This window comes from Lutra lutra, chromosome 3, assembly GCF_902655055.1.
Source record: "Lutra lutra chromosome 3, mLutLut1.2, whole genome shotgun sequence".
Taxonomy (NCBI): domain Eukaryota; kingdom Metazoa; phylum Chordata; class Mammalia; order Carnivora; family Mustelidae; genus Lutra; species Lutra lutra.
This window is the reverse complement of record NC_062280.1, coordinates 39,208,290-39,352,468: the sequence shown is the minus strand read 5'-3', so window position 1 is coordinate 39,352,468 and position 144,179 is coordinate 39,208,290. Positions and strand designations below refer to the sequence as shown.

Below are 144,179 nucleotides of genomic sequence, written 5' to 3'. Positions count from 1 at the left end.
ATTGGAGTTTTTTGCTCAGAAGCAGGGGGGGAGCCCTGCTGTGAGCTGGCAGCCACCGCCTCACCCCCGCCCCCCCCCCCCCCCCCCCCCCCCCCCCCCCCCCCGCCGCCTCACTCCAGCCCCCGGGGCTGTGCCCAGGTGGACATTTTCCTAGAATACCCACAGGGCATTCACAAACTCATCGGCTCACCAAGTAGTCCTTCTGGTGCTTTAGATCTGATTTTTGAGTCCAGTTCAGTAACCAAGGAGGGCCCTTGGTTCCCCTTGGCCAGAAGAAACCTTCTTTTTTTTTTTTTTAACAACTAATTTTATTTCTTTATTTGACAGAGAGAAATCACAAGTAGGCAGAGAGGCAGGCAGAGAGAGAGGAGGAAGCAGGCTCCCTGCTGAGCAGAAAGCCCAATGTGGGGCTTGAACCCAGGACCTGGGCAGAAGAAACCTTCTAATAAGCTTTCTTCTGCATCCCCATCAGCATGGGGCAAACCTCAAATGCTCGGTCTTGACACAGTGAAGGTCAAGGTGGGGTGGGGTAGGGTGGGAGGGATGGATGTGCCCCTTAGCCACGTGAGGGCACACCAGGCCCAGAGCAGTGAAATCTCTTCCCCCTTCCCCTGCTCCAATTCCAGTGGGCGATTGGCAGAACCAACAGGTCACACCCACTGATAAGCTCCCACTGTATTCAGGGCCTTGTGGGGCTATGATCATTTACTGATTTAAGTAGTTCTGTCCTAGAGGGGCCAGGATTTTAATCCTCCTCCTGGGCCCCCAGCGCTCCTCCATGCCAAATTAAGACAAACAGGAGACCCTGCGCAACTAAGAAGGTTTGGGAGGCAGGCTCCTGGCCATTACAAACAGCACCAGGAAGATGTTGATATTTCCATTTCACGCTGGGTGAGGGGGAAGAGAGGACGCTGGCTATCAGCGCCAGGAGCTGGCTGTCAGCACCCAGGGGATGCAGGCATCATCCAGGCCCACACAGTGGGCATGGACAGTGTGCCACTCCTGTGAGATTGTTCTGCTCCCTCCCTGGGCTGAGACAGGCCAGGAAGCTGGTTCCTCAGTGAAGGGCGGAAGGAGGTTTCAAGAGACCCTTCCAAACTTTTAAAGTAGCAGACCATGGTTTTCAAATACAGAATGCCTTCAGCCCACCTGAACATGGGATGCAGATGGAGTTGCATGATGGACCAGCCTAGGTGGTCCCCCATGATGCAGTGACCACACCAGGGCAGGGGAGCCGGCCTGTGGCTCTGTGCATTCCTCACTGGCTCTTTGCTGCGGATGTGACACCCACCTCGAGGCCCCTTTTAAGTGTCCCCTCTTTCCCTGGCCAGGGCCCAGGTCTTCCCCTGCAGCGCCCCGCCCCCCCAACCCGGGTTGAATCTGAGCCACAAAACTTGGGGAGGGACCTTGGCGCTGAGGAAGCCTCATCAGAAGCTAGCAGCGGGCAGAGAGAGGGAGTGGACAAAGACTTTGGAAGTCCAGTCTAGATGCGACCGCTTGGTGCACCCCAAGACCGCCGAAACGATGGCTACGCGGACACCTTTGCCGGAGCACAATACAGCCTGGCTGGACCAGCTCTCCCACCTTTCCCCTCGCCTCTCGTCCTGCCTGCCACGCGTCCTGCCCTCTCCGGGTCAGACTCCACGCAGCTCAGACAGTTTTCCACTGGCGGAAATGCCTTCTCTTCCCCCGGCTGGAGGGAAGGGGGAGGAGGGGGAGGACGCCTGAGGAGGCGGGGTGCACGGAGGCCCGCCCCCACAAAGAGCCTCCGGGATGCGCGAGGGCACCAGGGCAGTGAAGGAGCCTCGCCGCGGGGTGGAGGGAGCAGGCCAGAGCGAGATCATGGACAGGAAGGAAGAGGGGAGCAAGGAGGTCCAGACGGCAGGGGGTGGGGTGAGATCCGGGGGCCTGGCCTCATAACCTCGAACCTCAAACCTCGAATCCCAGACATGCAGCCGGGCCAATTCTGGTTTATTTCCATTTCATCACTTTCTGGTCCACCAATTCAGGGGCAAACCAGCAGCATACTCCCAGCCCTCGTCTGGGACGAAGTCAACGGCCCCTACCCCCTTCGTTGGCACCGGACTCTTCCCCCCCACCCCGCCGCCCCCAACCATTCCCCACCAATCCTGACCCACCTCCCTACTTTGAGAAACAACGTCCAACCCTCCTCCCATCCCCCACCCGGAGCTCGACTCTCGGCCCCTCCCTCTTGATTAGAAACAGACGCATACCCCCCACCAGCATTCCCCCAACTTCTTCCTACCGGCCCCTTCCCCAGTCTTGGGGCCAGCCGCTTAGGGCCCCTCCACTTTTGGAAGAGACCTCGAGCGCTTTCCCACCTGGGGACCAGCAACTCAGACCCCTCCTACTCCTCGGACTTTTGCTTTCGGCTGCCGCTTTAGGAGAGGACCCAAGCCCCCTCCCCACTTTGGGATGGAGGCCCCATTCCGGACCCTCACTCCCTCCGGTCTCGGCTCCGGGACCCCGATGCGCCTTGAACAGTTCCCGGGGCCGGCGGGGCGTGCCTTGCCTCCGACTCCAGCCTGACCCCCGGCCCCTCTTACCCGAGCGGGCGTCAGCAGGATCTCAGCAGCTGGGGCCGGCGCCGCGGCCGACGCCGACGCCTTATCGGCCTTGTCGCCCTTGATGCCGGCCACGGCAGGCTGAAAGCTGATCTTCACCATGGCTGCGCCCGGCCGCGCGTCCGCCCTGCAGCCTCGGCCGGTGCAGCCTCTATCTGTGCGACCGCCGCTCCGCGATCTGCAGGCACCGGAAGTTTGGCTGGTGTGCGCGTCCCTTTCCCTAACCCCGCCTCTAGTCCGCCCCGCCCCGCCCCGCCCCCCGCCCGAGCGTCTGCGCCCCCTTCCCCCCCGCCACGCCGGGTCCCGGGCGCGCAGTGACCCCTGCGGGGCGCGTCGCTCCCACCGAGGGACGGCTGAGGTTTGCTCGCACACTCACTCACTCAATCACTCACTCACTCACTCACTCACTCACTCGCTCCATTCATCCACCCACCATCCATCCGTCCGTCCGTCCGTCCGTCCGTCCGTCGGTCCAATCAGGCATGGACTCAATCCCTTTCACAGCCTTATCCCTTCCAGCTGCCTCGCCAAGACCAGCGACCCCACGACACTCTGTTAAAAGAGTGTTTGTCCGGCAAATACAGCTTCTAGACAAATTTCCCCGTCTTCCTACCTTCCTCTTTGGAAACGCTGGTGCGTCCGCTGCACCTGCTCTCGCTGCTCCCTCCTCCCACGTATCTCAGACCCAGGAGAAGGTTTCAAGTCCAGGTGCCTACCTGCCTGCATCCCGCATGCATCCACGTCTCTTTCATATTCCACCATCCTCTTTCCTTTATTTTTCACTCCTGTAGAACCTTCCTGAGGGTCTAGGGGGATGTGTGCTAAGGATGCTGGGAGTAAAGAAATTAAGGCAGCCTGCAGGCTCAGTGAGTGACCAGCACTGTTGCTCATTTCTCCCCTATCCAGGAGGTCCTGGTGTGGCAGGAAGATCTGCGGGTGGGTGACTGGAGGCTTGGGTTCTAGTCAAGACTCTGCCCCTGCAAAGCATCCGTGGTATTATGTAGGACCAGGAGCTGGGTTACTGGAGTTTCTCTTGGCACCCAAACTCTAGATCTTTCCTTACTGTCCCTGGCCCAGACTGGACTATGGACAGCATCCAGCAGCCCACACAATAGCCTTGGGCTGAACACCAGCTTTTGGTTCTGCAGCTGAGTTGACCGGGGAAGGCAGGAAAGTCTGAGCTTGTTAAAGACAGTCCGAAGGCCTCCACTGACACCTACTACCTGTCAGGTCTTGGGTGGCTGCCTTGAGCCCCAGGTGTCCACATCCCAGACTCCAACATCCTGGGTCAGATCTGGGATGAACCTATCAGCCTTGAGGACAGACAGCTTGAGAAGGAAGATTTAACTGATGCTAAGGCCACCACCCTGGGAAACTGGGACAGGGAAAGGGAAAGTGGAAGAAAATGGTTTGGAGGCATATGAATTTGTTTAAGATCCAGAGAGGAAGGGGTTATGGATTCTTGAGTCAACCAGCTCCTAGAACTCCTAGTTGAATCTTGGTGTTTGGAGAAGTTAAGTCCCAGCCCTTGGTTAGATTCCCACCCAGCATCCCCAACATACATTCCTCTACTCAGAAAGTGTTTCCCCAGAGCCCCTGCATGTCAGTCATTGTGTTAATCTCTGTGGCAAAAGATAGAAAGCCCTACGATGCAACACGCAACCAAGGACCTAATCACATTCAACCTTCCACCTGCCAAAGTCTCATGTTTATGACATTTACCCACGATGCTTTGTTCTTTTTTATGGCTGAGTAACACTCTATTTTGTAAATATACTGCAATTGTCTGTCTTCTCTCTTGGTTATGGACATCTGGGTTGCTTTCAATCTTCAGATATAATGAATAAAGGCTATAAAGAAATAAAGCATATTTTGTTGACATTTGTTCTCATTTTTCTTGAGTAATAACATCACAAAGGTGAGGCAGGAACAGACCACTCCAGGAGATAGGCGTATTTTATCACATGGCACCAATAAAGTGAACCAATGTTTAGTCGGCTTGGTTTTATTATTGTGTTTAAATTCTCTGCAGATATCACACCCCCTTGTTGCCTGACCTGGGGCGTATCACTCACACCACCCTGCCCCCACCTTGGTATGCTACTGCTTAGGAGTGGAATTTTATTGTTTTATACTCCCACCAGCAATGTATGAGAGTTCCAGTTGCTCTACAATTTCACCAACATTTGGTACTGTCAGTCAGTCTGGTTTTAGTAATCTTAACTGATCTAACAAGTTGTGTCTTACTGTGGGCTTTTTGATTTTGTTTTGTTTTTTGTTTTTGTTTGCTTTTGATTTTCTTATGTTTTTGACCATTTGTATACCTTCTTTTATGAAATGTCTGTTCGAGTCTTTTGGTCATTTTAGAGGTTAGATTGTCTTTTTGATTATTGATTTGTAGGAGTTCATTGTATATTCTGGATATAAGCCTTTTGTCATATATATTTATTATGAATATTTCCTCTCAGATTGTGGCTGGTCTTTTCATTTTCTTGATTTTGTCTTATGATGAGCAGAAGTTTATAGGCTTGATACAGTTTAACGTATCAATTTTTAATTTTATGGTTAGCACTTTCAGTGTTTTCTCTAAAAAAAATCTTTGCTCACCCTGAAATTTTGAAGTTGTTTTATTTAGTGTGTTTTCTAATAAAAGCTTTGAAATTTTAGGCTTTATATATAGATCTATGATCTATTTTTAGTTGTTTTTCCTAATCTAGTGTAGGCTAGGAGTTAAGGTTTTGTTTTGTTTTCTATATGGTTATCCAGATGTTCCAGGATCATTTGTTTAATGAAATGGAAACTCCATTTTCCATTGAATTGCCTTGGTACTTTTGTAAAAATTGGTCAATAATTTCTATGTTGGCTTATTTCTGCACTCTGTTCTGTTACATTCTTCTATTTTTTTCTACCTTTATGCCAATTCACACTATCTGGACTGCTGTAAACTTCTAGTAAGTCTTGAAATAAGGCAGTGTAAGTCTTTTTCTTCTTTTCCAAGATTATTTTGGCCCTTCTAGGTCCATATAACCTTTAGAATTGGCTTGTCAATTGCTACAAAATAAAACCTGTTAAATAGAAATTGGGTTTGAGTTGAATCTAGAGGTCAATTTGGGGGAAAACTGATGTCTTGACAATATCATATTTAAATCCATGAACATGGGATATCTGTCTGTTTTGTTTAGCTCCTCCTTAATTCTTCTCACCAATGTTTTGCAGGTTTCAATGCAGAGGTCTTAAGTGTCTCTTATTAGATTTTTGCCTAAGGGTTTTATGTTTCTGATGCTATTGCATTTATTATTTATGTCATCTTCCAATTTTTTACTGGTAGTATATAGACATACAATTGATTTTGGAAAATCTTTTTTTTGGTAAATTTAATATATTTATTTGTCACAGTATTTTTCTTTTTTTTCTTTTTTTTTTAAAAGTTTTTATTTATTTATTTGACAGAGAGAGATCACAAGCAGGCAGAGAGGCAGGCAGAGAGAGAGGAGGAAGCAGGCTCCCTGCTGAGCAGAGAGCCCGATGCGGGGCTCGATCCCAGGACCCTGAGATCATGACCTGAGCTGAAGGCAGCGGCTTAACCCACTGAGCCACCCAGGCGCCCCTGTCACAGTGTTTTTCTATAGATTCCTTGGGCTTTCTAATATATATTCACGCCATTTGAGAACAAAGACAATTTTACTCCTTTTTCTCAATTTTTATGACTTTTATTACTTTTTTTCTAGCCTTATTGTTTCAGACTCTAGCAGTGTCAAATACAAGTGTTAAGGGTAGACATCTTCATTTTTGTTTCTCATCTTAGGAGGGAAAACGTTCTGTCTTTCAGTATGAATGTAATTTAGTTGTAGGTTTTTCATAGATGCCCTTTGTATTATTACCAGGGCTAATATACAGGCTGACACCACAACTTGGGCGGCTGAAAACAAGAAATGTATTGTTTCAAAGTTCTGGAAGCTCTAAGTCTCAAATCAAGACTTTAGGGGCCCCTGGGTGGCTCAGTCGGTTAAGCTTCTGACTCTTGCTTTCAGCTCAGGTCATGATCGCATGGATTGTGGGTTGTGGGATTGAGCCCCATGTTAGGCTCTGAGCTCAGTCTGCTTTAAGAATCTCTCCCTAGCCCCTCCTCCCATACATGTTTGTGTGCATGTGTGCACACACACACACTCTCTCTCTCTCAAATAAATAAATGGATCTAAATAAATAAAATAAAATCAAGGTTTCAGTAGGATTATGCTTCCTCTTTTCCCTATAGAGGAGAATCCTTCCTTCCCTCTTCTAGCTTCTGGTATTTGTTGACAATCCTGGCATTACTTGACTTAGAGATACATCACTCTGATCTTTGCCTCCATTATCACATGGCTTTCTTCTGCCTCTGCCTCTGTTTTCACATGACACTTTCCTCTTCTTATAAGAACACTCATCATGTTGGATTAGGACCCACCATGACAACCTCACCTTAACTTGGTTATATCTGAAAAGACCCTTATTTCCATATATAGTCACATGTACAGGTTGTTAGAATTTCAACACCTCTTTTTGGAAGACACAATTCAACCTGTAATATCCTTAATCATATTGAGGAAGTTCTCTTTTCCTAGTTTGCTGAGTTTTAATTATGAATGGGTATTACATTAGGTCAGATATATTTTTTCACCTATAGAAGTGACCATATGAGTTTCATCTTTTATTAAAAATTGTATTAATTGGGGAGCCTGGGTGGCTCATTGGGTTAAAGCCTCTGCCTTTGGCTCCAGTCATGATCCCAGGGTCCTGGGATCTAGCCCCTCATCAGACTCTCTGCTTAGCGGGGAGCCTGCTTCCCTTCTCCTCTCTCTCTCTGCCTACTTGTGATCTCTGTCTGTCAAATAAATAAAATAAAATAAAATAAATTGTATTAATTGATCCTTGAATATTAAAAGAGCCTTGGATTCCTGGGATAAATCTTACTTGATCATAATTACTTTTCATGTATTACTGGAGTCAATATTTTGTCAATGGAATCAACTGGAGTTGATATTTTATTAATTTTTTTTTGGTCGTTGTTTCTTTTGTTTTTTATCTATGTTCATGAGGGCTATCATTCTCTCTTTTCTTGTAATGCAAGTGTAGTTTTTGGTATCAGGGTTATGCTGACTTCGTACAATGAATTAGGGAGCCTTGCATCCTTTTTATTTTTTCTGAGAAAGTTTAAGTGAGATTGGTGTTGTTGTTTCCTTCAAATATTTGATATAATTCACCAATAAAGAAAGGCACAGTGATCTGGAATTTTTATTATGGGTGAGATGTTAATTATGAATTCAGTTTGTTTAGCAGATGCAGTGCTGGTGAGGTGTTCGTCATGAATTCAGTTTGTTTAGCAGATGCAGTGCTGGTGAGGTGTTCATCATGAATTCAGTTTGTTTAGCAGATGCAGTGCTGGTGAGGTGTTCGTCATGAATTCAGTTTGTTTAGCAGATGCAGTGCTGGTGAGATGGTCCTCATGAATTCAGTTTGTTTAGCAGATGCAGTGCTGGTGAGATGGTCCTCATGAATTCAGTTTGTTTAGCAGATGCAGTGCTGGTGAGATGGTCCTCATGAATTCAGTTTGTTTAGCAGATGCAGTGCTGGTGAGATGGTCCTCATGAATTCAGTTTGTTTAGCAGATACAGTGCTGGTGAGATGGTCCTCATGAATTCAGTTTGTTTAGCAGATACAGTGCTGGTGAGATGGTCCTCATGAATTCAGTTTGTTTAGCAGATACAGTGCTGGTGAGATGGTCCTCATGAATTCAGTTTGTTTAGCAGATACAGTGCTGGTGAGATGTTCATCATGAATTCAGTTTGTTTAGCAGATACAGTGCTACTCAGAGTTTCTAGTTCTTCTTATGTCAGTTTTGGTAAATTGCACCTTTGAAGGAATTTATCCATGCCCTCTAATTTGTCAAGGTGGTGACATTTTAGTGTGCAAGGTCAGGACACTCAGCAGGCCAGAAGAGAGAGCCCTAGATCAAGGCCTTTGCCTGGGTTCTTTCAGCACAGGGTACAGAACTGAAGGTCGTCTGGTGATCACTGTGCCCTGTGAAGGAAGAACAGGTGAAACAAATATTCTTGGGAGTTTGTTCGCCACCAGAAAATTCTCATAAGGGACCGATGATGTGAACATAAGTTCGGCTTAAAGTTGTAAGAGCTTGGACGCCTCCTCCTTCAAAAAATTTTAATCTGTTTAGATCAGTAGTTCTCAAAGTGTGTTTTGGGGACCCCTGGGCATCCCCACAACTCTTTCTGAGAATTTGGAGGTCAAAGCTATTTTTCTAATAATATTAAGATGTTATTTGCCTTTTTCAATCTCATGCTCTCAGTAGAGTAATTGGTAAGTTACATGACATGTATCATAACAATTGGAAGCAGTATAGGGGAATCCAGCTCTCTTCTGTTGAGCTAGATATTAAATGTATTTGCAAAAATGTAAAGTGGCTCCACTATTCTTATGATTCTTTTTGCTTTGAAAAATACAGTTTAAAAAATAAAAATATTATTATATTAATATGTAATAGGTTTATACTGTTTTTTTTTAAAGATTTTATTTATTTATTTGACACAGAGATAGAGATCACAAGTAGGCAGAGTCAGGCAGAGAGAAAGGGGGAAGCAGGCTCCCCGCTGAGCAGAGAGCCCAATGCAGGGCTCGATCCCAGGACCCTGAGATCATGACCTGAGCTGAAGCCAGCAGCTTAATCCACTGAGCCACCAGGCGCCCCTATACTGTTATTTTTATACGACTTAATAAATATCCCATCTATGTCTCAGTTTTAATTGTCAATATGTTAACTATCATTAAATGTATTTCCCACATAAACAAAAGATCTTTAGGATCCTTGATGTTTTTATGAGTTTAAAAGGGGCCCAAGTCTAAAAACTTTGAGTACTGCTGATTGAGATAATTTTGGGGAGTAGTGGATACATTTTATTGAAATGTAATATATACACGGAAATATTCTTAAGTTACAAGTGTGCAGCTCAGTGAATATTCACGAAACAAAACAAAATATTCACACACATGTAACTAGCCCCCAGATCAAGAAACAGAACCCCCATTGTCACTACTCCTTACCTAAGAGTAAGTAGTATCCTCATTTCCTTCCCAGTAAGGTGCTTTGCCGATTTTTAAAAATTCAATCTATAGGAATCTCACAGCATGTACTCTTTTCTGTCCAGGATCCTTAACATCATGATTGTGAGGCTCGTCCCTGCCTAGGGTCCTGAGGGCTGGTTCATTCTCCAGGGCATGGTGTTCTGCTGTGCACCCCGACGCACATATCCCATCTGCAGTTAGGGTACACTTGGGTTGTTTCCATTTTGGGGCTCTTAGGAGCTGCATTTCGTTCTTCCATGCGTCCTCAGTGAATGTGTGCCTCCATTACTGCTGGGCACCTCCTGGGGACTGGGTTTCCTTTGTAGTGTGTTTTTTCCACGTCACAGACCAGAAGGCAAGGCTTTCTCAGCAGCGAGCTTGTGTTCCACAAGAGCCACCCTGACGAAGATGCAGAAAACAGAGCTCTTTGTTTTCCACTCAGAATCTTCCAGCAGTTCTTTCATTTATTATTTTGTCCCACACGTGGTCTTAGGGATGACCCTCAAGGCTGGATTTGTGCTGTGAAAATCTTTTGACAGAAAGTCTTTCTTTGGAGAGAGGTGGTATAGTGTCTGGGCTGTGGCGATACACCACTTGGGACTGAATCTCCATCCTCACCACCTTGTAACTCCAGGACCCCCTCAGATGAGCTTCTCAGGCTCTCCCAGTGATGGGACTGCTGGGAGCCGACAGTGGCCTGCAATGACCCTACTAAAAGACTTCCCACACAGTGTCACACCAACCTAGCCGCTGTGACACATGCCATCAGCAATATCATGGGTAAGACATTCCCTTCAAGAGAGCCACTCCATATGTAACATCCCTAGGAATAAACTTTATGACCTATGCAAAAAAAGACACAATATTTTATGGAAGGCATAAAGCTTAAGTAAAATGGAGAGACAAACCATTTTCTTGGAAGGGAAGATGATGAAAACGTTGATCTGCCTCCAAATCAAAGCAAATCCAATTAAAATCCTAATAGGCTTTTGCAGACAAGCAGAAATACTATTCTAAAATTTGTCACTGCAGTTGCCAAGAACTTTAAAAGAAAAAAGAATGATGAGTACAGTTTTTAGCATAACAAAATACTATACTGAAATTTAGCTGACAAAGATACTAGTGACTGTAAAGTGGAGATTTTCTATCTGTACCAGGCAAGAAGTCATGATGGAAAAGTTAATATGTTTACATATCTGAAAATACCATGTACGATATACAGAGGCAGCTGTCAACTAGGAAAAATTCTAATTACTCCCAATAGAGGTGAGGCTGAGAAATGAAGTCTTTTTAACTTGGCAATGAGCTCAGTAAATTTCTATTACTAAAGAAGAAAGAGCAAAGGAAGCAGGGAATCAGCAGTTGCTGCAGAAAGAATTCATAACAAAACAGTAAGAGTCCTTAGTATTAAAAATGAATTCAGGGACGCCTGGCAGTCAGAGGAGCACGTGACTCTTGATATCGGGGTTGTGAGTTTGAGCCCCACATTGGGTGTAGAGATGACTAAAAAAAATAAATTAAGCTAAAAAAAAAGAAATCAGATTATAAAAAATAGAAATAAGGTAAATGACTTAAGGATTGACACCAAGAATCTAGGGAGGGAGCAACAAAACAAACCTGAAGAAAAGAGAAGGATATACATTAATGGAAAAATGGAAAAATGGGAGAACTGGTAAGTATGTAAATATATATATTTTTGCAACATCTTTTTTCTCCTCCCCAGCTTTCTTGAGTGTCATGGACTAAGGAAAATCATTTGCACTTCAGGTGTACAGTGTGATGATTTAATATATATATGCATTCTGAAATGGTCACCACAATCAAATTAATTAATACATCCATTCACGTTGTTCCATTGTGTCTGCGTAACGAGAACATTTAAGATCTACTCTATTAGCAAATTTACTGTATACAGCACAGTATTATTAACTAGTCACCAGGCTGCACATTAGATCCCTAGGACTTACTCATCTTAGAACTGAAAGTTTGTACCTCTGACTAGCATCTCCTCATTCCCCACCCCCTTGCCTGTGGTCACCACCATTCTGCTCTTTGGTTCTGAGTTTTTACTATTTTAGATTTCACATGTAAATGAGATCATACAGGACTTGTCTTTCTCTGTCTGCTTTATTTCACTAAGCATAATGTCCTCCAGGTACATCGATGTCACAAATGTCAGGGTTTTCTTCATTTTTATGGCTAAACAGTATTCCATGGTATATAGAATTTTTTTTACCTATTCAACCATCGATGGACACCGAGGTTGTTTCCATGTCTTGGCTATTTTAAATAAGGCTGTGCTGAACATGTGCAGATTATCTTTTTGAGACACTGATTTCATTTCCTTTGGATACTTACCCAGTAGTGGGATTGTGTGGTCATATGACAGTTCTATTTTTTATCTTCTGAGGAACCTCCATACGGTTTTCCATAATTGCTATACCTGCTAAGAATATGAGAAGTTAGTTCTTCTGAAAAAAATCAGTGGAAAGAGACAAACCCATAGAAAATATAATTAATAAATAAGAGAGAAAAATATTAATTCCATGAGAAAGATACAATTATAGAAAAGGTGAATATTATAAATTATAAATTATTTTACATGCAATCATATCTAATAAATATAAATATTTTGAAGGGGATGAGTTTATAGGAAAGTGTAAATGGCCAACATGAACCAAAGAAGAAGCAGAATCTCATAATGCCCTAAAACCAGGAAAACTACCGAAGAAAGTTCTCAAAGCAATTATCTCAAAGAATGGTCTGAATAGCCAGACCACTTAACTAGATTGTTCCCTCATAATGAAGGAACAGCTAATTCTATGAATGCTTCCATTAATTTTAGGTATTGATAATATATTCTTTTTTTTAAAAAAGATTTTATTTATTTATTTAACAGAGATCACAAGTAGGCAGAGAGGCAGGTAGAGAGAGAGAGAGAGAGAGAGAGGAGGAAACAGGCTCCCTGCTGAGCAGACAGCCTGACGTAGAGCTCGATCCCAGGACCCTGAGATCATGACCTGAGCCAAACGCAGGGGCTTTAACCCACTGAGCCACCCAGGCGCCCCTTGATGATACATTCTGACACAAAAGTCTGACAAATAAATGAGAAAAATATAATTTCAGTTATGAATAGAGATGCACATATTCAACAGTACACAAGAACCGTGAAGTGCTGTCAAGGAGAACTTCTCCCAAGAATAAAGACACAGATTTCATGTTTGAAAATCCATTTGAGGAGAAATTGCTTTGTCAAATAGTGCTTAGAAGCAATAGCTATTCAAACTTGAAAAGCATAGAAAAGAATAAGAAAATAAAATGACAATTATGACAAAACCCACATAACCACTAATAATACTTTGTTATTTCCCACCCAATGTTTTTTACTCTCTCTTAATATGAGTGTGTGCTGTGTTTTCTACAGAATCAGGACCTTGGTTTGTGTGTATCTGTGTCCGTGAAGTATGTGTGTGTTCTATTTTATTTTATTATTTTAAAGATTATATGTATTTATTTGACAGACAGACAGTGAGGGAGGGAACACAGCAAGGGGAGTAGAAGAGGGAGAAGCAGGCTTCCTGCTGAGCAGAGAGGCCCATGCAGGGCTCGATCCCAGGACCGTGGGATCATGACCTGAGTTGAAGGCAGACACGAGCCACCAAGTTGTCCTATTTTTAGTTTTTAAAAATTTTTTATTATTTATTTTAAGGATTTATTTACTTGAGAGAGAGAGAGAGAGAGAGAGAGAGTGAGCCAGGAGAAAGGGAGAGGGAGAGAAAAAAATCCTCAAGCAGGCTCCACACTCAGCGTGGAGCTCGATCAGGGCTCGATCTCATGACTCTGAGATCATGACCTGAGCCAAAGGCAGATAGATGCTTTACCATCTGAGTCACCCAGGTGCGCAAGATTTTACTTTTTTAAGCAATGTCTGCACCCAGCGTGGGGCTCAAACTTGCAACCCCAGGATCAAGAGTTGCTCACTCCACTGACTAAGCCAGCCAGGTGCCCCAGTATGTGAGTATTCTTAACCGGGGGCCATTTTGACCTTCGGGAAACATTTGGCCATGTTTGCAGACATTTGCAGCTTGGGTGGGGGAGGTGCTGTTGGCCTCTGGTGGGTAGAGGCTGGGATTGCTGCTAAACTGTAATGCCCAGGATAGTCCTACAACAAAGAATCATCCAGTCTAAAACGTCAATAGTGCCAAGTTTGAGTAACCCTGATTAATATCTCGCTTTTTTTCTCTTTAAAATTATTGCAGTATTTTCTCCCGAGGTAGGTAGAATGCACTCCCACCACCGTGGCACCTTCCCCAATGTGATACAGGGAACTTCACAGAAATAACGAAGTTACTAAACCCATTCTGGATTATCCACATGGTCCCAATCTCACTGCATCTCGTAGAAGCAGAGAACGTTCTCTGGCTGGAGTGAGACCGGTGTGGCAGAAGAAGAACTCAGGTCCGAAGCATGGAAGGAGCGGAATGGTGTTGCTGGGTGACGATGGGGCAGGCATTGCATGACAAGGAATGCAGGCCAGACTCCCAGCTGAGGACAGGAAGACAGAGCCCTCGGTCCAACCAGCACACAGAACTGAACTCTGCCAACAACCTGAATGAGCCCGAAGTGCCTTCCCCTGCCTCCATCCCCGGACCCTCCGGTTTGGAGCTCGAGCTGGCCCACACCTCGATTTTGACCAGGAGCAGAAGAAAGAGCAGAGCCCACCTGGACTGTTGACCCACTGACACAGCTCTGGGCTGATGAATTGTATTTCCACTAAATTTATGATAATGTTCCCACAGCAATATGAAACAAATGCATGTGGCACAATTAACAATTCTTCCATATTCACCAACCTCTGCGTGTGTAGATCTTTGTCCCCCTCTCATGGGCTTTTTACACACGTTGCCTGCTTCCTCTCTGGAAACGTTTTTTTGTTTTTTTTTTTTTTTTCCAATTTATCATCAGCCATACTTGAGAGAAGTGGCTACACCTTTCTCTTACTAACATTTAGTGAAATCATGTAAAAGGTAAGCTTTAATTTTTTTTAAAGATTTTATTTATTTATTTGACAGAGAGAGAGGCAGAGAGGCAGGTAGAGAGAGAGGAGGAAGCAGGCTCCCTGCCGAGCAGAGAGCCCGATGCGGGGCTCGATCCCAGGACCCTGAGATCATGACCTGAGCCGAAGGCAGCGGCTTAACCCACTGAGCCACCCAGGCGCCCCTAAGCTTTAATTTGATAAGTAAAAACATATACCTTGATACTATATCTTGTCTGTTTTTTTCATTAAAATAATTTAAAGTGAGATATTTGCTAGTTATGTATTTTTGAAAAGAACTACCTCTTGAATTTATCAGTTCTGCTTTTTCCTGTTTTCTAATTACTTTATTTTGCATTTATTTATTATTTTTTAAGGTTTTTTTTGTGGTTTTTTTTTTTTTTTTTTTTTTTTTGAGAGAGAGAGAGCAAGAGGGACAGAGGGAGAGAGAGTTTTAAGCAGACTCCCAGCTGAGCACGGAGCCTGAATGGGGCTTGATCTCACAACCCACAAATCATGACCTGAGCCAAAACCAAGAGTCAGACACTTAACCGACTGAGCCATTCAGGAGCCCCTATTTCTGCCTTTAAAAAAATTAATTTCCTTCTGTTTTCTTCATGTGTATTCCGTTCTTCTTTTCCCAACTACTTTTTTGTTGTTGTTGTTGTTGCTACCGAAGATGAACTTTCCTTTTCTCATGTTCAAATTGGGGAAGACAGGTCAAACTCTCTCATAGGTGATGATGATTAAATCCTAATATTTCTTCAGGCTTCAATGAGAGAACAAACAGCACAGAACCTGGAGGTACTTATAGGAACCCAAGTAACTTTCTGCTGCTGACTGTTTGGGCTGCTTTCACTTTTTCCCTAATATAAACAATGCCGTAGGGGACATCCTCATTACTTTTCTCAAAGTCATCCGGCTTCCAACCCACCCGCGCTGCTACTCCAGCTGCTTCCTTCCTACCTTCCTACAGCCTCAACAGCAGGGGGGACTTCTATTTTTTTTTTCCCCAATTTAAATCATTAAAACAACAACAACAACAACAACGACGACGAGTGACCTTGTTGTATCTGCACTTTCCAGAATACGGCTCAGAAAATACAAATATCAACGGGAAGACAAATTTGAAATAGATTGAGGAGCACGTTGTTTTTACCCATTATATCACATTGTATCAGAGACTTTTTTTAAAAAAATATTTTCTTTATTTCATTTGAGAGAGGGCCGTGAGAGAGAGCACGAGAGGCGAGAAGGTCAGAGGGAGAAGCAGACTCCCCGTGGAGCTGGGAGCCGGATGCGGGACTCGGTCCTGGTACTCCAGGATCGTGACCCGAGCCGAAGGCAGCTGCTCAACCAACTGAGCCACCCAGGCGCCCGAGACTTACTTTTTAATACAAATTTATTTACAGTAGAAATACTTTGTTTTTCAGAGGATAAATTAAGTGCATATTGCAGAAATTTCAGACAGTATGGAAAGTCAGCTGTATTAGGGCACCTGGGTACCTCTCAGTGGGTTAAGGGATCAACTCTTGACTTTGGCTCACGTCATGATCTCAGGGTAGGGGGAACTGAGCCCCTATTGGGGCTCCGCAGCAGGCACGGGGCCTACTTGATGCTCTCCGTCTCCCTCCACCCTCCCCCACCACTCAGGCATGCAGAAGAGCACTCTCTCTTTAAAAAAAAAAATGGAAAGAAAAGAAAGTCAGCTGTCTTCATTGGCTAAGGCTGCCACGACAGAGTCCCACAAACTGAGTAGCTCAAACAACAGGAATGGATAGTCTTACAGCTCTGGAGGTTGGAAATCCAGATCACCCTGCTGCCACAAAGAATAGTTACTTCTGATGCTGTAAGGGGCAGTCTGCCCCGGGCCTGCCCCCGGGCTTCTGCTGGGTTTACCAGTCATCTTTGGTGCTCCTTGGTGTGTAGAAGCATCACCCTGATCTCGGTCTTCAGCTTCACATGGTGTTCTCCCTGTGTGTGTTCAAATTTCCTCTTTCCCCCTTCTTATCAGGACACCTATAATCCCATCCCAATGACCTCATCTTAACTAATTACATCAGCAATGACTGTATTTTCAAATAAGGTCAAATTCTAAGGTACTGTAAGGCTTAGGACTCCAACATATGAGTTTTAGGGGACATGATTTGACCCGCAACAGCAGCCTTGTTCCTAATGGCACCTAATGTATGCAATCGTGTCTACTCTCCCAGGTTCCATCTAATGGCATATGTACACACTCACAAAGTTTATTTTGTCAAAATGGAATTATACAGTTTTTCATTTAACTGAGTGTTCTGAACACCCTCCCACGTCACCAAATACAGATTATATTTTAATGGGTATATAGAATTCTATTCTCTGATGTGCCATGTTTTATTGATTGAAGAATACTTGTTTTGCCAAATGTTTGCTCTGAGGAGCAGAGCAGCGGCGAGGGGACTTGTATGCAACGTGCTCTCTTGATTCCTAGATTGCCATTTTCCCAAGATAAATTGCTACAAGTGGGCCTGCTGGTTTAAAATGGCCTGCGTCTGTTTTGACACACATTGACAACCTTCCCTCCAGAAACGCTGTGCCCCTCACAGTCCCGCCACCAAAAAGCACTTTCTCTTCCAAACTTGCTTCTCCCCAGCCCACCACACCTCAGCTTGGACAGCTCCCCGCTGGCAGCTGAGGTCAAAGCTTGAAGTCCTCCTCGCCTTTTTGCCTCGCACCTCGCGCTGCATCTACCAGCACGTTCCCTGGGCTCTGTCTCCAAAGTCCATGCAGTCGGACCCCTTCTCCCTCCTTGATCCCCGCTATCTTCTCACCGGGAGCATTCCCCTGGCTTCTCACCTGGACCTTGGCGGGGTCTTCTGCGGGCCCTGCAAAGTCTGTTCTCGCCACAGTCGCCAGAGGGCGCACTTTCAACCGTAAATCGGCCCCTACCGGGCCTCCGCGCGGACTTCCCGGTTCCTTCGGAATCAACCTCACAGCCCTACCCGCGGGGCTCCGGACCCCACTCCGTGAGGCCCTGCCTGTGTTCTTTCCCCGTTTTTCCATTTCTGTGTTTATCTCACACACACACACACACAAAACCAGAGAAGATCCCTTTGTATATTCAGAATACTAGCTCTGTCCACCAGAAGTCACTGTTATTTTTCCATTTTGACATCTACCTCTTTATTGAATTCTTGACTGTTTTGATATGTAAATCCATCGCATTTCCGATTATGATTTCTTCCTTACCTGTAGCCTTAGAATGATTCGTCTTAAGCTTATATAGTCACCAATATTTCCTTCTAGCATTGTTATATAGAGAGAACATAAAAAATCACTAGTCAGTACTTTTTTTTTAAAGTTCTTGACAATTGTATTGGCTTCTCAAGACAAATTTTAGAATGGATTTTCTAGTTGCCCGCAAAAACCTAGGGGGATTTTTGTTGGCGTTGCTTTAATTTGGGGGGAGACTCCATATTCCCATACAGGAATACGGTTTCTCCCTCCATTTACTGGAAGCTTTACGGCCCCCAGTAGAGTTTTGTGCCTTTCTTTACGCAGGTCGTGGGGGGAATTCCCAGGAATTGGGTTTTCGCAGGAGCTCTCGTGCAGAAAGTACCTTCGCGGCCAGCCCTTTTCCTGGGGACATTGTCGGAGGTCGAGCCCCTCCTCCAGCCGCCGGACACCTGGAGAGCGTGAGAGGCGCGTATGAGGCCAAGAACTTGGATTCGGCGTCCCCCATCCCAGCCCCCTCCCCGCGCCCCTGTCCCGAGCTGGCGCCTCCGCCGCCTGCAGGGACGACACGCTCGCGCCCCCTGGTGGTCGCTCCCAGAGCGGCGCTTCTACAACCTCTCAATTCCCCTCAAGCATCGCCTGGCTGGATTTCCTCTCCTTGACAGACTTTGGAGTCACCTCCCATACGATTTCCAATATTTTGGATTCAGCAAAAATACACTTTGGACGATGAGCGTGAAAAAGTCACCCAAAAGCCAAATCGACTCTTGAAAATGTGGCAGCTGTTTATTTATTACTCACTCCAAATCCGCTGAAGCAAGCAAGCTGTCTGCGGGGCCAGGCTGCGGGGTTCAAACAGAAACCGGGACAGACAAGCGCCCTACTGTTCCCTCTCATCGTCTGTTCTAGTGAAAGGAGACAAAAATAATCAAGTAAATAAATGTGACTATCTCCAAGGGAAAGAAATAATTTGAAAAAGATAAAGCAGGAACAGAGACGGGGGGGGGGGGGAGGGTGGGTTAGGGGTGACCAGCAGGGGCTGGAGGTCAGGGCGGGCTTCCCGGAGGAGGTGTCGCGGAGGGGCAGATGGAGGATGAGTCAGCGCGGGAAGATGGGTGGGCTAGGTATTATCCCGTCTTGTCAAATCCTGTATTATAGAGGGCAACATTCAATTAGGAGAAGATATACGTCTTTGTTGCTTTTGCGTTCCTTCAAATGTGTCTCACATCATGGTTATGTTTCAGCCACAAGAACGAGTGAAGTTCTGTTTGTCATGTGAGGAACTGGGGTCTGCAGGTCCAGAAATGGGCTCTTGTTTGGGGAATGTGGATGTTGGAACTTTGGCCTGCGTGTGGGAGGCATTCCTCTTGTGGCCTGGAGCTTTCAGGCTGGCTTCATGACAAAATTTTTGGCTCTAATTGCTGTTGTCGATATAAAAGAGCAAGTCTAAGAATCAATAACACATAGTGTTCTGGGCAACATTGTGCCCCCGCTTCACAAGTTGAATTCTGAGCCCCCAGTCCTTCAGAAAGTGGTGGTGTTTGCAAACCAGACCTTCGAAGATGGGGTCCTTGGGGTAGGTCCTAATCCCATAGGGCTGGAGTTCTCATAAGAAGAGAACCTTAGGACCTAGGGACACAGAGGGAAGACCACATGAAGACACAGGGAGAAGACAGCCCTCTCTATAAGCCAAGGTGAGAGGCCACCATTGGAACCAACCCTGACAACTTGATCTTGGACTTCTGGCCTCTGGCACTGTGCGGAAGTAACTGTCTGCTGCTTGAGCAAGACCATCTTCCCTACCTGCTATGGTAGCCCTAGCAAACTCATACATGTAGATTAATGTCATCTTTAGAATGAAATTTGAAAGAAAGTGTGTGGTTGACACAAATGACTTCCTATAAGAAATGTTTGCAAACACGGGCTTTCTATTCTGGGAGAGGGACAGGTGGGTGGATTCAAGACGGACTGGAGGTAGAGGCAGAAGAACATAGAGAGAGACTGGACACGTGGGGAGGTGGGGAGGAGAGAGAATTCCCGAGGATGATTCCTGGGTTTGCGACCTAAGGAAAGAGATGTGTGGTGAGGGAATGGGAGGGGGTGTGTTTCTTAGCTCTCTGGGGTTTGAGATGCTCTTGAAGTATCCAGAGACATCTAGTAGCTGCTAGATATGTGAACTCTGCAAGCAGGTTGGGCTGGAGATAAAAATGTGGGATCCAGATGGAATTTCAAGTTGTGGGACTACATCAGGTCACTTGGATGAAGAAGCCAGAGGTTGGAATGATGCCTGATATGTTAGGTTTTAATTTTCATTTATAGTACAATATTTTCTTATTTCCCATGTGATTTCTTTTCTTCTTCTCTTTTTTAACAGAAAATTATTGTGAAAAGTGTTCTTTTTTTTTTTTTTTTTTTTTTTTTTTTTAGTATTTCTTTGTATTTTATTTATTTGACAGAGAGAGAGAGCACAAGCAAGGGGAGTGGCAGGCAGAGGGAGAGGGAGAAGCAGGCTCTCTGCTGAGCAGGGAGCCCGATTCCAGTCTTGATGCCAGGACGCTGGGATCATGACCTGAGCGAACACAGGCATTTAACCCACTGAGCCATCCAGGCACCCCTTGACCGGTATTTAAAATAAATGATCGAAAATTCACCTATCAAAATATATAAGCATCTCAAAGTCACATGCAGAGTTAAAGAGTTCTGATCCCAATTCTAGTGTGTGTGTTGAAAAGTGTTCTTTAATTCCCCCATGTTTGGGGTGTGAGAGCTATCTTTATGCAATTGATTTCTAATTTATTTCCGTTGTGTTCAGAGAACATACTCTAAATTTTAAATTCTTTTTCATTCAGATTTATTGAGCCTCACTCAGTGGTCCCGTGTATTGTTGATCTTGACAGACATTTTGTGTGCGCTTGAAAAAAACACGTATTGTTTTGTTTTTTTAAAGATTTTATTTATCTGGGGCGCCTGGGTGGCTCAGTGGGTTAAGCCGCTGCCTTCGGCTCAGGTCATGATCCCAGGTCCTGGGTTCGAGCCCCACATCGGGCTTACTGCTCAGCAGGGAGCCTGCTTCCTCCTCTCTCTCTGCCTGCCTCTCTGCTTACTTGTGATTTCTCTCTGTCAAATAAATAAATAAAAAAAAAATCTTTAAAAAAAAAAAAAAAAAAAAAGATTTTATTTATCTGACAGAGAGAGACACAGGGAGAGAGGGAACACAAGCAGGGGGAGTGGGAGAGGGAGAAGCAGGCTTCCCGCTGAGCAGGGAGCCCAATTCGGGACTCAATCCCAGGACCCTGGGATCATGGCCTTAGCCGAAGACAGATGCTTAATGACTGAGCCACCCAGGTGCCCCCCAAAATGTGTATTTTGTGCAGTTTGGGGTCTTAAGTTCTATGAATTTCAATTATAGCAGGTTGGTTGGTAACGTTATTCACATCTCCTGTACCCTCAGTAACTTAAAAAAAAAATTAACTTCATTTTTTTAGAACAGTTTTAGATTTACAGAACAGATTTAGATTTAGATTTATATTATCTGCCAATATAGGACAGAGGAGTTCCCTCCCATATGCCCCACACCCAATTTCCCTCGAAATTAACATCTCACATGGAGATGGTACTTTTTTTTTTTAAGATTTTATTTATTTATTTGACAGACAGAGATCACAAGTAGGCAGAGAGGCAGGCAGAGAGAGAGGAAGAAGCAGGCTTCCTGCTAAGCAGAGAGCCCAATGCGGAGCTCGATTCCAGGACCCTCGGATCATGACGCTGAAGGCAGCGGCTTAACCCACTGAGCCACCCAGGCCCCCCGAGGTGGTACTTTTATTACCATCACGAATCCCTATGGATATATTATTATTAGCTACGGCTCATGCTTTATTCGGATTTCCTTAATTTTTACCTAATGTGCCTTTTCTGTTCCAGGATCTCACCCACGATCCCACATGACATTTAGTCATTCCATTTCCTTAGGCTCCTCTTGGCTGTGACAGCTTCTCGGACTTCCCTTCTTTTGATGACCTTGATGGTTTTGAGAGAGTCTGTAGAATGTCCTGTTAAGGGGTTTGTCTGATGTGCTTGTTATGATCAGATGGGGGTTAGGGGTCTGGAGGAGGAAGATCACAGGTCAAGTGTCATTCTTCACCGCATCATGTCAGAGACATGTGATCAACATGGCTCACTCCCGTCGGTGCTGGTGATCAGTCACCAGGGTGAGGAGACATTTGTCAGTTTAACGGGGCATCCTGCCTTTTATCGGGCAACCCTCTCCAGCCATCCTCCTGGAGAGGATGTCCAGATGTCCGTGTGGAATATGGGGGATGTAAGGATACTCCTCGAAATACGTACGTCTTTCCCCAATAATTTTTGTCTGACGTATGAATGTTCTTTTCTTAAGTGCTCAAGGTTTTTTTGTTTTTGTTTTGTTTGGTTTGGTTTTGTTTTCCAGCCACCTGAGCTCTCAACCCATCACCATGAGTCTTTTCGCTCATGGGAAATAAGCCAGCTTCAGTAACGGCCTGGCATCCTTCAGATTTTCCCAGACAGAATCTTGGCTCGTGCTCTGTGGTTGTCCAGCGTGGCCGGTCCTGCCATCTGCTTTGGAGAGATTCTCCTCCAACGTTAAAGGGCAAATTTCCTGTAGCTTGGAGATTTGGTGAGCCTTGATCTGTTAGTCTTGCTGTAAATCAAGAAGAACTTGAAATACCTGCTGGTGCTATTGTCCCTCCCTGTGTTTTCTGAACATCAGTGACACTTTCAAAGTTTGAAGACTATGGATGAGGACACCAATGATTTCCTCTTCCTTAGCCAGTGTAGTGTACATCTGATTTCCTTTAAAGTGTTTTGAAATAACGCTTTGACGAGGGGCACCAATCAGTTTCTTTGGGAGTCCTTTGGATTCGTCCAGAAGTGTCCATTTTCTGCTATGTTCCTTACAATCCCCAGCCCCACCATCCAAGCTGTCATCCCCTGAGATCACCACCCCGTTACTCCTCCTTGGCAAGTAGTTACCTGGAGGTGTGATCTGATTTTCTTCCATTTTCTAACATTTCCCTTTGTTTAATCTGCTCACTTACTCCCCCCTTCCCTTCTTTGGCTACTTGTGAAAGCAGCTTCGTGCATCCCTGACCATCGTGGTCTTCATTCAAAGCATCTGTAGTATTGCCCAATGCTCTCTTTTTCCTTTCTCATATGTTTTGAAGGTTGTCCTCGTTGCAGGGACGTGGCTGTGTTTTCTTGCATATTCTGAAGGATGAGTGGTTCTCCTAATGCTAGCCATCAGCCCCACTTGTTCTAAATGCTTAGACTTCACTTTGATATGTCTTTTTCTGATTTTTTTTAAATTTTTTTATTTTTTCAGCATAACAATTTTCATTATTTTTGCACCACACCCAGTGCTCCATGCAATCCGTGCCCTCTATAATACCCACCACCTGGTGCCCCCAACCTCCCACCCCCCACCCCTTCAAAATTCTCAGATCGTTTTTCAGAGTCCATAGTCTCTCATGGTTCACCTCCCCTTCCAATTTCCCTCAACTCCCTTCTCCTCTCCATCTCCCCTTGTCCTCCATGCTATTTGTTATGCAACACAAATAAGTGAAACCATATGATAATTGACTCTCTCTGCTTGATTTATTTCACGCAGCATAATCTCTTCTAGTCCCGTCCATGTTGCTACAAAACTTGGGTATTCATCCTTTCTTTTTACTTTTTCTTTTCTTTTCTTTTTTTTTTTTTTTTTTTACAGCTTTATAAACATATATTTTTATCCCCAGGGGTACAGGTCTGAGAATCGCCAGGTTTACACACTTCACAACACTCACCATAGCACATACCCTCCCCAATATCCATAACCCCACCCCCTCTCCCAACCCCTTCCCCCCATCAACCCTCAGTTTGTTTTGTGAGATTAAGAGTCACTTATGGTTTGTCTCCCTCCCAATCCCATCTTGTTTCATTTACTCTTCTCCTACCCCCTCAACCCCCCATGTTGCATCTCCTCTCCCTCATATCAGGGAGATCATATGATAGTTGTCTTTCTCCGATTGACTTATTTCGCTAAGCATGATACCCTCTAGTTCCATCCACGTCGTCACAAATGGCAAGATTTCATTTCTTTTGATGGCTGCATAGTATTCCATTGTGTATATATACCACCTCTTCTTTATCCATTCGTCTGTAGATGGACATCTAGGTTCTTTCCATAGTTTGGCTATTGTAGACATTGCTGCTCTAAACATTCGGGTGCACGTGCCCCTTCGGATCACTACGTTTGTATCTTTAGGGTAAATACCCAGCAGTGCAATTGCAGGGTCATAGGGTAGTTCTATTTTCAACATTTTGAGGAACCTCCATGCTGTTTTCCAGAGTGGTTGCACCAGCTTGCATTCCCACCAACAGTGTAGGAGGGTTCCCCTTTCTCCGCATCCTCGCCAGCATCTGTCATTTCCTGACTTGTTAATTTTAGCCATTCTGACTGGTGTGAGGTGATATCTCATGGTGGTTTTGATTTGTATTTCCCTGATGCCGAGTGATATGGAGCACTTTTTCATGTGTCTGTTGGCCATCTGGATGTCTTCTTTGCAGAAATGTCTGTTCATGTCCTCTGCCCATTTCTTGATTGGATTATTTGTTCTTTGGGTGTTGAGTTTGCTAAGTTCTTTATAGATTTTGGACACTAGCCCTTTATCTGATATGTCATTTGCAAATATCTTCTCCCATTCTGTCAGTTGTCTTTTGGTTTTGTTAACTGTTTCCTTTGCTGTGCAAAAGCTTTTGATCTTGATAAAATCCCAAAAGTTCATTTTTGCCCTTGCTTCTCTTGCCTTTGGTGATGTTCCTAGGAAGATTTTGCTGCAGCTGAGGTCGAAGAGGTTGCTGCCTGTGTTCTCCTCGAGGATTTTGATGGATTCCTTTCTCACATTGAGATCCTTCATCCATTTTGAGTCTATTTTCGTGTGTGGTGTAAGGAAATGATCCAATTTCATTTTTCTGCATGTGGCTGTCCAATTTTCCCAACACCATTTATTGAAGAGGCTGTCTTTTTTCCATTGGACATTCTTTCCTGCTTTGTCAAAGATGAGTTGACCATAGAGTTGAGGGTCCATTTCTGGGCTCTCTATTCTGTTCCATTGATCTATGTGTCTGTTTTTGTGCCAGTACCATGCTGTCTTGATGATGACAGCTTTGTAATAGAGCTTGAAGTCCGGAATTGTGATGCCACCAACTTTGGCTTTCTTTTTCAATATTCCTTTGGCTATTCGAGGTCTTTTCTGGTTCCATATAAATTTTAGGATTATTTGTTCCATTTCTTTGAAAAAAATGGATGGTACTTTGATAGGAATTGCATTAAATGTGTAGATTGCTTTAGGTAGCATAGACATTTTCACAATATTTATTCTTCCAATCCAGGAGCATGGAACATTTTTCCATTTCTTTGTGTCTTCCTCAATTTCTTTCATGAGTACTTTATAGTTTTCTGAGTATAGATTCTTAGTCTCTTTGGTTAGGTTTATTCCTAGGTATCTTATAGTTTTGGGTGCAATTGTAAATGGGATGGACTCCTTAATTTCTCTTTCTTCTGTCTTGTTGTTGGTGTAGAGAAATGCAACTGATTTCTGTGCATTGATTTTATATCCTGACACTTTACTGAATTCCTGTACAAGTTCTAGCAGTTTTGGAGTGGAGTCTTTTGGGTTTTCCACATATAGTATCATATCATCTGCAAAGAGTGATAGTTTGACTTCTTCTTTGCCGATTTGGATGCCTTTAATTTCCTTTTGTTGTCTGATTGCTGAGGCTAGGACTTCTAGTACTATGTTGAATAGCAGTGGTGATAACGGACATCCCTGCCGTGTTCCTGACCTTAGCGGAAAAGCTTTCAGTTTTTCTCCATTGAGAATGATATTTGCGGTGGGTTTTTCATAGATGGCTTTGATAATATTGAGGTATGTGCCGTCTATCCCTACACTTTGAAGAGTTTTGATCAGGAAGGGATGCTGTACTTTGTCAAATGCTTTTTCAGCATCTATGGAGAGTATCATATGGTTCTTGTTCTTTCTTTTATTAATGTGTTGTATCACATTGATTGATTTGCGGATGTTGAACCAACCTTGCAGCCCTGGAATAAATCCCACTTGGTCGTGGTGAATAATCCTTTTAATGTACTGTTGAATCCTATTGGCTAGTATTTTGGCGAGAATTTTTGCATCTGTGTTCATCAAGGATATGGGTCTGTAGTTCTCTTTTTTGTTGGGATCCTTGTCTGGTTTTGGGATCAAGGTGATGCTGGCCTCATAAAATGAGTTTGGAAGTTTTCCTTCTATTTCTATTTTTTGGAACAGTTTCAGGAGAATAGGAATTAGTTCTTCTTTAAATGTTTGGTAGAATTCCCCCGGGAAGCCGTCTGGCCCTGGGCTTTTGTTTGTTTGGAGATTTTTGATGACTGTTTCAATCTCCTTACTGCTTATGGGTCTGTTCAGGCTTTCTATTTCTTCCTGGTTCAGTTGTGGTAGTTTATATGTCTCTAGGAATGCATCCATTTCTTCCAGATTGTCAAATTTGTTGGCGTAGAGTTGCTCATAGTATGTTCTTATAATTGTCTGTATTTCTTTGGTGTTCGTTGTGATCTCTCCTCTTTCATTCATGATTTTATTTATTTGGGTCCTCTCTCTTTTCTTTTTGATAAATCTGGCCAGGGGTTTATCAATCTTATTAATTCTTTCAAAGAACCAGCTCCTAGTTTCATTGATTTGTTCTATTGTTTTTTTGGTTTCTATTTCATTGATTTCTGCTCTAATCTTTATGATTTCTCTTCTCCTGCTGGGTTTAGGCTTTCTTTCTTGTTCTTTCTCCAGCTCCTTTAGGTGTAGGGTTAGGTTGTGTACCTGAGACCTTTCTTGTTTCTTGAGAAAGGCTTGTACCACTATATATTTTCCTCTCAGGACTGCCTTTGTTGTGTCCCACAGATTCTGAACCGTTGTGTTTTCATTATCATTTGTTTCCGTAAATTTTTTCAATTCTTCTTTAATTTCCTGGCTGACCCATTCATTCTTTAGAAGGATGCTGTTTAGTCTCCATGTATTTGGGTTCTTTCCCAATTTCCTCTTGTGATTGAGTTCTAGCTTCAGAGCATTGTGGTCTGAAAATATGCAGGGAATGATCCCAATCTTTTGATACCGGTTGAGACTTGATTTAGGACCAAGAATGTGATCTATTCTGGAGAATGTTCCATGTGCACTAGAGAAGAATGTGTATTCTGTTGCTTTGGGATGAAATGTTCTGAATATATCTGTGATGTCCATCTGGTCCAGTGTGTCATTTAAGGCCTTGATTTCCTTGTTGATCTTTTGCTTGGATGATCTGTCCATTTCAGTGAGGGGAGTGTTAAAATCCCCTACTATTATTGTATTCTTGTCGACGTGTTTCTTTGATTTTGTTATTAATTGGTTTATATAGTTGGCTGCTCCCACGTTAGGGGCATAGATATTTAAAATTGTTAGATCTTCTTGTTGGACAGTTCCTTTGAGTATGATATAGTGTCCTTCCTCATCTCTTATTATAGTCTTTGGCTTAAAGTCTAATTGATCTGATATAAGGATTGCCACTCCTGCTTTCTTCTGATGTCCATTAGCATGGTAAATTCTTTTCCACCCCCTCACTTTAAACCTGGAGGTGTCTTCGGGTTTAAGATGAGTTTCTTGTAGGCAACATATAGATGGTTTTTGTTTTTTTATCCATTCTGATACCCTGTGTCTTTTGATTGGGGCATTTAGCCCATTAACATTCAGGGTAAGTATTGAGAGATATGAATTTAGTGCCATTGTATTGCCTGTAAGGTGACTGTTATTGTATATTGTCTCTGTTTCTTTCTGATCTACTACTTTGAGGGTCTCTCTTTGCTTAGAGGACCCCTTTCAATATTTCCTGTAGAGCTGGTTTGGTATTTGCAAATTCTTTCAGTTTTTGTTTGTCCTGGAAGCTTTTAATCTCTCCTTCTATTTTCAATGATAGCCTAGCTGGATATAGTATTCTTGGCTGCATGTTTTTCTCATTTAGTACTCTGAATATATCATGCCAGCTTTTTCTGGCCTGCCAGGTCTCTATGGATAAGTCTGCTGCCAATCTAATATTTTTACCATTGTATGTTACAGACTTCTTTTCCCGGGCTGCCTTCAGGATCTTTTCTTTGTCACTAAGACTTGTAAATTTTACTATTAGGTGACGGGGTGTGGACCTATTCTTATTGATTGAGGGGGGTTCTCTGAACCTCCTGAATTTTGATGCTTGTTCCCTTTGCCATATTGGGGAAATTCTCTCCAATAATTCTCTCCAATATACCTTCTGCTCCCCTCTCTGTTTCCTCTTCTTCTGGAATCCCAATTATTCTAATGTTGTTTCGTCTTATGGTGTCACTTATCTCTCGAATTCTCCCCTCGTGGTCCAGTAGCTGTTTGTCCCTCTTTTGCTCAGCTTCTTTATTCTCTGTCATTTGGTCTTCTATATCGCTAATTCTTTCTTCTGCCTCATTTATCCTAGCAGTGAGAGCCTCCATTTTTGATTGCACCTCATTAATAGCTTTTTTGATTTCAACTTGGTTAGATTTTAGTTCTTTTATTTCTCCAGAAAGGGCTTTTATATCTGCTGAGAGGGTTGCTTTAATATCTTCCATGCCTTTTTCAAGCCCGGCTAGAACCTTGAGAATCGTCATTCTGAACTCTATATCTGACATATTACCAATGTCTGTATTGATTAGGTCCCTAGCCTTTGGTACTGACTCTTGTTCTTTTTTTTTGTTGTGAATTTTTCCGCCTTGTCATTTTGTCCAGATAAGAGTTTATGAAGGAGCAAGTAAAATACTAAAAGGGTGGCAACAACCCCAGGAAAATATGCTTTAGCCAAATCAGAAGAGATCCCGAATTGTGAGGGGGGATAAAGGGGATAAAAAGAGGTTCAGAAAGAAAGAAAGAAAAAAAAAAGAAACTATTAAAAAAAAGAAAGCCAATAAAGAAAAAATATAAAAAGAGGAAAAAAATATATATATATTAGATAAACTATTTAAAAAACGTTAAAAAAAGAAAACGGTAAAAGTTAAAAAAATTAGCAGAAGAAGAGAAAAAGAAAAAAAAATTGAAAAAGAAAAAAAAAATTAAGTTAACTGCAAGGCTAAAAAATCATGGGGAGAAAGCCATGAGTTCCGTGCTTTGCTTTCTTCTCCTCTGGAATTCCGCCGCTCTCCTTGGTAGGTGAACTTGGTCCTGGCTGGGTTTCCCGTTGATCTTCTGGGGGAGGGGCCCGTTGTAGTGATTCTCAAGCGTTTTTGCCCCAGGCGGAGTTGCACCGCCCTTACCCGGGGCCGCGCTGAGTAATCCGCTCGGGTTTGCTTTCGGGAGCTTTTGTTCCCTGAGCGCTTTCCGTAGAGTCTGGAGGACGGGAATGAAGATGGCGGCCTCCCGGTCTCCGGCCCGGAGGAGCCGAGAGCCCGGGGCCCCACTCCTCAGTGCGCCCTTGGAGAACAGCGCCCAATGACTCCCGTCACCCTGGCCTCCGGCCGCGCTCCGAGCTGACCGAGCCTGCGACCGGTTCAAGGCAACCCCGAGCTGAGAGTCACTCCTCGGCTCTGTCTCTGCAGCCGGCTTCCCCGTTCTAATACCGGTAAGCTCTACGACACTCAGACACCCCCGATCCTTCTGCGACCCTGCGGGAGCTGAGGCCGCGCTGACCCCGCCTGGGCTTCACCCCAGTTAAGCCTCTGGAGCGATGTCCCTCAGCGGAACAGACTTTTAAAAGTCCCGATTTTGTGCTCCGTTGCTCCGCCGCTCGCTGGGAGCCGGCCCCTCCCCCCGCGGTCTATCTTCCCGTCGCTTTGGATTCACTTCTCCGCCAGTCCTACCTTGCAGAAAGTGGTTGATTTTCTGTTTCTGGAATTGCTGTTCTTCTTCTCTTCAATCTCCCGTTGGATTTGTAGGTGTTTGCAATCTTTAGATAAGCTATTTAGCTGATCTCCCGCTACCCGAAGTAGTCTCAGCCTGCTACTTCTCCACCATCTTGACTCCTCCCCTTTTTCTGATTTTTTTAAATAAAGATTTTATTTATTTATTGGACAGAGAGATAGAGATCACAAGTAGGCAGAGAGGCAGGCAGAAGGAGAGGGGGAAGCAGGCTCCCTGCTGAGCAAGGAGCCTGATGCGGGGCTCGATCCCAGGACCCTGGGATCATGACCTGAGCCAAAGCAGAGGCTTAACTCACTGAGCCACCCAGGCGCCCCTCTTTTTCTGTTTTTAAGCCCCATTTTAAGTCTAAGAGTTGGTGGTTTCCAGCTCTTTATTAACAGTCCCCAGGTTTCTAAAAATTCTCTTCTATTTTTTTTTTTTAAGACTTGTTTACTCATTTGAGAAAGAGAGAGAGAGAGAGCGCATGAGTAGGGGAAGGGGCAGAGGGAGCAGGAGAGAGAAAATCTCAAGCAGACTCCCCTCTGAGCAAGGAGCCCAACATGGGACTTGATTCCAGGAACTTGGGATCATGACCTGAGCCAAAGGCAGATGCTTAACTGATGAGCCACTCAGGCATCCCAGCTTTCTTTCTTTTTTTTTTAGAGCCATCTTGGAGTCACAGTAAAATTGAGAGGAAAGCAGAGACTTCCCATATGCTGTCTGCCCCCTGCTCATGCACAGCATCCCCCACCACCAACGTCCCCCACCAGAGTGAGACATTCGTTACAGGTGATAAACCGACGTTGATGTGCCACTAGCACCCATAGCCCACGGCTTGTGCCAGGCCTCCCTCCTGGTGTTGTGCACCCTGTGGGTTTGGGCAAATGTATCACAGGTAACCATAAGTTCTTTTCACTGCCCTAAAAATCTTGGCCATTTGGATAGGTGTGCTGTGGTATTGCATTGTTGTTTTCATTTGTATTTTTTCTGATGACATACGATGTGGGGCATCTTTTCCTATGGGTCTTTGCCACTGGAATATCTTCTTTGGTGAGGTGTCTTAATAAAGCCCATTTTTAAATTGGGCTCTTTATTTTCTTATTGTTGAGTTTTTTTTTTTTTTTTAAGATTTTATTTATTTACTTGACAGACAGAGACCACAGGTAGGCAGAGAGGCAGGCAGAGAGAGAGGGGGAAGCAGGCTCCCTGCCAAGCAGAGAGCCAGATGCTGGGCTCGATCCCAGGACCCTGACATCTCGACCTGAGCCGAAGGCAGAGGCTTTAACCCACTGAGCCACTGAGTTCTGTGTAAAGTTTGGACAATAGTACTTTGTCAGATGTGTCTTCTGCAAATACTTTCTCCTAGTCTGTGGCTTGCTTCTTGTTCTCCTGATAATGTCTTTTCCAGAGCAGTTTTTAATTTTAACGAAGTCCTGCTTATCGGTCATGTCTTTCGCGAGTGCTGCCTCTGGTTATATTGAAAAGATCATCACCATATCCAAGGTCATTTCTCCAACTCCCATCCCAAACTCCCATTCCCAAACTCCCATCCTCTGGGAGTTTCATAATCTTGCTTTTTATAGTTGGGTCTATAGCCAATTTGAGTAAATCTTTATGTCTGTCTTTAGATTCTGGAAGAGTCCCAGAATCCAATCACCCCACGAGTGATTGGGATTATCTACTTTCCTTCTATTTACCATCCTCTACCCTATTTTCTTGGCTAAACTCAGAGGAGGGAATTTCTGGGCTGAGTGAACTGTTCTTATGTTTGGGGCTCTTTGGGACTCCAGTCTGTCCCATGAACCTTCTCCACTTTCCGGAATCTGCCTGATTTCCCCTTGTCCTTGCAAAATCTCTCCATCCGGGCCAGGACTGCTCTTAGCCAGATCAGGCAGTCCCTCTGGGCTCTGAAGACTGCCTTAGCTCTCCACAAAAGCTCCCCTCAGCTCAGCCACCAGAGCCCCAGTCCTCTTAGCAACTAATTCATCCAGGCTCCTGCGGGTCCCCCAGCCTGCACCTAGCATTGCCTTGAGTTGGAGAGGAACTCCTGGAAGCTGCCAGATGTCCCCAACCCTCTGGAGAGGCCCCCCACCCCTTAGCCAGCAGCTTGCTCTCCCTGAGGCACCTCCAGGGCTTTCCCAGGCTCCCCGAGGACCTCAGTTGTGCGTGAACCTCAAACAGGCCGCTGTGGAATGAGGATGCATGGACCTCCAGGATCACCACCACGCCTGGAGGAACCCAGGCTCCTGACTCCCGCCTGCATTTAGGACAGAACCCAGAGATCACTGTCCCTGTGGGGGCCCGTGAGGCTTCCACCGGCAAGACTCCGAGAGCCTCAGTGGCAGCTCAGGAATGACCCTTCCGCCCCCAAGTCCCTGCTGGTGACGGGCCATGGGGCAGAGGCCCTCTGGGAAGGTCCAATGGGAGGCTGGGTGCCCACTTATCCTCGGAACTTGGCCATGTCTCAGGGCGTCCCGGCCAGCACGGGCACAGTGGTTCTGGTGGCCCAGCTCCCAGAGAGGGGTGGGCAGCCAGCTGCCTCGGTCTTCAGCACATCTGAGCACCTGGCCTACCTGCGGGAAGGACCAAAGCTACCAGCCCATGTGGGTTCTGGTCTTTCATTTGATCTCGGAGCAGTGGACCTGATGGTGTTTTGTGGGCACTAGTCCCCGAGACGCTTCCCTGCCACCTGCTGGAACATGGTCAGATTAAATACACAAACCTGGATATAGTTAAGAATGAGGGGATCCCTAGAGGCCCATAGCGAGCTCCCCTGTAGGGGTGTTGCTCTCAGCTGAGCTTGCGTGATGCCCGACCACTGATCTCCCTGATCGGCAGAAGCTCCTGGTCGGGGGCACAAGGACAGACCCAGAAACACAAGGTGTGATACACAGGAGAGGGATGGACAGCAAACTGGGAGCCCAGCTCAGACCCACACCCTCTCTGAGGGGCCACACGGCTCAGGATCCCAGCTCTGGGTGCTGGGTCCAGACCTGACCCAGGCCTCTGGTCCCCAGATGGGTCCACATCATGCCCTGCCTCCCAGCTCTCTCTGGTGGCCCGGGCATCATGGGCTCTGAGGCCTGGCATCACAGCTGCCCTCACCCGAGCCCACTGCTGGCCCACATCCTGGAGGATGGGCTTGCCTGGTGCTGCTCCTTGTTCATTTGTACGGAAGCGGGAGGACCTGCGGCCAAGTCTGAGCACCTGCCTGTCTGGCTTCTCCACCTGTGGTCCCGGGGCTGCAGCACCCCGGGATCTGGTTAGAAAAGCAGAGTCTCGGGCCCCATCCCACACCCTCTGGATCAGAACGAGCTTTTCATCAAAGCCCCTGAGTGAGTAGCAAGGACAACACCTTTTGAGACCAGAGACCACCTGGGAGCTGGGAGCACCTCAGAGAGCCACAGGGCTCCCAACTATGAGGATGGTGAGGGCCAGACCAGTAGCCACTCCTCTCGTGCATTTCATTTAAACAGCTGATCAGAACGGGTGGGATCCCGAGACCTCCTTCGACATGGTTCCTTGCGTAACTGAACCATCTGGAGTTTGCTCCTTGGTGAGTCGCAGGTTGAAACAGACCGGAAACTTTATTTGCAACAAATGAAGAGATCAAGGAGAGTCGTGTCCGAGTCGTGTCCGAGGCTGGGACTCCATAGCGAGAGTGAATGGGTTTCCCTTATTTAGGGTGAGGATGAATATTTAGAAAGGAGAACCTTATCTTCGTGTGTGGAGGAGGCTTGGGGGGCTTGCGTTTTAAGCAAACGTTGTCATGTGAGTGAGGCTTGTGCTCCCCCTTGGGCTGGGGGGGGTTAGTATTATAATGAGGTAAAGGTAAATGAGTCACTCCAGGGGTCACTCTCAGTCCCTCTGCACAGGCATCAGTCCTCAGTGGGAGGGGGGCGCGGTGTGGAGCTCGGACTGGCTGCCCCAGCTCTCCTGGGCAGTCATTCTTCAAGGGTAGTTTTGGTTCCATCATATGATGCTATGCCTGTCGGGTGTTTTGATGGAAAGAAGAGTTTACGGAACAATGTGGGGAGAAAGGCCGATGGTACAAACAAGATGGTGAGCAGTGAAGCTTAGGTCTGGCGGTCTGGCTGGTGACAATTGGGCCACAGCTATTGGCTTATTGATTTTTGGAGGAAGACAGGCCATGGGGAGACGGTGTAGAGGGTCCGACTAAAGAAAAGAGATCCTGCCCGCCCAGTCAGTTTCTGGCTCTCTTACCTACTGCTATGTGGCCTTGGTCAAGGGGTTGACCCTCCCTGTGCCTCTGTTTCCCCATCTGTAAAGTCGGGATCCCAGAGAACCTACCCAGCTGAGTGTCATGAGGATTGAGTTAACCCTTGTAGAGCACTGGGTAATCACTCAGTGTTATGAGGATTGTTGGTGATTAACCAGGAACCCTGGAAGCATGGGGATCTGTTGACGTGGGTGCTTCAGGAGGACTTGGATGTGGAAGGTCAGCAAATATTTACCTACCAGTCACCACAAAATACACATTAAATCAACACTGATTCTCTATTGCATCATCACACAATTGAATCTCTAAGTCTGTTTCCTAAGAAGGGAAAAGAGCTTTCTTGGGATTTTAGACGGCTTGTTGTAATCGTTGCAAGGACGTCGCATTTACAACCTTGAGACCCACGCACTTCAAGGCAGAACAGGCAGGATTTGCCCTGCACAGGAAGGGAGGAACAGGGGTGAGGGATGGAGATGAGGCAGGAATTTAGGAATGAGAGCAGAGCTGGAGGTCCTGGCCGGTGGGCCTCCCTGAGTTCCGGTTTGGGCCGGCACATCTGGGATTGCGGCTGGGCACCCACGAGGCAGTGGGAGAGTGAACTCAGAGAAGGTGCGGTGCATGCTGCTCAGTCCCCTTAAAAACATGGGGCCCTTCCCCTGGGGTTCAGCAGTGTCTGTGGGGCTTGTATCCCCCTCCTCCCAACATTTCAGCAAACAGAAAATTCTACAAGGGAAGTTTACAGGGGGAATGATGTAATGGGGAGAAGAGACAGATCTCTCATGCAGAAAAATTCCAAATAATCCGTGTAGATACTTGCTACTTGCTTCCAAGGAAGTGGAGCCTGATCCCCACTCCTGGAGCATGGGCTGACGTCGCGACTTCTACCCGAGGACAGAATCCGAAGAGGGAAAACGCAAAAACAATGAATTCTGTTACGCTGAAAAGAAATTAAAAAAAACAAAACAACAACAACAACAAAAACCACAACATATAAGAGAAAAAAAAAAAGAAAGAGGGAAAACAAAAGAGCAGCTTTACTGCAGAGAAACCCAACAACAGGGTCTCCGCCAGATGTTCAAGGTCAACATCAAGTGATAAGTCACGGGGCTGTGTGCACCCTCCATACGATGGAATGAGGACGGGACTCTATCTGGGTGGTCTCCCTCCTCAAACGCATAGTCTCATTCTAATCAGGAGAAAAAGTTCAGATCCCACCTTTGAGAGATTCTACAAAATGCCCCTCATGGCAAACAAAGGGAATCAGAGGAGCCGAAGGAGACAGGATGGACTAAATAAACATCATGTTGGGTCCTGGGAGAGATCCGACACAGGGGCAGGACATTAAGGAACAACTAAGGAAATCTGAGACAAGTATGGACTTGAAATGTTAATAATAACACATCAATATTGGTCCATGAATTACGACAAACATTAATTTAGGATGTTAATAATAGGAGAAACCATGTGTGGGGAATATGGAAACTCTGCTATCTTTGCATTTTTTTCTGTAAATCTAAAATTTTTTAAAATATAAAGCTGCTTCAAAACAAAACAACCATATACCTACCACCTAATTTGGACTCTTCCTACTTTTCTGTCTCTATCACAGTTTGCGTGTGTATGACCGACACATCTAGCCCTCCCTCTGGCTCTTTATGTACCTCTCTTGACTGCCCGCTTTTTTTCCCCCTCAAAAGGGCACTCTGGAATTTGGGCAGGTGGGGACTCACCACCAGGGGGGTCCCAGGTTACGGCTGTGCTCCCGGAATGCCCCTCTGGCAATGCTGGGTCCCCAGGCTCAGCGGCTGCTGGCAACAAGGAGCTCTACTGCCACCCAGTGGATTTTTTAAAAATTAAAGTTGTGTGCTGGGGAGGGGGAAGCTGGAGGCCAGGTAGGCAGGGGTTGCCTCTGGCTGGGAGCATGTCTGAGCCCAGCAGCACAGGACCCTCTAGCCCTATGGTGAATTTTTAGCTAAACCCAGACAATTGCTAATCCTGGCCCCAGTTCCCAACTGTGCAGTCACTTCGTAGGGTTATATATACCACACTTTTCCAAAAAAGTCTTTTTGGGAAGGAGATAGAGCATGAAGGAATCGGGAACTTTCCAGTTTTGCTAGTATTTTTGTGACCAGGAAGAATAATTTCAGAGTGGCGGCCTGGCCTGTGTAGCTGTTTTTAAAAGATAAGTATCTGGAGGCTTCGGCTGACTGGGGCCTGGGTCTGCAGCCTGCGCTGGGTCACAGTTACCCAGTGTCAGGCTTTGACACACACACATGCTGTGGCCACAGCCTCTCTTCAATGCCGAGGCCAGAGGGACAGGAAGCCCTGAAGGGCAGGCAGCAAGCGTGGCCGCTCCTCTAGGAGAGGCCCTGTGTGTGACACGGCTGACCACATGCCTCTCGGTTAGGAGAAGGAACAAAATGGCATGTCTTAGTTTGTGTCTCCCCAGAAGCAGAGCCTAGGACAAAGGTTCAAATGCTGGTCATTTATTTGGGACTCGATCCCAGGAAGTTCTGGTACAGAGTGGGACGGGAGCCAGGGGAGGGAAAGAATCTGACAAGAGCTACGTCCTGAAACCCTTAACATCGTGGTTTGGGAGCTGGGTTCTGCTGGGAAGCACCTATCCCAGCTGAGGTCAGGTGAGGACGCTGCGGTGAGGGCTGCTTCTGGGGACATTAACGGCCACCCTTTCGGTGCCCAGGGCCACAATAAACAGTTCTGAGAGCGTAAGTGTGCTAAGGAGGTGGGCTTGGGCCCTGCTGGGTCCTTAGTGTGTTCAGTGTTGGGGTGGGTGGGCACTCAATCCTACCCCACCCACCCCACCTCCTCATCCGGGGAGAGGTCCCGGGGTGGGGGCTGCCTGAAAACTGAGGAGAGAGAACTCAGGACCACACAGAGATTCAACTGAGCAAGAGAAGGTCCTATTTGGCTTAGGAGTAGGGCTGGCAGAAGGGGACCTTCACTGCCTTCTCCACACAGGTGAGACTTCCTAAGGTGGGGAGATGCAAATGTCTCTCTAGTGTGGATGGGAGTATGCTGGCCGCCCACCAGGGTGGAAGGAGAGGGAGCCAGCTGGGGGCTCAGCCTGTCTGGAAGCGTCCCCTGGGCTGACCCAAGGCTCCTCCCACAGCCTTGTCCACTGCCCCTGTAGAATCTCCACCAAATGGAAGACCCAGGTACTGAAAAACAGAACACAACCATGTTATTTCCACAGAACACCAAGTACTTAGGTGATAAACATTTATTACCAAGGAGCTAAAGCTCATCTTGTAGAGAATGTTGAGAAATATAGACCTTCTCCCCAATCTTCTGTGTCCGCTCTCCCTGAAGTGTGACCCAGAAAAATGTTATTTCACAAATTACAGGGGACACGACCTCCTGCCTAGAAACCCAGTGATCACTGTACTCAGGGACCTAGATCCCCAGGGACACTCTGGGCCCGAGGCCTCGGGCACGTGCTCCACCTTCTGGACGTCCGTTCTCATCTGGTCACACTGGGCACCCAAACATCAGCGGGGCTGTAGAGGTCATTGTGACTGACACAAAGGCCTCGTGTCAGCTGGGAAGCCACAGGACTTTGTGCAAAGATCACCATGGCCTCCATCAGCGTGCACTTGGGCAGGGACAAGGCTCCATGAGAGTGGGCTTGAGAGCTTCTGTCCCTGTTAACTGTGTCTTGGGTTCTTGGGGCCTGCTGGAGGAATGCGGGTCGACCAGAAGTGAGGCAAGCACTGGCAGCCGGAAGCTGATGGTCCTGTCACAGCAGAGCTGAAGTGGAATGTGTCCAGACTGCTCCCGAGGGAGGTTTTTCCATGGGGCTGGCTTCCAGCTAGCTTCCAGCCAGCTGAGAGGGCTCTGAGCTTGCAGTGTGGGGTGTCCTACCTTGTCCTTCACACCTTCTAGAAACAGGATGGTCAGAGAGAGAGAGGGTACCAGGCTCTGAAAACTGCTGTAAGGACATAAATGGCCAAGGGGAGAACACTCCTTATAGAAGCAGTAGCGGAATGGAAGTGTGTCTGGGGCATTTCTAGTGAATTCTCAGGAGGGATGACTCGTTATCTCAGAGTGGCTCTAGTCTCCTGAATGAACAACGCATCGAGCATTGAGCCCTTAAAAACTTTTAGAGTCATGATCTTCTTTGGTCCTTACAAATAATATATATAAATAAAGGAATCAGGGGAAAGCTACGCATTACGTCTGAGCAGCCTGAGACTCAGTTTTTCTTGCCATGGGGAGCTGACACCTGACTGGTGACTGGTAAGAAGTGGAATGTGTGCTAACGCATGAGGCCAGCCCTCAGCGTGGCCACTTCTTCATGTCTGATCAGAGAAAGAGCAAAGTCACAAGTTCTGACCTTATGGGACCCTGTCACCTTTGGAGATGACAGACTTAACTACCTGGAAGAAATAAGCAGTAAGTAAGATGTTCACATGAAGTGCTTTGACGAGAACATGTCCCATGCCATCTCCACAGAGAACGGCGGTCCCATTTACAGACCAAGGTTAAAATGAGAAGTGAGGGGGCGCCTGGGTGGCTCAGTGGGTTAAAGCCTCTGCCTTCAGCTCAGGTCATGATCTCAGGGTCCTGGGATCGAGCCCCGCATCAGGCTCTCCGCTCAGCGGGGAGCCTGCTTCCTCTTCTCTCTCTCTGCCTGCCTTCTGCCTACTTGTGATCTCTGTCAAATAAATAAATAAAATCTTTAAAAAAAAAAAATGAGAAGTGAGGACGGGGCTGTGCACCCCCAGCCCAGGCGGCCCGGGGACAGACGGTCGCTCTGGTACTTCTGCGCTCTCTCGCCTTCACTGCAATCTTATCCTGATATCTGTAAGCCTCCTGCCCTGTGGTCCAGTTTTACCCTGGAATGTTCACAATAAAGGTCACAGAGCCATGGAGAAAGGACCCACTCCCCAAATGCTAGGGTCTAAAAAAGCCATCAGACAAGGGGTGACAACACTGAACTGTGAGAGGCAGGGCCTGGGACCTGGGAGCCCCAGCATGTAAGGGAAAGTCGCATTTGACACCAAAAATAAAACCGGGAATAGGAAAAAAGACTCGGAGAGGCATGTGTATTAACTGTTTCCGGTTAGTCTGTGACAAGATTTGTGCCTATGTATCTCCTGATGGGGCTGTTCACCATCACAAATGCAGCTATCTGTAAGACACCATAAGAATGGACAATGCTGTTTCTCCAAAATTTTATTTTAATTTAAATTACAGGGCCAGCCAGATATTCTGATAAGAAATTTACGTTTCCTCAGGAGAAAAGAAATGCTTTCATGGTATTGTTAACAACTGTATACATCTCCACTTTTTTTTAAAGGGTTAAAAATCACAATGAGTAACTGTAACTGACTTATGTAAAATTAAACCTTTATAACACAAAAAGAAACCACTTCCAGTATAACAGTTTTGGTAATATGAATATATTAAATGTTCATAACTTCAAATGCAACTTTTCAACTTTGAATGTTTTCACATTTTTCTTAAAAAACAGAAACAAAACAAGTCTTAAATCTGCCCAGATCCCAGTGCATCAGAGGCATATGGGTTTTGACAGGCTGCACCCCCACTGCCTTCCACACGGAGGCGCTAGTGCCCCGGAGCCGCAGCCAAGTGGAAGCTGTTTCAAATTTGAAGAACCAGCTTGGCAAGGAAGGAAACCTTTCTTCCACTTGGTGTGACTAAAGTTTTCATGCTAAACCCAGATACCAAGCACGAGACCACGAGAACCAGAACACTTTGTCACGGTCAAGTCTGCCGTTCCCTTCCTAAACATCTTGGATATTTTCATTTCGAGGAGTTTGGGTTGCTTTCCATACTTCCGACAGAAAAATATGAATTATTTTACACAGATTTTTGGAAAAGACAGCCTCAGAAAAACCAGTTATAACGTAGGCTGCACATCTATGTTTCCTGGAGCTATTTTCCCCACTGGTATTCCTAGGAGGGCTGAAAACCTCATGCTTAAAACATCCACTGGGCGTCTCATTTTACTGGCTGATAAATAATTCAATTAGTGAGAGATGCTAGCAAAGAGTAATTATATAAATTTCTTAATCAGCTACAGCCATGCTGAATTCGAACTGGCAAACTCTGATTTGTTAAGTTATTAGTTGTGATCTTGTATTACTAAGATGAACAGATACCATTCTAGTAACTTTACACAGGTATGTTCTAGGAGACATTGTTCTGCCGTGGTCACAGTAACAAAAAGTGGTGCAAAATCAGTTACTTCATAAATACTGATCATTTGCAGCATTAAGGAACAGGACATTAAAAAAAAAATAAATTTCCCCATGGGACACCTAGGACTAGGGACTCTTCTTTTCCTAAGAGAAGCCAAAGTTTTAATTACTCAGTTTCACAACTATTGTACTGGATTACTTATTCTACAAAGGAAAAGGTGCTCTACAGAGGCTCCCCCCACACATGGAGAATCAGCAGTCATTTAACATAATCGGGGTCATCCATATCTGGCAAATTCATGACTCATTTAAATGAATAAGGCCAACATAGCGCAGGAAAGCTTAGCCGACTGACTGACGGCTCCCCAGTAGGTAACTGAATACAAAGGACTGGTTTCCATTTTTTCTTTTAATGCTGTGATACTTAAATGTTAAATCAGCATTTTCATGTGATCGGAAGTATTTCAATTACATATGAGCATTCATTTTTTTTTTTTTTTGCAAAAACTCAATATTAGGTAATAGTTACATACTAATACAGTAACATTCCTCTGCTGTACAAATTAAATCATTTAAAAGAAATGAGCATTCTAAGAATTATATACAAAAGAAACCTGTAAGCATTGCTGAAATGAAATGCAAGGTGTCACTGTTAGCTCTACTGGTTTAAAATACCTTCCAAAGAGTAAAATTAAAATACCCTTCAACATACCCAGGTTTACAAGTCTCAAGAAAATCAAATGTCAAAAAATTCTAGAAAGCTGTGAAAAGCATATATACATTTTCCTTATGACCTTATGAAGCTTCACACCTTCGAGAAGTTGCTATCAGTTTATTTGCACGTCAACTTTATCCACCTAAAAAGCTCACATCTTGGATACAGCTGCCCTCTCGTTTCAAATACAGCTCTGCTCCATCGTCCTTTAGTGAAGGCGTACAACCTTACCAAGAAGCCATGCTCAGAGATCAACGCAAACACGCAGGTTTCATCTGCTAACAGCAATCCCCTTCTGCCCCAACCCACACCACCGTCTATACACCTGCCTCCGGAAACCTAGCCACGTTCAGAACTCCTACAGCAAACAGAGTCCTTGAACCCTGAAACGACACAAAGATCAAGAGAAAGTCCACGTGTGCTCTAGTGTGCAAGAAAGCAGCAGCTACGTTCTCCAACTTGGACTAAAAAAAAAACAAAGGTAAAATGAAAAACCGTTCACTTAACAGCAGGTTAGCAGTAAAGTTCCTCATGACCCAATAAAGAGCGCCTGATGCTGAATAGCTAACAGCAAATGCTGAATGTGGATTTAATATTTTAGATGTTGACTGGAAATTAGGCTTCTTGCTGAGCTGGTCTCTTCAAATCCCTGATCTGTTTAACTAAATAGGTCTTCTCATCGTTAAATTGTTCGTCCTCGGTCCTGTCATTCTGAAACTTGCTGAGGAACTCTATAAGTTTGGTCTGATTCTTGAGGAGGATGTCTAGGATGGGCTGCGTCTTGTTGGGATTGGCTACAAACACCTGCAAAGAGAGAAACCAATGTCAGCCTCAGGAGAGAATGGGAGCCCGGTGGCCCACGGTCAAGGCAGCCACAGAGGCTGCTGCTTGGGAAGACGTCATCTGACGAGAGGGGTGTGCATGTGTGTGTGTGCATGTGCATGCTTGCGTGTGTCTGTGAGGGGGGAGAGTCTATGTGTCAGTCCAAAGGACTGATGCCTTCATTCATGCTCTGAAATTCAGTAGCTGGTATTAAATACAGACTGTTTTTAGAATAAAATGGGCAGAAATTATATCTAGGCACAAAAAGCCAGTTTGGATTTTAAGTACTGAAACCTCCAAGAAAAGGATTAAGGAATGGATTACGCTTTACTTTGTGATTAATAATATTCTATGCCAAAGATAACTGACACTCCTCCATAATATATGCTTTTCTGGTCCCCAGTCCAGGTGATATACCCTGTTTCTGGGTCTATTTAAATGTCATACTATACATATGTGAACACTGACTGTTGGATCATTTAGATTACCAAAATTAGGTGAGTAATATTTCAATAACCGGTCAATGAAATGAGATTAACAACTCTGGAGGAAAATAATGCTTACGGTTCTAGCACTCTACCTTAAAAACGTGGAAGGCCTCAAACTGGATGTTACGACTCTTGTCTCGTAGGAGATTCATCATTAATTTGAGGTTCTCTGGTTTACTGATGTACTTCGTCATAATTGTGAAGTTGTGTCTGTCTAAAAGTAGTTCACCGAGAAGCTGAGAAGACATTTAAACAATTAACTCTTATATTATCATCAAGATTTCAAGTAAAAGTGAAGTTTAAAAAGAAACTTCATATCACTATTGTTAAGCACAGAGTGTTGTTAGCAGGTACTCAGAAGACCGATGAGCTGAACTGAAATCGTAACTGAAAAACTACTGAGTGTCCACTGCTTGCCACTTGAACACCTAGGCCTTTCTTCCGGGGGTAAAGCCTATGGGGAGTCCAGCATTGCTCTCTGCTCTTGACACAGTCCAAGGCACATCGGCCCTGAATCTGAAACTGTCAGAGCTACTCTTTAAAGATGCATTTACGTTATCTCATTAAAAAAACAAAAACAAAAACAAAAACAAAAAAAACAAAAACAAAAACAAAACCTATCAAAGAAAATGGTCAACAGGTAAGTTGTTGATAATTCTTATTTAACTACAAATCTTAGCCTAATTGAAAAATTATTTATCTGGACCTCCCAGGACAGAGGTTTCCAGATTCAAAGCTGGAACACAGGGTACCCTTAAGCCTGCGAAAGTTATGTTTTCAGCGTATGGGCTTCAGGAAGGTCTATAAAAATGAGTATTTCTCTTTTCTTTCTTTAGCAAAGTATCCTGAAGATACTCCAATTTTTTTCTTAATGACTCCTCATCATCACTAATGACATCAATTAAGCTTAAAAGAGCCTGTCTCCAGGGCTTGCTGAGTTCGAAAGAGTCTATTATACCCTTTCAGTTCTTGGTTTTCACACTGTCACTGCTTGCTCTAGTTCGCAGTCACCCCTTCGTGTTGTCAGTGGGTCAGCTTCTACTGTGGGTTTAGCGTGCCTGACCCATGGGGCTAGGGGTCGAGTTGCAGTCCTCGTGGACAGCAGCAGAAGCAGAGAGGTAGAGGGCCAGGCCCCGGCATCAGCCTGCCAGGGTTCCAATGCTGGCTCCTTGCTCCCTGTGAGCTCTGGAACCTTGAGCACATTATTTAACTTTCCCGAGCCCTAGTTCCTACATCTCACGAGAGTGCAGGGAGGAAGAAAAGCATGAATATGTGCAAAGCATGTTAGACTTGAGTCTGAACAGAGACTCGGGTGAGGTCCGAGGGAAGCAAAAAGCATGAATACAGTTATGGATTTATTGCTTTAGTTAATTGCTTTTTGGATTCCTGGCTATGTTCTAGATACTTGGAAGTTGCCAGAACACTGGTCTCTACATAAGCAACATGTCGTCATATGAAATAAAAAATACCCTAACGTATAGGAGAACAAACCTTTTCTGCTTAGGGTTTTTAAAGAAATTATAAGAAGAATTCAGAAGCTCAAGTTCAGGCTTCACATCAATCTGAATCACAAATAATATAACTTTCAAGGTAAGAATCAACAAGTATTGACTCTTATGAAGACTCTAAAGTTACTATTATGTGAAGGTTTGTAGTTTTACTAATGTTCATTTTCTATCAAAGAAATACAGAACATGACCCATTTGGTTATCTGGAGATTATCAGTTTAGTTATCTGGAGGAGGGTAACTGGTAATTCATTATATTTCTTTAGACATAAACATAAAAGTCTGAGGTATTGCACAGGGAATATATATTTGCTGATAAAATATAGGAATAATAAATGCCAATGTAGCTGCAAAAAAAGGAATAAAAATTAAAATTCATTTTTAAAGTAACACCGGTCCTCAAAATAGCTCCATGCGTTCACGAGGTGTTACAAAACTGTAGGAGCCAAAGACTGGCTTTGTGTCCATGACTAAGGTCTGGCAACTGGCGGTCTTAACCTTCCTTTTCATGTTGGCAATTCCTAAGTGGCAGAAAGGTCTTGAAAGCCCTCCTCCTTATCTAAGCAGCACCAAAATTCAGAACTTGGTCAAAGTCTATTGATTTGCCAATAAACTACCTTGCTCCCCATCCTGTGAAGAGGTATTGGCCCTGGAAGCTACTACCCTAGGTAATCCTGCCTGGTGTCCTTGGCCTTGGAAGATGCTGGCTCTATCCAGTTGCTCACATCTGAGTGATGCTGGGGAGACAGGGCATCTTGGCCCTGCGATAGAAACGGGCTGCTGACAGAAGTCCATTTTACTGTGTGGACAATCACAGGGGAGCCTATACTGTATCATGAACCTTACAAATATATATTACATCATACTGGTGTACCGGGAAGGAAATGTCCTTAAACAGCCACCAAAAGTACCGCAACCCATTCACCACCCCCTGCCTCACCCAAGATGAAAAGATTGATCTTATCCTTGGCCATCGCCAGCCAGCTCCCCTAGAAGGGAGGAGGTTAAGGATCCCGGATGCTGACCTACAGGCCAGGCTGGGAGGTGAGGCCTGAACAGCAGCAATGAGTGGGAAGTGCCCCAGCCCGACCAGATCATTTCCTCAGCGACTCATTTCCAAACTGTGGTTATGACTGGTCCCCCACTGTAGGAGTCACAGCCTTAAGGGAAAAGGAGGAAGTAGCTGGCCTGATAGAAAGGATTCTTTTGGAATTTGGATGGTAGAGAGTGTTCTTATCAAAGGACACAAAGTACAAAAGACACTCCTGATGTCTTTTAGTCGGTTCCCACAGAAAGATAAGGTCTTCACGAGTGATGTCCCCATGGCAGGAAGGGAAGCAGGAATGCAGGCCTGATCAGATGAATGCAGACAGCTCTGATAGGAAGAACTCCGAGCAGAGTAGAATTTAAAGGGGACATAGCAAAAAGTATAAATGGAATTAGAATTTTTCCCCCAAATCCTTTGTGATTTCCATCTATAGTTCCTGTCAGGACCACTAACTGACAGAGTGAGAGGTATGCTTTTATGAACTGCACTGAGAATTTTCTAGAGCAGAGGTCAGTCAGCAAGCTTTCTGCAAAGGACCAGATAGGAAACGTTTTTAGACTTTGCTGGCCATATGGTTTCTGTAGCAACCGTTCAAATCTGTTATCCTCTGAAACATAATATGTAAATATGTAAATAAATGAATGTATCTGGGTTCCAACAAATATTTACAAAAATAGGGAGCTGGATCTGGCCCATGAGCTACAGTCTGCCAAACCCTGTTCCAGAGTTTTAAATCTGAAATTTCAATTTCAGATGGAACTGTCCATATCCCAGGTTGATACAAAGCAGCCAAAACTGCCTGTTGATCAAGATTTCATCGCTCATGTCCCCTCTGAGACCCCCCTGCTCCCGAAACAGGCCTGTGCCGTCCCTAGGAGCACAACAGCTACTGGGCCTTCCTCTGGTTGAGATGATTCTAAGTGTCAAAAATAGGCTCCAAATGTAAAATACAGCACTGCTAAGAGGTAGAGACCTCTTCAAAACTCCGTATATTCCACTTTGGTATCCCTCTTCACAGGCAGGTGGGCAGGTGCCCTGTGAACTCCTTCCTTTCCACAAAAATCTGGACCATGGAGAAATGTATTTTCCTCTCATAGGTCTAAGACCCATACCAGCATATCTCCCTTTCCCCCAAAGACAAGTTTCAAACACAGGGTGAAGAAAAGTAAACCACATAGAATAATCAGTCATACCTTGAGTGACTGTCTTTTTGTCACATAATTTTCTGAATGAAGTAACTTCTCGTATTCACTGAAGAACTAAAAGACAAGAAAGCACGTATTAGGAGTTATATTTTTAAAGATTGAAAGAGAACATTATAAAGCTTGAGCACAAACTTTTTTTTTTTTAAGATTTTACTTATTTGCGAGAGAGTGAGAGTATGAGCCGGGAGAGGGGCAGCACGAGCAGGAGAAGGAGAAGCAGATTCCCTGATGAGCAGGAAGCCTGATGTGGGGCTCGATCCCAGGACCCTAAGACTGTGACCTGAGCTGAAGGCAGATGCTTAACTAAGTAGCCACGTAGGCGCCCTTGAGCATGAACTTTTTTTTTTTTTTTAATTTTACTTATTTATCTGACAGAGAGCCCAAGTAGGCAGAGAGGCAGACAGAGAGAGAGGAGGAAGCAGTCTCCCTGCTGAGCAGAGAGCCTGACGTAGGGCTCAATCCCAGGACCCCAGGATCATGACCTGAGCCAAAGGCAGAGGTTTTAACCCACTGAGCCACCCAGGCACCCCGAGCATGAACTTCTAACACCACAAAGGCCACCAGCTGCCCTTCTATCTCACACAGACCTCCCCAGTGGTGCTCAGAGTTCCTTAGGGGCTCCTGAGGATGACCTCCAGGAGTAGGGTTCCTGGGACTGACCCTTGCCCAGTGCTAGACTAGCCAGGCCCATATGGCTTAAATCTCATCTTCTGTCATCCAAACTCCGTATGCACAAGACATAACTCCTACCCTCCAACTGTTTCTCAAGGTAGAGTCAGCTCTCATTTCTTGGTGTTAGAAAATTTCTGTATTTTACAGTTCAGTGAGCCTGAAGCACAACTACAGAGAAAAGCTACCTGTTCTTCCAGTGCATCAAGCAAAAGGAGAAAATAATTGAAAAACAGAGTAGGAGAAATTCAGCACTGTCAAATAGGTAGGTGTCCCTAGAGTAGTTGGGACTTGGGCTCAATCTCGACTAAGGGCAGCAATTTCATTTAGAAAAGGGGAGGAGGGAAGTGTTCTTCAGAGATAAAAAGGGAAGGACACCGCATGAGTGAAGATTGGAGAATGCACAATGTGACATACTTAGGAAATGACACATGTCTACTGCATTTACAAGACGGGAAGTGACACGTGTCCACTGCATTTATAAAACGAACAAGCACGGCGTCACCGGCTGGGTAAGGAGCAGAAGCCCATCAAAGCAGGAGGTAGGACATGGAGATGAGGGACACACAGAGGCCAAGGCCACACCTGCTGCAACTGTTTGTGCCTATGCTTTCCGATGGGTCTGTATACAGCAGGCCCCAGCGAACTGCCACTCTTGGGCCAGATTGAGCCTGCCCTGCTTTTATACAGTTTTGCTGGAACACAGCCATGCTCATCGACGTACTGCAAATGAGTCTGTTTGTGTATTGTTTATGGCTGCTTTCTCAGCACCACAGACAGGAGAGGAGAGGGAGAGGGAGAAGGGAGAGAGAAAGACTGCATGGCCAGGAAGCCTCGAGTATTTACTCCCTGGCCCATTACAGGAAAGGTTTTCTGACCCTTGCTTTTAGGGCTAACCCGGAACCTATGCTTCTGTCTAGGCAGAGGTGGGATGGAGACCTCTGCAGAGAAGGATGTTAACCCACACTTCTGCTCAAAGGATCATCAAACCAACGATCCAAACAACTGGATCTGCCTTCAGTTGGTGACACAGTATATGTTCCCCTCAAGTTCTTGACAGAAAATGCAGGTTAAGATGGTCTGTGGCCCAGTTCTTCCGATAAGCATAAGCACAAGAGACTGTCCGGCCAGAGGACTGGCTGAAGAGTGCCCGTGCAGTCCACGTGCCACCCCCCCACTGCTCCCCCGGGGTAATCGACTCTCTTCCCTGGGTTAGGAACCAGGGCGAGGACAGGCACCGCTGTGGCTCCTCCAAGATCTGCTCTCAGGGAACTAACCACACTTCAGTTCGGCATCTCAGTCACCCTGAGGGCTGCGTCCACTGCATGCCACTCTGACCCATTCCTCTGAGAACCCCAATGGGAGAAATGTGTTTTGTTTTACAGGTGCTGTGACTTTTTAATGGATTCTGTTTCCCTCTATCCTTCTGGTTATTAGGAAGCTCAGGGCCCAGGTGTGCAGGACTTCCGGTGACATAGTCTTATGTAATCGCACCCCTGGCCCCTCGCTCGCCTTTTCAATCCCTCAGATCTGACCTCACCGTCTACACACTTCTGTTAGCTGCCTCCCAGAAATTCTCCTAAAATCCTGTTAACCAATGTCATCCATTACTAACATGTAGGAAACTATTTTACTACAAAACTAAACCAATGTCACTGTTAGTTTGTGCCTTCGGTGGGCTTTAAGCTAAGACACCAGTGTGCTCAGTCAGAGAATCCCTGAGACCTGGCAGCAACACGAACAACCCGCCGACGTTTACTGGCTGCTCACCGAGTTCCAGCTGCTGCCATCTTGCCCACGACACACACGTTCTAGGTCCTCACAGCAACCCATGACAACAGAGACGCTGCTATTACAAGCCTTCTTTTTGGGCTGAGGATTCTGAGGGCAGAGGGTGAATGAAGGCAGCCACCCAAGGTGGGCCTGGGACTTAGAGCCAGACTCTTGGCAACCCAGAGCCGAAGCCCATGCTTCTAACTGCTGTAGAAAGGCCCCCATTTTGAACCAACACACATGCAAAGAAACATACTATGTCCAAATGGAAAATTAAAAAAAAAACAGGCGACCAGCAATGTTTAAGCCACTCGTGAGGCCTTCTATGAGGGACTCCCTATGTACTGAGCATTGCATGATGGATGTTACTGAGTGGGAGGGAGAGAGGAGCATGCATGAGTTCAAAAGCGCAGATTCTGCCTCCGAGCATCTTACAATTTAGTTGAACAGCAAAGTGAATAATGAATAGTATGAACATAATGTGCCTAGGATTTCAAAAATTCAAATGACCAGTGGAAGAATAGAAAGTTAAGCCAGATCTCATGGGTTAGATGGGAATTATAAGCGGGCTGTTACTATCCCAGCTTCTCTAAGCAGACACATCCAGTTGTGGACAGCACGGCATTAAGCTAGTCTAGCATTAGGAGGCGCTCGTGGGTGTGGTGGGGAGCAGAGCCCGGGCACTGTGGCCTGAGGGCTGCTGTGCAGATCTAGAGCACTCAGGATTGTTGATGAACTTCCAGTTCAGTACCCGGCAGTGTAACATGGGCTCAAACCAGAAGGAACCCTACTGCTGGGCTAGTCCACTGTCCTCACTTTAAAAGGAGGACGGACGTCTGAGTCCCCCAGGGGTAACGGCCTTGGTCATGGCCACAAGAAGGCAGCAGCAGAGCCCTCTAGGCTAGTGCTCTTCTCACTCTCGTGGTCATGCCCCTTCCTTCTCTCTCCTAGAAGCAACAGGAATGTCAGCAACCGATGGAAATGAAGGGAGAGTTAAGTCTTATAATAATTTTCTTTTTATCTTAATTGTATATTGTCATTTGGCAACAAAGCACTTTTACTTCCTTCCCTAAAGCAAGATGCAAAGGGTACCGTGTCAATCAAAAAGATAAAATTCTACTCCTGACCAAGTTAAGACTCTATTACCTCAATTCAGTAGAGAAATGATGATAGCACCATATAAAACCATTATAAACATATGCAAAATAAGTATCTGGCATAAAAATCTAACTTAAGTCTTTCATTTCTGGTACAAAACTTACAGTTCATTAGAGAGAGAGAGCGAGAGAGCACATGCGCATGTGTGTGAGGAGGGCAAAGGGAGAGAGACAGAGAATCTTAAGCAGGCTCTACAGGCAGCACGGCCAGAACCTGACATGGGGCTTGATCTTATGAACCTGAGATCATAACCTGAACTGAAATCAAGAGTCATATGCCTTTTTTTTTTTTTTTAAAAGATTTTATTTATTAATTTGACAGAGAAAGACAGCGAGAGAGGGAACACAAGCAGGGAGAGTAGGAGAGGGAAAAGGAGGCTTCCCACTGAGCAGGGAACCTGATATGGGGCTCAATCTCAGGATCCTGGGATCACGACCTGAGCTGAAGGCAGACGCTTAACGAATGAGCCACCCAGGTGCCCCAAGAGTCATATGCTTAACTGACTGGACCACCCAGATGCTCCCAAACTTATAATTTTAAGGTACTAGTTCATATACTTACTTTATCATAATGTTGTTCCAAAAATTCTGCACTGAGCAATTTATGTCTTGTAAGTAAATCCTAGAGAAAGAAAAGATGCAATTTTACAATTGTTCTGCATTCAAATTCTTTAGAAAAGAGAATCCTAAAACATGCCACGCCACTTTACCTGATAAAAACTGTTGTTAAAAATCACTATACTTAAAAACATTTGAACATGAACATGAATTATATTCAAAATGCTGATTCTAGGTAAAAGTGAATCAAATCATTAATAATTTGAAACTGTGATTGTAATGATTGTGATTGGTCACAGGTCTACAAATCTTAGAAGGAAAAATTTAAAAACAAACATAAATTCAAAGAAATACAAATTCAAACAAAGGGAATAAAGCAATAAAGTGAAATAAAAGTAAATGATTGTGGTTAAAATGTCAAATAGGATATTGTTCCGAACTGGTGGAGAAAGGAAATTTCTTTCATTAGAGAAAGTTGGAGGATCCATTTTCTTCCTCCTAAATTCTGTTACATTCAGTTTCATATCTAATGCAATCTTTTTCTCAGGGACAGAATTTTAAAAAACCCCACCACCTTATAAACATCAGCTCCTAAGTAAGCAGACTAAGGCTGCAAAAATGTAGTATCAAACCTCAGAATGTCTCAGAGTCCAATTACGCGTGACTACAAATGACAGCTTATGCCTCACCCATATGTCCCTCCCAGGATGCAACTCAAGGGTCATTCATTCAGAAAATATCTACTATGTGCCAGGTAAAGTTCTGGGTGCTGGGGCTACAAAGATAAAAAGATGTGGTTCCTGCCTTTAAGGACTTGGAAGTTAGCAATGAACTAGCCTTGGTCTCACCAGGTGGGAAGAGAATGGAACATGTGACAGCAGAAACAGTCACTACTTGGTGAATTACTGAATTGAATATAATTCCTTTAGAGCCACCCATTGGAGAGCTTAGTGCCAATAATCCCTGTTCTCCAAACCAACTCTCCTTGTTTTCTTAGCTGTTGATGTTTGAGTGGTCCAGGTCACGATGAACTAGTGTTTCCTGAAGTATGTCCAAGTGTAATGCCAGTCCTGAGAAATGCTCTAGGAAATGCTCCATGGTCAAACACGTGTGGAAAGCACTACAACTCTTGCATCCTCGTGGGGATCTGGCAGGTCTCGAGTGATCCTGCAGGGAGCTCTTTTGTTGTCTACTATGTGACTGCCCTTCCCTGAAAGGGCCTCCTCACACAGGCTTTCCCCTCGGCCTAGCTAACTACCACCTCCGAACCTTGCTCCCACATCACTGCCGTAGAGAAATCTTCCAGACTGGTCACCAGTACCGAAGCATGGACAGAGTTGTCTTTACGTCTGTGGGATTATCTGATTACCATCTCTCTCATGCTAGACTTTATGTTCTAAATATATAACAGTCATGTCTATTTTACTAATCTTTGAATCCCCAGCACCCATGCAATGCCCAGCACATAGTAAGAGCTTAATATTTGATAAATGAATGAATCAACAAAAGCAGGGAACAGTTTTGGGAAAATATTACATCAAGCAATCTTCAAAGTATGCTTTCAAGAAGGCTTCTAACCACCCCCAAAGATTTACAGGTGTTCAAACTGCTGGACAGGGCCCAGGAAAGACCTATCTAATTTTTTTCCAAATTCCCTTTGGGGATTAAATCGATAAAATTAGAAAACCTGATGTTTGAGCAGCCTCAAGAAGCTGGAAAAGAAATGCCATAAAGCTTCCCCAAATGGGGCAGGAGATGGCGGGGGCAGAGAGGGAAAGAAGAATTTGTATTATCTTAGCATACTGGCCCGCAGGAGTCAGTTATCCGGGAGTCAGCTATCCGGGAGAGAGGTACACAAGACCTCGAATACATCAAGGATGCTTGTTAAAGGCCTTCCTCCTCCATGCTACTGTTGTCTATTTATGGCGGTCCTCCCTGCGCAGGAGCCTCAACGGCAAGGGTTTGTCTCGTTCACTGTCGAGCCTCAGCACCTAACAAAACAGTGCCTGACACGGGGCTGGCGCTCAGTCTTGAGGTGTGAGCTGAATGAACAAATGAATAAGCCGATTAAGGGATTAGTGTGTCAGGATTCGTGCAAAAGTAAGTGTCATTTCCACTTTTTCTGTGGTTAAGTCATCCTGGAGACCAACATAAGGAAGTACAGCGAAAGGAACCCAGTGTTTGTGGTTTTGCCATAATCTGACAGAAGAAAATGCCCAAGGCAGGGGTCTTAAAGACAGTGGCTCTCAACTGGGGTTGATATTAGGGACAGGTAGGTAGAAAATATTGCTCTAGAAAGCAAAAGTCCTAAATACGTGGTACAACAGATTTTTTATTGAAGTTCTGAGTAAGGAAAGTACTCTGAAGGATAGGTCTCAAATAGAAGCAAGAGCCTCACAGCTGGGCTGGACAGGAAAAGGGGGACTCAAACATCTTGCCATCTGGGGAAGATTCTATCACCATCTGGTTTCAAGACACCAGGAAACTCAGGAAATTACTGTCAATTTGGGAATCAAATCTCACAGCCTTGGGGTCGGAGACTGAAGGGGAGCTCTGAGACTGCTGAAGTAGGAGCCAAACCCCAACTCAGCACAGGATGAAAGCTCCTTGTCAAGACAGGACACCAGGGCCTAGACAGGAGTGACACATCTGTAGGAAAGGAGCAACTGCTGAGAGCCAGCCCCGAAGAAGGCGGATTCTAAGCAGGGAAAAGAGGTGGGGACTTGGGCAGAGCCTCTACCTACTGAGAGATGAGAAGGAACCTCAGCCTCGGGGCTAGAGCCAAGAGCTCTGCTGAGTTCAAACCACAGCGGGGGACAGAACTCAACAGAGAAGACAAAGGGGAAAGGTCATGCAGTCAGTGGTCAGCAACCTGCAGAATTTCCAGAATGCCATGTTCTCCCAGACCAGGAGGTGCTGGGTCTGCTAGCAGTGGGGGGAAGGAGCGGGATCTCTGATTTCTTCCCTATCTAAGTTCTAGTATACCCCAGGCCCTGGCAGGACTGGGAGGAAGGCAGGGGTCATCTCCCGAGCCCAGCAGAATGAGCAGCCAACTTTTAGGGTATGCTGAATTTGAAAAGATTCTTAAAAGCTAGTAAGTTGGGGCCTCAAACACCATGTGGCAAAGATGGCCCTGGGGTCCCTGAGGTAATGCCACTGATCCCAGGGCTCAATTTCACAGAGCCCTGGCAAGTTGTGTGGCTCGTTTTCCTCCTTGGTGCTTGACCATGTACCAAGACAAAAGACTCCATTCTCCCAACTGTGTGGTTCTCCTTTGGAGCTCTTAAGGGTTAGAAAGTTCTCCCTCCGCTGGAGTCAAACCTATCCCCTGGTTATTTCCAGAAACTGCCAGAGCCTGTTTACAGAAATAGGTTCAACCCACTTTCTACAGGTCCCCACCTCACATACATGTGGTGCTCTCACAGCAAGTCCCTACCGAGTCTTCTCTTCTCCAGGCTAAATACGTCCAAGTTCCTTTAACCACTCCTCACACGACAGGTTCTGAGTCCCCCTCACCATCTACTGTCTTCTGCAAGTCATCTATTTGTCTATGTGCCTCTTAAAGTGTAGTGCCTGGAATGGAGCACATTTATGTGTTGTTACCTTAACGGCTTATAGTGGGGTGAGACCATCGTCAGCTCCTTAGGTCAGACACTATGTGGTCGCATGTAGCTCTGGGGCAGCAGCAGCACACTGTTTAATGGTACAGGACGGATTCAGAATTTTGTTTCCTCAGAGTGGGCTCTGGAGGCAGACTGCCTGGGTTCAAATTCTGGCTTCCCCATTTATAGCCTGACTTCACCCAACATTTCTAGACTCCAGTTTCCTTATCTGTAAAGGAGATGGTTGAGTCGGATATGAAATTGCCTACATTTTAGTAACTATTACACTTAGAAAGTATTATACTGAGTATTAACTGTATTATTATGTCTTATTCCCATATCCTTTAGAGTTGGGAACTCCTTCCCCTTGAGGAACTCCTTTAGACTTCCTCAAGGGGAAGACCTCAGTCATCATCCTGTTCTGTTATGGCCTCTGCAGATCGCTGTGAAGCCTTATTCTAGGATCACCACTGTCTGCTATCTCTCCCTTCACAGCTATCACCTCATATTTGGTAAGAAGGCCTCCTCACCCTTTATCTAAGTCATTAACAATGTTCAGCTGGGCTGAGACAAAGCCCAGTGAAAAGCCACAAGAAATTTCTCTCCGGGGTGATGGCAAATCCGTTCTCTAGCACCTTATGGATAGGGCATTCATTTAGATGTAAATCACTACGCTGAAACTTTAGCTCTTTTCTTTTCATCGATTCCATAAAAACAAATCTGTATGATTATTCAATATCCAGTATATCCTTATGGTCATAAAGGGATAATTCTAACAGTTACTGTTTTCTGCACACACACTGTGTGGAGGCACAATAACCTTGACATACTAGTATTATTACCTCCAATTTAACAGATTAAGAGCTTGAGATTAAATCCACAGCAGAGCTGGGAAATGAACCCAGGCAGCCACACACTCTTATCCCTTCAGCTACTGGCAACTATGAGATTAATAGGACTGAACTTACTCTTCGTGAATCCATGCTGGCTGTGGGTACATGGTTTCCTTTCCAAAATGCTCAGAAATCATCCTTTAGAAATACTTTCTAGAACCTTACACAGGTATAACATCAAGCTCCAAGCTCCACCAGCCTCTCTGGGGAATCTACCTTCTTTTACTCTGGAAAAATTGGAAATATATTTGTTGGCCTTCTGATGCCCCCTCCCCATCTCCTTAAGTCCTCAAAAAAGAAAACACGAACAACATTTGGCCACTGATTTACTATCTTAGTACATATTCATTCAAGCTGCAAATCATGGACACATTTAGAGCAGGTGGTTTGGTTGATTTTTTTTATTTTTTTTGTTTTTTAAGTAACCTCTGTACCCAACATGGGGCTCGAACTCACGACCCTGAAATCAAGAGTCACATACTCTTCCAACTGAGCCAGTCAGGTGCCCCTGGACCAGGTAGTTTTAATTTCCTTTTGAGACTCAGCACCTGTTCCACAGACTCTAAACTCAGGTTTATGGATGAGCTGCATTTGTCTGACAGTTTTTTTGTGCAGGGTGCATTTTCTGGAGACATGGGTCTGGTCATATTCTTCAAGGATGGTGCAAGCCATAGATCTAGCCTCCTTTTTCCATGACACAAACAGTCTCTCAAAGAGGACACGAGCAAACGAGGAGAGGAGAGTCCTCTGGCAGGAAGTGTGAGACTGTCCCTGCACTGACCCGGGTTCCTTCTAGGAAGGGTTGGGAGGGAAGGTCTGCCCGACAGCTCTGTGTCGCTTGCTCTCTCCCATGCTGTCTTGGTTTGGACTCCCCTTGATTTGGTTTCTTGGGAGAGCTCTCTGTTCAGGGGGCCTCTTGAAAGGGCTCCTCCCTTGCCGTGTGGTCAGGAGCAGCTGAGACACACAGGCCAGGGCAGCTTCTCAGCACGCCTCTTCCATAGTCTACCCTTGGTATCCTGCACTGTGCTAGAAAGCTTCCCTTCCTCAGTAGACCTACCTGCCAGGCGCTGCCCAGTCTCTCCCTCTCTGGCTAACGTGAACTGACAGGGCGGCTTTCCCCACAGGGATTCCCACCACTGCTTTCTCCCTGGTGAGAATGTAACTCTAAGCAGCAGCCCTAACTGAGGGCTGATCATGAAATTATCGGCAAGGCCAACGAAGACGGTTAGAGACTGCACCTAACCCGCCGGCCATGTAAACAAGGCTCTCTCACCCGTGGGCCAGCTGTGCTGCCCGCGCCCTCCTGGGTCAGGCACTGATGTGCGCTCCTCTGCTCTCCCCCCACCTGCCTCTCCCACAGTGGCCGCCCTCAGCTCGTGGCTTCCTTTCCGCACAGATCTCTTCCCAACATATAGGGTTACCGTACCTCTCTCCGAAACAGGCCTGCTGCTTTTGAATGGGGTATCCCCTTCCACCGATATATCCTAAGTATGAGTCCTAGCCCCAAAATGCAGGGACACAAAAGACATCACATTTGTGGCTCTGTTATAAAACCGAATTCGAATTCATTTTTTGTACATTGACATAAAAATATCTAAGATCTTACCTAAGGCTTCTGAAATCCTCTTTAATGGTTTTCGGGAAATGAATCCTTGGGCACCTCTTACACTATTACCTTATTCTCGTTCCATGAGAAACCCTAAGGGCCAGCTCCCCAGGTTTTCATCCTGTTTTAAGAGTGTTCACTCACCGTGAGGGACAAATTTTACCCAGGAACCAAGGTGTGTGCTCATTATCTCAAGGGTTCTTTATCGCCATAAAACCGAACCCTCACAAGAAAAGTGGCTACTTCTCACTAAAACAGTGTTCGTGGTTTCTGAGCAAAGTACTCTGCGGGTAACTATATTAAATTCTGATTAAAGTAGCAGTAAATATTCACTTAGGAGGGCAGACATTTTATATAAGGGAATGTAACATCTAAAAGCTTTACTTTCATTGTGAAAGACGCTAATAAACATTGCTGCTTTGTGTAAACAGCACAGAACCTTGCAATTCACAACAAAAATGCACGCATTGTACATTGGTATCGTATCAGATGTGTATTTAGTTTATACAAACATACAACAGGGAGATGAGGTATACAGGAAAGAGAGGCTACAGAGTAATTTGGATAGTGCAGGTGATTCTGCTCTCTTTCCCCCAAGCATTTGACAAATAAGTTTTGGCATGAGCATGAGGTAGGAGAGCTCAGCCCATCGTTCCCTTGGGGCTGTCCACAAGGTGGAAATCTCTGTCCTGATTGTGGTTCTAGTACTTGAAGACGTGCCTATTCCAAATTAGCATGGCCCTGAACAAAAGACAACTACTTTGTCTGGTGCTTAACCAAAAGAAACTACTATAGTATGTTCCAACACAGGGGAAAAACCTGTTTGTTAGACGTTCATGTATCAATATATCACACCTAATAGGTAATTTAACAGAAAAGTATAATTTTGATCACACCAACCACACAGTCGAACTCATCCACCCCTTGTAAGGGTGACTCCACCGCATACACCTAAGTCACACAGACTCACATAAAACATATCTTCTCTCTTCCCGCTAGAGGGCAGCCGTGTATAGACTTGGAGCTTAGAGATTCAGGGAAAAAACAGCAAACCAGTTAATCAGACTTACAAGTGTATTTAGAATTCTATAGTTTTATGTTACCTTGAATGTGGCAAATGCATCTGACGCTATGTCAAATGTTGACATTTCGACATATCTGAAGAAATCATAAAATTGTTCTGACCACAAAATGATTTTTGCAAGTGGTTCATGTCTGATGCATTCTCTCAACATTATTCCACAATTTAGAGCTATTTCTGGAGATTCATACCTACAAAAAGAAAACAAACCATGATTGCGGTTTTAAAACTCCTCTAACACTGAACAGTTTCAGATGTGTCCTAATTAAGTGACCAGAGCAGGTTACTGCTCAGGGGAAGTTATTCTAGAGGGCACGCACACACTAGCTGGTGACGAATGCTTCAAACCAAAGAAAAATAACGATAAATAAATAATAAATGTCATATTTTAGCTAAAAGATTAGAGAAGTATTTAGGGTCACACCTCCAAATAGGGGTAAGATTTACGTGTGGTGCTCTTAAGACTTCAGAAAAGCCAAAAGTTGAACCAAAAACCATTATGAAACAAAATGGTTTCTCTAATTCCTAGTATCCAAAACAGCATTTTGATATCCAAAACAGTGTATCAAATATATAGCATTTGTACTTCATTGTTTCAATATAGTAGTTAAAACAGAACCTTTAAGACTCTTGGCAACGTGAACCCTACAAAGTTGAAAGCCTGATCTGAGGAGGTCACAGTCTGCTTGTCAAGGAGAGCCTGGAGGACCCCCCCCCGGTGGGTGCTGGGGATACCCCGACATCAGTCACGCACACACGGTTGTGTCTCACCTCGATCAGGAAGGAGCCCCATTTTCCTCTCAGCTGCGCTGCCCAGTCCCTTCTGACGGGGGTCCAGCCTCGCGGACAGCCCCGGGCCCCTCCACTGCCTTTTGGGCTGCATGCACTGGCTTCGTGTCTTTCCCACATACCGGTTCCTCAACCCTCCCGCACTGGTTGCATTTCCCAATGTTCTACTTGCAAAAGATCTCTTCCTGGCTAAAAGAAACTTTTCTCACAACGTAAGTTCTACACCCTACTTAGTGTCCCCACACTGCCAACCTTTGCATCTCTGTCTTTGAAAAAGGAAAAGAAAAAGCTCTCTCAGTTCTCCTTTCTGCCCCTCAGACCGTTCCTCTTTCTTGCCTGGCTGAGGGCCTACCTCCGTGGCTGCCAGCCTACCAGTGATTGCCTGTACACTTTCATGGATCCCACCATGACTCCACAATTCCCCTACTCAGGTCTGCTTCTGAACTCTAGTTAGGCATTTTCTGTTGCCTCTGGATAACTTCAGTTAAAAGTCTACCAGAAGCACTACATATCTAAATTCAAATCTCATCTCCCTCCGCAAAACAGCCGCCCTCCCCTGCTTCCTCATTTTTATAACTTGGCGCCATGATTTTGTTTCAGATACCCAGGTCTAAAACAGGTCTTCCAGAACTTTCTCATCTGATAATGTAAGTGTTCTATACCTGTGCTGTTCACTGTGGTGGTTACTGCTAGTCACATGTGGCTAGTGAGCCCTTGAAATTTGGCTAGCTTGACTGAGGGACTGAATTCTAAAGGTTACTTAATTTAAATTGATTTAAAGCAAAATGATGGAGTGTGTTTAGGAGGTACCGCATTGGACAGAACAGTTCATACATTTCCCCTTTCAGCACATCCAAACCTTCCCATCTTTGGTGTCGCCACCACCCATCCTTTTTAATAAGACTTCTCTGAAATATTTTAGTTTCATTTCTTTTCATCCATCCCCACTGTTGCATTAACTCTCCCCTAGAGAAAGGCAGGAGCTCCCTGACCAGTAGTATCTTTGTTTAAGCTGTGTCTAACCCATTTACCCAATACACTAGGGTATCAATAGCATTTCCAGTTCAGGAGTCCAAATGATTTCTACTTGCTAATCAAGTAAAGACAAATTTCTGGGCTTAATGCTCAGGCTTCCCCTCATCAGATCTGTTCCTACCGTACAATGTCCTCTCCCACTCTGCCATCAAGCACTCACTCCTATTTCCTTATTGCTGCCCATCACTATGTTCATTCCTATCCCTGGACCCAATCTCCTTTTTCCTAACTATGCAAATTCCAAACCTTTGGAACTCCAATCATTAGTCTCACCTCTTGTACCAACCCTTGCGCCTCACTGACTAAACACTTCCTCCCCTGAAATCCTAAAATACTACTCATTCTCTAGCACTGGAATCCCTCTGTCGTACAAAGGTTCATCACGGAGCTTCAAGAAGATCCAAATGACTCTTCTGTATCACATGTGGCCCAGCAACTAGAATGCTGACCAGCGCTTTGGTCCTGAAAATGTCTGCTCACAAAATGGCTGATCGTACAATTCACCTTCACTGACCTTAATTTAATAATCAAGAGACTAGAAAGACAAGAGTAAGACAGTTTGGTACAACAAGTCAGGCAGGTTTTGATGGTGGTTTGTCAAGCTTGTCTTAAATGATTAAGCCATAAACCATTGAGTACAGGGCAGACAGTTATGCTGCACAGCCTGTTAGCACTAGGGAGGAAAATACATCAACGTCAAGTTACCAGAGGAAAAACTACTGCCTCTAGATGCCTTTGAACGCTAGCAACAAGATTACGTTCAAACCACACACGGACACCAGCAACAGAAGTCTCTCCCTGATGTCTAACAACAAAGTACCTCCAGCCTATGCAGGTGGTCACGTTGCATGCAAACGGTCTCAACTCACGAACTAAGGTACAGAAATCTTAAACGGGAGCTTGCAAGGTTCCTTGAGGAAATGGCTGTTTCCATGTCTGGGACAGGAACCCGTACAAAATGAGCAAGGGACATCTTGTGCCAGAAAGCATGAAGCAGTCAAAGACTAACAGGGTCTTGCCAAAAGGACATGAGTACCAACTTGAAGGAGCTTCCCAATGGCCCAATGATGACACAATGTGGATATAAAAATCTGGACATAATAACTGCAATGGATTGAAATACATCAAATATATGGAAACTCCCCCTACCCCCAGACTTGAGTTCATAATGACTAGTTCACCAATTTAAAAGAACAGAGGACAAAGAAACACACTAAATGAAACCACAGGGATGCAAAATCCAAAATATGTCATTTTTCTATAGAACAAATGACCCAGTTGCTTCAATAGGCAAATGGTATTAAAAAAAAGAAAGAAAGAAAGAAAAGAGAAGGCATAAGAGTCATATGAACCAAATTCAGTTTGTGGACCTTGTTTGGAACTGGATTTAAACAAACTAACGGAAAAATGGTGCTTTGTGGGTGAAAATCTAGGACATCTGAACACTGAGTATAAGATAACATTGGGTTTGTATGTTGTATCATGACTATGGTTAAAAAAACAAATCCTCGGACGTTTATGTCTAAAATCCTAGGGATGCGTACTGAAGTACTGCTGTGTGTAAGGAGGGAGAGGAGGAGGCAAGGGTTACAAGTAAGAGTGACAGGAGGTTAGTGACAGGCAGAGCTGGGGAAGGGGTAGGAAAAGGCTGGTTATTTTCTTCCCTCCAGCTTTCTGCACATCTTCTGCTCTAAAGGCTAAAAAGGGGAAACCAATACCAGCTGCATTTTCTAGGCTTCTCCCCGCTCATTGAGTTTTCTGCTCTGGCCCGCTCACATGAGAGCTTTCAATTCTTCTTTAAATTGTACCTTAAAATTCTCACTTTACATGATGTTTAACAATATTTATATCATACCTCTGGCTACTTTTAAGTGAAAATATAGGCAAACTAATTTACAGATTTTAATAACCACTGCTTTCTATGGAAAAGGAAATACTCGGTTTAAAAATACACAAAGGCATCTGGAAGGTGCTCTAAGAACACCAAATTTTCAAACTACTCACTACGTGTTTGCACACGCAACTCTGGATTGGTAACAACAAAAAATTTGATGCCAAAAATTTTGTATGGCAACATCTGAAGAAGCAACATAGATATTTAGAAATAGAAAGAAGGAAATAGAATGCTGGCATCAAACACATGCACTGACTCACGCTCTGTCTAAACAAGTCTGAACTTGGGGGAAGTGTTAAACCGCAGAGATATGAATCAGAGGGAGGCAAGCTATAAAGCGAGGGGTAGGAGAGCAAGCTGATTCACGCCAGTACTGATGCCAGTAAAACGCTCGTCCGCCAATTTAATAGAACAGCACCAATGCTGGGGCAAACAGATGCACAACAGACCCAGAGCTGGCAAACAACTCTTGTGCGAAACGACAGGGGGTGACCTTGCCAATCAGGGAGGCTCACTCCTGAGGGAGAAGAGGATTTGTTTTCTTTTGTTTTGAAGTTTTCAGGCTTTTTTGGTTTTTGTTTGTTTGCTGATAGTAACACACTACCATAAATGCCTGCTTATCAGCCCAGTCATTCGTTCCAGGAAGATGCAAGGTGAGTTACCAACTAAGTGGGTTAGTGAGTGGACACACACAGGTAAAAAGCAAAGGGCAGACTTCATAAACATGTCCTTTGTTGACACAACACAGATAAGCTATACAGCACCTGAGCTCTATTTCTCAGGCAGCTTCTACTGCCTCACCGTGTGCAGGTCTGTCCAAAGAAGACGTCTTGAAACACATCATTTAACTGATAGTTCAGAAAACCTTAAAATCTAAGGACTAGAGGTAAGACCACAGAAGGCTTTTTTCCTTCAGTTGTATAGGATTTGAGAATTTAAGGGCTCATGATTCACCTACCTTTTAACTCCCATATGGGAGTTTAGCTCATTGGCTGAATTTTAAGGAGGGAAATGTGTTAAGATGTATGGAAAAATGAACTGATTGAACTACAGAGAAAATACTTTCCCACATTTACCATCTTGTCTTTGCCCAAGACCATCTTTCCTTTTTATTTTTCAACTGAGAATATAAATTTTGTTACATTGTACATACCCTTTCAATAACATGAACAGAATATTCTGTTGAGTGCAGATGTATTCAACAGTAGGAGTTCTTGTACCAATTTGTCTTCTGAGAATATTGTTGAAAATTTGAGCCACGTCTTTTTTGCCCTATTAGGAATACAATCATTAAAATGTTTACCCGACTAACCGCCAAAGAGCCCATCCACCCTCCCAAGTAAACTCAAATTAATGCATTGCATATTTGTATGACTGAATATCTGACTTTAAAATGTTCACAAATATTAAATTTTCGTATTTATTTATAATTCCAAATTCTACGTTTTAGTAGTACACTGTTTTTAACATGAGCAATTTATGTTCACCAAGTGAAATCTTACTGCATATAATTTCAACCATTTCTAGCCCTTCGGATCATGTGGACTCAGATATGAAAAATAAAACCCTGCTATATGCTTACAGTGTTCAGGTATCTGATTCCCACCCATATGGAACAAGCAGCCTCAAATAAAATGCTCGTGTTGTAAACAATACATATAATTTCCTTTTTACAGTGATAGAAGGAAGAGAAGCTGCCTTCTGCTAGTATAATAAAACTGAAAGAATCCTGTAAACAGCTGAGCTTTCATGGCAAGTAGACATATCCCCCTATTAAACTAGGCCTACTTCAGAGAGATTTTATATAGATTAATAATGAAGGCTCTAAGTACCACAAGATGCAGCAGCTCAGAGATCAGAACTATAAAACCATCCTGTACCAAACAAAATAGCAGGACTTTACTGCTATACAGTGAACCTTATAATCAGAAAACTGCACAAGAAATTAACACACGAAAACAAACCCCTGAGATTTTTCAGAATGGCCACCTGGTACGAGGCTGACAAGCCTGCAGGAGAGTAAGTGAAATGAGAGCTTTCCAGCGCCAGAGACCATCCTGGGCCCTGCGCTAGGTCAGGAGAAGCAATGGCAATCTCTAAGAACACACATCAAGGGCACACGCTGCTCTTAAATTTGAGTCTCAAATAAGTATTAAATTCAGTGTCCTGGTCAGGGAATGAGATGGGTGGACAAAGCAGAAGGAACACTGCATTCCCAACTTTGCAGAGGAAATAGAAATTGCTTTTGGTGGAATTTGAGACACTATTAAAAATACATGATATCATCTATATACATGGGAAGTAACTTTATCATCTGTTCTACAGAAGTAAATTTTTATTGTCCTTTAGTATGAAAATTATATTCAAGTAACCTATGAACCACACCCTCCCACTGCTCTCCCAAGTTGGATCTGATTACCCATCTGCAATCCTCTCCCCTGGTTTTTGAAGCACCTGGACAGACATCGAACTGATCACTCAGGACGATAAACCCTGGGCTTAAAACAAGGCACACCCATGACAAAGACTCAGAGGAACCTGCTCATACCCATGCTAGAGCCCTTCATTACCATATAGACTTCTCAGACTACCTTTCAGACTGGAATCAAGGACCATTACTGTCACTGTTAAATTCACTGAACATCTGACGCGGCATGATTCAGCTGTATAAGCTCGGGCAGTGATATCAAACGCCTCCCAGGGCCAGGCAGGAGCCACAGCTGGGTGAAGCAGGCCCTGAGACAGAAAAGCAAGCTGCTGTGTGCAGCACACCCCAGTATGCCACGGGGTGGGAGCTGCTCCGTTCCAGCTGAGGCCAGGTAGGCTTTGCAGGCTCAATGTTGCCAGAGTCAAAATTTTCAAGAGAAGCCAGAAATTCTAGTCTTCTTTAGATTGTTGACTCCTTGAGAACCCAAGGCCAGTGAATTACATAAAGCAGCAGCTCTTTATTAAATATAATGTAAACAAAAGGACACAACGAATACCTAAGAAACTTCACACACAGTGTGGGGAGAGAGGAGGCGGTCCTGCACCCCTGCCCGGCTCCGCTCATGGGGCAGGCAGCCGGCACCCGCTCACACGGCAGGAACCCTGCAGCCAAAAGCCTGATGGAATCTTGGCGTCTTTCAAAGGAGAGAACACAAGGAAAAGGACCAGGAGGAAGGTAGCGCGCTTGCAAGGGAAGAAAGCGGCTTCTCACCTCAAAGTCAATGAGCTGTAGGTCGGCCACCAGCGTGCCCAGGAGCCCGCTGTTATACAGCTCCTGCGCCAGCTGCGCCACGGCCTCTGTCTGAGGCTCCTTCTCGTTCGTGCCGTACAGGATCTCCTTCATGGCGACCAGATTTTTGGAAACTTCTTCGGTGGCCTGATGTGGGGGAGAGGAGAAAAACAACTCCTTTAAAAAACCATGTACGGCATCCATCCATTTGTTACATACCTTCTCTCCATATGATATCACCAAAACTCCATAAGAGACTCGGGCGGGCCCGGCCCATGCTGGCCCTCGGGGGCTGAGCACATGCGTGTGTGCACACATGTGAGGACCGACACACGTGCGGCGGAGGGAAGGCCAGCAGAGTGACAATAGGTACGCTGGAATGCCGAAAACTGTGTTAGGATGGCAGGAGCAGAACAGAGAGAGAAGGTTCAGTTCTGCCTCCCGTGGGAGGGAAAGGACATGGAAGAGGCCGCCGGGCTGGCCCTAAAGACGGAGAGCCACTGACGAGCGAGAACGAGGGAAGAGGAGACTGAGGGAAAGGAATGGCATGCGGTGGGGATGAGTGAGGGGAGAAGCACAGAGTCTGTCTGAGGAAAGCGTGGCGGGAACAAGGGAATGACAGCAGAAGGTGGCTTTGGATGCCAAACTAAAATGTTAGCAATAAATAATCACCAAAGAGCTTCCACTTCCGGCTAAGAGAGGAACAAGAGCCCATTCTACCTTCCCCCATAAAAAAGATGAAAAAATAGGGGAATTTATTACATGAAACACTACATTTAAAACACTGAATTTCAGACAGCACAGGATAGTGACCCTCACGAGAAGGGGAACAAACGAAAAACTCACAATTGCCCCAGCTTGCCGCCTGGAGAGCTTCCAGGCCACTGCTCAGGGAGGGGGAAGGCAGGCACAACAGGCGGTCTCCAGGCCCTGTGGAGACAGCTGGGAATCCGCAAGGCAGAATACCAGAGCGGAGAGAAGTGTGCAAAGACACACCCCAAATCAGGGAGCAGCCTGCCCATCTCTGATATTCTCCAGAAAACCTCCTCTCAGCCTCCGTAACTACTCCTTTAAGAAAGGTAGGGCTAATGTTCCAGTCCCACTTAGGATGGAAAGATGTAGAAGACACCAGACCACGACTTCCCTATAAATGTCACAAACGTTAATGTAGCCTGAGGCTACCATTAAGAATTTTTGCAATTAAATCATATAATTCATTTGAAGCCAGGTCTTTGAGTGACCCTGCAATGAAGGCTTCAACTCCTCCCACTATTTAATTTAACCTCATTAACAGCCCATTGTTCAACACTGTGGAGGTTATTTCTGGATTCTGAAGGACATCCAACATGCCAGCTATCACTCTCATATCTGCATTACCTGCAAATTTGATAAGTATACCTCCCACGGCCTCAATCATTAACCAAAACACCGAAAAAGAGATAACTCTGAACAGAACCTACCATTTTGACTGAGTCATCATGCTCTTTTCATGAACGATCTACTCATAATCTTTGGGCATGGTCATTCAGCCACTTACATATAAACCTATTTCCAAATCATATTCAAAAGGCTTTTTTTTTTTTTTAAAAGAGATTTTATTTATTTATCTGACAGAGAGACAGTGAGAGAGGAAACACAAGCAAGGGGAGAGGGAGAAGCAGGCTTCCCGGTGAACAGGGAGCCTGATGTGGGGCTCGACCCCAGAACCCTGGGATCATGACCTGAGTTGAAGGCAGAGGCCCAACAACTGAGCCACCCAGGTGCCCCTCAAAAGGCTTTCTGTTAAACACCTGGATAAAATAACACTTGACCCTTGAACAACAAGGGTCTGAACTATGCTAGCCCACTTATACACCCATTTATTTTTATAGGACAGTACTAGAAATGTATTTGCTCTTCCTTATAATTTTCTTTCTTTCTTTTTAAGGTTTTAATTTATTTATTTGACAGAGAGAGAGAGAGATCACAAGTAGGCAGAGAGGCAGGCAGGGGGGTGGGGGAGTAGGCTCCCTGCTCAGCAGAGAGCCTGATGCGAGGCTCGACCCCAGGACCCTGAGATCACGACCTGAATTGAAGGCAGAGGCTTAGCCCACTGAGCCACCCAGGTGCCCCTGCTCTTCCTTATGATTTTCTTAGTAACATTTTCTTTCCTCTCTCTGACTTTATGGTAAGAATACAGTATACAATCCATGTAACATACAAAATGTGGTGACTGCTGATGTTACCGGCGGGGCTTACAGTCAGCAGCAGGCTACCAGTAGTTAAGTTCTGGGGGAGTTGAAAGTTTTATGTGGATTTCTGACTGTGTGGGGAATCTGTGCCCTTTACCCCCGTGTTGTTCGAGGGTCAGCTATATACTATTTCTTCCATATTTCTTGAATATAAGACAATGAAATTAAGTTAATTTGCTATGACCTTTTCCCTAAGCCTATGCTGATTTCTGATGACTAGGATTTTCTTTTCGAGATGTTTAAGATGATCCTAGCAATCCCACGCAGAACTTCTTCAGTATCAGTGGTCTGCAGAATCTTTACCTTCTCCGGTCAGCTGTTACTGCCTGATTCTGTGAATGCCTTAGGTTTCTGATAGCAGCTCATCATCCCACATACCAAGTTTAAGTACCCCAAAATGTGCTTTTGGGGGACAAATATATAAAATCATTTATCAACAGAAAATGTTCTCTTACAAACTAATTACATGGGTTACTTCTGTAATTTCATTTTATTCATCTTTATTCTTAAGCTATTTTCTCTGACAGGGAAGAACCTGGCATTTAGTGCATTTCCTGAGTGTGTTATCTGCTGATTTAATACCAGTGACCCTAAGTAGTAGGCCCAGCCCCCTGTGCATCTCTGGCTAGATCACACTTTTGAGGCTCTCGGCAACCTTTCATATGCCTCAGCTTACAGGTACTCTTCTTTGAAATCATGATATGATTTTAGATTTGAATTCAGACCACACTCTATGCTCCGACAGTAAAAGACGAATAAGAAGGGAGAAGGGTGATAGCTAAAAGGTAGGAGGTTTCTTTTTGAAGTGATGAAATGTTCTAAAATTGACTGTGGTTATGGTTGCACATTATCTGTGAATAAACTAAAAACCACTGAAATGTACACTTTAATGGGTGAATGGTATGTGTGAGTTATCTCAATAAAGCTATTTAAAAAAGGGGAGAAGCCAGGAAATAGAAACAACTTATGGTATTTCTTAGATGAAAGGCAACCTGGACCCACGTGTAAAGCCCTCTTCTTCCCACTGAGAAGATGGTACTGTCACCTGTATTACAGGCTGAGGAGGGGTGGGACATCAAGGGCATTCCCCTATCTGCTAACCACTGTACTCGCCTGCTTATGCAGATCCTTGTGATATGGAGAATGGATTGTAGGGAATTCAAGGCAATCAGTTAGTGGGCTACTTATGGAAACCCTCTGGCTTTCTGAGGAACTCACCTGTCTGTCTTCTCACCTCCTCAAACAGCCAACTCCTTCTCACTTGATTTTTTTCTCCCCAATCAGTTTCAAATACGATCAAGACTCCCATTAACAAAATCAAATAAGCTCTCCCTTGGCCAACCCCAAAGCCCTTTCCCACTACTGCTCACCCTAAGCAAACGTCTAAAAAGCGTCCACCTGTGTGTGCTATAGTCCACATCTTCTCCTGGTCCCTCCCAGCCCAGTCCCATGGGGCTTTTCCACCTAGCGCTTTACAGCTTTTAGCCACTCACCAAAGACCAGCCTGCCGGAAGTACGACTCTGTCTTTAGTGCGCGTTAGCTCTTGGCAGCAGCTGAAGGTGCTGCTTACACCCTTCTTCTAAAGCTGCTCCTCCCTCGTCCTCTGTGACTCACCACCACCCTAATTTTTCCTGCCTATCTCCCTGGCTGCTCCTTTTGCCTCCTTCTTGACTCATTCCTCTTGACGAGGCCATTTAAATATTGGGAATCCCTCAAGGCAGGGTACAAGGTCTATTCTTCTCATTCTATCATCTCTCCCAAAGTGATGTCATCCACACCCACACCTTTAATTAACACCTCAACGCAGATACCTCACAGATTCCTATCTCTAATCCAGTTCACTTACTAGTACATTCAAGAGCCCACTTGAAATGTCTCCACTTGAATGTCTCAAGGCACCTCAAAGCTAACACAATTGAAAACAGAACTCATGATCTTGCCCTAAAGCCTGATACTTGTCCCTTGCTCTCTATTTCAGGGAATTGTATGGTACTACTACTGATGATCTTGTGCATGCTGGAAACTCAGAAGCCATCCTCAACCCTTCCCTCTTTCTCACCCCGCCCCAATATCTAATTCACCACATCTCCCAAATCCATCCATGTATCCCCATACCACCACCCGCCATGTCAGAGTCCTCACAGTTCTTGCCCGGACTACTGTAAGTAGCCCACTAACTGATTGCCTAGAATTCCCTACAATCCATTCTCCATACCACAACTAGAATGATCCTTTCTTAACATAAATATGGTTGTCATGACTTCTGCTTCAAATATGCTCCAATTACCTATTGCTCTTGGGTTGGAGAAAATTTCTTAACATGTCCTGTAAGACCCTGCACTACAGTTCCTCCCCCACCATCTATACGCCACTTCTCTGGTCACACCGGCACCCTTTCAGGATACTGGCACATGTGGTTTCCTAGGCCCATGCCCCAGCCTCACCTCTTGGCCAACTCACATTCTTCTTTCATCTCTCAGCTCAATGATCACTTCCTCAGAGGAGTCTTTCTTGCTAAATTCTATCACACCTTTACCACTGCCACATACTTCTTTTCTCACAGTTGTACATAATTCTGCTTTTCCTTGTGATTTCTAATTATTGTGTTCCCTCCTACTCCATCAGAAGCCCAGTGCTGGCAGGTGCGCCATACTTGCCTGATGAATAGCTGAAAATCGGTAATCTTGATCACCAGGATAGTAAAAAAAAAATCCAGATGAAAACTGGATGTGGGGAAATGTGGTATTACACCATGAAGGCAAGGAATTCCTAAAAAACACAGTGCATGCATGAAAGGCAATCTACCTGGCAGAGCAACAGCAGTGAGCAATAAACATAAACCCCTGTGTTTGCACAGAGCAGAGTCTGGAATGAGACACCCCAAACTGAGCATAGTCTGCCTGTGAGGACAGGGTAGAATACTTTCCCTTTTCACTTGCTCTACTTCAGCCTTGTATATTTCACAATTTACACCTTCCTTTACACCCATGGTTAGTTTCCATCTATAGAGGATAATCGGCAGCATGATATAAAAAACTAAAACTCATCAACCTTATTATTAGCAGTCCTGAGAGAGAGTAAGTTCATATTTCAAATGATGACTTTTAATTTTATGCATACTTCAACTATTTGTGTGATTTCGGTTCCCCATTACATGGATAATTACAAGTTGATTAAATAAAACCTTAAAAAAAAAAAGAGGAAGAAAGAAACATGTCCAAATTTTCCTCAAAGATGATCAGAAAACCTTGGGCACCTGGGTGGCTCAGTGGGTTAAGTGTCTGCCTTTGACTCAGGTCATGATCCTAAGGTTCTGGGATTGAGCCTCACATCGAGTCCCACATCAGGCTCTCTGCTCAGTGGGGAGTCTGCCTTTCTCCCTCTACCCCTCCCCCCTGCTTGTGATCTCTCTCTTGCTCTCTCAAATAAATAAAATCTTAAAAAAAAAAAAAAAAGATGATCAGAAAACCTTAAGAAGTATTTCACCAAAAAAGGTGATGTGGCGAGTGTTTACTGAATGAAGATAGCACACAGAACAAATAAACTTGTCTGTTCCTGTGTAGGCGTGGCTTGGCACCCTTTATCGGCATTTATATCAGGGAGCCCGCCTAGTCCCCCATCTCTGGCCTGCTGGCATTAAGGCAACATGTTCTCTGTCTTTCTGACCACATCCTCCTTATTGCACCTCCCTGTCTGTCCCTTCACACCTACCGAGTAAGCAAGTCACACTTACTGCTTCTCCAAGCACTATACCCTTTTTCAAGCTGTTGAGACCATTGTGTCACCTAATCCACCAGGCTCCTCATCGACCATGTTACCTGTCCTGTCAAGACTGCATGTTTCTGTGCTGTGCGTGCCCACAGCAATGGGTCTCTTGTTCCCCTAAACAATGTTGGATGTTCTTCACTGAAATTTTCTCTACTTCTCTACCTCAGCTCCCAGGTTTCTCAGCACTGTAGAGAAAGTGCTGGAAACCGCGTACACTTAGTTGGCTAAAATTCATGCTGTTCGATGGCCTTCAATCCAGTCAGAAACATTTCTTCCATCTGGATTATTTTCAACCAGTAACTCTTAATAACAGATGCTTCAAAATTGCTCCACTTTCCTCAAGAGACTGAAGTCTCTCTCACTCTCTGCTCCCTATCTGAACAACTAGCTTCACTCCTACCATGTTGAGGTAAGACTTCATGAACTTCGGGGCGCCAAAGTTCAAATAAACAAATAAAAATCTTAAAAAAAAGAAAAAAAGACTTCATGAACTTCTCCATCTCGATGTACGTCTGCCATCCTCCATCCCGACCCTGGACACACACCACAATCACTTGGGGTCTTTTAAAAAAGATGCCCAAAGGGGCGCCTGTGTGGCTCAGTTGGTTAAGCATCTGCCTTTGGCTCAGGTCATGATCCTGGGGTCCCGGGATTGAGCCCCATATCAGGTTTCTTGCTTGGCAGGGAGCCTGCTTCTCCCTATCAAATAAATAAACGAAATCTTAAAAAAATTAAAAATAAAAAAGATGTCCAATCCCCTCAAGAGACTTGTTAATGACAAAAGGAAAAATAGTTCTTTCACATGCAGACACCATCATAACTGTGTGACAGAGTAAGCGAATGGTAACGGGACCATTGACCTCACATGCCTCCTGGCACTGCCAAGGGTACAGCATTACTTCTGTGATTTTGTCGCCAAAAAGGCATCACCTGCGTTGAATCATGAGGAAACATCAGTCAAACCCAAACTAAGGAACAGTCTACAAAATAACTGGCCAGTACTTTTCAAAAGTGTCAAGGTCATAGGAGTCGATGGAAGACTGGGACACTTCCAGATTAAAGGAGAGTAAGGAGATGTGACAACTAAATGCGATGTGTCATCCACAACTGGATCCTGGGCCAGGAAAAGGACACGAATAGGACAACTGATGAAATCTGAAAAAGACCCATGGATTAGTTAATATTATCGTATAAATGTCAGTTTCCTGATTCTGATCATTAGACTGGTTATGAAAAATGTTAACATTTGGGGAAGCTGACAGAAAGGTACTCTTTTTGTAATCATTTTATAAGTCTAAAAAGTTCATCTACTCTCTTATTTTGCTTTTTCTTCACAAGTGAGAGGCATCCCTCCTGAGTTCCAAGGCTGATGATGGTTCTATATATGTGCTGGAAAAAGGGCCCCTTGCCTCCAGTCCCCCACGTGCAATTTTGCCAGTTGTGTGGGCCTCGTGGAATGTGCAGATTCCACACCTCAAGATCTCAACTTCCAAATAAAGGCTCTCCCAGTTCTCTACAACCCCATCCTCTCTCCTCACTCTCTCACCCTGACATTTTTCTCTCTCCTCAAGTGACCCTGAGTGTTAACATTACTGTCCACCCTCGGAGCCCCCATACCCACAAAGCCTTCCCTCACTTCCCCTGCTCTCCTCCTCTGATGCCACAGCAGTTGCTCCCGTTTCAGCCCTCCCCCCCGCCCCCCCCCCCACCTTGTAGGGTCAGATCTTCTCATCTCTACCTCTCACTTCCCTAACTTATTACAGGGCTTTGGAAAAGGCTTGCTTACACTTTTTTGTTCTGTCCCCACTCCACTGTCTATGATGGTGACTTATACACGATGTGACTTCATGATTTTGTTAATTGACTCAATTGTCCAAGACATTTTGTCAGCTGAACATGGCGTTCTGGGACACAGACGCTACCCTTGGTTGGCCAGTGAGCATCATATTAAGTTTCATGGACACAGACTACAAAGAGCAGCCAACTGTTTTACAAATACGTGGTCATGAAGAGAAGCATGTGAAAGCATTAGCCCCCTCATGACCAGCCACTCACTTGACTGAAAGGCGACATGGATCACGCCCCACTAAGCCTGCTGCTGTGGATCACGCTGCTGCCCCATGGAGGTAAGAAGCATGAAACTCGAAGTTCTTAGTTGTTTTCTTGAGGCTTTCTGAGCCACACATGTGGGAATCTGAGGATACTCCCTGGAGCAGAGTCACGGAGAAAAGAATCTGGGGCTTGACAGAACTTCTCAGGGAAAAGCTCTGAGTTGAGAAGTGTTATTGCTAACTGCTGGGGGCCAGGCACATTAATCCTCTGCCAGAAACCCTCACTGACTTCCACATACAACTGATGGTAACACACTTCATTTTTAATTAATATCCCAAGGGAGGGGCGCCTGGGTGGCTCAGTGGGTTAAGCCTCTGCCTTCAGCTCAGGTCATGATCTCAGGGTCCTGGGATCGAGCCCCGCATCGGGCTCTCTGCTCAGCGGGGAGCCTGCTTCCCCCCTCTCTCTGCCTGCCTCTCTGCCTCCTTGTGATCTCTCTGTCTCTTTCTCTCTCTCTGTCAAATAAATAAATAAAATCTTTAAAAAAAATATATCCCAAGGGATATTTTTTAAATTAAATGATTTAAATTACAGGATCAACTTAAATAGTAACCAGTATTCCAAAGTTCACATCTCACACTCACTTCACTAGTAACAATATCAAGGCTGTAGACTAGAGCTCTTTCCCTCCAAGTGTGAGGACATAGGAACTACTTCAAATTTTTAAAGTGTAGTATCCGTATAATAACTTCTCCAATTAGAACTAAGGCTGGGAGCCTTTCCACTGCCTGTTTTCCCATTAAGAAATACAGCAAAGTGGGAAAATAAATTAGCAAGCCAAACACTAGTAAAAATGGCCTATATCAAGACCTCTAAAAACTCAGGTTTTGTGTTAACTCTTGCCTTAAGGCCAATATTCCCACAGTACCCATCACTGTACTATTTTACCAACATTAGTGGCAACCACTCGGATGCAAAATAGCGATGTGAAAATACAATTTTAGAAGACAAAAGGAGATCCTCACTTGGTAAGTGAGTTAGTGCTTCTAGACCATGTCCCTGAAGTGCTCATAGCCCTTTTCACCCACTCCTCCCTTGGACCCAACAAGGCCCAACTACTCAGGAGATCTCAAAATGGCCTCATAGCAGGAGTGAAAGATGACAAGGTGGCTCTTCAGAGGTGCAGACATGGGGCTGTGCAGTAGAAGACTGGGTCTGCCCACTCTCCGACCCAGTTTTTAATAAAGTTACTAGGTAAACCCAACTTTAAATATAAAGCACACTTAAAGATAAACATGGCAAAAGTTGTATGTTTAAAATATAGATATGTCTGCTTCAGAAATTAAAAGGCAAAAAACCCTTTAAAAAAGATATTCTACTTCATAATAATAATTAAGTTAAAATGGTACAGTATTTATTTCCTCCTGCCAGAAGTAAAGACTTCTTTTTTTTTTTTTTTAAAGATTTTATTTATTTATTTGACAGACAGAGATCACAAGTAGGCAGAGAGGCAGGCAGAGAGAGAGGTGGAAGCAGGCTCCCTGCTGAGCAGAGAGCCGGATGCGGGGCTTGATCCCAGGACCCTGAGATCATGACCTGAGCCGAAGGCAGTGGCTTTAACCCACTGAGCCACCCAGGCGCCCCAGTAAAGACTTCTAAAAGAAGTCTGGTGAGTGAAAAATAAATTGGTCCAACAAACTGGATGGCAATTTGGCAAAGTGTATCAAAAAGCTTTAAAAGAGGGGCGCCTGGGTGGCTCAGTGGGTTAAGCCGCTGCCTTCGGCTCAGGTCATGATCTCAGAGTCCTGGGATCGAGCCCCGCATCGGGCTCTCTGCTCATCAGGGAGCCTGCTTCCTCCTCTCTCTGCCTGCCTCTCTGCCTGCTTGTGATCTCTCTGTCAAATAAATAAATAAAATCTTTAAAAAAAAAAAAGCTTTAAAAGATGTAATCTCCATAAATCACACATTATACTTCTAGGAATTTACCCCAGGAAAATAGATAATTACACAAAGATATAAGTATAAGCAGTGTGATTTATAATAGCAAAGAACTAGATGAAAAGTTATCCCATTGAACTGGTTAGATTATAATGTACCCATAAAATGGAAGACCGTGGCAAGCTTTGAAGATAATTAAGTAGATCTATACTGATATGCGAAGGTGTTAACATTAAAATTGAAAGATAAACCAGGTTACAGAACAGTATGATCCCACATTCATTTACTTATTTGCTAGGAGAGAGAGGGAGGGGGAACATATGAATGAGAATCTGTAAGGATATCCTACCATGTCAACAGTAGTCACTTCACGTGCTAGTGGAATGAGAAGGAGCTTTAAACATAAAGATACACACATAGAAATCCATCACAACTACTAGGCATAATGAAAGGAACACAGCTCTCTCACACACCTCCCCCAGATGCCTCACATCCCCTTGTTACCTACAGAGTGCTCAGGAAAAGAGAAAGAGAAGTTGCAGATGTCAGCCTCCTCTATGTCTTCAAATGAACAGGGCTTTGGCAAATAGATGCTTAGGTAAGGAGAAAGAACCTGATGGCGAAGGTTGTGAGCCAGGAATACAGAGGCAACATTTCTTTCTTTCTTTTTTTTTTTTTTAAGAGACTGTATTTTTAAGTAATCTCTACACCCAACCTGGGGCTCAAACTTACAACCCTAAGATCAAGAGTTGCAGGCTCTCCTGACTGAGCCAGCCTGGCGCCCCAAGGCAACATTTCTTATATCAGTCAGTCAGGAGGAGAGAGGGACCAACCAATTTTCTCAGAGAAAATGAATTATGAATTGAAATGCTAGATTTGAAGTGATGCTGCAGTATGGAGTCAGAGTATCTTAAATGTTGAAAGGAACATCAGCGATCATCCAAATAATTGTTGTTGTTGTTTTTAAAGATTTATTTATTTGAGAGAGTGAGTGAACACATGTGTGTGGGAGGGGTGGGGGAGAGGCAGAGGGAGAGTCTTGAGCAGACTGTCTGCAGAGCCAACACAGAGCTCAATCTCCGACTCGGAGACCTAGACCTGAGCTAAAACCAAGAGTCAGGCGCTTAACCAACTGCACCACCCAGACGCCCCCAAGTGGTTTTTAAACCCTTTTGGGGCCACTGATATCCTGCTCCCTATTTCTATCCATCACCATTTTTCAAAATAAAAGTCTTACATAGAATCCCAACATACAAATGAGGATAAAGTAAAAAAACGGACAAAGGAAGAAGGAGCACCTGAAACCACAGTTGGCTTCTCTAGAGCACACCTTTGGAATATTAAGTTTAAAAGCAAAAAACCACAAAAACACACCCTTTCCCTAGCCCCCCGGAAGAATCCCTCCTTTAATCCATCTAATCAGAAATATCAAAGTTTCTCTAGATAAGCAGGTGGCAAACTTTTTATGGATCATATAGTGTCTGTCACAACTACTTAATTCTGCCACTGTAGCAGGAAAGCAGCCACAAACCATATGTCAATGAATGGGCATGGCTGTGTTCCAATAAAACTTTATTTATTAAACCAGGTAATGGGCTGTCCTGGGCTGCAGTTTATTGACTCATTCACTGGAAAATATTTGGTGGGTAGAAAATAGGCCAGAGGGTATGTGGCCCTAGAGTTAGCTGTATACAACTATCAAATCCTCTCAATTCTCCCTCAGAAATCTAGTCGCATATCTGGCTTCTCCTCCTCCGTTAGCTTTCCTTGTCACCAGAGTTCTCTCACGAAGTTCATCTTCTGCCACTATATCTTCACTAATACACTTCCAATCTCACCCCATCTCTGACTGAAACATTGCTAGCAGGAATGAAAAGTGGTACAGCAACTCTGGAAAAGAGTTTGGTGGTTTCTTGCAAACTAAACATGTGGTTACCTTATGACCCAAGAATTGTACTCTTGGGCATTTATCCCAGAGGAATGAAAACCTACGTTCACACAAAACCTGTATAAAAATGTCCAGAGTAGAGCTTTATTTCTAATAGCCAAGAACTGGAAACAGTCTAGAAGTCCTTCGATGGATGACTGATTAAACACACTGGGGTACATCCACAGAATGGACTAATAAAACTTAGCAATAAAAGGAATTATCATTACTCACACGACTACTTGCCCCGATCTTGTGGGAATTAAGCTGAGTGAAGGAAAAACAAAAAACAAAAAAAAAAACCAGTCTCAAAAGGTTATACACTGTATGATTCTATTTATAAGACAGATATTCTTGAAATAACAAAATTACAGATTTGGAGAACAGATTTGTGGTTGCCAGCAAGGATTAGCGAAAGGGGGAGAGGAGATGGGTGTGGCTATAAAGGGATAGCAAGAGGGGCCTTATGGCCACAAAACAGTTCTGTGTCTTGACCGTGGTGGTTACAAAGAAACCACACAGCTACACACATGCAACAGGCACATGCTGCGCACACACACAGAAAACTGATGAAATGGGAACAAGGCCTGTGGACCTTATCAATGTCAATTTCCTGGTCTTGATATTAGATATAATTATGTGCCATTCCACCACTAGGGGAAACTGGGGAAAAGGTACTAAGAGCTCTCCCTATATACTTTCCCGCAATCTCCTGTGAATGAATAATTGTTTAAAAACAGATTTAAAACAAAGAAAAACAACCATCACAAAGATTTCTGCAGCTCCCTCAGTGTATCTTTAGATTGTATATAAGGCCTTTTCCAATCTACCACAACCTACACCTGTAGCCTCATTTCCCACCAGACCCCTCTATCCAGTCACCCCTATAATGTCACCTTGAACTTGTCACCATATTCTGGACATACCATAAACTGTTTCACATTCCATTCCCTCTCACTCTTTGCTGGCAACACCTTAAAATCCAGTTCAAATGTCACTTCAAACTTAATGCTATATCTTAATGCTGTATACTCTGACACAAGTAGTACTGTCTTATCCTCCTGGTTCCACAGAATTTCATGCATACCTCTAAGTCTCTCTATACTACATTATATTATTTATATGCCTATTTCCTCTAGTAGATTATAAACTCCTTAAGAATGGACAAAATCTGATCTATGTGCCCATCTATCTGCCCACAGAGATGAGGGCACTAAAATGCCTGTGGATTCAATCAACTTGGGAGTCTTTTGCAAAAGATGACAATGGAAGTAAAGTCATCTTTTCCAAGAGCCTGGACTACCAATCACCATGCACATGAAACTTGGCACAAGGAAACATAATTCAGAAGGGAATCACTGTTTATAAAGTCATCTTTTTAAAGAACAATTTTGAAGTGATTAAGCAGAATTTTCCATGCTTCTGTTCACCATTAGTATAATCAAATCTATTATAATTTACATATGACTAGTTATTATTGAGAAATGCCTCAAAGAGCTCAGATTTTTTAGTGGGGGTGGGGAGATGGGAGGCTTAAATCATTATTTTGTCTTACATTTTTCTTTGTTTTAAAGATTTATTTACACAGTGTGGGGATAGAAGGTACATACCTCAATATCATCAAAGCGATCTATGAAAAACCCACAGCAAGTATCATTCTCAATGGGGAAAAACTGAGAGCTTTTCCCCTAAGGTCAGGAATATGGCAGGGCTGTCCACTATCATCACTGCTGTTCAACATAGTACTACAAGTCCTAGTCTCTGCAATCAGACCCCAAAAAAAGGCGTCCAAATTGGCAAAGAAGTCAAATTCTCACTCTTTGCAGATGACATACTTTATGTGGAAAACCCAACAGACCCCACCCCAAAACTGCTAGAACTCATACAGGAATTCAGTAAAGTGGCAGGATATAAAATTAATGCCCAGAAAATCAGTTGCATTTCTATACACCAACAAGAAGAGAAAGAAAAATCAAGGAGTTGACCCCATTTACAACTGCACCCCAAACCACAAGATACCTAGAAATAAATCTAACCAGGGGCGCCTGGGTGGCTCAGTGGGTTAAGCCGCTGCCTTCGGCTCAGGTCATGATCCCAGGTCCTGGGTTCAAGCCCCACATCGGGCTTTCTGCTCAGCGGGGAGCCTGCTTCCTCCTCTCTCTCTGCCTGCCTCTCTGCCTACTTGTGATTTCTCTCTGTCAAATAAATAAATAAAATCTTTAAAAAAAAAAAAAAAAAAAAAAAAAAAAAAAAAAAAGAAATAAATCTAACCAAAGAAGTAAAGAATCTGTACTCAGAAAACTATAGAATCCTCATGAAAGAAATTGAGGAAGACACAAAGAAATGGAAAAACGCTCCATGCTCATGGATTGGAAGAATATTGTGAAAAGGTCTATGTTAGCTAGAGCAATCTACACATCTAATGCAATCCCTATCAAAATACCACCAACTTTTTTCAAAGCAATGGAACAAATACTCCTAAAATTTGTATGGAACCAGAAAAGACCTTGAATATCCAGAAGAATATTGAAAAAGAAAAGCAAAGCTGGTAGCATCACAGCTTCGGACATCAAGTTCTATTACAAAGCTGCAGTCATCAAGACACTATGGTACTGACACAAAAACAGACACAGAGATCAATGGAACAGAACAGAGAGCCCAGAAAGGGACCCTCAACTCTATGGTCAACTAATCTTCAACAAAGCAGGAAAGAATATCCAATCGAAAAGACAGTCTCTTCAACAAATGGTGTTGGGAAAATTGGACAGCCCCATGCAGAAGAATGAAACTGGATCATTTCCTTACATCACACACGAAAACAGACTAAAAATGGATGAAAGACCTAAATGTGAGACAGAAATCCACCAAAATCCTTGAGGAGAACAGAGGCAGCAACCTCTTTGACCTTGGCAGCAGCAACTTCTTGCTAGACAGATCTCCAAAGGCAAGGGAAACAAAGGCAAAAATGTAACTACTAGGACTTCATCAAGATAAAAAGCTTCTGCACACCAAAAGAAACAGTCAACAAAACCAAAAGATAATTGATAGAATGGGAGAAGGTATTTGCAAATGTCTTATCAGATAAAGGGCTAGTATCCAAAATCTATAAAGAACTTATCAAACTCAACACCCCAAGAACAAATAATCCAATCAAGAAATGGGCAGAAGACATGAACAGACACATGAAAAAGTGCTTCACATCACTCGCATCAGGGAAATACAAATCAAAACCACAATGAGATACCACCTCACACCAGTCAGAATGGCTAAAATTTACAAGTCAGGAAACCACAGATGTTGGCAAGGATGCAGAGAAAGGTGAACCCTCCTACACTGTTGGCGGGAATGCAAGCTGGTGCAGCCACTCTGGAAAACAGTATGGAGGTTCCTCAAAAAGTTGAAAACAGAGCTACCCTATGACCCAGCAATCGCACTACTGGGTATTTACCCTAAAAATACAAATGTAGTGATCTGAAGGAGCATGTGCCTCCGAATGTTTATAGCAGCAATGTCCACAATAGCCAAACTATGAAAGAGCCTAGATGTCCAACGACTGATGAAGGGATAAAGAAGATGTGGTATATAAACACAATGGAATATTATGTAGCCATCAAAAAAAAAAAAGAAATCTTACTATTTGCAACAATGGGAACGGAACTAGAGGGTATTATGCTAAGCAAAATAAGTCAATCAGAGAAAGACAATGATCATCTGATCTCACTGATATGTGGAATTTGAGAAAGAAGGCAGAGGCTTATAGCGGAAGAGAGGAAAAAATGAAACAAGATGAAACCAGAGAGGGAGACAAACCATAAGAGACTCTTAACCTCAAGAAACAAACTGAGGGTTGTTGGAATGCAGGGGGGTGAGAGGGTTGGGGTAGCTGGGGGTGGACACTGGGGAGGGTATGTGCTATGGTGAGTGCTGAGAATTGTGGAAGACTGATGATTCACAGACCTGTACCCCTGAAACAAATAATATACTGTATGTTAATAAAAAAATTAAAAAAAAAAGATTTATTTATTTGAGAGAGTGCATACCCGAGAATGTGAATGCGCACACATGAGCAAGGGGAGGGGCAGAGAGAGAGAGAGAGAGAGAGAGAGAGGAAGCAGACTCCTCACTGAGCACGGAGCCTAATGTGAGGCTCAATCTCAGGAACCTTAGATCATGACCTGAACCAAAACCAAGAGTCAGGCACTTAACTGACTGGGCCACCCAGGCAACCCTTGTCTTGTATTTTTCTTTCTTTGAATTTCTTTACACCCACTCTTTAGTAAAAGAATCATTTTTAAACAAGTGTCCTCTAAATACATACCAATCTATATTTAATGCCTTAAATATCAATTCATTATCAAAAAGGGATCTATTATATGATCTCATTGAAAAAAGGAAGTTTTTTTTTTTTTAAGGATTTTATTTATTTATTTGACAGACAGATATCACAACAGGCAGAGAGGCAGGCAGAGAGAGGTGGCGGGGGAAGCAGGTTCCCTGCAGCGCAGAGAGCCCGATGCAGGGCTCAATCCCAGGACCCCGGGATTATGACCTGAGCCGAAGGCAGAGGCTTTAACCCACTGAGCCACCCAGGTGCCCCCCAAAAAGGAAGTTTTTAAATCAAAGTAAATTAAGATAAAGGATGTGAGATGGAATCTAAAAGAAAGCTGAAAAATATTGCTGGTGCTAAACATTTGATAAAAGCAATTCTATTTTCACATGAATTCTTGTGTTAATTAAAAAAAAAAACTACTCCAATAAACACAGACACACACACATCTCTCTCTAATAAAGAAAATGTCTCAGCAGTCTAAGCTGAAAGATCATGGACTAATAATAACCTATTAATAACCTTCTGGTGTCAAAGATTACTCTAAACAAGTTGAGTAACCATGAGTCACTGTCAAATGGCTATGCTAGAAAAGGCTACTCCCTTTGCCCCTCTTAAATATGCCAACATAGAGCAAACTTATTCCTCTCATGAAGTGAGTGAATATAGCCATTCAACACTGTGAACACATGTACTCACAGCAATGAAGGGACCCAAGCATAAGCTGAACAGGCAGTTGTACCTTCTTTATATAGCATGCGGTGGGCAAAGAGTGTGTAAATAGCCATTACATACACAGATTTATGTGGCTGTTAGCAATGAAAGAACAAATTCCACCCCATCCCACTCCACCCTCATGCCCCAGTTACCTAAAAATGAGGATGGTAAGATAAACCATTTTTTCCCTGAAAGTGTAAGGGAAGTAGTTTCAAATTCTTTTAAAAAGGTGTGGCATGGTACCTAAGGAACTAATCTATTTGTATTATATACAATTCTTAATAAGGCAGCTGTGCACCATATAAAACAAGCAAAAATAATAACATATTACAAACAGGAGAATAAACATTCAAATGTTGTATTTACCATTTCGTCTACAAAATCACAAGAAATGACTGAGAAAATGCCCGTGGATATAATGAGTAAAGCAGAAACAGGCAAAGATTCACGATGGGTTTGGCAGAGCTGAGAGTGAATTCTCATTGTACTGGTTATATTAGGAACAACAGCTTTCTTTACATGGATCTTGAGAATAATGACAGGAAACTATTATACCTCAAAATAAGATGGATGGCTATTCTTTATGAAGGCACCTTGCAAAATATGGTGTTTTTTCAACATAAGGATGTGTCAACCACGCAAAGCTTGTATTTCTTCTACAAGACCTAGGTGGGCTCTTGGCCTGTGTCAAATACATATCCAGAGACAGAAATCTGCTCTCTTGAAGGGAAGCCAATTTCTACCTATTATTTTTCTTAATAGCAAGATGAAACTGGACTCCCTGTTTTACTTCCACTTACAGATTTTAATTCTACCTCCTGCCACCATCTGGAACCTTTCCTTTCCTCATATAAGATGATCCCCTAAAAACCTTTAACTAAGAGCCTAGGGCTCACATTTTATTCTTTCTCTACTTCATATCTCCATCATTCAATTATTCAATTATTATTCAATTATTCAATTACTCCTCATGGCAGAGTTCTCAGTCTCTGTGCCAGACGGACATTCCTCTCCCAACACATTCTAGTTTCTCTATATCCTCGAGTATGGACTGGTCTATATACAGCAGAAGACAATCACTTTGAATTTAAATACTGTATTTCTATTATTGCCACCTAGGCTTTCAATAGTCTTTCTGGGTACTTCACTACATGATGTATTCTCAGGGCAAAGGCATGCGGTTTGTAAGCCACCTCTATCTCAGCTGGCCCATGGATCGTCTTTTCTTACTCTCTTTATTGAATTATAATTGACACAGAAGAAACCACACAGATTTTAAAGTGTACAATTTGATTAAGTTTAAACTTATGTGTATACCCATGAACCCGTCAAGACATATTAAACATACCCATCACCACTAAGAGTCCTCTGAAGTCCTCTACTTTGCCAACCCCACTCTAACCCTCCATATCCCTGCCAATCCCCAAACAACCACTAATCTACTTTCTGTCATTATGGCTATCCATAGAGTTTTGTAGAAACGGAACCATACATTATGTACTCTTTACAGACTGTTTCTTTCACTCAACATAATAATTTTGAGATTCCTTCATGCTGTTGTGTACAACAATAATTCCTTCTTTTTTATTGCTGAGTAGTATTCCTTTCTATGGCCGTACCACAACTGGTTTATTCACACACCTGGACTATTTCCTACTTTACACTATTATAGATAATGTTGCTATGAACAGTTATGTACAAGTCTTTGTGTGGACATGTATTTCTTGTTCTCTTGGTAAATACCCAGGAATGGGATGCTAGATGCAAAATTAGCTTTTAAAGAAACCGTTAAACTGTTTTTGGTAGTGGTTTCTCATCTTACATTCCCACCAGCAGTTTCAGTATATGTGCTGCCGAAGTGAGCACCCACCAGCAGTTTCAAATGTTCCGCATAATCACCAACATTTGGTATAGCCTGACTTTTCAATTTTTGCCATTCTAATAGGTGTGTAGTGGTATCTCCTCATGGTTTTACTTTGCAATTCCCTAATGATTAATATCTTTTCAAGTGCTTATCCAAAAGCTGAGTGTTTTCTTAGGTGAAGTGTATATTTGGATTTCTTGCCCACTTTTTATAGGATTGTTTGTTTTCATACTGCTAAGTTTTCAGAGTTCTTCATATATTCTGGATGCAATCTTTTATCAGATACATGCTTTGCAAAGATTCTCCCTCCTTCTATGGCTTGTCTTTTCATTCTTTTATCAGTGTCTTTTGAAGGGCAGAAAGTTTTAGTGGTGATCAACTCCAATTTACTAATTTTTCTTTTAATAGAGTATGTTTTGGTATCAGATCTAAGAATTCTTTGCTTAGCCCAAGGTCACAAAGATTTTCTGTTTTCTTTTAGAAGCTTTATAATTTTAGGTTTTACATTTAGTTGTGTGATCCATTTTGAGTTAATTTTCATATATGGCATGAGTTATGGGTCCAACATTTTTTTCACAAATGTAGCTATCAAATTGTTTCAGCACCAACTGTTGAAAACAACCATTTTTCTCCTCTGAATTGCATTTGCTCCTTTGTCAAAAATTTTCCATATACATGTAGGCTTATTTCTAATTCTGTTCTGTACCACTGGCCTATGTGTCTTCTTTATGTTGGAGCCACACTGTTTTGATTACTGCACCTTTAGAATTCTTGAAATCAGATGCTGTGAACCCTCCGACTTTGTTTTTGTTCCAATTTGTTTTGATTGTAGGTCCTCTGAATTTTCATACAAATTTTAGAGCCAGCTTGCCAATTTCTATAAACAAGCCTGCTAGAACTGCAAAGAATCTATAAAATCACAATTTGAGGAGAACTGACACTTTAACAATATTGAGTCTTCCAACCCATGAACAGGTATATTTCTCACTTATTTAGGTTTTTCAACTTTTAGCAAGATTTTGTAGTTCTCAGTGTATAGGTCTTTTACTTTGTAAGATTATCTCTAAATGTTTTGTATTTTCTCGATACTACTCCAAATGATTTTTTTTTTCAATTTCAATTTGGGATTTTCCATTGTATTATTACAGAAATACAACTGTCTTTGTATATTTATGTTGTAACCTGTGACTTTGCTGAATTTATGTATTAGTTCTACTAGCGTTTTTGTAAATTCCTTCAGCTTTTCTATGTAGATGATCATCCACAAATATAGTTTTACATCTTCCTCTTCATGCCTTTTATTTTTTTCTATTTATTTTTTTCTGACTGTGCTACAAACTCCTAGAACAAAGTTGAATAGAAGTGGTAAAAGTAAACATCCCTTTTTCTTTTTCCCCCTTTCTTATTCTTGTTCTTGGAAATACATGATTCAGCCTTTCATCATTATGTATATAGTGCTAGCTGTAGGGTTTCTGTAGAAACCTTGTTAGGTTGTGGAAATTCTATTCCTAATTTGCTGAGAGTCTTTATCAGGATCGGTTTTTTCCCTCCTCTTCTTTCTTTTCACCTACTGACATGTAGTTTGTCAATACAATGAACTATAATGATTGATTGTTGAACGTTAAACCAGCCATGGGTTCTAGAAATAATATATCACTTGGTCATGATGTATGGTCCTACTGTTAGATTCAATTTCCTAAAATTTAGTTTATAACTTGCACATCTATGTTCATAAGGGATATTAGTCTATAATTTTCTTGTAATGTCTTTGGTTTTGGTATTAGGGTAATCCTGGCCTCAGAGAAGGAGTTAAGAAATATTTTTTTCTTAAATTTCCTAGAGAAGTTTATGTAGAAGTCATGTTATTTCTTCCTTAAATGTTTGGTAAAAATTTTTAGTGAAACCATCTATGGCTAGATTTTTTTTGGGGGGGGGATTATTAATTTTGAATTACTTTAATGGATATAAGGCTATTAAAGTCATCTATTTTTTTCTTGAGTGAGCCTGGGCAAGTTATGTCTTTCAAAGAATCTGTCCATTTCATCTAAGTTGTCAGATTCATTGGCATGAAGTTGTTCACAATATCTCCTGATTACCCTTTTAACAGCTGTAGAATCTGTAGTGAATTCAACTCTTTCAAGGCAGATACTGGTGACTTGTGTCTTCTTCTGATCAGTCCTAGCTAGATTTTACCAATTTTATTCATCTTCTCAAAGATCAAGCTTTTTGGTTTTGAGTTTTTTCCCTGATTTTTATTTAATGAATTTCTGATTTGACCTTTATTTACTTCCTTTCTTCTTACTCTGTTAAATTTGCTTTTTTACTGGTTTCTTAAGGTAGGGACTAAGACCTTTCTTCTAACATTTACATTTAATGCTATAAAATTTCCCCAACTAATGTTTTAAAAGCAACATCACACTAATTCCAATGTTGTGTTTTGTTTTTATTCCACTCAACTTTCTAATTTCTTTGACCCAAGAATTATTCAGAAGTATGTTTAGTTTCCAAATATTCTGGAATTTTTCTAAGACTGTTATTGATGTCTAATTAATTTACTACATCTAATTAATTCTACTGTAGTCATGGAACATATATTATATAAATTTATCCATTTAAATGTACTAGAACTTCTTTTAAGGCCCAAAATATGGTCTTCATTTATGAAGAATGTGCCATATGTCACAAGGGTGGGAGTGTTCTGCTCTGGTTCTATAACTATTAGGTCAAGTTGGTTGATAGTATCTTTCTGGTCTATTAGAAAATGCTTGCTGATTGTCTACTTACTTGTTCTATCAAGTACTGAGATTGGGGTACTGAAATCTCCAATTAAAATTGTGGATGTGACTGACTTACCTGGCAATTTTATCAGTTTTTGCTTGATTTTGCTTTAAGGCTCTGTTACTAGTTGCATAAATATTTAGGATTGCTGTGTCTCTTGGATTAATTGACCTTTGTTTTATCATGAAATGATTTTATCCCTGGTAGTATTCTTTTGCTCTGAAATCTACTTTTGCCTGATATTAATAGAGGCACTCCAGTTTTTTCTTTTGACAAGTATTAATATGGCATATCTTTTCTCCATTCTTGTAAGCTGAGTCCTTATCTTTATTTACTTTTAAAATATTTATTCATTCATTCATTTAGAGACCATAGGAGTACAGGTGAGGGGAGGGGCAGAGGGAGAGGGAGACAGACAGCATCCCAAGCAGACTCCACACTGAGCATGGAGTCTGTTATGGGGCTGGATATCATGACCCTGAGATCACAAGCTAAGCAGAAATCAAGAGCTGGAGGCTCAACTGACTGAGCCACCCAGGTATCCCCGTGTCATTATCTTTAAAGTTCATTTCTCACAGGCACATAAAGTTAAATCAATTCAAATCAACAATCTCTGTCTTTTAATTGAGGTATTCAGACCATTTATATTTAATGTGATTACTGCTATGGTATTTGAGTCTATCATCTTGCTGTTTGTTTACCATTTGTCCCACCTGTTCCTTAATCCCCCCTCTTCCTCTTTTCCGGCCTTCTTTTGGTTTAATCAAGTATTTTTAGTGATTTTGTTTTATTTTCTCCTTTGGCATGTAGTTTTTTTGTTTTTGTTTTTAAAGATTCTAGTGCAAAGCTGTATTTTTTCTGTATTGCATTTTATCAGTTAAGACCATGCCGTTCCTTCAACCTCTGCACCACCACCCCTAGCTAACTAACCCTCCTCTGGTGTTGGATTCAGTTATATATAGAGTTTACTATCCTTCTATAGTATTTGTCATTCACAAACTCTGTTAGTAAGCCCTTTAATTCTCTTCATATAAGTCAGTAACAATAAATCAACCACTTAGAGTTGAGGATAGTATCTTATAACAGATCACTAGAACCCTGCCTAGAAGCTCTGAGTTATCTACTAATCACGTCCACTAGGTATAATCATTCATCCAATCATTAAAAATGTCCCCTGGGCATCCTGAACTACAGGGGAAGATAATTAATGAAATAAAACTATATGGAAGACACTGGGTAGATCTCCTGAGAAGGGTCATTTATCTCACTACTACTATGTGTGGTACTACTAAAAAGGAATATGATACTTGGCCAACATCATAAAAATCTTGAAGATACGTGGCTATTATACACTCTTATTAGTCACAAACTCAAAATACAAATTTTACATACTCTCAGTAATACCTGTTTTATCCTATTCAGTAGGAATTAAGAGTTCAGAAGAGTCATAAGGTAACAGCATTTCAATTTAACTGTGCCTTGTATTCCACTTTCAATAAATGCAAATAGTTATTAAGCTGTCTTTGGAAGGTTTATAGTCTAAGAAAGAATAAACAAACATCATCCGTATATTAAAAATGTTAAGTGCTACAAAGGAAAATAGAGCGAGATCAAGAGGAACAGGAATGCCAGAGAGGAGAGTTGCATTTTAAATAGGGGGTTGTATGGGGCGCCTGGGTGGCTCAGGTTAAAGCCTCTGCATTTGGCTCAGGTCATGATCTAAGGGTCCTGGGATCGAGCCCCAAATCAGGCTCTCTGTTCAGCAGGGGGACTGCTTCCTCCTCTCTCTCTGCCTGCCTCTCTGCCTGCTTGTGGTCTCTGTCTGTCAAATAAATAAATAAAATCTTAAATAGGGCGTTGTGTGAAAAGTGACATTTGAGCTAAGACTTGAAGGTGGGGAGTAAGCCAAGCAGAGAGCTGGAGGAAGAACATTCTAGGCAAAAGAAACAGCCAAATGCAAAGGCTTAAAGGCAAAAGCCTGACTGGAGTGTATAAAGAAAGGAAGTCAATGTGGGGGGAGCACCTGGGGAAGGGACCATTGAAGCCACAGGCCTGACTGTCCAGGGCAAGGGTCATTGTGTATTTTTCCACTAAAGGGTAGACAGCAAATATTTTAAGCTTTGCAGGCCACAAAAGATCGCTGTTGCATATTCTTCTTTGCTTTTTAAACCAATCCTTTAAAAATGTAAAAACCAATCTTAGCTTACAAGCCTCATAAAAACAGGCCTAGACAAGGATTTGGCCTGTAGATCTTAGTTCAGACCCTTGTAAGGACTCTGACTTTTACTCTAAGGAAAATATTATTTGACTCATGTTTTGAAAGAACCACTATGCTTGTAGGGAGGCAAGAGAGACCAGTTAAAAGGATACTGTGGTAATCCAGAGCAGAGATAATGGTAGCCCAGACCAAAGTGGTAACTAGCAAAATGGGAGACGTGGTTAGATTTTGGCTTTTAAAATTTTCTTCCCCCCAAATAAAGTGAATGGATTTGCTTCATGAACTGGATATGGGAAATGTGAAAGGAGTCATGCATGATGCAAGACTCTTGGCCTGAAAAACAAGGACCGAGTTTCATTAACTATGGTTGCAAAGACTGTGAGCGGATGGTGAAGTGTTTTGCTTCAAAATAAAGTAGAATTTATATTCCTTCAATCCTGCCACAATTTTGTAGCTATTTTATTTACTCTTCTAGAACTTAAGAATAATTTTTTAAATTACAAAAATCTTACTGGCATTTGAATTGCCTTAAGCTTAAAAATTAATTTGAGAAGAAATGGCATCTTAACCGTATGCCAGCTGATAACATGGCCCAGGTATTCTTTGGTGCCTCCAAATAAGGTTTTATAGTTTCTACATATAGGTTCTTCATACTTCCTGATGAAAGTATTCCCAGACATCTTATACTTTTTTGTTGCTCTTGTAAATGAAGTACTTTCTTAAAATATAACAATAAATAGTTCTAAATAGTTCTGATTGGCATTTAGGGGTGCTATGAATTCTCTATCAATTTAGCTGCCCTGGTGAACTCTCACTTTCAAACTGGTTTACTTGTGTTTTACACAGATATATGAATATCTCAACAATGTAATTTTCCCTGTTTATTTGTAGTAGATTTATGTTTATTTCTAAACAATTTCTTTATGTACTGGCTGGATTTCCAGAACAATGCTAACTAAGTCATAGCTAGCATGATTTCATTGGGACTACCTTCAAGTTTTCAGTCTGAAGTATGAAGTCTAGGTTGTTTTTCATGGTTTTTAACGAGTGATGAGATTTTCATCTTTTCATTGTTTTTAGGTCTCAGTTCCCTCTTCACCATCTGCATCAGTTGCTACTTTCTTTTGAAGCTTGTTAACAAGGTGAGTCAGAAAATTCATGGTCCTCTCCCTCTTCTTAATCTATTTCAGAGTAAATAATTTACATGGATTGCCTTTCAGAATTGTCCTTTTTCTCTGAAATGAAATTTTTCATAAGTTCAACTATTTTTCTTTGCTTTGTTTATCCTAATAGCAGGAAGTCTATTTTTGCTAAGGTTTAAAGCAGCAGTTCACCTCAGTGTTACTGACATTTTGGGCCAGATAATTCCTGGTTGTGGGGCTGTCCCATGCTTAGCACATGTCTGGCCTTTTTACTAATTAGATGCCAGTGGCAGTCCTCCCTCCATTGTTAAAACCGATAATGTCTCTAGACATTGCCAAATGTCCCATAAAGGGGAAAATTGCCCCTGGCTGAAAACCACTGATTTAGTAAAGTAGATGATATGAATTCCAACAGATAGAGTGAGAGAGTGTGTGTGAGCGAGTGAGAGAGAGCATTGAGAGATCGGGGCTTGATCCCCAGAGATCATTACTTGAGCTGAAACCAAGAGTTGGACGTTTAACTGGCTGAGCCATCCAGGCGGTCTTAAACTTGTTTTCTATAATTACAGAACTCATCTCCAATGCCACCTCCTCAAGGAAGCTTCCTCATATAACCCATCTAAATTAGGATCCTCCCCCTACCTGACGCAACTGACCTACACACACATACACCTTCCATTAACTACCACAGATTTCAAAGTATAGACCTCTGGGGACTCTTGAGACCCTTTCAAGGGAACCATGAGGTCAAAATTATTTTCAGTCAATACTAACACATTATTTGCCTTTTTCTGTTATACTGCCATTTGCACTGATAGCAATGACCTCCGAGATTGAATCAAGACATGGACAGCAAACTGTACTAGCTATCACTGTAATCTATATCATCATGCACTCAGTTAACAACAACAACAAAAAAGTCAGTTTCACTTAAGAATGTCAGGAGGGGGGCCCCTGGGTGGCTCAGTGGGTTAAAGCCTCTGCTTTCGGCTCAGGTCATGATCCCAGGGTCCTGGGATCGAGCCCCACATCGGGCTCTCTGCTCAGCAAGGAGCCTGCTTTCCTTCCTCTCTCTCTGCCTGCCTCTCTGCCTACCTGTGATCTCTGTCAAATAAATTTAAAAAAAAAAAAAAAGAGTCTCTTAAGAATGTCAGGAGGAAGCAGGAACAAAATATTCATTTTATTAAATTTTGATCTTTGAGTACACACATGTCTTTTTAACATTGGTGTGATAAATGGGGAGCATGCATAAGCACCTTCTGACCCTTCCAGAAGTGTAACTGGCTGTCTTAAGGAAACGTACTTGTACAATTGTTGAGCTATGAACTTGAAAGAAAACTGACATATCATTCAGGCTTGGACATCTGGCAGATATTTTCTTGAAAATGAATGAAGTAAACCTGTCACTTTTAGAGGAAAACACCCAACAGTATTTGTTACCAAATCTAAATTTTGAATACAAAATGCAGATCACTTCCCAATACTTAAGACTTTTCTGATGGGATTAGTAGTACTACTTAAAAATATGAATTTTTGATATTGTATAATGTGTTAGCATTTGGAAGATGTGTATATGTCAGTTATCTAATACTTTCTAAATGATCAATGAATGTTACAAAATCATACATGGATAAAAGATCTTTTCAAAATGCAGAGTATTAAGGGCACCTGGATGGCTCAGTGGGTTAAAGCCTCTGCCTTCGGCTCAGGTCATGATCCCAGGGTCCTGGGATTGAGCCCCGAATCAGGCTCTCTGCTCAGCAGGGAGCCTGCTTCCTCCTCTCTCTCTCTCTCTGCCTGCCTCTCTGCTTACTTGTGATCTCTGTTTGACAAATAAATAAATAAAAACTTTAAAAAAAAAAAAGATCTTTTCAAAACACAGAGTATGAAAAGTATATTCACAATACTTTCAGGTTCTATTACAACCAAGGAACTATCAATTGTTGAATTTTGGTTTGGTATAAAAAAATATTCAAAATTATTTGAAAGCCTTTTCTTAAAACATACCTCCTTTTCCCACCTATACATCTGTATGAGGCCAGATTTTCTTTATGTATTTCAACCAAAATAACTAACACATGACAGCAGACTGAATGCAAACACAAATATGAGAATCTAACTGTCATCTGTTACACCAGACCTTTTGTCTTTTAAGTTTTATCATATCATTAACATTTATCAATATCTTATGATGGGAATGTGAGAGACTAAAATTTCCAGGGAAGATCTAACTGAAAGCCTGTAACAAATCTTAATCCCACAAATATGAACTTCTCTTCTTCACAAGAACACAGGTAAACCAGAGCCTTGGACTTAAAAAAGATGTTAAGCAGTCGAATATTCAACAACCCAAGACAGGAAACCTTCTAAAACAAACAACAGGGTGGTAAATGTCATTCCAATGAGTGTTGAAACACTCATTCAAATAATAGTAGGGAGTCCCAGTCCATGGGAGTCAGGTACTGTGGAGGGCATAAGTGGACCAGAGATAACACATGGGTCAAAGAGCCCATGTTCTAATAAGGGAGACAAAAATCCGACACGAACAAAATCATGTTTAAGATGGTGGCAGTGCTGGCATTTCCAAAGGAGGTGGCCGAAAGGTAGAGATTTGTTTTAGGGGTAAGGATGAGGAAGGAAAGGGAGTACTCTGGGAAGCCATCTAGGAAAAAAGAAAGGTAAAGGGTGGTTCTGAAAGATGAGTGGGTCTGAGGTAGAAATGGAGGGGGTGGATAAGACAAAGGCATTAATTTGTCTTATCCTGATTATTTGCTTTAGTTGCTCTAACAAACAGAGGCAAGCTGAGATTGTTAGAGTACACAGAATAAAGGGAAGAAGGGTTGAAAATCACCTAGAGAAGCAAAGACCAGGTCATAAAGGGTCTTGTGTGCCATGGGAGGGGTCTGCAAGGAAGGTTTAAAGTAGGGGAAGTATTTTAGAAAGAATACTAAGGACTAAGCTACTGCTAAGGTCCTTAAGAAAGATCATGAGGGTCTTCATCAAGTGGGAATGGATGTCATGATCAATTCATAAATCCCTTAGGAAGTAGGGGTTAATACTATTTTGTGAAAGATCACATCTTAAAGAAGAAGGAGACAGACTGGGATGAAAGCCAAGTTTTAGGCTATGGTGACTGGGTAGAGGGAAACACTAGTCATGGATAAAGGCAACACGGAAAGGAGGAAAGGAAACCAGGAGAGGTACTGCTCCAAGAAAACCACCAGTGGAAACAGCGATTTCAGGAATCAGATAAAACACTTCAACAATGAAAACAAAACAAAAACAAAAACAAAACCACCATCCCCCCCAATTTAAACAAACTTGAAAACCTGAAATGAAAAACCAAGAAAAAAGTTAGAAATCAATCTATTAGATGGCAGTACAGAAGAAAGTATATGGTGTTTAAGCATTAGCAAATGCTACTTTAGGACTCTATTTTAAAAACTCCAAATTGGGAATTATTGATCTTTTAAAATCACCCCATAATCTGTCTTGTATTTGCTCCTAATCAAAAAATTGAAAACATAAAATAAAGTCAAATACATACCTTTTCTGCTTTTTTGTCAGATATGTCTTGCTTTTCCAGAACGGCCATGCTCTCCTTCAGGTTCTTCACAATGTCTGCTGGAGATTTGTGCGACTTCCCGAACGGGAACGGCATGGCGGCAGCGATGGATGCCTCGCTGCGCTCTGCCTGCTTTACCTGCGGACACAGAAAGGCACAGGTGAGAAAAAGTGGGGTCAACAGAAAAAAACATGCTTTTTAAATCCTAACATGGGAAGAAAATCAGTGTTGAGAAAGTCACTTTATGACAGAACTTTCAAAATGAGCAGGAACTGAGAAACCCACAAATAATCAAAGGAAATGATAATGCAGAAATATCTTAGAATTACAGAACACTTTGTACTTTTCAAAATACCTTTTTTATCACCTGCTCTCCTAACCACTCATTTGAGGAGGAACACACTGGTGCTGATGAGCAGGGCAACTAGTACTGCCAGGCCCCATACTGAGCACTTTAATTCATCACCTTATGTGATCTTTTTAAACAATTCCCTGAGGAACATTACTACCATTACTACTCCCATTTACAAGTGAACTTTAATGAGGTCAAGAAACTGACTCAAGGTACTAAACGATAAAACCAGCTCAGGTCTGTCTTAATCCAAAGTGTCCTTAGTCACTGGACTATACCTCTAATTAACAGATATCTCTATTTTACAGTTGAGGAAACTGAGGCAAAAAGCTAGGTAAGGAGCTCAGCCAAACAGCACTAGCAACAGGCTCACTCTCTAGGTCTTGGCCAGTGTTTACACTGTTTCCTCCCAAGCACCCAGTGGGCACACACCTCCTTCTCTTTAGTCAGTCAGGGTCTCAGAGTTGGAGAGAATCTTGGACCAAGCCTTGAGCAAATCTCCAGGCAGATCCTCAAGTCCCTTAAGTAACAGTTTCAATGTGTACTCTTTCTGCCTGGATAAGACAGTTCCTATGAAGGAACTCACTGGATAAAACCCTGGGAATAATGAACTTCTGGAAGTTCTTAAATTTTTTGTGGGTAGCAGAAAGCAGTATTTCAACCACATAAACCACAATATTACATCATGTAAAAGGAGGACATCAACTATTCCAAGAAGTCACGATGAAAAAACAAAGTTACTAACAAGACAGACAATGGAAGTAACTTGGGAACGTGTCAGAACTTATAATAACTTTTACTAGATAAACTGAAAGAAGTTAGTTCATAGATATTAAACAACCTCATATAAGATACCAAAAGGTAACATTTTTGAGAAGAACCTTACAGAGCACTTAGGTCAGTGGTTTTCAAACTGTGACTTTCAATCTCCTATATTTAACTGTCCGTGGGGCCCACTGCCCACCTCCGCCCAAGTTTTTTTTCCCCATGTCAACACAAAATATCTCCACTGCACAGCATCATTAACACTTCTTTTGGACTTTGCCTAAGACTTTACTTGAATAAAGTATTTGAATGTTCTTTCTCTGAAGTCTGAGATACATGGACCTGCATATCTGTTTATAAACACACACTTGAGGGGAAGAGCATGCCAATTAACGCTAATGTTAAGCCTACAATTAAAACATGAATAAGTGTGTTATTTCTTGACATGTTTTTTCTTTTTCTTTTTTTTTTTTAAAGATTTTATTTTTTTTGACTGACAGAGATCACAAATAGGCAGAGAGGCAGGTGGGGGTGGGGTGGTGGACGGGAAGCAGGCTCTCTGCTGAGCAGAGAGCCCGATGCAGGGCTCGATCCCAGGACCCTGAGATCATGACCTGAGCTGAAGGCAGAGGCTTAACCCACTGAGCCACCCAGGTGCCCCTCTTGACATGTTTTGATATGACCTGTTCTGACCAATCTTTCCACCCAAGTTATCACCTATATAACTTACCATCTTTCTATCAGCTTGTAAATCTGCTTGATCACAGGACCAAAGAAAACCACAGGTTCTCAAAATCCAAAGATGCATAAAATTGTACCTAAATATCTTTTCTATGACAAGAAGTTTAGATCAATGATAACTGAGTTATCCCAAGTGGTATTACATTATCTGATTACCTGACTAGGTACACAAATTATGTTCATAGGCACAGACATCCACAAATCTTGGATCACTCTTTCCCATTACTTTTTTTTTTTTGAGGGGTTAATGCAGGTTGCTTTTTCATAAACACAGTGAATTCACAATCACAACAAATTCTCTGAAAATACAATCTTTCCTATTTGTACTCTGTAAATAATAGCAATGATGCTATAAGTCAATGCTGGGTGGAGGGTAGGAATGTTTAATGGTATTTTGCAGGAAGTGTTACTGTGCTATGCAACAGAGATATTTTCAGCTCTGGCTCAATGGTGGAAGAAGTGACTTTCCAGGGCAAAGGGGGTTTTAAAAAGTTCTGCCATAAACCAAATACTCGTCATAGCAGAAAGGGTACAGCTGCTGAAGAGAACCCATATAATGTGCTTCTGTGAGGGAAAAGAGGAAGCATGACACAATCATTCCTTTTAATTAGTATACTACACAGCCAAATTTTGCAGAACATATAAACTAGTAAGACTGTACTCTGAGGAAATACAGTTAGTAACAAGTACCCAAAACAAGAAGTGGACACTCCTCAGCAAGATCCTTGGAGATGAAACACACTCAGGCACATGTCTGAGTTTTGGAACTGATGATCCCAAGTATGGTGATACCCGGGCGGAGAAGCAATGGTAAACAAAGATTAAGATGGCTAAAAGATACCTTTCAGCATAAGAACCTACCTGCCTTTCCAGGTTCCCTCTTTTCCTTCTTTACCATCAGCAATATTTCATTACAAGTATTTGAAGGAGTTTTAGGGATTTGTAACAAGAGCCCATTGATGAAGGCCCTTCAGTAATTCTGCACTGCCCTTATAATAAAATCCAAATTCCTACCATGGCCCTCCTAGGCTTTACCCATTTCCAAGTCATGGCCCAGTGCCCCGGGCTTTATCATAGAGATCCAGCCACACTGATGTTCTTTTTGTTCCCAGAATATGCCAACTACTTCTAAGCCAGAGTACCATGTTTGCAAATATGGTACAAATCTTAATTTTTAAATCTAGATGGTGGGTATATGGGTTTTCTTTGTTACTCAACTTTTCCATATGTTCAAACTATTTCTTCACACTGTTTTAAAACTGCCTAAACTACGTTTTGGACATAACTGGAGTTCATGAATGGAAATGGACAAAAATATATAATTGAAAAATCCATTTAGCTTTCAAATACAACCAATTTCCTCCATCCCTTCAAAAAAAGGTTTTTTTGGTTCATAATATACCTCAGCAGGATTCTTCAGGCTGAGCCAAAATTATTAATGCAATTGGGAGAAAACCAGCCACTGTTAGCATTCTAGAGGGCTATGGAAACCCATACACTTAAAATTCTCAAACTGGAGGTAAGCTTGCTCCTGATGCTGAACCGTGCTGTATGCTGTATCTATCCCAAAGATAAAGAAGCCTTACACAGGAAATTTAACTTGAAAATTCGAGGCAGTCAACTGCGGGTGGGGGTGGGGGCGAGGAATAATTAAATATACTGGTTTCATATTAAAACCAACATTTATGAACTCTCTGCTAAAGCTGCAGGAAAGGAGTCTGTGTGAATACCGAGCACTGTATACCCCTTTGCTTCCGTGCACTGCTCTCCCTTAGCTGTTTTCCTTTCTCTCCAAATGCCCTTTCTTTCTGCATTTAATTCAATGACTCATCTTTACTACAACGTTGATGTCCTTCCGGGTTCCACCCTTGGCTGTGTTCTTACTCTATATTCCGATTGATCTCATCTACCCGTGGTTTCTTTCTTTTCTTTTCTTTTAAAGATCTTATTTATTTATTGAGAGAGAGAGAGAGAGCGCACACACAAGTGGGAGGGAGAGAGAGAGAAGCTGAAGTAGACGGTGCAGAACGCGGAGCTGGATATGGGGCTCAATTCCATGACCATGAGATCATGACCTGAGCTGAAACCAAGAGTCAGATGCGTGACCAACTGAGCCACCCAGGCACCCCTACCTATGGTTTCAGTAACCTGAAATCCATCTCGTTCCCCAACCAACTGGCCTACATTTCCAAGTACTGCTCTCTATAAATGTCCTCCAGGCAACTCAAACCTCATCCCCAAGTCCTACTTCTTTTTTTAAGTTCCCCTTCATGGCAAATGAATTCTTTCATCTAGTCCCAAACCCTGGTCATCATACCCGATTCTTTCTAGTTGCTAGCTCTTCCATATATAATCAGTTCATAGTTTCAGTCAATTCTATTTTCTCAATCTCTCAATTCTCAATTTCTCAATCTCTACAGACACCAAATGTAGAACTTCACTATCCTCCACATAGGGCAGTGGTTATAAATGGGGCCAATATCACCCTTAGGGGATGCTCTGGGAAATCTGGTTCACATAATGACTGGTACACTGAAATCACCAAGAAATTAAAAAAAAAACCCAAAAACACTTTTTTTAAAAAAAGATTTTATTTATTTATTTGACAGAGATCACAAGTAGGCAGGCAGAGAGAGAGGAGGAAGCAGGCCCCCTGCTGAGCAGATAGCCCGATGCAGGGCTCAATCCCAGGACCCTGGGATCATGACCTGAGCCGAAGGCAGAGGCCTAACCCACTGAGCCACCCAGACACCCCCAAAAACACTTTTTGTGCTTTTCTTCACATAAGCAAAGCTTCTATATATCTTTGGGGGTTCGGGGGGGAGTTGGGGTGGGGGTCAGAATAATGAAAGTCTTTGTATCTACTGCTGCACCTATGTCTATCACTGAGAGTTAAACTTCTACTTTTTTAAAGAAATGGTGACATTATTCATTATGCAAAATTCAAATATTAAAGGATGACACAAGGTAGACCATGAAAGTCACCAGCACAGCCTATAGAGACAATGGGTATGAACAGTTCGGTATATACTCTCCTTTTCATTACTTGCTCTGTATCCGTGGTCTTTTGTACTGGAAGTCTTCTCTCTTCAAAACAGATGGAGACCAGATGATACTAGAAATGGTCACTTAATATCTTAGAAAGAACAAAATCTGCAAATTAACTGTTCTGTTATGTGAATACTCCTAAGAGCATAAGGCTCCACTCCAAAAAGTGCTGAAGAACATAGAGAACACCCACGGGGAAAATAAAAGTCTAACATTGTTAGAGTGAGCACTGCAAAGCACTGCCCTCCTTAGGCATCTGACTGCTTCTGGCTTGTGTGACCCCCCTCTTAACTGTAACTAATTCTATTCACCTATGAACTGATAAATACAGAAAAGTAGTCAAGTGGTCCATAGGACATGCAACCATTCACATACTGACTGCGCACTCACTATATGCCACAAACTAAAGGCATCAGGGGCGCCTGCTCTGAGGAAGACAACACTCCCATGTGCACGGATATGGGTGTAGGTGTGTAGGGACAATAAGGAAAAGTGCTGAATGACGACACATTCCCAGGCAGTTGAGTTCACAGGACTCTATACTAACCTGTTAGATCTGACTCATAAACTTGGTGGTAAAAGCAAAAACTGCAAACAAACAAAAAACCCCCCACACAGTAAGATGATTGCTACAAAGAAAGACTGTTAAAGTACCTTAATTAAGCAGTCATGAAAAGTGTGAAATGTCGTACACACCTGAACCCATTTTTAGATAGCCAGCTCTGAGGCCTAATGTCCTGCTTCTAGGGCTCATGTTCCTTAATTCAAACAAATACTGAATATCTACAACATGCCAGATGTCGTGCTAGGTGCCAGACCATCCATACAGTTGTGCGGGGCAATCAGATAAAGCACAGTGGTTAATTACACGGCTTTAAAGATAACCTGCGTTCAAATCCTGATTTCACCGTGCTTTAGCTTACTCAGACTTTTCTAAGCCCTTTTTCCTCCCTCACCTCTAAAATGAGAAAAACAATAGCTACCTCAAAACTTAGCATAAGCATTAAATTACATGTGTTTAAATGTGCTTAGCGCACCATCTGCATATGGTCAAATCTGAAAAAACAGTAATAAAGGATAGTTATGCAGGCTTTTTTTTCCTTCTAAAATCTGATTTGTGACTATTTCCACAATTAAAAATGAGCAAAAAAAAAAGGACTATTCACAGACTGGATAACAAAATAAATGATCTTATTTTTCTTTTTTTTTTTTTTAAAGATTTTATTTATTTATTTGACAGAGAGAGATCACAAGTAGGCAGAGAGAGGCAGAGAGAGAGGAGGAAGCAGGCTCCCTGCTGAGCAGAGAGCCCGATGCGGGGCTCGATCCCAGGACCCTGAGATCATGACCTGAGCCGAAGGCAGCGGCTTAACCCACTGAGAGCCACCCAGGCGCCCGATCTTATTTTTCTTTTTAAACTTGCATCTTAAAAGTTTTGATTCAGCTTCTGGAGGGACAGGATACATGCCCTTCTCAGCTGTAAATAAGATGCAATGACTTAGCTCCATTAAAATAAACTAACAATAGCTTGAAGAAGCAATTGAACCTTTGGTTAATGAACAAAGCCACCAAATACATACCTCATCATTAACTATGTCAAAACCAAAATTAAGTGCCCAAGAGATACAAGACTTTGGAGTGTCTTTTGCAATTAATATACCCTGACCAGACTTCCAGGGGCTACGGATGTTCAACACTGGACACTATGCAGGAGTCAAACTGACACTCTTGCATAGCCTAGATGGTAAACCAGAGGGCTGTAGTAGTAGTAATAGTAGCAGTATTTAAAATAAGGTCTCTCATATGACACTTAATGATTACAAAAGCAGTGTTCACTCCTCTGTTCAATACCTCCCGCTAGTGACTTCCCATTTCATTCAGAATAAAATCCAAACTCCTAACCAAGGCTCGTAAGGCTCCCGGTGATCCATTCCTCTCTGTTCTCATATCTTGTGCTCTCAACTTGAGGCACACTCTCTGGCTTGAATTCCCGGGCCAGGCCTAAGCACATTCCCCATACTGTTTATGAAGAGCTCTTAGCTCAAATCACCACCACTCTCTCCCTCATTTTACTCACACTTCTACTCAAATGACACACTATCCATAGGGCCTTCCCAGACCACTGTTTCCAAAATAGCACCTCTGCCCTGCTCTCATCTCCTTATCTTCTTCATTGCTCTCTCTGCACTTATCACCATAAACTGACATATGTTTATCTGCTCCTTTCTGTTAAAAAGTCCTATGAAAACAAAGACCTTACTGGTTTCACTCATTCATTGTTGTAGACCCAGAAACTAGAAGAGTGCCTGGCACATACTTTGAAATATCTGTAGAATGAATGAACTATTTCTTTTGATCTTCAAGGAAAGAGTGGAACTCTTTTGATCCTTCATTCCTAACAGAAGTTTTATTTTTTCCTGTTCTATAGACAAATAAACTAAGGTCAAACATACTGGATAATTTGGAGGCACCTGGGTGGCTCACTGCGTTAAGCCTCTGCCTTTGGCTCAGGTTATGATCTCAGGGTTCTGGGATCGAGCCCCGCATCGGGCTTTCTGCTCGGCAGGGCGGCTTTCTGCTAGGCAGGGCGCCTGCTTCCTCCTCTTTCTATCTGCCTGCCTCTCTGCCTACTGGTGATCTCTCTGTCAAAACAAACAAACAAACAAACAAACAAACAAACAAAAAACCAACTGGATAATTTGTTCAAATATCATGAAGCTAGTTAGTAAAGTGGAAGGGCTGGGACTTCAAACAGCTATGCACTATCAGGTTATCAGTATCTTTCATATTATAATGAGTGTTTATTACATAGCAGTAGGTTTAAAAAATGTTTCTCTCTGCTTCTTTAACCTGCTTCTTTAAGATTTATGTGCCAGGATGGCAACTGAATTATTATTTTCAAAACTGGAAAATGGGGAAAACAACAAAAATCTTCAGTAAATATAACTGAACACTGTAAAGTCATCTAAAATAAATGCTTCTGAAGACTTCTACGGAAATGAAAAAATGCCCACAATTCTTCCTTCCTGAAAATACTTTAGATACAAAAGTGCAAATATATATACATACTGTGTATGTGTATAAAACAATCTCATGTGTGATCTACATGTGCAGATACATATACTAAGAGAAAGAAATATCAAAGATTAGTAACAGGTAGTGAGAATATGAGTTGTATACTAAATTTTTAAGGTTAAGTATGTGCATGTAATACTGTTTTTTCTTGATAAAAGTCACTTAAAAAAAGATTTTATTTATTTATTTATTTGTGAGAGAGAGAGAGAGAGAAAGAGAGAGCACAAGCAGGCTGCAGAGGCAGAGAGAGAAACAGGCTCCCCACTGAGCAAGGAGCCCGACGTGGGACTCGATCCCAGGACCCTGGGATCACAAACTGAGCAGAAGGCAGCGGCCTGACTGAGCCACCCAGGTGTTCCAAAAGTGCCATTTTTAAAAATTAATACAAGCTCAGTCCTTATAAGAGGAACCAGGTCTCCACGAAGGGGCAGGAAATACATAAACAAGATGAGCCTGGGACATGTTAATTACTTCAGGAAGCAAAGATGAATGGGTTCATGATAAAAAAGACACAGGAGTCAATCTGAAAGGCTCTCATAGACCTAAGAAGATAGAATTTGGGCATAAAAAAAATGACCACAATGAATTGACACACAAATAAAACATCTGAATATATACAATATATAAATTATTACATATTTAATAATATAAATATATTTAATATAGTTAATATAAGTAAAACATTAAAATCCATGAAAATCAAAGAACTAAAAAAATCCACTGGTCACCTTGCAGTTTGTGAGAGCAACAACTCACTATCCCCAAAACTGATAAATAAAGGAAGGGGAACAGCACATTTATCCTGTCTTCTCTGAGACAGGATGTGTCTGAGGGTAACCAAAGAGGTGACAAAGAAAAGTTCTTTCTAGAAGATTCACATAGCTAATAAACATAAGAAAAACAGAAAATTGCCATTTTGTAATCCCCGATGAATCTAGGATCTAGGCAACAATCATCAGTGATGATCGTTAAAATCCTAGATGAAAGGGTGATGGAGAACTTCAGTGTAAACACTGGAGCTGACAATTTGGAAGACACTGGTCTATTGCTAAAAATAGGACAGCCAGACATCAATCTGTCTCATAACATAATGCAATAGGAAACACAAAGCTTCATCATCTGTAAGTTTTTGATCTCCTTTCCCCTGACTATAAAACAAAAATTCTGAACCTAATTAAGTTTCTAGAGCCACCAGTCCACAGGAAACTGGGGATAAACAACAATTTAAACAACATCACTAGAAGCAGTAAGTCAAGCCCAGAACAAGGGACAAGTCAAATAACTGGGTTTCTCCAACAGATGAAACAGCACAAGGCAGGGTGGGGAGCAGAGAATATTAAGAGACTCACAAGACACAGTCAAATGTATGGATCTTCTATGGACCCTGATTCACATAAACCAACTGTCAAAGAGGTATCCTGGCAATCAGAAAAATTATTCACTGCAGAGATAATCAAGGAATCTGTTAATTCTGTCAGGTAGTATAATGGACTATCGTAGGTAAGGGAAAAAAATGCCCTTGGTGAGACATACATGCCAAAGTACAAGTAATTTGGGATTTGCTTTAAGATATTCCAAGTATCCCTCAGAGTAAGGTCGGGTGGGGGAACAGATGAAACAAGGCTAGCAAATCATTAACAACTGTTGAAGCCGAAAATTCATTATACTAGATTCTATTTGTATATGCTTGAACATTTTCATAATTTAAAAAAATTAATAAAAAGAAAAAGTTCCTATTCTGAAGAATTGGTATGTTTCTTTTAATTGGTATGTCCATTGTGTTTTGCTTTGTCCCTTTATTTGCCAAACTGTCCAAGGTTAAATTTATGGGTAACTACAAAAGACTACCTTAATCGATGTTTCTGACATAAAAACAACCCATTCTCCTCTTCAGAGCTTCACAGCTCTCTTACTTCACTGTTCTAATCTACATGTGTTCATTGTGTCCACTGCAGTTCCATAAATGAACTTTTCTGTTTACGGCAGAAAGAGGAAGCACATCTACAGAGGAGTAAGTACATGGGCAAGTCTTACAACAGCTGACTTACAGAGCCCCTCCTGGAAATAATTCTTGGAAAACTACCACCATGGGTAGCACCTCCTTGGGAGCACCCTTCTTTACTTGTCCAATATCCGGCCCATCCCCACCCCATGTCTAAATGCCAGCCCCTCCAGGAAGACCCCACAGTGCGAGTTCCCTCCCTCCTCACACAGAAGCTTTTAAAACCTTGATGATGCTGTGCTCTTGTTATTTACACATGTATCAGCCCGATGACTCAGGAAGCCCTGTGGGGGCAAAACTGATTATTAACCATCTTGTTACACACTTTCTACAGGACTCCGGATACACTTACTGACGGGCACTGAAAAACACTTCTCAAAAACAGAGAAGGCCACAGAAATGACTGATGTATAAACAAACAGGAGTTAACTAGAAAGTTTTAATTTGAAACCTAGCCAGAAAAGGGCCAGGGGCCACCACTTAAATGGTTTTGTAGGTGAAGTGAGCAGGAAATCTTAGGAAAGCGCCTATAATTTACCTGTTGCTATGCACAAAGCCGGACCCCTACTTGCTGAGCAACTCTAATTTGCCCATCTGTATGCTGTTTGTGCCAAGCATATAAACATGGCAAAATTCTGATTAAAGTGCGATGGATTCAGGTAGTTAACCAACATGGAATACTGCTGGGTTCCAGAGACCGAGGCACAATTGGTAGAACTATCCTCTTTTGGATTTTCACTACTTTTTTTGCACGGACTGATTTTATTAATGTTAAATTAGAATAAACTTAATAGTACTGATCACTTGTGCATTATAGTGTGATGTATATTCTCTAGTTCAGTGTCTACAGGCTTTTTTTTTTTTAGTTTAGTCAACATGCAATGTTATGGCAGTTTCAGGTGTACAACACAGTGATACAACAGTTCCGTGTATTTTTCAAGATAAGTGTCCTCTTAATCCCCTTCACCTGTTTCACCCTTTCCCCCCCCCACCCACCTCCCCTCTGGTAACCTTCTGTTAGTTCTCTAGTTCAGAACCTGTTTTTTGGTTTGTGTCTCTTTGTTTTTTAATTTGTTCACTTGCTCTTTTTCTTAAATTCCACATATGAGTGAAATCACATGGTATTTGTCTTTCTCTGACTGGCTTATTTCACTTAGCATTATACTCTCTAGCTCCATCCATGTTGTTGTAAATGGCAGGATTTCATTCTTTTTTATGGCTGAATAATATTCCATTGCATATAGTTACCAAATCTTCTTTACCCATTCATCTATCGATGGATTCTTGGGCTGCTTCCATAATTTGGTTATTATAAATAAATAATGTTGCAATAAACACAGAGGTGCAAACATTCCTTCAAACTAGTGTTTTTGTATTCTTACTAAGATAAACACTTTCTATCCATAAAACTATCCCTCCCACCTTCTTGAACTCCTATGGTAAATACTTCTCATACATCTTTAGATTCACAGAAAAGGCGGCCCTGAGGTCCCATAATGAGTGTGGTGGATATCAGGATTCAAGGCAAGTCTCTTGACTCCAAATTCTCTTTGTATTTATCTTTTTTCATCTTACATACAGATCAAGGATTACAAAAACATACAACAAAATAGTATTAAATTATCAGAGTATCCAGAAATAAATGTTCAACAAGTGACTTTTTAAGAAATACTGATTTTTAAAATTCTGATCAAACAGGCAAAAGGCAATTTCTAAGATTACTGAGTTAAATAAATGTGAAAAGATACCCCTGAATCTTCCTTACCCCCACAAAACAAAAACTGGCCCATCCTTTGGTTTCATACACTTTGGAATGGATTTTTACTGCTCATTACTGACAACTGAAGTTCCTTTTCTATTAAACATCAGAAATGCACACATAAAGAACTAGGCTATGAAAACTGTATACACCCTTCCAGGTTCAAGTAAGACTGCCAAACACATGCAGAGGTCTGAGTGACCACGAGCTTTTGCAGAGGTCTGAGTGACCACGAGCTTTTCGATCCTCTTGTTTTAAGTGAATTACAGAATGAATACTTCATGAAACGGGCTTAGTAAAAGTAATGTTTAGAAATAATTTCAATTTTGTGTTCTTCTAAAACTGGCTTTCTGTTCATCCTTGAGAGTTTCTTTTACTCACACTAAACATGGGAATGTCAAATTATGAATGCTTATGAAATATTCTCTAATGATAAAGTTCATTCTAGATTTGAGCAACAAAGCAAGAGATACACATTTATAGGAGAGGGCTTTGCTTTAGTAGCTGATTTATAGACAAAAGTTATTTTACAAAAATTTGTTTTAAACCACCAGCTTGTGTTAAAAAAAAAAAAAGCTGTGTGTTAATTTTATGAACAGGAACCTCATGATAAATTTCACTTATTGAGAGAATCATATTACTCATGTCAAGTTTTACTGTGGTAATTTCAGTGTGCCATGCAGTCATTATGGATTTTCAAGACTAAAGTTATGATAACTAGGTACAAGAGAATATTTGAAGCTACCTCAAATCCTTTCTGGAGCAAGGTGGGGTATATGTAAACATCCACTCCAACAGTTTTACAATTCACTTTAAAGACAGAGTTTAAAGTATTTTAACTAAACTGAACACACAGCTAAGTAACTCTTAGGAGTTAAGAAGTGTACTAACTTCACTTCTGCAGAAAAAAGTGTGCTCTTTCTATACAGATTTGCTCTTCACCCCAGCTGAAGACTGGCCCCAGGAGCAGTTTTCAAATGTCTTTTGTTGTTTAAAGGTGGTCTGCTCAGGACTAAACCAAGAAGCCATGAAAGGGAGTACTCTTAAAAATGTTTTTCTTCTAGTTGTGACTAAATGAATACCAAAGTCTAAATCAGCTTAGTAATATTACAAATAAAGTTGAGTTCAAAAAAACTAAGGTCCATGTCTTCACGTTTCAACTTTCTGTATGAATATAGTTTGGCAAAACTTGGTATTTTATATCAATAATTCCATGCAAAACATACCTCTAACAATGTCTTTTAAATAATGCTTCAGAGCTGAAATTGTTGGATCAACACAGCTCTTTTCTGAGTCAGCAGGGGGTCACTGCAGCACTTCCCCAAAGGACAGGCTGTTTTATAACTTCTTCAGCAAAACTACTCAGGTCACAGCTTTGGGTCTTATCTCTAATGGGTGACTGGATGTCCCCTCCCTTCTGGGCAGGATCTGCCCAGCTTTACTTTGTATTAAGGTCCGAGGCCGGTTGTCCCTGGAAATCATAAAACAAGAGAAGATAAAGAAACTCCCTGTCTTTTCTCTACTAGCCAGATGCATCTGAGTCAGGACCGTCAATGAATAGAAGTGTCAGTTCTTAATCTTTATCAACACAGAAGAACCGACCCCTGCCCTGCGCACCTTAGAGAGCAATTTCTCATGAAGAATGACTAGCCAACAGGCTGCTCTGGCCACAAAAAGACCACACAATGTTCTGTGCAGTTCTGGATGCCAGATACTGCAGTAAAAGAAGCCAAGGAGATTCTGAGTGACTCAGGTAAGGCAGTAGTCTGAGAGTCGGAACATGGAAGATTCTCAACTTGTACCAAAAGCTTACGCCAATTTACACTACCATCAACTGTGCATCAGCGAACCAACAGTGGGCTCTAGAAATCCTTTTGATTCCTGCCAATCTGTCAGATTAAAAACTGCTGTTTTCTTGATCTCCTCCTCTTCCTATACCTCTCATCCTTGCAATTGTTTTCATTTGAATTGCTGATCATTGGTACAATGAACGTATTTTCATGCCTATTGTCCATTTCCATTTCCTTAGTAAAACTGTACATCTCTACTGCTCATTAGTCTACTGGGTTTGGAGTATGTCTTCTTACTGATTTGTAGGATACTGTATAATTATCAATATCATCTCTTTAGCTGTTTGGGGTTTTTTTTTGCAAATATGTGTCCTACTTTGCCATTTGCATTTCAACTTCTTAAACTTAACGTACAAATCATTTTCTTATAGCTTTATCTACAACCATTTTCTTTATGAAGTCCAGATTTTCTATTGGGCCTGTAACTACATGCTGAATATAAATGCAAGATTTCATTATTTACAGGTATCAGACATAATTTACAATTAAACAATGAATAGCCTTCTCTGAAATGATGTTCTAGGACAATCTAACAAACCTCACTAAATTATTCAACTTGACAAAGCACATCAACTTTTTTTTTCTTTTTGAGAAAGGCTACTTTATTTTATTTTTTTAGATTTTAATTTATTTATATGACAGACATAGATCACAAGTAGGCAGAGAGGCAGGCTCCCTGCAGAGCAGAGAGCCCAATGCGGGGCTCAATCCCAGGACCCTGGGATCATGACCTGAGCCGAAGGCAGAGGCCTTAAAGCACTGAGCCACCCAGGCACCCCAAAGCATGTCAACTTTTACATTAACGCTCCTTAGTTGTGGGGAAGCCAATCAAGAAATCCACTATAACAGGAGTTCATGACCTTACTCCAGATAATCACCAACTAAGTTATCTGGAAGGGTGGGCAGCAGAGAATACATTCTTAAATATAACTACACTAAAACACATGTTAAGTAAGTACAATATTAAATAAACACAAAATAATACATTTTTCAAAATTATAGGTGTATGATTTGAGAATTTTTTAAGATAAATCTATAGACATGTCTTTTATTTTTTATGATTTTTAAAAAAGATTTTATTTATTTATTTGACAGAGAGAGACAGTGAGAGAGGGAATACAAGCAGCGGAAGCAGGAGAGGGAGAAGCAGGCTCCCCACCAAGCAGGGAGCCCGATGTGGGGCTCGATCCCAGGCCACTGGAATCATGACCTGAGCCGAAGGCAGATGCTTAACTACTGAGCCACCTAGGCCCTCCTAGACATGCCTTTTAGACATGGATTCCAACATGATGTGACCAATTTCTCGTTCCTAGACTTTACCCCAATCTAAGCAAGCCAGAGGCAAATACCAGGATTAGAAGGAAACTGACAATATGTCATCAAACCGCGGTAGCAATTTCAGTGAACATGAGGTAGGAATATCTTGTGGTAGACATGTCTCCTCCTGTCCTAAGCACTGATACATCCAGGACTAGGCTAAAAGGAAAGAGAGAGATTGCAGTAGAAGAAACCCAAAGCTTTCCAGAGCAGCCTAATCCGACATGTTGTTATGTAAATTACTACCACCACACTAGCCTGTGAGCTGTTAGTGTGCAAAAGCCATGGATCCACCTTGAATCTTGCCTGCACGGAGCATAGCTGGTAGCAAAATTCCTATACAATTTATCCAGTTTGGGTTCTGTGGCAGATAAAGATGAACTGTGGGGGAGCTGACTCAGAGGACCCCTGTTATTCTCCAGGCATTCCAGCTTGTCACCGTCCGTCCTTAAGAGTGCAGTGTTTCAAACTGAACCCTATATTCCATATGTGATCTGACCAGCCAAGACTACCCATCTGTATATTTCATAAATGTACTCTCAGAGTCCGTCAAGAGCTTTGATAGTCACATACATGGCTGCTTTTTACTGAGCAATTTAATTGACCTAAGTCTTCTCCACCTGTTTTTTAGGGAGCCACATCTTCACCCACTGTATACTTCTACATTTTGGGACATACCTGCAGGACTGAACAATTGTTCCTATTGAGGCACTTCTATCTTAGATTCAGTATACAATAGGATATTTCAAATTTTTTTCTTGGATCTTAACATCTGTTATCCAGTATCTTATTAGCTTTCCCTACCAGATTCCTGCCAACTACGAATCTGATCAGCAAGTCACACAGGTCTTCCTTTACTCCCTATTAACAGTACAAATAATGAAGCTTTCCAATTAAAGCATGCCATCAATCTGTATTGTGTGTACAGTCATTTAAACAACCACAAGGCCAACAGGCCACCTAACTGCATTACTACTAGCAGTGACAGCTTACAGATTTCTCTGACCGTATGACACACATATATTCACACATAAAAAATAAGTATCATACATACACGTACAGTACCACCGAAGAGTACTTATCCTTACCTACTAAAATTACCATGTTACTCTCTATTCTATTTTATTCTGTCCTAGTCCCGTTTCCTTCCTCCCTCTTAAAATGCTAAGCTGATTTCACAAAAGAATAACAAGATGGAATCTGTAGTTTGTAAAACTTAGAATCAATCTGAGGAGCTCTTTTACTAATGACAGCTAACTTACTCACGATGTTGAACTTTTCCAATTATCGTAAGGCAAAAAGATTTCATGACTAGGTTTAAGACTCAAAATTAGGAGGCGCCTAGGTGGCTCAGTGGGTTAAAGCCTCTGCCTTCGGCTCAGGTCATGATCCCAGGGTCCTGGAATCCAGCCCTGCATCAGGCTCTCTGCTCAGTGGGGAGCCTGCTTCCTCCTCTCTCTCTCTCTCTCTCTCTCTCTCTGCCTGCCTCTCTGCCTACTCGTGATCTGTCAAATAAATAAATAAAATCTTAAAAAAAAAAGACTTAAAATTAGTTACATACTACAAAGTCTTATTGAGAAACATCTGTAATACATGAATAATTAACTAATTCCATGAATATGTTAAAGGCCTTTTATCAATATGATGTGCCATCTTTAATTTTATCTACATTGATTCATTTATAGATGGTCTTAAGAATTTAAGAATGACATTGTTATAGTTTTAGAATTAGTTCCAGAAAATGTGAACGTCACCACTATTTCTTTACAAATTAATACTGTATTTTAATAATACAAAAGGTCAATCAATGTCCACATTTTAAAATGTGAAGCCATCAGTCTTCAAGCATGAAATCATATATCCATTTTTCTTCTAGTTAAATTTACTGCTCACTTTGCTGCAGGGTTGTGTAAACATAGTCCACATGATCATGGGCAAACATCATGGTTTCACTCATGTTTTAGTAAATAAGAAAAGCAAAAGCCAATCCTGCTCTCTCTCTTTTTTTTAAATTTATTTATTTGACAGACAGAGATCACGAGTAGGCAGAGAGGCAGGCAGAGAGAGAGGGGGAAGCAGGCTCCCCGCCAAGCAGAGAGCCCGACGTGGGGCTCGATCCCAGGACCCTGGGATCATGACCCGACCCAAAGGCAGAGGCTTTAACCCATCGAGCCACCGAGGCGCCCCCCCAATCCTGCTCTTTTAAAAGGACGATAATTCCCTGAAAAGAATGTGTAATTAAAAACTGGAACTGTAAACAAGTGAGAAAATTGGAAACAAAGTTCAAATACTGAAAAAAAAAAAAAGGCTTTTAGAAAATTATTTTTGTGTCAAGATAGATCAAAAAAGTAAAAGAAGTGCTGTCGTTATAAAAGGGTACACCTGAGAGTGGTGAAATAATTTTTATTTTTTCTTTTTAGTTATTCTGATGAAAAACCGCATTTTGAAAAAACAAGTGCCTTTTGAAAGTTTACAACCTTCAGGGGCGCCTGGGTGGTTCAGTTGGTTGACCGTCTGACTCTTGATTTCAGCTCAGATCATGATCTCAGGGTCATGGGATAGAGCCCCATGTTGGGCTCCACACTCAGTGAGGAGTCTGCTTGGGACTCTCTCCCTCTCCCTCTGCCCCTCCCCGCCAATGCATATGTGTGCTTGCAGTCTCTCTTTCAGATAAATAAAATCTTAAAAAAAAAAAAAATTAACAACCTTCAAACTTCTATCTAGAGGATCAGATATAAACCTGGAAAATCATTCTCCTTCAAGGTCCAGCACTGCTATTTCTGTTCTGGCCACACGCCCATGAAAGCACAAACATGCCACAAAACCAGCCTGAGCTGCAGCACCATAGTTGGAGATCTGAAGATCTGTTTCCTTTTTAAACTGCTCTAAGGCCACCATATAGTGGTATTTAGTGTAAAGAGGCTTTTTCCAGCAGAAAGTATTCAGAATCACAGAATACACAGTTCCTGGGCCTTTTAGAGGTTTGTGTAAAACATTTTACTCAAAAAGGATTTCTCCTAAGGAGTCAACACATCCTTTCCACCCCTCAGCCTGTGGTACACATTTACTAGTTGTTGTTCCAGGCCCTCGAATACAACTGGGGAGACAAGGTGTACACACAGAAAGACTGTAATCTATAGAGATTAACGCATGCCACAAGACCCTGTATGAAAAAGCCCAAATAAGTGATATGAGGAGCAAGTTCAGAGGAAAGACACAGTACTGTGTGCTCAAGACCTCAGACTTCAACTGAGATGCTTCTTGAGCTGCGTTTTATAGACAGGATAAACTTGGATCAGAGTCAGAAAATGTATTACAATTGAGAGCTGGAGAGCTTCATGCAACAATCTGAATTATGATAAGAAAACAAAAATTATTTTGTAATTTTATCAAGCTCTGGTGGGTAATAAAGTATCAAGTGAAGAGGAAGGCAGAAGGTAAAAAAAAAAAAAAAAAAACCTCACTGTAAACTCAAGGGTTGTTTACAGAATAATCACATGCCTTCTTTTACTGCCCAAAGAACATTCCACACTTGATGGAGTGGTGCTTTCCAGGTGAGTGTTGACATCACAATACAGTCACAATGGAAAACTTGCTTTTTAATCTGAAAGCTGTATCTAAAATACACAACAAAAACATCTTATATCCAAGGAAGTCCAAAAGTTAAGGTTTAGGTAGAGGCCCCAAAACATTCAGAAAGCGCTATGATGGATGCAATTACTTAAGACTGAAAACATTTCTTTCTACAAAAGTACTGAATGTGGGAATCCATGTTTCCTTTACTATTTCAGCAGAAGAATCTACTAACTCAAGTGAATGTGGGGACTACAATATTTGTGAAAGTGCTCCATAATCTGCAAAAAAAAAAAACAAAACCATACAGAGATTATTATTTCTACGCTGGCCTCAAAAATCTACCTTCTTGGATTTTATTTCCCAAATGCTTGGATTATTGCTAGCCATATTGCCAAACTGTCAGAATCTTAGTGGTTCAAACAGGAAGTTAATGTTAATGAAAACAGGGCTTTCTACAGGTGTTTCTTGGCTGGGGGTGGGGGGGGGGGAAAGGCAGAGGGTAAGCCTGCCCCAGTGGGAGACTAGCTAGTGTCAAAGACATGTCTTTATTCATGTACTGACCCTGCCCTGGGAATCATTCTCTTTGCCTTTCCTTATTTTTCCTTGGCTCCTTATGTGTTTGGGGTGAGGTGGGGCAGGGGGAGGGGACATAAGGGGTAGAAAAGAGAAGGAACTATTACCTTAACTTTTTCCATTTCCCTCAACTGGAAAGCAAGGAACAGGAAAGAACAGCTCATTTTAGCATGAGGGTGTGGCTTTTAACCTTACCATCATGATAAATTTGTTAAATACTGTGTGACCAATTCTCCTGTTTAGGTGAAAATAGGTGACCCTGCTAAGGGGACATTCTGTCTGGGAGAGATTACTAAATCAAGTCAAACAGGGAAAATGTATCAAGGCGATCAGCATGTATGGGGTACAGTAAAATAAGGTACTTCTATCATTTTTCTTCATAGTCAAAGACTTCTTACCTGTGTAACAATGGCCCTGGCCTTCAATTCTGTCTCTCAAGCAGCCCCTACTCCAGTGCACAAGGCCTATTTAGTACCTGTCATTCTGGTAAGTAAGAATGAATAAAAGTATTTCCAAGTTTATTCAACATCTTTTTCAAGCCCCTAGTAAGTGTGAAGCACTGAAGACAGTAAGTTCTAAATGGCTGCCTTTACAGAAAAATACCTTTTAATCAGTTATATGAAATGTATTCCATTCAACTAATATTAAAAATACCACTCATAAATTAAAATGGTTGAGCTGTACATTCAAATTTCTGTCCTATATTCTACTCCTATCTCTTCTCAGAAATGAGAAGCAACAGTAAGAATACAAGTTGGGTAAGGGCGGGGCGGGAGGGTGCCCAGCAAAGGGCACAAGGTAAATGTTAACAAACTACAAATGATGAGAAACTAAAATGCCACCCAATCAAATACTGGTACTTTAGACTAAAAGCAGATTAACAAAGCAGAACATTCCACCCTTGGGTAGCAAACATTCCAATCCCTCCCTGTGTATTTCTGGGCTTGCAGAGGAACTATCAGTGCAGTAGCTTTTAGTCAGGGGTGGAATTCCTTTGGGATTGATTCTGTGATCCAGGCCTTCAGGCTCCTCTGGGCCTTGAGGATATCTACAGGCCGAGGAGCCTGCTTTTCAGGCCAAAGTGAGAGATAAGGGACAAAATGAGAATAGAAAGGAATATGTGGCCTCAGAATGGACAAATAACCAAGAAGTTCATCAGAACTTATTTTTGGATGCCTAAAACAAATCAGACGGGAGAAGAACCTCAATAATCCTCACAGTTGTGAAGGTCAGAGGGTCATTCTACCTAGGACCCAGCACCATCTCCTTCTGGCAACTGCTCCCCACCCCCAACCATTAACATAGCTACAGTGGGAGGTGGCACAGTCCTGTAAGAACCACACTCCTGTGGGCCGGCAAAGTAACCTAGAGGGGAAGGCAGACCTCTCCTTAAAGTCTCTATTGCAGGGCTGACACTCCACAAGAGCACATCTATGAAATGCAGATGGCCAGGCTTGCTATCAGGTGGGAATGACCTGTGTGCACAATGAGTCTGAGTAAGCAGAGAAACGCAGGAGCGAGTGCATGGTCATAATTGGAGTTTGTGCTCCTGGTTCCAATTGCTGGTGAAGACCCTGGGGCACTGTTGCCTTTTCCCACACTTGCAGTGTTTTGACTCTGCCTGAGATAAGCTTTCACTAAATCCCTACCTTGTTGGAAAAAACAAGAGTTCCAAGCAACACAGGGGCTACCTGTAAGCTATCTCTGCTCTACTCCTGCGCCCCAAAAAGGCAGCTCTAACAAAGGCAGGACTCAGACATTTCTCCTCTCAACCTCTGAGAGGGCCCAGACCTGCCTCACGGACACTAAGACTGGCACTGTCTTTATTCTTGATGTACTCTGCATACCTGCATTTGCAGCTGAAGATCTGAAATGTGTCATTAAATGACAGAGGAAGAAACATGAAAATAGTAACAACGTGAAAACAGGTGTGTCTGTTTATTCTCACAAACTGAGAATAAAGTTCGAGATTATTCAAACGCAAATTAAATGCACTTTTCCCCTAGCTATCCTAAACTGAGCTCTCAAGATGACCTTGTCAAATCCTGATTTTTCCTTTTGGATACCACTGCTCTAACTCTTGGAATACGGATTAAATACAGATTAAAAAACTACATAAATATAAGGGTCTGAATAGTGGTGTTACCACCTCCCTGAAAAGTTTTATGGCACCCAAGAACAACCACTTAACTAGAACGCCATACCTTCTCTTCTTCTTTAGTCGTTCTTGAAAGTGGAGGGAAAGTGGAAGAGGAAATCTGGGCGAAAACAAGGTGTTTACATTTAGAGAGTCTCAGTGTCTGACTTGAGGCAAAGCAGAACAGTGTAGAGTTAGAACATCATGGCTCTCATTCAGAGACCAACTCAAGGCAATGGAGTGAAAAGCCCTCTTGGTTCCTGAGGGACCAGGTAGCTGCTATGGCTCTGGAACTAGTGCCTCAAAACCAAGCAACTTGAGGATCTGACAGACAGCCTTGTGCCCTGAGCACCAAAAACTGAGGACAGGGGGTCAAGAAACAGCTAGTTTTGCAACGGCCAAATGTTAGATGACATAATTTATCATCCTAACCAGGACAATTTGGCAAATGAAGGGGGATGCGATGAATAATTATGTAGGGACAAGAGGCATAAACCTGGACTTTCCCTAGCAAACAGGGCTTTTGGTCACCCATACCAAACTGTGGCTATCTTCCCTCCCCTATGACCAGCCAACTTTTCTATTTCATTTACCCTGAGGGCCAAGCACCCTCCACTTAAAGCAGAGCCACGCGGTCACCTGCACATAAATATTAGTGATGATGAAAATCAGTCTCTCTTGGCAATATTTGGTTATTTCAAATCATTTAACATCTATAATTCACTGCATTTATAGAGGAATATGCCCATGTCACAGATCCCTCCCACCTTAGGCATTTCATTTTTTGTATAATGAGATTTTTCTGCTAATATTTTTGTAACTGAATATTGCTAGAAAGAAAAAATGCTACAAATTTTTCATATCTTTATGTGGTATATGGTTCTCTTATTGAACTCTTACTTCCAGTTTTCAGTTGATTCTGTTGGTTTTCCTAGGTTTTATGGTAACATCTGCACATATTGTTATTTTCCACCATTTTTTCCTAATAGTTACATGTTTTATTTGATGTTTTCTTGTATTGGCCAGGGTGGTATAGAATATGAGAAGTGTTATCAGGCATGCCTATTTCACTTTCTTATTTCAAGGGGGAATTCTACTACAGCTTCCCCTTTGGTAGGCTGTTTGCTGTTGGTTTAAGGCAGATACTCTTTTTATCTCCTACCAGCTTTTAAAGGGCTCATAATCAAGAACTGGTCAAACAGCATTGTTATCTTGGCACACGAGGGGGCAATATGTACCACTGTGAGACCCCAAGGGTTTGAAACCCCAGGCTCTGTGACTTACCACCAATTTATCCTGGGGCAGATTATTTTACCTCTTGATCTAAACTCCTTCATCTGCAAAATGAAGGTAATAATAACACCAATAACAACCTCTTTGTTGGGGTTATTGGGAAGATTAATTGAAATAATTATAATGGCTGGCACACAGTAAATACCAAGTATTACATGTTATTTGCCCTCTTTAATTAAGAGAATTTCCTATTTAATTATTTGCTGATGTTTTACTTAGGATTTTCATGACTACTTCCATAAATGAAACTGAAACATAGTATTCTTCCTTTGTAATGTCTTATCAGGTTGCTGTTCTTATATTCTATCAGGTTTCTAAGAGTTTTTGCTAGTTTTGAAACATAAAATTTTGTTATCTTTTGGTAGTCTAGGATCTAGAATAAATGAGTATTTATTGAAAAGTCTCTTTAAAGAGACTCTTTTTAAAAGTCCCTTTTTAAAGAGAACTTATAATTTCTCTATCATCCAGATCCAGACCTCCACTCACTTTTTTGGCTGGGAGGCAGGCCATGGCCTTTAAACTATGTAATACATTCCATGATTAATAATCTGTTCAAGCGCTCCACTTTTTTTTTTTTTTAAATTATTTATTTGAGAGGAAGAGAGAGAGAGAGAATGTACATGAGGCGAGGGGTGGAGGGAAGAGGAGGAAAGAGGAGGACAGAGAAAGAAGCAGACTCTACGCTGCACTTGGAGCCCCACATGGGGCTTGATCTCACAACCCTGAAATCACAACCTGAGCTGAAACCAAGAGTCAGACACTTAATCAACTGAGACACCCAGGCACCCCTTCAAGTGCTCTACTTTTTTTTTTTTTACACATTGCATTTTTTTTTAATTTTAAAGATTTTATTTATTTGACAGAGAGAGAGAGATCACAAGTAGGCAAAGAGGCAGGCAGAGAGAGAGAGAGAGAGAGAGAGAGAGAGGAGGAAGCAGGCTCCCCGCTGAGCAGAGAGCCTGATATGGGGCTCGATCCCAGGACCCTGAGATCACCCTGAGCCGAAGGCAGAGGCTTTAACCCACTGAGCCACCCAGGTGCCCCAAATGTTCCACTTCTTAAGATAGTTCTGAAAAGCAACCAGTTCCACTTTTATCATTAGATCTTTCAAAATTGTATATAACACACTCATTTAGACTCAGTTTTCTCTGCTCAATTCTTTCTGGATGTACTCCTCTGTCTTGCTTCTACTATTTCTTATTCCTTCCTCCTTTCAACAACAAAATCCTCTGTAAAAGATAGTTTTGCCCTTTCCACACACCTATGGGGTGTTTGCACACAGTATACTATGCTAGGCAGACTCATCTCTGTCTTCCTTCACCATATGTAAGTTTAAAAGTGGGGCAGCCTTCCTAAGACAAACAAGAAAAAAATGAACATGCCTTACCCTCACTACCACCCCCCTGAGGGTTTTACCTTGTGTGAAGAAGGAATGTACTCTACTGTTCAGCCCTCTTCCCATCAACACAGGTTCTAATCACACACTATGTAGTGTTGAGGAATAAAAGCAAGACTAGCTCTTGAATAAACAAATGGGTATGACCAATTATGAAGAACAGAGATGAATAATTTTAACGATATAAAGCTAAAAAATATTTACCATGCTGTGTGCACAAACCAGGAAGAAGTTAACAGTTCTAGTTCCTTTAAGTGCCTTGCCTACTTGAAAAGGCAAGGCACAGGGATGTGGGCCATTCAATCTATGACTAATTTGCTATATAGCACTTAGGAAAAGCATATTATACAGCTTATATTCTAATGCAATGAACATAAGTAACATAATCTTGTAAAAACATCAAAATAACTTTAAGTCCTAGCAAATATTCCAACTTACACACTTTAACATTTTTTATATAATCTCAAGTATGAATGAAACTATGAATCTTTACAGATACCTGTATCCTCCCTACATTCTTACCTAAGACACGGAGAATTCTATTACAAAAGGAAATAGTTACTAAACTATATCTGGTAGCTTCCAGAAATCAACACTTTGCTAAGGACTCACTCCCTCCTGGAGTATGTCCCAGCAATCAACATCAATTTCAGTCTCTATGATTTGTAGATTCCATCTTTCCCTTCTTTGGACAAACAGAGCATCAGCATCTCTAATCACCCTGCACAGCTCCCTCTCTTCACAGCTCCTCAAAGGTCACTGACAGCATATCAGTAATGTGAACATTCTCTCAGTGTCCTAGGACCTCACACACCCTGACCAGAAAACTGGACCTCATGTTTCTGTAACAGAAATTCCCTATGTTCCTGGATGATTCTATGTTCAGTACCTTGTGGTGGAGGCAAGAGTTTGGTGGGTTAAGACTGTACACTCTGGGACCAGGGTTTCAAATCTAGGTGTATGACTTCAGAGCAATTATCTAGCTTCTTTTTTCTGCATCTACTCACCCGAAAATATGGGAATGAAAATACGGTTATTATAGGATTAAATGAGGTCAAGATAGAGAGGCTTTCAACTTTATACCAGCCACTAACATATATATGCTATGTTAGCGATTTTTAATTTTTACTTCATTTTTTTGCTCATACACGTAGAGAACCTTCAGGCTACCTCAACACTGAACTGGTATACCTCAACAATGCCAAACGGAACCTCTCATTTCAGCAACCCCAGGCACTACTGAGGACAAATGGGCAATAAAAGAGACAAACAGTTGGGGCGCGTGGGGGCTCAGGTCATGATCCCAGGTCCTGGGATCGAGCCCCACAGTGGGCTCCCTGCTCAGCGGGAAGCCTGCTTCTCCCTCTCCCACTCTCCCTGCTTGTGTTCTGGCTTTCACTAGCTCTCTGTCAAGTAAATAAATAAAATGTTTTAAAAAGAGAGAGACAGACAAACAGAGAAACATTTAATCAGGGGACCAACAACACCAACATCTCAGTAGGTGAGGTAAATGAGGCCAAGCTATGTTCAGGACAACAGTGAACAGTCTACAAACTGGATTTGGCCCCCACCATTGTTAATCTCCTCTAAAGGTCCCTTTTCTTTGGGTCAGGACACAAAATTAAACTCCCAATAGCAATATGAAATACTGAGGATGTGGGAATTTTAAAAACTGCAGAAATGAGCATAAAACAAGAAACAGCAACTTTTGCTTTGACTTGTTCTTCTTTTAGTGAATTAAAACTATCAGAATGCCAAATTAATCACTGATGTAGGTATGTACATATCTGTACTTGATGACATTATAAAAGCAAGATTATTGGGCGCCTGGGTGGCTCAGTGGGTTAAGCCGCTGCCTTCGGCTCAGGTCATGATCTCAGGGTCCTGGGATCGAGTCCCGCATTGGGCTCTCTGCTCAGCAGGGAGCCTGCTTCCCTCTCTCTCTGTGCCTGCTTCTCTGTCTACTTGTGATCTCTCTCTGTCAAATAAATAAATAAAATCTTTAAGAAAAAAAAAAAAAGCAAGATCATTCTAAATTTAAGATACCATTAAAAGAGAATAGTTTAAAAATATACAACAATATGGCATACAGATCACCAATTGTGAGTTCATTTGCAACTATGAGGCAAAACAATTTTAAGTGGGTTCTTTTGACTATTTTAAAACTATTCCAGAAGGCTGATATCCCAATGAATGACACATCTAGCTACAGATCAAAAAGAGTCCAGGTTCACTGAAGGCCACTTTAACACTTACAAAGGCTTAAAGTATTTTTGAAAATGTGTATGGTACAGCAGAGAGTCTTAGAGCCTCAGTTATCACAAAAGCTAAAATGGACTGGGCACTTAGAGCATATCAGACATGTTATGTAAAGCATTTCTCACTGAATTCTCACAAGTACTTTATGTGCAGGTTCTATTCTTGTTATTTTACAGATGAGAAAGCTGAGGCAAAATGGCATTAAATACCCACCCAACAAAACACCACCAGAATCTAAATTCAGGAATTCCAAGTCTAGAGCCCCTTTCCTTATCTAGCTGAGCTTTAGTTTTCTACCAGTCTCTTCAGGGCCTTCTCCCAATAGTACCTTAGGCATTTATAAACTCATGTAATCGCTCAGTGTTTCTCAAATTACATGGTGCATTGTTTTAGTTGCTCATTACATTAAAAAATAAAGCAGGACGAAAACTATTTGAACACATCGTACACAGGAAGGCCCAAGTATTGTTCAGTGAAACTTCTCAGTTTTGACAGTGTGTTTATGTATGGTGCTGGGTCACTAATCAAAAATGTAATTTCTCACCATAGGTTGAAGTTAAAAAAAGAAAAAAAAAAAGCCTTGAAAAGACACTTATCTGAAGTGTTCATTCTTTTACTTAACAAAACTGAAAATGAATTATTCCAACTTTTGTTGGATTTCAAACCTGACATAAGTAATCATCCCAATCAAAAAGTAAATGCTCTCTGAATTCCATACTATGTATGGATATTAAAAAGTCTGTAAATAAGATTTCTCAGGGTGCCAGGGTGGCTCAGTGGGTTAAGCCTCTGTAGGCTCAGGTCATAGTCTCAGGGTCCTGGGATAGAGCCCGGCATCTGGCTCTCTCTCTGCTCAGCAGGGAGCCTGCTTCCCCCGCCCCCACCTGCCTCTCTGCCTCCTTGTGATCTCTCACTCTGTCAAATAAATAAATAAAATCTTTAAAAAAAAAAAAAAAGATTTCTCAAACTGTATTCCAGTAGAAACCCTTCAAGACTTTGGGGAGAGTTGTTTCCTAAGTGGAGGGGGTGTTCTTGTGACCAAATAAACTTGGCAAATTGGGAAATACTGCACATTGTATTTCCTTTCTGGACAGCCACAATGAACATTACTAAAAACTCTGACAAACTCTGATGAAAAACAGTAACACAATCACTACCAAAAATTAAAATCTGATGAACAGTTTTTAACCCAATGTTTTCCCAAACTTAAATTTCATTCTGAAACTTCTCTCACCAACAGCCAATCTCTCATAAGACTAATGTTGTACAAAACAGAATTTGTGAAACACTGGTTTAAGTGAGCTTACCTGAAAAAGGGAGAGCCTAATAAACTTCAGCTATTATAGTTTGTAAACCTTGAAATAAGCACAAATATAGCAGATATAAATAAAATACACAGAAAACGGTATTTTGGTTACTATTTCATCTCTGCTGAGCCGTTTTATCAGAATATTACACACCTCTATCATTTAATAAGCATTTACAGAAACAAGTATTCTAATCTAAAAACACAAGGTGGGAGAAGAGGGAAGAGAAGAGATATGAAAAAAGATTTTAAATAAATTACTATCTATTTCAAGGATTTCAAAGATTTCAAATAAATTACTATCTACAGTGCAAAACTTAGATACATAAGAAAAACTCACACATGAGCACAAGATGAATAGAGAATAAAACCATACTATACAGGGCCAAATGATCTGTAAAGGTCACATTGGTGACCTGAGTTCCATCTCCCTGTCTGGAGAATTCAGAAGTAAATGAACTGGCTGATAACATGCCAGCAGAGAGGGAAAGAGTTGTTTACCTAGACTTGGAACTCTTTGCAACTGGCATATAGAATAGGACTCAGCATAATGGGCTATAAAAACTGCTTGTGGAACAAATTAATTCATAATAGATGTTTAGGAGTTATGAACGCTCAGGGGTGGCCAACAGCTGCCATCTCTTATCAGTGAGAGAACCTCAGCTGAAAATGACCCTATGATCCAAGCCAGCATATCTACTGGCGGATTAGAATCAATTACAGTCGATGAATACTTATCTTAAGCATGTTCTTCACGTCTTCAACTGTGATTCTACATTTTGGTCCTTTCCACTTTTCCACTCTTGTTGCCTTTGGTAATATTTTTCCTTTTCCCAAAACAAAGAGTTCTTAGAACTTCACAGCATATATACTTAAAAGCTGACAATGAGTTTGATGTAAAGCTTGAAGATTTGTTAATCATTAACTTGACTTACTAAGCTTGTACTTTACAAGCAGATAACATTTCGTTCTTAACCATTTATTCCTAAGTACAAAAGCAGAAAATACATATTGTGATGTTACATTACCTGAAGCAGAGAGCTACCATATGGTGAACTAAGACCAGGCACCTGGCCAACCAGAAGAGAACAATGTTAAGCAATGGTTACATGCCATAAAGCCCTTGTAAAGGAACGGACTTAAAGACTACAGTCAAAAGGAGAGGCAGGTAGTACAAGGGGGAAAAAGAAAAGTCAGAAAAGTCTACACACAGGATCACTGAAAATAAAAGCAAAAGAAAGGGACTTTCTGTCTGGTCCCATTCGCATAATAATGGCATGACTGAAGCCCAAAGAGGTGGAGTGACTTGCCCAGAGTGAAATGATTAGTCACTGAGTCAGGCAGGACCCAGCCCAGGCCTTCCAAGCCCCAGGCTTCTGTGTTGCCCACTGTAACAAAGGCCTCCCATCTTCTCTACAAGACTAGTATGAAAAATAAACACTACCCACTGGCCTAACTAAAACTAGAAACCACTAATCAAATTACAGCTCTCAACAACCAGAGTATGTAGAACAAACCATCTCATTTTGTACTATAACATGGTTACTGTCTGGAAATCTACTAAAATCCTCATTAAGCTTTATTTACAAACCTCAATTCTGAAGTACTAAATCAAAATGGTCAGGAAAAAACCAAGACCCTATTAAGGAAAATAAAACTTAATGCCATATTCCAAGGAGCACACATTTTAAAGTGAGGCAAATCTAGGTTCAAATCCCAGCTCAACTGTACAATGCCTGTGCGACCTTGGAAAAGGCCCTCCACTTTCATTTTCCATCTGGAATGATGCTAGAGAACTACCTACCTTAGAGGTCTGTCCAGCACTCCATAGTACTCAATGGTACTTTTCTCCCCCGATCTATTTTGGGTTTTTGTCTACTTCAACTTTTAACTTCATACAACCACCCCTAAGAAACTTGCCAGCTACATCAAAATGATAAACACGAATAAACACCTTTAAAAAAGGATTAGTGCCAAAGACCATTTAATATGTGAAAATAATCTTTGTAAATGTTAGTGTAAAGGTTCAAAAAAGACATTACTGCATAAAGTATAAAACTTAATTTCTTTCAAGCAAATAGATAAAGAATGAAGAGAAGCAGGCTCTGAGATCAGTCCCGTGGCTAATAAGTCACATGACCCTGAGCAGGTTGACTCCACTTTGTAGAAAGCCCCACGAGTTACAGCTCAAGGTTCATCACACACTGCCCTAAGTAACGGTGGACCTGTGCCCATCTGCAGAAATAGGGTCTCTAAAATTCTCACCTTTCTTCTCCCCTGAAACAGTCTGGCATCAGCAGCATCACAAAACTTACTATGTCCAGCACTTGGTATGTGCCAAGCCCTGTTCTGAGCATGTTAGATGTAGTAACTACTTTAATTCCGCTACAGTTTTCTCAGATATGGTGTATATCACACCTGTCCAAGAAATCCAAGCTACAGTGAAGTGGAGGAACTTGCCTAACATCATAGAGGCCACAGGACGGTGAGGGTTCAACAATCCAGGCAGTCTGCTAGTGCTTTAAAGCACTAGTAACAATGCCACTCAGAAGTCAATAAATCCCAGAGTGGGCCTTAACTACAGACATGTAGAAAGAAATGTATTTCTTCTTTGTGCCCAAATACAGCTCATACATAATGCACTGTGGAGGGAGAGAACCATGAGTGACGTGTTCACAGTTCCTTGTAGGAGATCAAGCTACAGTTTGTTAGACAAAGTTATAAAATAGCAACTTAAGATCAAGCTACAAAAGGTATATTTTGTTTCCTGAACATTTTATTAAAATAATCCAAGTGTTGTGATGTTTTTATTATCATACCTCCTTAGTCCTCAAGGAGTGATCTGATGGATAATGTTCCCAAGGAATAATTATATAAAACCAGACTGCTGCTAAATACTGGTTAACTAGACTTTCTCCGTCTTTGTAACCACGCATATGAAAATGCAGATATACATATAAACAATCAAACCCAAACCTACAACACTGTACTTTGAGTATCAAAATCTCAAGTTAGACACACTGTATCATGTGAACAGGTGCGTGCTGGACACTGCCTACATAAATGGCCAGGCGGTCTTTACCTCCCTCCTTTGGGGCCACTTCACACCTGACTGACCTCCTGCAATTCCCTGCATGCCAATCTTCCTTCCTCTGCCAGTTTACCATCACAGCTGATAATAAAGCACAATTCTGCCATCCCCTCACCCCTTCTAAAAGCACAGTGGAGCCAGGAGGCTCAGTACGGTAGAGAATCATACCTACATATATGCACACACATAAATCCCCAAATAAAATGCTAATGGCAACAACCTGTTAACCTTTATTTCATTACTATCAGTCCGGCATCTGTCACCCATCTTGCAGTAACTCTTCTCACCATCCTGGAAAGGCCTGAGAAGCAGACGTGGACTTGGAACAAACATTTAACATTTACCGGTCTACTCAGTAGTCTGGTCTACTCCCACAACTGCTGGTAGTAGAAATGTTTGCCTCACTTTGCTCCGCCATCATACTCTGGACTGATAAAGGCAGTGACTAAGGTCCAGTCGGATAGCATCAGAATGATGAGACAACAGCGGAAGAACTCCCATACAGCTCACTTCCTTCTTTAATTAAGGGTGGCCCCAACACCAGTCTTCTTTCCAGTAAAGACCAAACTACAGACTGATGACTAAATTGCTATGCAATTTTTAGGCTACTTGACTTAATCTGTGCTCATACAAATACAAGATCTTTACATCTTTAGAAATAATAAAACAAGTCCCAAGCAACCTAACCTGATAGAGGTGGAATGTGATTTTCTTTCCCACAATTTTATGACACAACAAAGTTTTACCAACATTTTTGCTGTTATCCATACTAATCTACCTAACACATTCCTAGTTCTGGAACACCAGACAACATCCACAAAATAAAATTCCTAGTTAAAAGGAGCAGTGGAAAAGGAGAAAGTATTTTGTAAAACAGAAACACCACCAGGAAGGTAACCAGAAGATACTACCTGAAGAGAAATTCTACCCTATAGTGGATTTTATATTTTGTGTGCTGGAGGTGGATGTGGATTTATGTCTGTATTTTTATGGCAGATGGCAAAGCTGTGACTAATCAATAATCAATCCCTCCTGGAAAAAATACTCTAGGGAGAGCATGGTAGTAATTACAGAAATCTGTATACTACAAAAGATGGTCAAGGAAAAAAGTTTAAATATTCAAAAATTATAAAGGATGCTTTGTGGTATATACATTTGCAATCTAAAAATAAAGATTCAAATAAAACCAAATGATAAAGCTAAACCCCATACCTACATTAGACTTTCCTAACTACTCTTTTACACTAACTTTATGAAAATTTATACAATCTAACTCAGCATCTCACTTTATATCCCATTAAAACAGAAACATTGAATTAATACATTTAGAATGTGAAGCAAAAGGAAAAAAAAAACAACTGGTTTAAGCAAGAACCTGCAGTCTGAAATGCTAATGAACTAAAGTGAACTGTCTTAAAATGGAAAAAAAAAGTCCCTTTAGTTATAGCAGCAAATTATTTCACCAGATTCTGTATTTTACTAATGAACACCAACATAAAAACTACATGTAGCCTGCATCTTTGTGACGTCATGATCAAAAAGTATTAACCTATAAAGACAGCCCTGGTATAAAGACTATTTTTTAGAGGTGGGAGGGCAGGGAGGGTAAGGTGGGATGGGGAGGTGTATCACCGGGTATGGGAGATACTACACCAGATAAGAAAATCTTTTTAAAAAGTACATCTACTTGGGGCGTCTGGGTGGCTCAGTTGTAAATGTCTGCCTTCGGCTCAGGTCATGATCCCAGAGGTCCTGAGATCGAGCCCCCCTCCCACCCCCCCCCCCCCAGCATCGCATACAGCTCCCTGGTCAGCAGGAAGCCTGCTTCTCCCCTCTCTCTCTCCCCCTGCTTGTCTTCCCCTCTCTCACCATGTCTCCCTCTGTCAAATAAATAAAATCTTTAAAAAACAATGTACATCTACCCATATAGCAGAGATGTGTGATCTCTTCCATATCTGATGACAACACCCCCCCGAATAATAAAGCCTCTCATCAATCAGCAATAAGATCTAAATCCTACAAATAATAAATATACTTCAAACAAGGCACCTTTAGAAACAGTTCAGCCAGGGCGCCTGGGTGGCTCATTGGTTAAGCCACTGCCTTAGGCTCAGGTCCTGATCCTGGAATCCCCGGATCGAGTCCTGCATCAGCCTCCCAGCTCCCCGCGGGGAATCTGCTTCTCCCTCTGACCTTCTCCCCTCTCATGCTCTCTCTCACTCTCTCAAATAAAAAAACAAATAAATACACCTTTAAAAAAAAGTTCAGCCCACAGCAGCAGTTATTAAACATGACTACTTCATGTTATTGGAGATAAATGCAACCTTGTCAGAAAAAAGGAATACACTTAAGACTTCCCTTACTTGGGTAAAAATATTTTACATAAAGACACTTTATGTAAAACATAATACTTAATGACAAAAAACTTGAATAAAATTTATATATATATGTACATATATATATGCAGTTTTTATTTCATCATGCAAGGAAAAAATAAGTATAAGAAGACTGAAAAGGAAATATGCAAAACCAAATCTAAGTGGTAAGATTACAGAAGATAATTTTTAAAAATTTTCCAGTACCTCTTGCACTTTGTAAGTTTTTTAACTGAAAAAAGTTGACATTCACTCATCATATAAACAAACAACAAACAAGTGTTTATGAAACTAACATGGGTTCTGAGCTGCTTCCACAAATCATATATTCTAGACTTTGAGTAAAGCTAATTATCTGCTAGTAATTGGGGAAAAATGTACAAAATCAAGCTAGATTTTCACTTCTCACTCTCCCATATCTATGTAACTGAAAATAAAGAAATGTTTACCTTTCTATAAAAAGTTTCTATGTCCAACTTGCCATCCCAGAATGCTAGTAACAATCTGATTTTTTTAAATCATCAATTTAGACTGCTTTACAAAATGCCATTTCGAAGAAGTTATGATCAACTCAGTAATTCCAAAGTGTAGCCAGCTAATACACCGTGGGAGAAGTTTTGATGCATTTTAGTGAACCGCACCAACAGAATTGCCTTATGTGCAAAGAGCTTATTTTAAACGCATCTTTCCATTACCTCTTAAGAGCATGATATCTAAATGAAGCTTTTTGCAAAAGGTACTTTGCTTAGCCTGGACATGAATTTATTTGTAGCTGTCAAAATCGATCTCAAACTGCTTTATATTCAAGGCACAGAACGTCAACTCTTCACTGGGCCTCCTTCTCTTTCTTTCACAGGACGGCCTTAATATCTCCTAGCTTAAATTTCCGGGCTCATGAGTCACTGAGTAATGAGCTCTAAGTTTACCTTAGAATGCCACTCAAATAGCTCCTCTACAATATTCAAGGGTCTGGCCCCCCAATACCTCTGTAGCCTACCCTTAACTCCCCAACATGGCCACAGACAACTGAATTATCCACTATTTCTAGACTATGCCTTTTTATCTTTGTCCTCTAGTTTGCTGTCCATCCTCATACCGTCTCTTCCCCATCCGTCCTCTCCCAAACCCCACCGGGCCTTCAAGACTCAGCTTGGCACCGCCTCGCCAAGGAAGCCTTCCAGATCTCTGCTAGGCGGAAGTGATCGATCGGTACGGTCATCCCCGGGTGTCTTTTTAGCACTTTGTAGTTCTTTCACAGGACTTATCACCTCTTTCCTGGTATCGAGGTTATTTGCGTACTGGTCTTATCTCCCACGCCAGAGCGTAAGCTCCTCGGGGGGGGGGGGGGGGGGGGAGGGGACCTTGGGCCCCGGTTCCCCTTCGAATCCCTCTGGCGCGGACCGACTATAGCGCCCGCACGCAGTGCAGCGCTCGGCTTGGTTCAACCGAACTCGGGAACGCTCCGGCCGCACAATTCCTAACCAGAAGTCAGTTAGGCATTTTCCCCAAATGAAGATCACAAAAGATGCTGCTGCCTCCCCACAGCAGGAAGTTTACCAGGGGCCAGGAGTGAGGCGGCCAGAGCCGTGTGCGATGGGAGTGACAGCTGGCCCTACCCGCACCTCCCTGCTCACCCGACTCCGGCCGCGGACGCCCCCAATCGCCAGCTGTGCCAGAGAACCGCGAGGGGTGGCAGGGGAGCACCGGGCGTCCAGAGCCCCGGCCGCAGGCCGCTGGGCGCCGCGCCGGAGGGGACTAGGAGGGAAAGCTCCGCAAGGGGCCCGGCCCGGCCGGGCCGAGCCGAGCCGAGCCGAGCAGGGAGGGCGGGCCAGGCGGGCCAGTGGCCCGCCGCCTCCGCCACCGGAGAAAATGGAGGCAGCCCGGGGGCCGGTGACGGGCCGGGGCAGGCGGAAGCCAGGCGGGCGTCTGCGCCGTGAGCAGGGCCGGGCTGGGGGGTCACTCACCGGGCTGGGCCGGGCGGCTCCCTCTCCGCCTCCGCGTCGTCGCCGTCCCCGTCCTCGGCCGCCGCCGCCTCGGGCTGCTCGCTGGGTCCCCGCGGCGCGGCTCGGGCGCTCGGCCCCTCCGTTGTCTTCCGCCTGCTCCTGCTCCCGGCGACCGACTCCCGCGGCGGCGGCGGTAGCTGCGCGGGCGGACGGCGGCCCAGGGGCTCCCGCGGCGGCCGCTGCACTGCTGCGCTCACTCGCTTGGGCTGCGGCTGCGGCTGCTGCTGCGGGACCAGGCGCCGCCTTCGCCTTCGCCGGCTGCTGGAGGATCAGTCTCTCCCAGGCCTCGCCGCTCCCCGCTCCCGGCCCGAGCCCGGCTTTGACGTACGCACTGCGCAGCCGCGGAGGGCACGACGTCGGGCGGTGCCGCAACGCCCCCTGCGGCCTCGGGCGCGCCCCAGCGGCCGGGCGGACTCGCGACAGCGGAGTCCGCGCCTAGGCCGAAGCAGGAGGGGACGCAAAGAAAAAGCAGCAGCCGGAGCACCGGAAGGTATGTATGGGGGGGCGGGGGTGTTCTTTCACCTGCCGCTTCAGTGTTGGTGCTCAGCCTTTCTCGGCTGTCTCAGCACTCTTCCTGGAAGAATCCTACGTCCGCCTTCTACGACCACTTCCTCAACCGTTAACAAAGCTTTATTTTTTTTCTAAATGCCAGGGGCCCACTTTGTGTAGACAGAGTCTTTCATACTTGCGAGGGACAGGTAACTCCCATGTAGTATCCTCTGAGCCAGAGTGCAGAAAGTGATGGAATGATCCAGATTAATAGGACTCAACAGTCTGGATTTAAACTCCAGCTCCACGATGTGGTCTCCAATGGATTATTTCATGCCCTGTGCTGGGTTTCCTTTACACACACACACACACACACACACACACACACACACACACAACGTATAGCAATACAGGACGATAGGCTTATGAGGATGAACGAAATAATGCATCGCAAAGCTCTGGCAGCAGAGTCCGCTACGTAGAAATGCCATGCATATATATTTTTGTTTCACTCTGTTGCTTTGGTTTAATTTGTAATTGAACCGGGTATTTTCGAGCATCTACTGTGTGCCGCTATTCTAGGCGGCAGGACAGTGAACAAAGCAGTCCCCGCTCCTGAGACATGCCAATAAATAAACCAACACATATAGGACATTGGGTGGTTTCTGGTGCTATGGAGACAAACAGCACAGACTAAGGAGGGAAGAGAAGGGAAGACACTGTTAGTTACAGCGCTCCTACGGGGAGCAGCTACGTGAAGAAAGCAGGTTGTGAGCTTTCTATATGGAAAGGCAGAGGGAACAGCAAGGATGAAGGCCCTGAGATGGGACACCAGGAAGCCCAACAAGGCAAGCGCACTGAGGGAGGGGAGAGGGGAAAATAGGAGGAGAGAAGGGGGAACCAAACAGAACAAAGTGAGGACTTTGGTTTTCACTCTGCATGAGATGGGAAGCTATTTGGAGGGTTTCAAGCAGAGAAAGGCCATGGTCTGAGCCTTCAAAAGGCTATAAAGACCAGCCTGAAGGGCCTGTGGGTTTCAGCCAAGATACTGGTTAGAAGGCCTTTGAAATAATCCCGTCAAGAGAAGACAGGCTCAGCCCTGGGTGGTAACGGTGGGAAGAGGAAAGAAGTGGTCAGGTTTTAGACACATTGAAAAGGTAGAGCTTACAGATTTTTGCTGATTTCCAAACTTTTTTGGATTTTGGCTTTTCAAGCAATTGGAAGATACAGTTGGTGAAATGAAGATTTAAACAGAAGCAGAAAGGAAGGGAGGAACTCTATACATCTGAGGCCATATTAAGTTTGAGCTGCCTGTTAGACACCCAACTAGGAAACTGGATATAGAAATCTGGGGTGTGGGGGAGAGGTCCAGGCTGGAGATAGAACTTTGGGAGCCCGCAGAATAGCTAAAATCTCAGGACTCAGTGAGGTCATTTAGGGAGTATTAGTGAAGTGCGGGGGCCGGGGATGAGCCTGAGACCCCCTGATATTGAGAGGTCAGACAGGAAGATAACAAGGACCCAGCAAAAGATTCTGAGGAAAGGAGCCAGGATAGCAGTGAGAAGAAAACATCACATGCTGGAAGACCAGGGATGGACTCGTGCCACCAAATGCAGCCAGTAGTTCAGGTAAGGCTAGTGTTGGTAATTGGACATTGGTGTCAGTTACCACATAGGTAACTAGTGGCCTTGGTAAGTGCCATTGAAATAGAAGTGGGTGGGAAAGCCTGCTTGGCACGGTCTCTTGAAAGAATGAGACCTAGAAAGAATGGGGCTCTAGAAAGAGACCATGACCACTTTTTCATGAAGTTTTGCTCTAAAGGGGAGCAGAATCAGGGTGACAGTTGGAGGGGAATGTAGGGTCAAAGCAGATTTTTGTTTTGTTTTGTTTCATTTTGTTTTGTTTTTAGAATGGAAGTGCCAATGTGAACAATTTAGTAGCAAGGAAAAATTCAATAATGAAGGTAAGTGGGGCGGAGGGACATTTTCTGGAAAGCCATCCTTGAGTGAGCAAGAAGAGAAGGCAAGGGTACTAGGGTACCTCAGGTACCAGCAAGGCCGATGTTCACAGACAGTAATAGAGGGCAGGCGAGGTGTGGGCATAGAGACAGGGAGCCGGATGGATGAGGTACCAGAACGTGGGGACTTGTCCTTCTGAGAGCTTCTATTTTCTTAGGGAAACAGGAAGCAAGGTCATCAGTTTGGAGTGTGGAGAGGGAAGAGGTGTCAGAAACTTGAGGGAAGAGGAGAAGGTGTAAAGAAGGATCAATCAACAGGGTGGTTCTGTGTTTTCACTGGCCACATTTGGCTGAGCAGGTGCAGGCAAAGGAAGGTGGGGAGTAGGATTCCACCGGGGTTATTTTTGTGGAGAGAGAAAGGGAAAGGAAGGAGAGGTATGTATATGCAAGGAAGTAATATTGTACAAAGACCAGCTGTTGAATCCAAGCCAGATGAGAGGGGGCGGTGAGCCAATTGGGCTGACAGGAGGTGGGGGCAGTGGTAGAGGAGAGTCCCTGTAAACCTGCTGGAATCCATGGAATGATGGGCAGAAATTGTTGGAATCAGCACAGGAAGGGGGGCGAGCTGGAAAGAAAGAGGTGCTGGTGGTGGAGAGGCAGGTTGCTTGCAGTGAGATTATGTGAGGCATAGTTCTCAGTAAATGCAAGGCCTGGGGCAGCTTCTCAGACCATGATGTCCACGGGCATTCTGGGAAGATCTTGTCGAAATGCGGTTACTGATGGCATTGGCCTGTGGGGGGGGTGGGGGGGGTGGTCCATGATCCCACATTTCCAACAAGTTAGGGTGGGATGGGGAGGATGCTGATTAGTCTTACTCTTATTAGTAGCCTTGATACCAAACCTCAGTTAATCTAGTATACACACACACACACACACACACACACACACACACACATACAGAAAACTAGATTAACCTTGTTAGTGAACAGGTACAAGAAATGGCAGCACGTTAAAAGTAAAGTCCACCCTAACCAAGGACAGTTTATGCCAAGCATATTAGAAGCTCATTAGAAGAACCATAGCTGTTGAGGGGCTGTCTCTGCTCAGAGAGACATAAGCTGACAAGAAATCCAGAGCAAGCCTTGGACTTGGGGAGTGCCTGATTCCTGGAGCTGTCTCTTTGCTTTTCTCTGGTAATGGTGGAAGGGAGATGCCCGGCAGTCTCAAGTGTGAGGACTACAAGTTTTATCTAAGTTTGAAACTTTGTTTAATAAGGACTTTACCCCACAGCAATGTGTGTGTGTGTCTGTGTGTGTCTGTGTCTGTGTCTGTGTGTGTGTTTAAAGCCAAGTGTTCCTTTTAATTGTAGGCCCAAAGGGAAAAGGAAGCCTTTAGTGTGCTCAATTTCCACAAAAACAACTGAGGAACCAATTTCCCCCCAAAAATAAAAGAATGCATGGGGTTGATAATCCCCTATGCAGGGGTTTGATTCCTTTGTTTTAAGGGTCAGATCAGGATTCCAGATTAATCTCTTAACTGGAATAAAGCCACTGCAACGGCAAGATAGCAGAAATTTCTGGAGCCAGGGTTTGTAACAAATTCTGAAGCCCAGTGGAAGGCGTCATGACATTTGACTGCTTGAATTTATGCTGGGAGACACCCTCTGTGTCCTTCTATGGAACCTTCTGGAAAGCCCTTTCTACTAATGTATTTCTTTGTAGGCACAACCTCTTTCTGGGAAATTCCTCTACCCCTTCATCTTGAAACCCCCTTCACAGAGGGTCTCCCCCACCCCCACCTTCTAGTGCAGCATCCGCAGATCTCAGGGTCCTAAGGCGGGGTCCTCATGTTCAAGGAAAACCAATCAGTGATGGTCCTGTGTAAATGTCTTGTCACTTTTATTTCCTTTCCTCTCCTCCACTGAAGTTGGATCATCAGAGGAAGGCACCTCCCTCCCTTCATCACACCATCTGTGAAAGGACTTTGAAGCCTGACTCACAGCTTCCTCCCCACCTCACCCAGTGCCTGACTTCTCTCGGGCAATATTAGTGCCACTCATCTAATATGTTGGACCATAGTTCCCTCATATCATCCTCCCTGGTGACCTTCACTTCCTTTCCACTTCATCAGCCACTTAATTGGCCCTACCCTGGTCTCTGCAGTGGCCAGACTCTACCTTTGAAGCTTGACATTTGTGACTTTCCTGGGTAACTGCTTCTTCCATGCACCTACCCTCTCCACTCCCTTAGACCCACCAGACCTGCTCTAAATCTCATTGAAACCTTATTTATTCAACAGATACTTTTTGAAAGCACATAATTACTGGACATAAGCAGTGGTAATGAGACGTTGAACAAAGCAGAGTCCCTGCTCTCAATGATCTTCGAGTCCAGGAGAGACACACAAGTAAACAGGCAGTTACAGAAGGCTGAGACATGGGGCATGAGTAAGAGTTAGGCCATTGAAGATGGAGATAAATGTTTGGGAAAATCATGCAAACACCATAAAAACAGGAAAGCATGGTAAATTTAGGGAAGTGCATGGGAATAGCTCAGATATAGAGCTTAGTTTTAAAAGAGAAATTTGTTTTAAAGATTTTTATTTATTCAACAGAGAGAGAGAGATCACAAGTAAGCAGAGAGGCAGGCAGAGAGAGAGGAGCAAGCAGGCTCCCCACTGAGCAGAGAGCCCGATGCAGGGCTTGATCCTAGGACACTGAGACTATGACCTGAGCCAAAGGCAGAGGCTTAACCCACTGAGCAACCCAGGCGCCCCAGAAGAGAAATTTTTTATTGCTATTTTTTCCTCCACTTTATTGAGAAATTATTGACACATAACATTTGTAAGTTTAAGGTGCACAGTGTGATGATTAGATTAGATTAGATTAGATGATTAGGTGCACGTGTGTATTGCAAAATGGTTACCATAATACAGTTAATGAACATCTTTTACCTCGAATAATGATTTGTGTGTGTGACGACAACATTTAAGACCTAGTCTCTTAAAAACTTTCAAGTATATATGTATAATACAGTATTGTTAATTATGGTCACCATGCTGCACATTAGACCCCCAGATCTTGTCTATCTTGTAGGTGGGAGTTTGTATCCTTTGACTATCTCTCCATTTCCCCCATCCCAAACCCCTGGCAACCATCATTCTACTCTCTATTTCAAAGGGCTCAGCCGTTTAAGATTCTGTATTTAAGTGAGAACATACAGTATTTGCCTTTCTCTGCCTATTTAATTTAGTGGAGGACCCTTGAAGTCCATCCATGTTGTTACAAGTGGCAGGATTTAAGGAGGGGAGTTGGCACCAGATAAAGTTGGAAAGATAATCAAAGGTCCACAGGACAGCTAAGTAGGCTGGGTTTCAACAGGAAGGCAGTGGGGGTGAGTTGGGAGGAGTGGGCACTGAGACTTGAAGCCATGGAATGGTGAGCTCAGATTTGTACTTCTCAGAAACAACACTCTGACCCTCTGCACACTGCGGATGGGAAGAAGGCCAGATTGGAGGTAGTGGGATCAGTAGGAGGCTGCTTTCATCCTGGCGAGGGAAAAACGGGGCCTCAGCTAAGATGGTGGCAGGGGCCCTAGAGGGGAATGAATCAGTTAGAAAAAAAATAGTTTTTAGAAGGTAGTACTTGGTGACTTGATGGATATAGATGGGGAGACCGTAGGATGAAAAGCAGGCTTTTGACATGAGTACCTGGTTAGACAGTAGGGCTATTTGCTCAGATGGACACCATCTAGGAGCCATCAGAGGATAGGAGGAAAATGACAAGCACATTTCCAGAGAGAGGCTAGGCAACAGTCCAGAGCTACTGGGGGATCAAGTAATACAAGGCATCAGTTGGATGTGGCAATGGGAGGGGCTCTTGGTGACCTTGGAGAGAGCTCTACCAGTGGAGGGATGGGTGAAGAGACCTGCAGATGGCGGTGGGTTTAAGGTGTGAAGAAGAAATAAAGTATGGGAGTAATAAGCACAGGTAGCACTTCTAAGACAGGAAGGTGGAGAAGAAGGGCTGGTCAAGTGAGGGCCTGAGGGGAGCAGAAATGAGCATGTTTAAATGCTGATGGGAAGGAACCACTAAAGAAGAAGCTAAAGGTGCAAGAAGGAGAAATTATCAGATACCTTGAGGTCCTTCCATTGGGAAGAGGCTTTATGGGCACACAGAAGGGAGGCTTCTTCTTTGCCATAGAGAAAAAAGAGGAGAGAGGTCTAGGGAAAGGATGGCTGAGTGAAATAAGGGGGAATTTTGGGAACTAAGCTATGCAGGATGTGTTTTGTTAAGGAAAAAGTGTGGTTTTGTCCTAAAGGAAAACGGCTGGTTTGTTTGAATGAGAAACAAGAAAGCATAAGATATAAATGGAATGGATATTGAAAGTTTTTTTTATTAACATATAATGTATATTTTCCACAGGGGTGGATATTGAAAGTTATAGAAGGTTCTAGAAAAGAGAATTTTATCTGTTATGGTTAAAGCTGGCTGGATGGATTTATTTGTAAGATTTTCAAAAAGAGCTTTGGCATCCAGTAGGGTTGATGGGAAACTAGTTTGGTTTCCTCTGTTAAAGTGAGAAAATTATTGGTCTGCCGTTCATAAGAAGTTTGTGGTAGATCAAACAATGGCCCCCTAATGATGGCCACAACCCAATCCCGGGAACCCATGAATATGCTATTTTACATGGCAAAAGGAATTTTGCAGATTGAATTGAGGACCTTGAGATGGGGGAAATTATCCTGGACCACCCCCTGGGCTCAGTGTAATCACAAGGGTCCTTACAAGAGAGAGGCAGGAGAGTCAGAATGAGGAAAAGGCCATATAACAATGGAAGCAAAGGGACATTGAAAGATAAAGTGCTGCTGACTTTGAAGATGGAGGAAGTGGCCTTGAGTCAGGAGTGAAAAGGACCACTCAAGGGTGGAAAAGGCAAGGAAATAGATTGTCTTCTAAAGTCTTCAAGAAGAACTCTCTTTGCTGACATCTTAACTTTGAGACTGATTGTGGACTTCTGACCTCTAGAACTATAACATAATATATTTATGTTGTTTTAAGCTCTTTAATTTGCAGTAATTTGTTGGAGCAGCAATAGGAAACAAATACGAGGTTGTTAGATGATTCTTTACCTTCTGCGTAGTTTGCTTAGGTAACAAAGATTGTGTGCTTTACCAGAACCTTCTATGGTTTATGCTGACTTTCTGATGACCTTGATTATGTAAAAAAGAACAAAATTCTCTCTCTTGAGAAGGAGCTACGATTCTTTACAATCATGTTACTCTTACTGTTTATTTTTTAAATCCTTAAAAATAAGTAGCCAAGTACTATTTCTCAGGAATGGTGGTTCCTGCCTTATTCAGTTATTCAAATCTCCTGACAACTTTTGATGTTTTGCTTGCCCCCAAATTGATCCTGAGTGATAGCTTTTGCACCTACCACTGTCTTTGAGATTTCCCAAAGGAAAAACCATACATGATTTGTTCTTTCATTTTGTAAGAAGAGAAATGCTAAGAAATATTTGGGTTTATCTAAGAGTTGCTATTGATGAGTTGTGTAGGAAGAGATGGGACCTAGCCTGTACCAGGTTAAGTAGGTAGTAGGTAGTTGCATTCAGATTTCCAGAACTGTGCGTTGTGTGGGAAATTGCCAGAGCTTTGCCGATGACCACACTGGCCCTGACGTTTCTTGGCACTGCTGTAGCTGAGAGTAGCCAACCATAGTAGATGTTGTCAGTCAGAAAGTCAGCAGGGTCTCCAAATGGTAACTCACTTACAACTTCCTCCGTTTGAATCTAACATCTTCTGGCGGGGGGGAGGCAGTTTTTCCACTGGGTGTCCTATCACTTAACTGTGGAGTTATATTCATATGTACATATTTAGAACTTATTCCGGGAACGCTTGGGTGGCTCAGTCGGTTAAGCGTCTGCCTTTATAAGTTAGGTATAATATCTGCTCCTCTTTGAAAATAGAGTTAGTCATGGTGTTAATATTTTGTCTACAAGGCTTTCTGAATCAAGTTTATTTTTTAATATTATTAATAACCTTGTAAATGATCAAATGTCCTTGTCAGTTGTCCTGCTTCTGTTATGAACACCCAAGAGATCTTACACTTTAGAAAATTGTCAGTGGGGCGCCTGGGTGGCTCAGTTGGTTAAGCCTCTACCTTCTGCTCAGGTCATGATCTCAGGGTCCTGGGATCCAGCCCTGAATTGGGCTCCCTGCTCAGTGGGGAACCTGCTTCTCCCTCTGCCTCTGCTGTGCCCCTGCTTGTGCTCTCTCTCTTTCTCAACAAGATAAAATCTTTTAAAAAAGATCTTTAAAAATATGTTTTAGTATTTGACAGAGAGAGAGACAGCGAGAGAGGGAACATAAGCAGGGGGAGTGGGAGAGGGAGAAGCCGGCTTCGGGCCAGCAGGGAGCCTGATATGGGGCTTGTTCCCAGGACCTTGGGATCACGACCTAAGCTGAAGGTAGACGCTTAATGACTGAGCCACCCAGGCACCCCTCAAATAAATAAAATCTTAATTTTTTTTTAAACAGAAAATTGTCAGTAATAGGTTAACCACAGCCATTTTATTTTGTCATGTGCAGATAGTTTTTTTGTTTTCCTCTGATGCTTCCCCGAAAGCACGGGCAGTCAGCCACAGACTAGAGCGATTGTCACTGAAGCACGCTCGATTGCCTTGCAGCTGGCCTTTCCCCCAGAATCTGAAGAAGCTCTGTGAGCTGAAGCCCCATAACTTGGCATTAACCTCAAGGGACCCAGCACTGCAGCAGACCATGCATGGGCTAGAATTCTCCCTGAACCAGCTGCTGCTGGGTCACTAGGGAAGTCTGACAAAATGCTTGGGTCACACGTGCTTTTGAAGACTTTGGACAATGCCACCAAGAGCATGGCCATCTTAGCGTCAAGCAACTCAGTGATATTGCTGGGTTATTCTTCTGTGGACCTCTGGAATCCACTGGACTGGTTAATTCTCAAGGTTCAACTCCTGGCTCCTTACTCTGATACAACTACTATAGCATTATCTCTCTATTTCAGGCATCCCTCTTTTAAGATGCCGATCCTTAGGACCTTAAAACCACCGACCTTTGCCCCACTTCTTAAGAGATGGCTCATCAATTTTGCAGGAATGACACCATCGAGAATCCTGGAGGGACTATTTCCTAAAAGGCCTTGCTTTATCCCACTCAGGAAGTATAATGACCACCTCTGAGTTATTCAGTAACAATATTCTTCTTGAACAAAATGTGGTTCTGACAATGTTGAACTTCATCTGAGCCCTGTGCAGCCTCAACCATGAAACCTCCCCTCCCCTACTTTGTGGTGGAAATGTGAATGGAAAACCAGCTAACCACAAAGGACCACACTGCCCTGAGTGTTTCCAAGAGAGCTCTCATCTCCATCCTTTCTTGTGACTCCCATAAGACTCCAAGATTGCCCCCTTGTTTACCCACCTCTGTAAAATTCCAGGCCTCCTTCCTTTTCTTTGAGGTGTTCTTCACTAACATGCTTTTTACCGAAATAGCCAGAATAAAGAAGTCTCTTCTTAAACAACTTTTTAAAGGATTTTATTTATTTATTTGAGACAGAAAGATACAGAGAGAGAAAGAGAGAGAGAGATATCAAGCATGAGCAAGGGGAGATACAGAGAGATAGGGAGAAGCAGACTCCCTGCTGAGCCAGGAGCCTGATGTGGGGCTCAATCCCAGAATGCTGGGATCATAACCTGAGCCAAAGGCAGACGCTTAACCAACTGAACCACGCAGGCACCCCAAAGCTCTCTTCTTAATTTTCAGGTGAATTTTGCCTGTCGCAGCTCCAGGGAGGACCCCCGCTTTGGTGGCGGCCAGTGCATCACCCCTGATTGTCCTCCTGAGGCAAAACCACATGCACCCTGAGGCTTTGTTCAGCCCCCCGTGACTTAACCCTGTGGGCATCCACCTTTCAACAGCTCAAGACATGAGTGAACTGAGAGAAGGACATGTGGCCCCAGATACCTTGGGTCCTGGTGGAGTTGTGAAAGGGGGACAGGAAGAAATCAGTCTGACATCTTCCTGAGCTCGGCCAGGCATAGACACACTCCCAAAACAGGAAATGCTATTGTGACATCTGAGGTCCCAGCCCAGAAAGGTGCCGGGCAGAGCACAGGTGTCACTTAGGTCTGGGGAGCTGTCTAAGTGGCTACTATGAAGGTCAAGGGTGAGCCTGAAAGTTAGAAATGCCAGGGGCCAGCTCTATAAGCTGGGGTGGGGGGCGGGGAGAGGGGAGGCCCCAAAGAGAGAAAGTCCAGGGGATAAGAGTGGCCAAAAAATAAAAATAAATAAAAAGAATAAATAAAATGTAAGCCTTTAGCCAACCCTGACCCCTCTCATTCCTCTTCTTGTTGGGGGAGTGTGGGGGTAGGCAGGGAAGGCTCCACTTCCCTGGGTAGAATGTGCAGAGTCAGGGGTGTCTGAAGGCAGCATGTGACAGGAGCTGCTGCCTCTGCAACTTTACAGCAACCAGAAAGTGGCCTTCCCAACTGCAGCAGGGACATGTCGCCGAGAAGGGTGAGACATCCAGATGATGCCACCATTGTGCAATTACCTCTCTTGTAGCCTGAAGGTTCTAGACATTTGTGGTAGGTTTTCCTCTGACGTGCCAGAATCTGATTCCCCTGAGTGAAGCAAGCATGTCTGGAGTGAGGTCCCGGGGGCCAGTGATAACTGGGGGTCCCCGGGAATTCTCAGGGTCCTTGCACATTCTCTGTGCTGTCCTCCAGTGGAGTGTGGTACCTGGGACTGGGGAGACATTTCACAGTGCTGGAAATTGGAACTTCCTGTGCAAAGTGTGTGTTTTGGGTCATATAAAGACTGGCAAAGTCAGAAAACTCATCAGAGGCAGAGAATAGGTCATGTCTGACGTGTAGGCAGTGGTCATATTAAAAATATTTAACGACTAGAACTACACAAGCACCTACCGAGCAGGATGGATTCTGGCTGAAAATCAGCTCTGTGTATAGCACTGTAGGACTTATTTTTAGCCTCACTTTTTAAAAACAAAAACAAGGGACAGAAAAATGGATTGGGTGCATATTAAGCTTTGAACTATGCCTCCAGAATTGAGGTGCCAACTGAGGCACAGTGAGTTAGAACCTGACCTTGGTGAGTAGCGGCTATGATGGCTGGAAGCGGAACTGGCCCAGGAGATCACACTTGTCATCTTGATGATGACATCCATAACACCAGCAATTCAAGAGGCCAAGACCACCACAGAGTCCAGTTTTTCAGGGAGTCCTGATATCTGAGATGGATAAAGAAAGTTTCAGGGTCTTTCTGGGCCTCACCTTGACTTTGAAGCATGTTCTGCCAGAAGACCTGACATCTGGATCCTTCTGTGTTGGCATTCTGGCAGCAAGCCATACCTGTGCTCTGGCTTTTCTTCAGGGAACATGCTGGAGAGGTCTCCATGGTAGAGCAAGTCTCCCCTATTCTCTGCACCCCCAGGACTTGGTCCAGGGGCTGCCGATTGCAAGTCTTTTGCTGGTGTCTGATCATAGTTACAATTTTTTTCATAATAGAGGATCTTCCTCAAGTTAGGGTGCCCTCAGTAGCTGCTATGGTTTGGGATGGTATGACATGGTTTTTGTTGAGTGGTTACCTAGGCTAGTTGTTTGAAAATGCCAATCACTGATGGTCAAGTGTCTACTCCAAGTGGCCAGAACTGAGTTTGCCTGTCTCTTAGAGTTCTTTCAATCCACAGTAGTTAGACTTCAAGGCCCACCAATGCCTGTTTCCATTGAGTTCGTCTCTCCAAGCCATGAAGCCCCAGGACATGGATTGGCTTCACACAGAACTGGAGTCTATGAAAAACAGGCGTAAGAGCAGAAGTTTCCTAGCAACATGGTGGGCCCGTATATATGGTTGGGAGGCTTCTACATCAGGCAGACATGGGTGGGCTGAGTTAGGATAGCTTTGGATGAGGGCAGTAGAGAGCAAATCCATGGTTTCCTGAGGAATTTTTGCTCACTTTGGGGTCCAAATAATAGTCCTTTCATGTCGAAGGGGTCCATTGACAAGGTGGTAATGGAAAAGTGAGTTTTGGGATACCTACAGTAAACAGAAAATTTTTATTATTCAAATAGGTTTTCTGATTACAGAAACCTGGTCAAGTTAACCTCAAGTATTTTGAATATGTATATGGGGGAGGGGATGCCAGCCAAGGGTTTGCGGTTAGGTGGGGTTTCCAGCAGGGTTTTTGGGTAGCAGTTGAGGAGCTGGTGGGCACACTCTTAGCAGCGGGGGGGGGGGGGGGGGGGGGCAGTAGCTGGGACTCATCTGTGCCAGCTGGCTGTCCATACTGGTATGGGACCAGAGTTCAGAAGGCTCTTTGACACACTGCAGTCTGTCATGACAAAGACGATAGTACCTGCAATCCCATAGGTAGCCAGATCCTCTCTGCCTGGGGTTTTAAGGGTGGAGGGTTGGGTCTTAATTCCTGGTGAATGATATTATCCTTGGGGGGCTGGCAGGGGTAGATGCAAAGGAGCATCTCTTAAGCTGAGGAATGTGCCATGCATGGTTCCCATCCCTTAGATGGTTTGCCCATTTGGTGGTGAGGATGTGTGAGTGTGAAATGCACACAGGTGAATGAGCCTGTGTGAGCATAAGTGCGAATGTGTGTACCTGTGAGGGAGGTATGGCAAGAGGACTGCCTATAATACCTACATAGGAAGCCACTGACCCACCCCAGGCAGTGCATGCTGAGCTGGTCAGGAAGGCAGGAAGAGGGAGGGCTCTATTAACCCATTGTCTTCTGCCCAGTTCATTCCTTACCAAAAAAAAAAAAAAAAAAGAGTTTGGGGTGCCAGGTGGGATAAGCCCCAGCCAGTAGGGGCATCCCTGACCTCCCACAGAACGGTGATCAGTGACCTCTGCCAGTGTGTGCAGTGGCTTACCTTCTGGAAGAAGTGAAAGGATCTGGGGACCAGGACCATCCAGACCGACACTCCAGCAGCAGCCTTGGCGGGAGTTCAGCCTTCTTGAGATTCTGCTACAGTGGAAGAGAGCCCGGGGAAGCTGCCAGTCACTGTGGCTTAGTTCCACTCCTTCCAGAAAGGATTGTTCAGACCTGGAATGGTGCAGAAGATAGGCTCTTTCCAGTCCAAGCATAGCCTGGATGACAGCACTCCATGGCACGTGCCTGAGTTGGTGCAGCTAGGACACAGCGGATGGACTTGGCACTTGGCCTCCACTCGACAGCAGGGACCCCCAAGGAGGAGCTACAGTATCTCCAGCTATTTTAGGATCAAGCAGAAGATGCTATTTGTACTGTCACAGTGTCTGAGGAACGGTACATAAGGCACATAAAATGTGCTGGAGATGGCCCAGATCAGATTTATCAAACTGAAGCTTGATTTCTTCGCTGAGGATCCGCGTCTGTAGTCACAGTCTCGGTGCAGCTTCTGCCCACCCCAGTGCCTGCGGCCGTACGGTTCCAAAGCCGCTGCACCCTCTCCCAGCCATCCCCAGCATCGTGCAAATCCACTTTCAGCCGTTTCTAGAACCAGAGGAGAGATAGGTACTGACTAAGCAGTAAACAAGTTTCAAATTAAGAGATAAAAATTACTTTCAAGAAATATAAAGTATCAACAGTGTAACATCTTCATTAAGTGTCTATTGTCTGTGCGTAAGCCTGGGCTGACCCCAAGGGTCCTGTTGGCCAGCCCCATTTTTTTTGTGATTTCACCACAAACCACCCCAGAACACAGGCCAGGTTATGGGTAGATGAGATACTGCTAAAAACATAAAATCCCATTGAGTTCGCTGATAATCATTGTGTGCCCCCACCAAAAGTACCAAGCAAATTAACCCTAACACTATGGAATGTTTTCAATTAAAATTACATGAAAACAGCCCAGTTTCCATCTCAGTGTTTCAAATGTAAGTTCCATCACAGACTGTTTTGACAAAAATTATCTCTAAAGAAAAGGCATCTTGATTAAATTAAAGGACAAATGACATCATAGACATTATTTATAAACATGTTGTTACTTGCCAAGCTATCTTATGATCAAAAACTCAGTTCTGCATTTTTGTATGATCTGTATTTTCTGAATTTAATTCTGTCATACAGCTGTATACTTTCTTGAGCAGAATTTGCCACACTTATATAACCGTATAGTTAATTATAAGCAAAATGGAGCATTTTCAAATGAGTTCCATTCAGCCATCAAGGTAACACAACAGTGGGCAATTCTACTCCTAGAGTAATTCATTAATAACTCTCCCCCCAATAATGAATCCTGAGTCACTACTTACACAAACGTCTTGGTAAGCTTATTTATCTTCTATTTTAATGTCCTCCCCTGATTCTTGTAACTGGGACCTGCAAAACCATAAACACTTGACCTCCTGCAGAACTTCTCCAGATCAATACAGATCAAACCTTGATCTTACTGTAGATAGTACCCTACTCCATTAAGTAATGAAATCCTTTTACAAAAAAAACATTTCAAAAACCAATCTAAACATTCAAATATTAAAGTCAAGTATTCATCCAGATATTCATACACTAACAAAATTTTAACAAAATTGATAAAATCCAAATTGAGCAAATCACATATGTGTGTGATTGTTGGGGGGATGGGCAATAAGTGGGGGAAACAGCTGGATTCTGAGCCAGAGGTCAAAATCAGACATTCTTTCCAGATCTGCTGCCAGGGACCTAACAGTGTTCTTCCATCTCTTTAAAAATCAATAGGGAGCTTTGCATCAAGCAATGATCTCTATCTTTTCAATTAAAAGGAAAAAAAGAAAGAAAAAGTTGTATGTTTTCAGCTCACAACTTTATAATAATCAAAGTTCATGGTTTCTTGAGTCTTTCAGGTCTAGTTCTCCGAGGCTAAAGAAGATTTGTTCTGGCTGTTGTTTGCTCCTTGCTGAATCAGTCCTTAGGCTTCATCATTTGCCTTTCCCAGGCTTGGAACCAGCATCTCCTACATTTCAATCGCCTTTGTAAGGTTCCAATGAGGTGATCAATTAATATTTCATCTTTCATTTTTCCTCTTGCTTAATTCTCTCTTCCCTTTCCCTCCCCCAGTCTTCTAGCTTTGAATTCCAGTCCCACCTGCAAAGTCAGACAGCCAAGTCCTGAAAGTACACATCTTAAGGCCCATACAGAGTCTGAGGCAAGGAGTCAAGCAATTCACAGAGACTCTGAAGATGTTTTTTAATATCTTGAAGTAATAGGGTTAAAATAGCATTTTTTTTCCTTGAGTCTATATTATGCTCAGGTCCGGTGCCAGAGGCTTTACCTACATGATTGCTGATCCAGAAAAAGGGAAATACTGTATTTCATCAAATCCAGCACACCCTAGTTGTAAGACCTACCATTACTTCATGTAACATTAAAAAAAACCCCACAACCAACTATATTGTAACCTATCACTGATTGCAAATTGCATCCTAATTTCAGAGGTCTTAACGTGTGGAGGAAAAAAAAGTGCATGTTAGAACTGATGACAGAATTTTACAGAGAAGTTGGGTAATGGGGCCAGAACCACAGAGCTGATAAGAGGCAGAGCTGAGTTTAGATTGTTCTAGAGTCCACTACCTCTTAGGAGGTTCAAAGGCTTTATTTTCCTGAGCAGTTTCTTCTGCCCTGCCTGCCCGTAGTCAGCGACCGGTTTCTAAGCCATCTGTCCTGGAGAACAGAGCCTTCCCTCTAAGCTAGCCAGACTGCTAACTGAGCTAAAACAACTGCTTTTTTGCAACTACTTCCCCTCTGCAGGGTGCCTAATTATAGAGCTTGCCCCTTCTGCTGCCGCTACATGACTCTTGGTAGGCCAGAGGGGACGGAGTGGGTGTCAGGGAAGGCTAGTGACCTTCCTCTCTCTCCCACAGCTCCTTGCTTCTCTACTCCTCGACCCAGGCAGGCAGGGGC

At 43.0% G+C, this 144,179-nt stretch overlaps 3 protein-coding genes across 3 annotated transcripts in view; 1 reads left to right on the top strand and 2 right to left on the bottom strand.

The window, feature by feature from the left end:
• Positions 1–2,786, bottom strand: part of ITM2C (integral membrane protein 2C) — a 13,451-nt gene extending 10,665 nt beyond the window's left edge. Inside the window, exon 1 of the mRNA XM_047721919.1 lies at positions 2,568–2,786. Coding sequence (XP_047577875.1) covers positions 2,568–2,687 — 120 coding nt within the window. The 5' untranslated portion in view covers positions 2,688–2,786. The remainder of the gene's footprint in view (positions 1–2,567) is intronic.
• Positions 2,787–39,294: 36,508 nt separating this feature from the next.
• CAB39 (calcium binding protein 39) lies at positions 39,295–128,104 on the bottom strand. The gene is made up of 9 exons (XM_047721287.1): positions 127,768–128,104; positions 92,871–93,026; positions 64,343–64,507; positions 62,297–62,415; positions 57,448–57,616; positions 50,248–50,307; positions 46,075–46,140; positions 42,419–42,562; positions 39,295–41,820 (listed from the first exon to the last, which is right to left on the bottom strand). The coding sequence occupies exons 2-9, from the start codon at positions 92,982–92,984 to the stop codon at positions 41,632–41,634; spliced, it is 1,026 nt and encodes a 341-aa protein (XP_047577243.1). The 5' UTR covers positions 92,985–93,026; positions 127,768–128,104; the 3' UTR covers positions 39,295–41,631.
• LOC125095525 (translation initiation factor IF-2) lies at positions 127,397–138,545 on the top strand. Its single transcript, XM_047722015.1, has 4 exons — positions 127,397–127,643; positions 127,745–128,296; positions 130,205–130,258; positions 138,053–138,545. Exons 1-4 carry the CDS (start codon positions 127,397–127,399, stop codon positions 138,118–138,120), a joined length of 921 nt encoding a protein of 306 aa, XP_047577971.1. The 3' UTR covers positions 138,121–138,545.
• The last annotated feature ends 5,634 nt before the right edge of the window (positions 138,546–144,179 follow it).

Bases quoted from the DNA above. Each gene is read 5' to 3' on its own strand.
- CAB39 (XM_047721287.1), bottom strand. From the start codon at position 92,984: ATGCCGTTCCCGTTCGGGAAGTCGCACAAATCTCCAGCAGACATTGTG. The intron at 50,308-57,447 runs GTAACATAAAAC...TTCTTTCTCTAG, and splicing joins ATGCATTTGCCACATTCAAG to GATTTACTTACAAGACATAA. The intron at 42,563-46,074 runs GTATGACTGATT...ATGTCTTCTCAG, and splicing joins CAAAAAGACAGTCACTCAAG to CTTCTCGGTGAACTACTTTT.
- LOC125095525 (XM_047722015.1), top strand. From the start codon at position 127,397: ATGGGAGTGACAGCTGGCCCTACCCGCACCTCCCTGCTCACCCGACTC. The intron at 127,644-127,744 runs GTGGCCCGCCGC...CGCCGTGAGCAG, and splicing joins AGGGCGGGCCAGGCGGGCCA to GGCCGGGCTGGGGGGTCACT. The intron at 130,259-138,052 runs GTAAGTGGGGCG...CTTAATTTTCAG, and splicing joins GGAAAAATTCAATAATGAAG to GTGAATTTTGCCTGTCGCAG.